This window comes from Acartia tonsa, chromosome 1, assembly GCF_053477335.1.
Source record: "Acartia tonsa isolate MP-2025a chromosome 1, ASM5347733v1, whole genome shotgun sequence".
Lineage (NCBI taxonomy): Eukaryota > Metazoa > Arthropoda > Copepoda > Calanoida > Acartiidae > Acartia > Acartia tonsa.
The window spans coordinates 5,428,573-5,572,751 of record NC_137260.1 but is presented as its reverse complement, the minus strand read 5'-3'; the positions used below and the strand labels follow the sequence as shown (position 1 = coordinate 5,572,751).

At 32.2% G+C, this 144,179-nt stretch overlaps 2 protein-coding genes across 3 annotated transcripts; one reads left to right on the top strand and one right to left on the bottom strand.

Annotated features, from left to right (window-relative positions):
- Nucleotides 1-23,092: 23,092 nt before the first annotated feature.
- On the bottom strand, nucleotides 23,093-48,772 carry LOC145331993 (protein N-terminal asparagine amidohydrolase-like). The gene is made up of 10 exons (XM_080176897.1): nucleotides 48,646-48,772; nucleotides 47,004-47,088; nucleotides 46,692-46,744; nucleotides 40,379-40,478; nucleotides 39,823-39,943; nucleotides 39,143-39,248; nucleotides 33,866-33,907; nucleotides 30,316-30,402; nucleotides 24,224-24,350; nucleotides 23,093-23,895 (listed from the first exon to the last, which is right to left on the bottom strand). Exons 1-10 carry the CDS (start codon nucleotides 48,765-48,767, stop codon nucleotides 23,881-23,883), a joined length of 858 nt encoding a protein of 285 aa, XP_080033023.1. The 5' UTR covers nucleotides 48,768-48,772; the 3' UTR covers nucleotides 23,093-23,880.
- Nucleotides 48,773-61,504: 12,732 nt separating this feature from the next.
- On the top strand, nucleotides 61,505-110,473 carry LOC145304308 (uncharacterized). Of its 2 annotated transcripts, XM_080146207.1 has the most exons (29): nucleotides 61,505-61,605; nucleotides 64,610-64,660; nucleotides 65,410-65,582; nucleotides 67,740-67,823; nucleotides 69,120-69,191; nucleotides 71,136-71,245; nucleotides 73,740-74,571; nucleotides 75,502-75,577; nucleotides 76,243-76,312; nucleotides 76,971-77,050; nucleotides 77,586-77,693; nucleotides 81,849-81,957; nucleotides 88,229-88,375; nucleotides 90,371-90,469; nucleotides 90,875-90,958; nucleotides 92,367-92,474; nucleotides 97,149-97,257; nucleotides 97,748-97,911; nucleotides 98,337-98,400; nucleotides 98,704-99,560; nucleotides 99,885-99,966; nucleotides 100,407-100,491; nucleotides 100,776-100,870; nucleotides 101,443-101,522; nucleotides 101,724-101,778; nucleotides 103,307-103,408; nucleotides 103,803-103,883; nucleotides 104,532-104,687; nucleotides 109,937-110,473. In XM_080146207.1, exons 1-29 carry the CDS (start codon nucleotides 61,580-61,582, stop codon nucleotides 110,047-110,049), a joined length of 4,272 nt encoding a protein of 1,423 aa, XP_080002333.1. In that variant the 5' UTR covers nucleotides 61,505-61,579; the 3' UTR covers nucleotides 110,050-110,473. The 2 variants fall into 2 exon arrangements, with proteins under 2 accessions (XP_080002333.1, XP_080002402.1); XM_080146276.1 differs by lacking the exons at nucleotides 71,136-71,245; nucleotides 73,740-74,571.
- The last annotated feature ends 33,706 nt before the right edge of the window (nucleotides 110,474-144,179 follow it).

The window sequence follows — 144,179 nt, the reverse complement described above, 5'->3', positions numbered from 1 at the left end:
TCTTATGCCGCTTAAAACAGTGTGCGGGCATGATCTGTACGTTCAGCCGTTTGGCAGCTAGCAGCCTTTAAAATTCATAGATTTTTGGAAATATTGCTTACCAGCAATATTTTACCGTGAACTGCAGTAGATCCGAATAATTTTACATAAGATGACACATTAGTGAAAGCTCATTAATATAGAACCTATTTTAGAAGATAATTAAAACCACCCTACTCCTTTTGTTGAATGTTGAAAATATAAACGAAAAAAAGAGTTAATTGGTAAGAAAATCTTCACTAACAAATTCGGCTGTATATCTTTAGAAGAAGACGAGATATTTATAATTCTACGGTAATTTTCATCAAAGCGCCTGTTGAAAATTGAAACCTTCCCGCCTTATATTTGAAAAATTAAAAACAATGTGTAATTATTTTTTTTTCTTCTCAATTGTAGATGTTGGACATACGAAATACGAAAAGCTATTAGGAAGTTTCGCTACTAAAAAATGTCATATCGTTTTAAAAAAAGTTAGCTTTAATTCCAATGCATTTTGAACCATATGAAACTATGAAACATATACAATATACATATATGAAATTGTAAAGTTCAACCAAGCACAAACATATCAAAAGAAAGTACTAAATAGTTTTTATCAATCTCTTACTTCAATAATATCCCCTCATTATTTTTTCAGAAATATTGGTTAGGTTTAACTCTCCCTTAATAGAATGAAGGCATCATGTCTTTTAAATGACCACTTTTAATAAAAGCCGTTAATAGTTAAATAACAGTTAAATACATGTTGGTTATAAAGATGTTACGATTCTTTTAAAGTTTGAGAAAAGTGCAAAAAAGTGGAGTTAGATGTAAAAGTTAAAGGGTATAATCCTATTTATTGCCTATCAACATAACAAATATAACCCTTCCTTAGGAGGAAGGTGGGTTGGAACTGATGAATTTTTAGTGGGTCAAAAGGACAATAATGGAAAGGTGTATATAAATTTATTGCCCATTGTCTTATCCCTTGAGATATCTGAGAAATAAAAAAGTGAAAGTCTTTCTGCAAGGATGTCTTATTTAACGCTAGTAAAAACCGACACCATGGAAACTGTCCCAATTTTGTATAACTTTTGCGGAACATGTTCCAGTTACGTCATATTTTTCTTTCCCGAAAAAGGGAAGGGGGGAAGAAAATCTCTTCAAAAGAGATGGGGAAAACCCCCTTTTCTCCCATTTTTTTTTCTTCTCCCCTTCCCTTTTTTTTCTTTCCCCCTTCCCTTTTTCGGGAAAGAAAAATATGACGTAACTGGAACATGTTCCGCAAAAGTTATACAAAATTGGGACAGTTTCCATGGTGTCGTAAAAACCCTATCCATTTTAAGCTACCCTGTGTACTTAACCTAACCTAAATAATATAAGGTAGGGTATTGATATTAGAGGCCTATCTGATGCTTTCGGGGATATTGCCAGTTAAAGTTTTATTAGTTTTTAAAAGAAATTTAAAGAAACTCTAGTAAAGTCAACTGGACTTGAGAAATTCTTTTATTATTTTTTAAATATTTTCATGCATAATCCGAATGCAAAGCAGTTTTTTCTTATTATGCCACAGCCGTTAAAGCAGCTAAAGATCCAGAAAGCTTACAATAAAAATTAGAAACCTGAACCTGGAAAACGGCCATCGTTGCTGAAAGTCGCATTTTTCTCAAGAATTCTTATACTAAAGTAACAGGATGTTTGTGTGTCTGTGTGTTTGTTTGTTTGTGTGTTTGTTTGTTTGTTTGTTTGTACCGAAGGATCTCGCTAACCGATGAACCGATCGGGTTCTCCTGAACAGGGTAGGTATCGTATAAAGAGACTCTTACGCAAAATATCGTAGAAACTTGAACGCAACAAAAAAAATAAACATTTAAAGTGCTACTAGAGGCTTCTAGGGGCGTAGCCGCTAGTCCTTAATATAGTGACTCTAAAATTGTATTAATTTCAGTGACCACCAAGTTTCGATCAATAGGTTATTATAATGGATATAGATTATACATGGATATTATGACAGGAAAAAATTGTCGTCAATTTAGGTTGCTAACTTGGACATCTTTTATTGGTCAGTTCGTCCATATAATAGGAGGGGAGCATATGGAGTAAAGGTAGTGTATGGGGGGTTGAGCCAATTACGAGATTCACTTTATTTGAGTACATGATAATCTGGTGTAGGATCCAAGTAATAATAAATCTATTGTTATGAGAAATTAATGAATTATTATTCAAGAATACAAACGTAACATCGAAAAAATCTTTCAAAAAATATAATATTAAATTAATATCTAATTATTCACAATAAGAATTCTTCTATTTATAAACAATGCTTCTTAATTAGATAATAAGTATGTATAATGTAATTATTATTTATTCTTTTTCCTCAAACTTTTTTATTGTATTCAGAAATCTAATATATTTGTCTATGTGTGGTAAATATGTGGTAAATGGATTTTAGGTAATAAGACAGTAGTCGGTACATTGATATAAACATTTCATTATATAAAATTGGATTCAATCAATTATAATTCATTATATAAGTAACCCAAGTTTTGCGACAGCAAATGAAAAATGGTTATTAAACTTTGGATACCAGTGTTATCAACTGAGGTTGATTCTTAAAAAAATGCCCCACTATTCGGTTAGTGGGGCAAGATTGTTTTCAGGAAAAATCCTCCAAAATCACATTAAAAATCTACAAAAATTAAATAAAATCTGATGTTAATAACCCTTCTATGATTTAATTTAATTTTTGTAGATTTTTGATGTGATTTTAGAGGATTTTTCTCGAGAACAATTTTGCCCCACTAACCGATTAGTGGGGCAATTTTTTTTAAGAATCCACCTCTGTTCAATATCCTCTCCCTCCCTGTAAAATTAAAATATTTCATATTTTTTTTTCACAATTTCACTCCTTGATTTGTTTGACATCACACATTACAATAAATTAGCTAGACATTTTTAAAAGCGAAGCTTTTCTATAATTAGGGTCGGTCCGTCCGTACGGTCCGTCCGAGATAGGTAGCTTTTATTCGTTAATTTATGCATGTTAGAATTGTCCTATCGATTTCAAACTTTGTATGATGATTCCTGTAGTAGTTAGGTAAGATTTAGAAAGCGTAGCAACTCTATAATCATTACCAGAATGTCCGTAAGTCCATTTTAAACATGTTGATTTTTCTACTTTTTTAACAACAAATTTTTATGTGATCTAATTATCCGTTTGTTATGATTTTTGATATGTTGATTCATGGGACAACAAAGAACAATATTATAAGCGAAGCAACTCTATAGTCAAGTCCTAAAAATGTAAGTATGTCCATAAACATTATCCTGTATCAAGCAGTTTTTAACAAATTTTCTTACTATTTTGCTTCGACTCTTATACTTTTATATTCTGATTATTCAGTTTAGACATTATGCAAGTGTTAATGTCCGTTTGTCCTACCGTTTCAGTGCTTCGCTTTTATGGATGTTGTCATCCTTGTTTGTGTCTAAGAATAGTTAAAATGTTATATAACATTTTAAGAATCTAGAACTGTAGGAATAAGTTATGAATGATTATAGAATAAATGTTTTAAAACCATGTATTCACTATATTTCATAAGAAATATTATTTTTTGAACATAAATGTTAATGTTTCAGATTCCATTTTGTGTATATTGAGCCAGGGATGAAAGGGACATTGGGCTGTTTACCACACTAGTCCCCGAAGTTTTATGATTACAGTCTTATTCGTCTGCTTAACAACTGTGGGGACCTTTATGGAATTTTGATTAGTTGGTTGATTTAGTTGATTATCCATAAGGTGTAATCGACTGATGGGATAATTTGTGTATCATGATTGGGGATGGACATCAATTTATCAGCTATTGTCTTATCCCTTAGGATCCCTTATATTAAACTAAGGGAAATGAATTGACAGAAAAAAACAAGAACATGCATTATTCATAAATTAATTCAGCGCATAGCAAGATTCCCGTTAAATCTATGTAAGGAGAGAATGGAAAATATAATAGCCTAAAACCTTTCTTTAACCTCTTTGGAAAATCTCTTAAATGTGTTCAGCAGTTTATTTGTAAGAGATATTCTACCAGATCATAGAATAAAAAACAAATCTTACTTTCAATAATAGGATTGAATAATTTTCTCTTACGACCATGATAGTTTATAGAGCATCTTCGCAGCTTGAAGTGAGAATAGTTATTTCTCGTATCGTATTATAAACGGCTTTCCGCGGATATAGAATGTACAATTATAAGATTAAAACTAGTTTTTTTAGCCCCGTGGTGCCGAAGGCACCGGCTAAAAAAACTAGTTTTAATCTTATGATTGTACATTTCTATATTCGTAGAAAACTGGATATAATACGATGCTAGACATAGTTTTTTCGTATTCATGAGAACCGGTTCCTATCCACCGGATTCAAATGAATACGAGAAAATAAATTCCAGTCACATTCATATATACAATCATTTCACAATGTATTGTTGAGAACACCCTTTATTTCGCAAGCTGACAAACTGCTAGTACACCCCCAAGAAGGCAGATGCCTATGGGCTGTCCCAAAAGTTTTTGATACCGTTTTCTTATTCGATGGCTGAACAACTTTGAGGAATTTTAAGGTTTCTTGTTTAGTTGAGTGTCAAAACGTTTTAACTAATGATTGTAATATGCAGAAGAAGGAATATTGTATATCATCATTATTGAATGTCCTTCAATTTATCAAACATTGTATTATCTCAAAATTACAACCTATATTTAAATAATTCCTAATTCAAAGGAGTGAGTGAGAGGTTTATTTAATGTTTCATTAGGTTAGGTAAGTTTCAGTTTAAGTTTAAGATGGTTAGAGCCCACATAATTAGGGCATCCCAAAATGTCTAGAAAATGGCAAAGGGGAGAGGTAGGAACAATTGATAAAAAAAGGCATTCTATTCTACATTATGCTTTTCTTTTCTTCAAAAGAACGTTATTTAATTTATATTCCAAAGATACTCTACGAGTAGGTGTATCAGTTTGTCAACAAAGATTTCACTGCCAATTTTTTTCACTTGTAAACCTTTAGCCTTAAGTATTTCTAAAACATACATTTTGTTTAATTTATGACCCTTCTTGTTGAAAACAAGCATGACAAAACATAGTAATAGTGTCTAACTTTTTATCTTTGTGACGTAACAAAAATCCATCTCTTTTTTAAGGGTTTCCTTTCCCACCTCCCCTCTCATCCTTCGATTTTTGTTACGTCACAAAGATAATAAGTTAGACACTATTACCAGGTTCAGCATGACAACATTTATAAAATCGAGTATTGACTATTCAAAATCAATTATCTGGGGTGCGAAAGGACGAACCAACCCTTATTGTAGAAAAGTTTGCTTTTATAAATGTAATTTAGAGTGAACCCAACATAATGATTTACAATATACAACAATGATAATCACTATCAATTTGATCTCACATGAAAAATATTTTAGTATTTAGTATTTTAGTATAATTTAGGAGTGAAAGTGAATCAATGTTTATTTAAGATTATTCTCATTCCAAGACAAAATCTGTTATCCTAGACATTCAAATATACAATACCCAGGGAGGGGGGGGGGGGATTGGGCTGTTTATTACACTAGTCCCCTAAGTTTTATCAAACATTTTCTTATTCGTTGGCTTAAAAACTTTAGTGACTTTTAATTTTTAGTTTTAATTTGCTAGTTCGAAAAGTTGAGTTTCAAAACTTTTCAATCACTAATTGTAATCTACAGAAGGGTTAATTTTTATTATCATAATTGGGGACGCACATCAATCTATTGGCCATTGTGCTATCCCTTTTGATCCATGTACAGTGTATAATACCCAATTCAGATAGTTATAGGGAAAGGAATACATAAATAATACAACCAAAACCCGCGTCATAAGTGTAATGGTAACTTGTCGAGTTCGGGTATGAACCACACTACGTCATACTGAGGACGTAAAAATGGTACCTACCTAATACTATATCATGACATTTATAATAGAAAGAATGCCTTGGCCCTTAAACTGGCACAACATACCACAACATCATACCAAGCGCAGTTGGGACTTCCAGACATAGGTTGCTTTCCTCAGTTATTGGACCTAACATTACACTGTCACGAACAGCAGACTCTCCAATACGAAGAATTGACTAAGTAAAAATACACAACCACTTGTCCAATGTATCAATGACCGTTGATTTTGCAGAGCACTTTTTTTTTCATGCATACCATGCATACACTCAAAATATTGATAAAATGCAATTTTTTTTTTATGTTAACTCAATCACTAAAGGAAATATAATATTTTCAAATGCTTTGTTTAGTCACGCTAATATTTTTCTCTCATTTTATTTACCTGGATAGACCAATGTCATTGCTCGTTTTTCTATAGGTGCCTGTTGAAATGCATAAAAAATGTTTTAATATGCTAAGTAAATGATCCATTATTTTATAATATAAAATTGTTGTGTTAAAAACCTAAATTACTTATCTCTATTTTGCTGATTTAAACAGATATTATCCTGAAGATTGTTGATTTACCCTCAATATATGCTTAATATATGTTTCACAATTCCTCAATCCTTTATTAGAAGTAACAGAATGTCTTACTGTCGGTCTATGTGTCTTTATTTAGCGAAGAATATCGCTTACTGCTAAACCGTTTCCCTGTTTTAATACAGAAAATACGATGAACTTAAAAATCCTTGCGCCTAAAAATAAATATCCTAAAACCATCCATGGACTTTATAAAGTTTCCGTAGAATGGAAAAAAATCATCGGTTCAGTTGTTATAGAAATCTTTAGCTACGAATTAATAAAAATTACTACTTTATATAATAACTAGCGGCTTCGCCCCTCTAGGGGCTTTGCCCCAAGAGGTTTGATCAAACCAATTTTTCGTATTTAGATTTAAAATAAAAAATAAAATAAAAATTGGGGGGGGGGATTTTTTTTTTTTTTTTTTTTGGGGGGGGGGTTAGTCGACCCCACTATTTTAAATATAGTTTTAAAAAAAAATAATTGGGGGGGGTAATTTTCATTTTTGGGGGGGGTTGGGGGTGTCCCACCCCCCGAGAAAATAGTTATAAACCTTCCCGGGACCTATGAGAAGCTACCCTGTAAAGGGGAACCCGATCGGTTCAGCGGTTAGCGAGATCCTTCGCTACAAACAAACAGACAAACACACAAACAGACAGACATCGTTCTACTTTGTATTATAGATATTATGTACCAACGTTCTTCTGCATCTCTGTGAAATGCTGAAAGCTTTCAAAATAAAATTTTAAATATAAATTGACAATAAAACACACATATTGTTTTGTTCAGTCTTTGCCTAAATCTAAGTAAAATGTAAATTGTAAAAACCTAAAGTATGATATCATGGGGCTATATGTATTACTAGTGGCTTCGCCCCTAGCCTCTAGGGGCTTTGCCCCAAAAGGTATAATTACATCTTCTATTACTTACCCAGCAGAACGGATCACAAATTTTCGCACCCACCCAGCAGGAAAACATTTTGCGATGAAATTCGCGAAATTCGTAAAATTCGTAAAGAAGGTGTATCAACTATTTTTTTTATAGCTAGCCGGTTCTTTTAGTAAGTAGTAGATGTAAAATTTTTCATAGAATTCAGATATGCAATCGGTTTTTTTGTAGACCTTTTATTTTTTAAGTAATTTAAGTTTAAAAAAAAAAAATTAAGTCGATTTTAAGGTACTAAAATGCAACAAAAAAAAGAAAGAAAATGGTCATTATGAACAAAAATAGTAAGATCTTTAATTTGACACCTTACTTTTTCAATTCTGTCAGGTAATTATTGAAAAAATCGATTTTTTTAAACCCACGAGAATAAAAACTTTGAACTTAATTTTATTATTTCACAAATAAAAAAATATGGGTTCATATATACCATTAGAATCAGAAAAATATTACGAATCCATTGTAAGCAAAATTGAAAAAAAAAGTTTACAATATAGTATATAAACTACAATAAAAGGAATTATATGAAAATATCATATTATGTTGTACAGGCAACGTCTTAATTCTTCAATTGAGTATAAAAATGGGAAGGGGGTAAAGAGGGGGTAAAGAGGGGGTAAAAAAGGGAAGACAATAGTGTTGTCTGAACAAAAAAAATAATTGGCCATTTCTGTAATTTTTTAATTTTTTAATTTTTTTCAATTTTGCTTACAATGGATTCGTAATATTTTTCTGATTCTAATGGTATATATGAACCCATGTTTTTTATGTCTGTTTGAGAAAATATTTAGGTCTAAAGTTTTTATTATACCGAGGTTAAAAAAATAGATTTTTTCAATAATTACTCAACAGAATTTTAAAAGTAAGGTGTCAAATTAAAGATCTTACTATTTTTGTTCTTACTGACCATTTTCTTCTTTTATTTTGTTGCGTTTTAGTACCTTAAAACCGACTTAATTATTTTTTTTTAAAACTTAAATTACTGAAAAAATAAGAGGTCTACAAAAAAACCGATTGCATATTTGAATTCTATGAAAAATTTTACATCTACTACTCACTAAAAGAACCGGCTAGCTATAAAAAAAAAAGTTGATACAACTTCTTTCGTAAAATTCGTAAAATTCGTAAAATTCGCAAAATTCGTAAAATTCGTTAAATTCATAAAAATTTGTAAAAAAAAAAAAAAAAAATGGGGGGGGATTTTTTTGTTTTTTAAGAAAATAGCTTAAAACCACCGCAGGACCAATAGGTATATACCCTGAAGAGTAGAATCCAATCGGTTCAGTGGTTACCAAGATCTTAAGCTTCAGACGGACAGATGAACAGACAGACGGACAGACAGACATCGTTCTACTTTGTATTATAGATGTAAACATGAAATGTTAAAGTGAATAGGGTTTATGTATGATAATGTCTGCCTTTATTATTTCAATATTCTAAGCTTTGGTTTATGTAATCATTTTCTAGAGATCTAAAGGGATAAGAAAATGGCCGAAAGTTTAATGTACATTTTACATTCCTAAGGATGATACACAAAATTATCCCATCTGTAGATTACAACTAGTAACGCTTAGTCACTCAACTTAATGAACCAACCAATAAAAATCCCTAAAGTTGTTAAACCAACGAATAAAAAAACATCATTATAACACTTTGGGAACTAGTCTAATAAACAGCCCAGTATCTCTTCCCTTCTTGCATTAAACCTTCTCAAATTGTGAATTTATAGAAAACTTTCATCTTTCTTTCTTTCATAAGCAATGCTTATACACATTTCTATAGTGATATTGGTCGTGTTTGAGAATCCACAATAGCTAGCTGGGATAAGGAAAACATCCATCATCAGTACGTCCATTTTACACATTGTATTTAGTTACTAGCGGCTATGCCCCAAGAGGTTTGATCAAACCAATTTTTCGTATTTTAGATTTAAAGGAATTTTTTTTAAATAGTTTTTTTTTGGGGGGGGAAATTTTTTTTTTTTTGCGGGGGGGGGGTAGTCGACACCACTATTTTCATTTTAGTTTTAAAAAGAAATTTTTTTTTGGGGGGGGGTATTTTTCATTTTTTTTTTGGGGGGGGGTGTCCCAACCCCCAAGAAAATAGTTATAAACCTTCCCGGGAACTATGAGAAGCTACCCTGTAAAGGAGAACCCGATCGGTTCAGCGGTTAGCGAGGTTCTTCGCAACAGACAGACAAACAAACAGACATCGTTCTACTTTGTAATATAGATTTGTATATGATTATCCTTATCTAAAGTAATGGGATATCCGTCTAACGCGAACCCATGTAAATATCTTTCCTGGAAAAATACTTCCCATCCCCCCACAAAATCTTTTTCTTTTAACCCTTACAGATCGGGCCCCAATTCTCACCTTAATAGATCGGGCCAGCCGCTGAATATTAAAACAGCTGTAGAGCGGCCAATTTTGCAGCTAGGATGACCAAATTTTAGGACGAACTTTTTTTTTCATAACAAAAAATTACTTTTTCTGATCATCGCCGAAAAACGGTAATTAACGGAAACCGCCATTTTCGGCGGTTACGGCGGTAAAACGGCGGTTGGCGGCGCCAATTAATGTTTTTATCTGTTTATTGTTGCTCAAGGATTTACCAAAAAATTTATAGGTCTCTAGCTGTAATAAAAGCCACGATATTCATGATATATGTCTGTAGTAAAAGCCAAACAAAAATCGGTCATAAAGTCGCTCAGGGAGCGGTCAAACGGTCATAACACCACTTTTCTCAGAAGGTAATTGATATCTAAGTATATAAAATTTTGCAGCAACTGGCTATCAGATAAACCAAATTAAGATTTGAATTTCCTTTTTGCCACGCTGCCTACTGTCCTTGCTTTTTGATGAAAAAAGCCATTGTAATGAAAATAAATTTACCCTAAACCTGTTGTAAGATATGTAAAAAATAGTACAATTTTTTTGTATGATATAGTATGCGGAGCATTGATTATTTCTTTCTTGTAAAAAGCTGCCAAAAAGCACATGTACTGCTTGCACTGTGTTATTTTTAAATATTTATCTATGAGAATCTACACATAAAATGTTAGAGTACTATCCTATAAAGTATATATTAAAATCTGTTTGCTAACATGAATATGATGCCAGACGGACATACTCTATCTATAGAGAAGCTGCTCTACTAAGATAGACATTATAAAATATAAACAGAAACTTGAATGGTTGAATAAATTAGGGCATTGTGTGCTGAGAATTTTCAAACTTGTCGCGGTATAGTCCTGGGAGAGGGAGGGAATATTGGATTGTAAAGTATACTGGTACCCAAAGTCTATAAGCACGTGTTCTCATTCTTTGTATTTAAAACTTTGGGTACTAAATATTGATTAGTTGATTCTATAAAGTGGTGTCCAAACTTTTCAACTAATAATCTACAGAAAGGGTATAAATATTTATAATCATTGGGATGTACATCAATTTATCGTCTATTGTCTTATCCCTTTTCTTTAGATATTAGGTGCTCTCTTACTCAACTTAATTTTTTTTTTCAACAAAGATGAAAAGTTACAACATCCCTTAAAGCGAAGCTTAACAAATCAGTCAGATGAGACAGATTCAATAATGCTTAGAAGTTTGAACATTTAAAGATTAAATTGTAGAGATGCTTCGCTTATAACATTATTCCACATGATCCTAGGAATTAGTATTCCAAATTTCAAGTGAATCATCATATAAAGAAATGAACATACGGTCTTTCTAGTAATAAATATAGAGATGCTACGCCTTCTAATTTGTAACTTTTTGATGCAGGTATTACTATTCCAAGTTTAAAGTCCATAGAAAAAACAGACGGACAGACCCTTCTAACAGAAAAGCATCGCTTTTAGAACTGTGTTCACCTTTTAGTTTGGGTGAAACTGCCAACTTGTGTGTAACAATATTATAAAAAAGGCGAGACGCAAACTTGAAATAGAATATAATTTAATAATTTATCATATACTAGCGGCTGCGCCCCTAGCATCTAGGGGCTCTGTATTTCAAGATCTAGGAAATGGCAAAAATGGTCTAAAACCATCCCAAGACATAAATCCGGAAATAAAATAGCCTAAAACCATCCTGGGACATATTTGAAGATTCCTTGATAAAGAGAACTGAATCGGTTCAGCGGTTTGTGAGAACCTTCGTTTCAGAGAAAAAAAAGCTTATTAATTTATATAATAGGATTAATGGCATAGCTTCTTTATAATTTTGGTTATGGCCGACTGATGTCAATTATCGTTTTGTAAATGACGTTCATTGTTTTAAAATTCCATACATAAAAAATATTAATTGACCCCAAAACAATAGTAAATTTAATAGCATTGTGGTGTGTATCTATAATACAAAGTAGAACGATGTCTGTGTGCCTGTTTGTCTGTTTGTTTGTTTGTAGCGAAGGATCTCGCTAACCGCTGAACCGATCAGGTTCTCCTTTACATGGTAGCTTCTCATATTTCTCTATAAAGTGAAACTTGTAGCGGGTTAAAAAACGCTACCAGGCACTCATCCCCTCGCCTCCTAGCCACGAATAGTCTGAATCTACATCCATTGTTTTTTTTACTGTACGCCAAAATGTTGTCTTAGATGTTTTAGATTTATCCAATTTTTAACCTTTAAAAGTCGGGCCTCTTTCCGAACCTAATTAGTAATGCGTCACACCTATATTTATAAAGTAACTTAGTCATTGCCCGATATCTAATGTACTTTTTTCCATTATTGTATCCTTTTTCGTTCCTAAAACTCTTTGGCCGTATATTATGCCTATTATCTAAAACAACTTTGCTACAATTGGATAAAATCATATTTTTTTCTCATTTAAATGTTATTTTTGCTAATAAAATTTGAATGTTTAAAAATAAGGCAAATTGAAACTTGTTTTCAACAAATTTTCATATTTTGTCAAGAACGCGCAATAGTGTGGATACAAACAATCTAAAAATGTGTTTGTTAGTAGTAGAGCTTCTACTGTCTACATATACATATGTTATTCTTCTCCAACATGGGGAAAATGAGATTTGTAGTGGTCTATAGTATTAAATAGTTTTCTCGTATTCATTCGAATCCGGTGGATAGGAACCGGTTCTCATCCATACGAAAAACCCATGTCTAGCATCGTATTATATACAACTTTCTACGAATATAAAAATGTACAATCAAAAGATTAAAACTAGTTTTTTTAGCCCCGAGGTGCCAGAGGCACAGGCTAAATTGTACATTCTATATCCGCGGAAAGCCGTTTATAATACGATGCGAGAAATAACTATTCTGAAACGCCATTAGGGTATTACCTTGTAATGACATTGTTTATATATACTCTCCAATGGAGGCAATAAGATTTCGTAATGCGCAAATGTTATTTCATAGGTAAACAATATTTTTGTATGTGATCATAACGTGTTTCACTTACTTAAAGAAAAACAAGTTTTCCTTATAGATTATATTAAAATGTAAAACGATGTCTATCTGGATTTAGCTTGAGATCTCACTATCTGTTGGGACGACTCGGCTCTGCTTTTTGGTTTAGGCTTTTTTTCTCGAATTGACAACCCCCTTCCCACATTTTTATATAGAACGGAAGGGACCACCTGTCATCGGGAGAAATTGGGAACAAATTCGACAAATAATAATTTAGCCTATTTACAAAAACATATGTGATGATTTATGCGACATCCAGATAAATTCATTGAAAATCAAATTGTTTTCAGATAAAGGAGAATTTTGTAGCAAAATATAACAGAATATGCTGACACAGATATTTTTATATCAGGGAGGGAGTCCCCAAAGTATAATAAGGTTTTTTTTCCTTGGTTTAACTACTTTGGGGACTTGGTTTTTATATTTGTTAGTTCTTCGAGTTTAGTGTCCAACCACTTATTGTAATCTACAGCAGAGGTATTTTTGTGTATCATTATTGGGTATGTACATCAATTTTTCAGCTTTTGTCTTATCCCTTTAGATCCCTGTATTCATACACATTCAAACAAAGGCAATTTTTCGTTGCTAAGTTTTTGTTTATTCAATGACAAATAGATTTATATAGTATCACATCGTATTATAGACAGGTTTCCGATGATATTTAAATAAAAATCAAATTAATTCTAGGGGCTGAGATTCTGTTCTAACAAAACTGGTGTACATTTTATGATTTTATGTTAATATCCGTAGAAAATTGTCTATAATACGACGCTGTTTATGTATTTTCAGTAAGGCTGAGAACTGGTTCTATTCCAGCAGATATAAATGGGATTTTGAAGCCATACTGGAAAACCTGGCTTACCTACTAAACATATACGGTTCTTCTTTATAGTGAAGATAGTCGGCGACACTATATGACTTTCTGGACTTTCCTTTATGAATGGGTGCAGAAACTTTTTCTTAATTGGGGGGTCGAATTCCCCCTTCCCTTCCCCCAACCTAATGGCCTCTAGAGGCCTTCAGAGGCGTAGCCGCTAGTACTTTATTATTCTGTAAAGAATATTTAATATTTATGATGTTGCCTTGGCCCCTTATTTATGATATTGCAAAATATGTACTTCACACAGGGAGAGAGGGACATTGGATTGTAAAATATACTAAGCTGGATCTTTAAATCATTTTAGTGGTGAGCCGGATCTGGGTGCGCCAGAGGTGGCCCGGAGGTGGGCCGTATGTGAGCCACAGCCACTGCTAAAAAACATTGATCTTGAAAAGATTTTTGGCGCGGTGTTGCTAGATCTCTGGTGACACTCAATAAAATATTGATCCGCTCCGGTACAACGTTTATAACTTTAGCTGTGTCAGTACGGTTTTTTTTATAAAACAATATATAATTTATTTTAAAAATAATTTTAAAAATGTTTTCATGATAGTTTTGTAATAGACTATTAAAACCAATTGAAAAAAATATTAATTTATTAAATACGGTTCACCCAATCCGGCGCAGTGGCTACACCAAACGAGTGTAGCCAGCGCACCAGAGGTGCGCCATTTGGTGAGCCGTGTTGCCAATGCCATTTTGATTTACCAGATTGATATAAGGTGCGCCAATCTGGACCACCTCTGGTGCACCCCGATCCGGCTCACCACTAATTGATTTAGAGGTCCAGCTCTGGTACCATAATATAAAAAAATACTTTATCATTAGATTCCTCTAACTTGTGTGATCTTTTATTGATTTTTTCATTGGTTGGTTCAAACTAAAAATATCAAAAAAAAATGTATCGATAAGTTTATTCTATATACCGTTTAATTTTATTAATTATTATTGAGAAAATACATCTGTTTATAGTCCATTTGCTTATCTCTTTATAACCCTGAATTTATACTAGAGCTTCTTAATTATGTATTTCAGGGATTGGTCAATTTAATACAAATTAATCCTTTGTTTTATGTTGATGAACTTTGACTATTATTCATTATATGTAGTTATTTATCGCATCGTTTAATAGACAGCTTTCAGGAGATAATAAAATGAAATATTATAAGATTAAACCATTTTGCAAGGCCTTGGAATTAATTTCATAATCTTTATTTTAATATATATGGAATATTGTCTGTAATACAATGCTAAACATAATTTTTCTTATATTTTTTAGCGGATATTAATCGGTTTCAAAGCAATGCTGGAAAAATGATTTTTCACTAGATGTGTAAATTATCTTATAAATTTTAAATCCACAGAAAGGATTTAGTGCCAAGCCCATCAATAAACTCATATGAAGCTACATATAATAAAATAAACTAGAAAATTTTTTGCTGAAGACATATATATATATTTAGGATGAATAAAGTGATAAATTATTGGAAAAAGGTTATACTTGGTATTTATTTATGATATTGCAAAAATGTGTACTTTACACTGTAGCTCCAACATTCATTATCTTGTAATTTTAGTGGCTACGTCCTTAGCCTTTTCTTAATGCCATATATCTTATGAAATTTATGCACAACCCGACCAATAGCGATATTGTATCGTCTGCCATTTAAGACAGACAGCTAATTATTTGTAAAGACTTCCTGTATTTATGAGCTTTTAGTATAAAATTTTACTTTGTCAGTCGCTCCGTCGGTCTTGTGATCTATGATCTATCTTTCTATATTCGTTTTTTAGTACTGCTCTATAACTCATCTGTTTTTCCATCAATAATTTTGTTTTATTAAAAGCGAAGCTTTTCTATAATTAGGGTCGGTCCGTCCGTTCGAGATAGATAGCTTTTTGTCGTTAATTTAGGCATGTTAGAATTGTCCTATCGATTTCAAACTTTGCATGGTCATTCCGGTAGTAGTTTGGTACGATTTAGAAAGCGTAGCAACTCTATAATCATTACCAGAATGTCCGTACGTCCATTTTAAACATGTTGATTTTTCTACTTTTTTATCAACAAATTTTTATGTGATCTAATTATCCGTTTGATATGATTTTTGGTATATAGATTCATGGGACAACAAAGTACAATATTTCAAGCGAAGCAACTCTATAATCAAGTCCTACAGCTGTAGGTATGTCCATAAACATTATCCTGTATCAAGCAGATTTTCAACAAATTTACTTAAAATTTTGCTTCGACTCTTATACTTTTATATTCTGATTATTCAGTTCTGACTCTATACAAGTGTTAATGTCCGTTCGTCCTACCGTTTCAGTGCTTTGCTTTTATGAATGTTGTCATCCTTGTTTTACTAAATATACTATTACATGTCTTGTGTTTTAGCTTACAGCTGGGGGGGGGGGGAAGGGTTGTAGACAAACAGGATAAACAATAATAAGGCACTTAAACAATGACGGACACTTAGTACACCGAGAATATACACAAGTTTAAAAAGTATAAGGGAACATAATCACTAAACCACTGCTATACAAGTTTGAAGGACGTCCAACCTTTTTTCGCGGGGGGGGGGGGGGAGGTAAAAATGGTAGATTTCAAAGTTTGAGGGTTTCATGACCATTACACCCCTCCCCTTCCTTTTTTAGAATAAAACTCAAGAAAAAAATATGTACAAAATATGCAATATACAAAATCAGACTCTGAATTAACCCCCATCACTTAAATCTGTCAATTCCACACGTTGGTTTCTTGGCTTGTCCAACTAAATGTCCATTCAATATAGAATAGTGGACTGATAGGATTTCATAGGAGAAGTTTTTCTACTTTTAACTATCAATGATTTTTGTTTTGCTTATAAAACCTTTAGTTCAATCCTGGGATTCCTATACAACCTTCAGTGAAAACTTTTTAAATGCGAAGCTTTTCTATAATTAGGGTCTGTCCGTCTGTACGTCACAGTTAGCTCTTTTCGTTAATTTAAACAGGTTAAAATTGTCCTATCAATTCGAAACTTTGCATGATGATTCCTGTAGTAGTTAGGTACAAATTAGAAAGCGTAGCAACTCTATAATCAATACCAGAATGTCTGTATGTCCATTTAAAACATGTCGATTTTTAACTTTTTTGACTACAAATTTATGTATGTTAAAATTATCCGATTCTTCTGATTTTTTGAAAACTGATTCCTTTTACAACAAGGTAAAATGTTATAAGCGAAGCATCTCTATAAACAAGTCCCAAAAATGTAAGTATGTCCTTAAACAGTATCATCAATTTATGCAGTTTTGCAACAAATTTAGATATTTTTTTTAGATATTTATTAATTCCACTAATTATAACAATTATTATATAAGTTCATTACATTGAATAAACAATATCAATAATAAGATAATTAATATAACTAGGAAGATCATGGCACTACATTTGTATAATAGATACTATTGTAGATTTACCCATGACTTAATTATAATTTTCATGTTACTGATTGTGAGAAGACGGCGGAGGACAAGGCAGGCTGAAGGCTGAGAGTATGTTTATAAGTAATTATTTTATGGACATGTACAAGGGTTATTGTGTAGGTTTTAGTAGCAGATATTGCAATTATGATCGCTACAGTTTATGAATAGTTTGTATTTATCTATAAAGTGTTTTAGTATTGCTTTTTTAAATTTTTTTCTGTTTTTTATTTGTTTTAATTCTATATTTAGTTCATTCCAGTCTTTGGGAATGGTAAATTTTGTTATAGATGATTTGTTTGCTCCGTTTATTTTCAAGTTCCAAATATTCCTGCGTAGTCTCTCATGTGGAACTTCTTTTTTTTATTAAGTTTAGAATTGCAGTTGGTGCGTATTCATAGAAAACGGAGTGTCCTATTAATAGGTTATTGTATGTGATTAGATCTTTGAATTTAAGAATTTTGTATTTCTTAAAGAGTGGTTCAGTGTGGATTCTTCTGGATGAACCATGTATGTTTAAAATGATACGTTTTTGTATAGTAGTGATTGTATTTAAAGCTTTTGTGTTGTTTGGTGCCCAAATGCTAATTCCATATTCTATGAAAGGCTTACCTAGTGCATTGTATTTTTTGCTTTGTTGGAATCTCTTTTTTTATGTTTCTTAAGATATGATTGCATGTATTTAATTTACTTATTGTTTTATTGATGTGGCTATTAAAATTTGCTTTTTCATCTAATAGAAATCCTAGGAATTTGAAAGAGGATTCTTGAGTATTAATGTGATTGCTTTTGACAGTTTGTATGATGGTATCGTTTATTTTAATGTTAATTTCTTGTTTTGTGTTGAAATTTATAATTCTGGTTTTAGTGGGGTTTAGGGTTAGTTTATTGTGGTTGAACCATTCAGTGATTTCTGCCATTATAGTGTTTCCTAGGGTTTCTATTTCTGTTTTGTTTTTGCCACTTACTGCAATCATGGTGTCATCTGCAAATTTACTTACAATATTGTTTGTACTGATGCATTAATATTCTGCTAATTTAGTTCTGACAATCTACAAGTGTTAATGTTCGTTTGTCCTACCGTTTCAGAGCTTCGCTTTTATGGATGGTGCCATCCTTGTTTGTGTACATCCACCCTGTACTTCCATAATACAGATATATTATTATAGGTAACTAAAAACATTAATTATTTTTTATGCTTTTTTTGTTCAAAACAGGATGAAAATTGTTAAATAGCTTATGTAAGCTGAATTGAGAATTATCAGGAGCCGACCCTTATTAGGTTTTATTGGCTTATATAAAACTTAAACATGTATTAAAAATTATGTTATAAAAAATCTATGAATTTTTTACCTAGGCTCTCAAAGAATCTATCTATCAGGAATCAGAGGGGCTATTTCAACCCCCATTTTTCAATGCAATTATTTAAATTATACATATGAACTATTATTCCTGAAGAGTACTACTACTAAATGATTAAAGAAAACTGTTCATCAGATACTTTTCAACCAACTTGTGATTTGTAACGAATTCTTTTTTTCATAAAAAAGGGCTCTGATATTTCCTAGATATCTGGCCATATCCCTTTTTTCATCATTGGAGCACTAACACCCCCCTCTAACCTAACGATTTTGGTGAATTTTGTTTATATTTATTTTTTGAAGCATAGCTATTATTCTGAATGATAATTTTACCGTACACCACTTATTCATAACTATGATAGTTATTTATCGCATCGTATTAAAGAGGGTCCCTCAGGTCTAACAAAACTGGTTTTAACCCTAAAACTTTTTATTTTAATATTCGTGAACAATTGTCTATTATTCGATGCGTATTAAGTATGGCTGAGAACCGGTTCTAAACATGCAGATATTATTCGGTTTCGAAGCCATACTGGAAAAAAAAATACTTTATCTTTGTTGCTTATCTGATTTAAGTTGCTTAACCTATTGTACATAATATTCAATGAAGCTTCCAATAAAGATCAAAATATTTATCTTTTGGAAGGGTGGGTCAATTGGTTGCTAAAATGGCGACCAGGGAGATTCCTCTGATATTTAGACATAATTTATCATTCCCCTACCACTCTCTCTCTCTCTCTCCCTCTCTATCTCTCTCTTTCTCTCTCAATCACTTCTTACCTCCTCTCACCAAATTTTTCTTATCACTCTTTTCTTTCAACGCTTTATCTTTCCAGAGTAAACAGCTCCTCAAAAACTTACTTTCGTGTATATTAACTAAATATTCACTAATATAAAGTAGTAAGGTTTTTTTGTGCATTTTTTGACAACATGCTCTTCTTTTCAAGGTAATCTTTGGATATTATATTTTTACAAAATATCCTTTATTAATTTAATTTTAGAGTGTCAGAACTGAATAATAAGAATATAAATGTATAAAGAAATCGAAACAAGATTTTAAGTGAAAATATGTTGAAAAACTGCTTAAATACAGGATAATGTAAAAATGTAAAACTTTTCCGTTGACTATGTAGGTCCTTGTAACTACTTCCAGAAATCTGTTTTTCTCCCCTAATTTTGTCTTATATCTGCTCGCCATCTAATAAAATATTGATGATAACATTTTGGCAAAACCAGAAGGAAGTTTATTTTATTGTTTTCAGAACGTCCTAATCCGACTGATTCTTTAGATGCGTGGCTACTCTATCATTAATATGTTTTCCGTATCAAAAGAATTGAGTTTTAATATCAAGATTTTACAAGTAAAATAGATATATTATTACTGGATCGTACCCTAGATTAGCATGTACGCTAATATGTGAGACTTGTAGCTGGCTGAAATAACGATCCCACCTCAACCTCCACCCCTTCCCTCCTACTGGATGAACGAACTGACAAATTAATGATGCCCATGTTAGCAACCTAAATTGACGACAATTTCCCCCATGTCGTAATAACCACGTATATTGTATATCCATTTGAAAATCTTACATAAATTAGTATATGTTTGTCTATCTATCTGACCCTCACATACCGAGGCAGGTTTTTATCTATTTTGTGGAAGTATTAGTCAATGATATCATGATAATTATTCCATCGTATTCCCTGATAGGTAGGATGTGTATTTGACAAATATAATATTTCATTTTATAATTTTAAATTTACTTATTCTTGGTTACTTTTTTTATTTTGCTCTAACAATCTTTCTATCCAACTATCATATTTTATTTTTTATTATTTAGTAGATATTTAGGGGAAAGGATAAAATTTGTTTAAGATGTTTTTAAGGAAATATTTACTCTGTAACTCTCTTGTCCGTCAATTATTATAGCTATCTATCGCATCGTATACAGCTTTCCGCGGATATTAAAATAAAAAATGTAAGATTAAAACAATTTTTATAAGTCACGAGCTCCCATAGCACAGGCTAACAAAACTAGTATTGATTTTAACCTTTGTTTTAATATTCGTGGAAAAAATGTCTGCAAATACGTAGTACTTCAGTATGGCTGATAACCGGTTCTAATCCAGCGGATATTAATCTGTTTCGAAGCTATACTGCAAATAATTTATCCTTATTATCAACAGTTTGATTTTAGCAAAATGTTTGATGATAAATTTTCTCCAAAAACCACGCATCTTTTAAGGGATAATACAATGGATGATAAATTCATGTATATCCAAAATAATAATTAACAAAATTACCTCTACTTAAGCCTTGAGACTACATGTTTGGAGACAACCAATCAAAATTCGATATAAGTACCATAGGCGTCCAAGGGGGGGGGTAATGGGGCGATTACCCCCCCCCCCCCAAACGAATTTGGGGGTGCCGTAGGCACCCCAAATTTTTTTTTCATTTTACCCCCCCCATTTAAAATTTACCCCTACCCTGGGGGTACCGTAGGCACCCCCAACCATTTAGGAGGGGGTATTTACCCCCCCCCCCAAAAAAAATAAAAAATCTCTAACAAAAAAAATTTTTGCGCGCATTTTTTATACTAAATTTTTAATAAAATTTAAGTTTTTGGTTATAAAACTTTGGGAACCAAAGCAATTTATGGTTCAATGTCCCCTCCCTCCCTGTCAAAAATTGCAGCATCTTTCAGAAAAAAAGAAGAAAAAATGTAAATTGTTCTTTAATGTGAGAAATTGCACATTTTTGCAATTTTATTTTCAGTTAAATTTGCAACAAAAAAGGATTTGTAATGCAAAATGTATAATATGTATATATAATATGTACATCAAATATACATAATATTTAATCTTAAATGGTAATTGTTATTATATACATATGAACTTAAATCAAAAAAAAGCTGTTTTAAGATACTTTGAATGTAAAACAAGTATGACTCTGGAACAGACGAACAAGAACACTTGTAGAGTGTCAGAACTTAATTATCAAAATATTAATTTGAATTATAAACTTGTTGCAAAATTCAGGATTCTCTTTAAGGACAAACTTACAATTTGGGCATTGAATATAGAGATGCTTCGCCTAAAATATTGTACACTGTTGTCCTAGGAATGATGATCAGATATATAATAATACCATACAAAAAAAATACAAAAGGTAACGTACGGCTAATTATAGAAAAGCTTTGCTTTAACAAAAATAATTTCAATATTACACATTTAAATTAATTTGTTTAATTGCTAGATAACAAATTGTAAATAGCAATTTGGTATATGTTCATTATCTTCTTACTATAACCTAAAAGGTCCTCAAAGTTTTATTAATACATTCTTCTATTGTACAATCTACTTAGGGGTTATTTTTGTTAATCATACTTGGGGGTGTCGTTGTCTTATCCCTTAAGATCCCTGCAATTACCTAAATGTTCAACTGACCAGAAGAAATGTTAATATTAGGTAATGATAACAAATTCGCATCATGTACTGTCTGCAAAATATATTTTTGCAATAATCCAATTCGCAATTTATTTTCCCATGTGTTTCAATATTGCTGTGAAAACATTTATTTACCTGAGATAAAAAAAAACCTTCTATGTAAGTATGGTTTTTTAAAGCATCATTATAATATAAAATCCAAAGTCGTATAATACCTTAGCCTCTAGGGGAGGGCGGGGTAGGTAGAAATAGCTTAAAACCATTCCAGGATTTTTATAACGCTTACATGAAAAGGAGAAAAAAATCGAAACAGTTGTTTCGAGACCTTTAGCTTTTAACAAGAATAGTAATAAACTTGACCTATAAGAAACTTCACTATAAAGGAGAAACATATCTCTTCAGCGGTTAACCATATCTAAAGCCCACACACAGACAAACATCCTGTTACTGATATACAAGGATGATAATGAAAATTAGAAAGACATAAGTAATTCAAATAAGTAAATCCAAAGGAACCTCTCATAGCAACGCAACTTCAAAGTTCCATATACAAGCTTGAGAGTTATTTTCACTTGGAAAATATCCTGCAGCTTTACAGGAACATTTATTTTGTATTTTTGGTAGGTAATACTGATATAATTTTGGCAAAAGACGTTTTATATCAATGATAGAAAAAGAGACCATATTTCAGGATTGATCATATATTTCAATGGATGTAGAATGTACGTGGATTTTGTGTAAAAAATATTGTCAAATTAGCTTGCTAACATGAAACTCGTTTATTGGTCAGTTCGTTCATCCAGTAAGAGGTGAGGGAATGGGGTAAAGGTGGTGTAAGGGGAAAATCGTTATTTCAGCCGGCTGCAAGTTTCACTTCATTCTAGAACATAAAAATCTAATGAAAGATCCATGTTACAATATGTCCATTTTTAATTCAGAAATAAGTATTTTGTCATAAAATCCGAATCCAAAATTCTTTTAGTGTTATAAAAACTAACATTTAGATCTGTTTATATTTATTTCAAATAGTAAACTAGGTACATTATCAGTCATTACAATCATCATGTTTTAATTCATTACAATATTATTTATTTCTGATAGAATTAACAGTTCAATAAATTTAAAGTTTAAATCGATTTTTTTATTTAATAAAATACAATTCATGATTTAATTCACAATACTATAAATGTATAGATAGAAAAAGAATTTAATACTAGAATTTACATTTCATATTAAAGGTTAAGTCATGATGAATTTTCATTTTAAATATTACAATTGCATGATAAATTAAAAAGTTCAAAATCTGATATATAATTAAATTATTAATAATACAATTATATGAGTATTTTTTTCTAATACTATATTACACGAATTAAGATCGAATTTTGATTTATGTTTTAATTTATATTACAATATAATTATTTTTTTTGAATTTACAGATCCTTTAAAACGATAAATCATGATAAGTTTTTGATTTAAATATTGTAATCAATCAACAATTACAACAAAGTTAATATTTTAGACAAAAAATTATTAAGATACTAGTTACTTCACCCCTAGTCTCAAAAGAAGGGTGGGGGAGGCCAGAGTATGGCTTAAAACCACGCTAGAACATATATAAAGTATATCTGAAAAGTATAACATTTCGTTCAGGCAATTTTTAGCTTCAGACAAAAATACCTTACTACTTTATAAATATCAATTGATGAATTTCTATAATATTATATTATACTATTACACTAAGATCGAATTTTCATTTATCCAATACGTTTTGATCATTTTCTTTCTTGACTTAAACACAAATTGCCTAAAAATAGAAGAAAAAAATGAAAAAAAGGTTTCGTGATTTTTATGTACACAGAAACTTTCAGATATACTGTTTATTAGACTTTTAAAATTGTTCTATAATTAATAAAACGTTTAAGGGTATTCCTGTAATAATAGGAAGCTTAAATGATCACAAGTTTATTATCTTTAATGGTAAATTAGACCAGTACCTAAAGTTTTGTAACCACGTCATCTTTTCATAGCCTCAAAAATTCTGGGTACTATTATCAAATTTGGATTGGTTGGTGCAAACAAGAAGTCCAAACTTTTCAACCAATAAATTTAATATATTGAATATATTATTTTACCTGTCCTTTTCCATAACCCCTGTCCTCTTGGGTTGCTATCATCCTTCTCAAACTTGACTTGTTCTTGATCAAGGGAGGGAAACAAATGAGCATGTCTCTGATGTCCTCAGTAAAGTCAGTGAAAGTCCTGAAGAAAATAATTATTGTTATTTTGAATTTAGCATTTTAGAAATTTTAGCACAGTCATTAAAAAAGTTTCTGTAAATTTAAAAATGGTAATAGTAATAAATCTGCTTCAAAATTAAGTGCTATTATTTTTTCAATCTTTAGGCCGTAGTTATTAGAGATATAACTATTGTTAAAAGAAAAAAAAAAGAAAACCATTTTTAAAGCATATGTAAATGTAGCTTTTGTTAATTCTGTCTAACAAAGTTTTATTTGAACGTTTAAAAGTTTGAACTATAATAAAACTGGAATGGTTACACTAAAATTATCTTCTTTTTTCGCTTTCTTTTTTTCCGCTTTTATCTTTGGACATAAACGTCCTGTTTTTTTTGCAAAGGATTCGCAAAATTGATTGTGATGATATGTTGAATCAAATTTTGGGGAATGTAATTTGATCAAAGCGTTTTCGTGCAGACATCTTCTCTCTACCTTGCCACATTTCTTTTTTGTAGCGAAGCAACTCTATTTAATTAAATTTGTCTGTCCGTCCGTCAGTTCGTCTGAAATGCTATTTATAAATGCGAACTGAGTAAAATGCTGAATTTTTGTGAAAATATCCTTTACCTAAAAGCCTTCAGGAAAAAATTTACGTGGTCAGTAAGTCTGACGTTAAATTTCAAAATATTGTCGTTCAAAATTTTGTAAAATAGCTTCCCCAAAATTATTTATAAACAAACTTTTTAAATTAAATATATGTTATTTTTAAATAAAAACAAACAGTTTTTTTCGTAAAATAAAAACTTAATAAGCTAGAAATGTTATTGAACCGAAAACTTTTAAAGAAGTTGTATCAACTTTTTTTTTTTTAGCTAGCCGGTCCTTTTAGTAAGTAGTAGATGTAAAATTTTTCATAGAATTCAGATATGCAATCGGTTTTTTTGTAGACCTCTTATTTTTTAAGTAATTTAAGTTTTAAAAAAAAAAAATTAAGTCGATTTTAAGGTACTAAAATGCAACAAAAAAAAGAAAGAAAATGGCCATTATGAACAAAAATAGTAAGATCTTTAATTTGACACCTTACTTTTTCAATTCTGTCAGGTAATTATTGAAAAAATCGATTTTTTTAAACCCACGAGAATAAAAACTTTGAACTCAATTTTATCATTTCACAAGTAAAAAAATATGGGTTCATATATACCTTTAGAATCAGAAAAATATTACGAATCCATTGTAAGCAAAATTGAAAAAAAAAGTTTACAATATAGTATATAAACTACAATAAAAGGAATTATATGAAAATATCATATTATATTGTACAGGCAACGTCTTAACTTTTGAATTGGGTATAAAAATGGGAAGGGGGTATAGAGGGGGTAAAGAGGGGGTAAAAAAGGGAAGACGATAGTGTTGCCAGAACAAAAAATACAATTGGCCATTTTTATATTTTTATATTTTTTTACTTTTTTTCAATTTTGCTTACAATGGATTTGTAATATTTTTCTGATTCTAAAGGTATATATGAACCCATGTTTTTTATGTCTGTTTGAGAAAATATTTAGGTCTAAAGTTTTTATTAAACCGAGGTTAAAAAAATAGATTTTTTCAATAATTACTCAACAGAATTTTAAAAGTAAGGTGTCAAATTAAAGATCTTACTATTTTTGTTCTTACTGGCCATTTTCTTCTTTTATTTTGTTGCGTTTTAGTACCTTAAAACCGACTTAATTATTTTTTTAAAAAACTTAAATTACTTAGAAAATAAGAGGTCTACAAAAAAACCGATTGCATATCTGAATTCTATGAAAAATTTTACATCTACTACTTACTAAAAGAACCGGCTAGCCATAAAAAAAAAGTTGATACACCTTCTTTTCATTAATTTACATATTTGATATACAAAGTAGCTTGATGTATGTATGTCTGTCCGTTCCTTAAGATCTCGGTAACCACTGAACCGATCGGATTCTACTCTTCAGGGTATATACTTATTGGTCCTGTGGTGGTTTTAGGCTATCTTCTTGGGGGGTAGGACAACCCAAACCCCCCTAAAAATAAAAAAAATTCTCATTTTTTGATAATGCAGATGGTACCTATTTGATAACTATTTGGTGCTGCACCACATGTACTGCATTTTTTAATTACCTCTTGGGGAAAAAAAGCCCCTAGAGGCTAGGGGCGAAGCCGCTAGTTTGATATAACTTAGATGCTTAAAGCTAAGAAACTCAAAATCCTTGTTTTTTTCTTTCATCAAGAATTCTTAAAAGATGCATCTTCCACCTTCTATTTCTGATCCTATTTTTTCTAAGCTTAAACACAATAGTTAAGTTTTGTGTAATAATACAAAGTAGAACGATGTCTGTCTGTCTGTTTGTTTGTCTGTTTGTCTGACACGAAACCTATAGGTTATTTTCAGCTGTCTTTGGGGGTCAACATATAGCAGAATTGATGACCTTTACATCCCCCCCCCCCCCCCACCCACACATATTATTATTTTATATTATTTTCGCTTGTTGGTTATACCTTATTCCTGGCTTCATGTGACCTAAAGTCGAAATACTACATGAAAATATTCAGTCTACATCCCTCACGTCATTGAAAATGGTTATGCCCTGATTTAACTTGGTAGCTTTAAAGGATTTTGGCCCTCCACAGGGATTAACAATAGTAAAAGAAACTACCTTCCATGCACAGTTATCAATTTATTTTAAAAAGTAAGGAAAGTGCTTGTGCGTTTTTTTGTGATAGCGATGGTTTCTTTATTTTAGTAAGAAATCAACCATTGATTTTTTGGTCCAATTTAAGGTATTTGACCTATAGTGAAAAGAAATGGGACAATTTAATTTTGGGTTTCTATCGAAATTGAGCTCTCTTTATATATTTGGAGACTTGATTTGTTTTATATATTATTGCTTTTGATTTAGTGTATAACATTTTTTACCACGATTTATCGACGCTACTCTCAAATTAGGGTATGTAAGTAAATTACACTGTCAGCATAGATGTAGAATATACATAGGGTAAAAATTGTTGTTGATTTTAGTTGTCATTTCCCCTTTCATTTATTAGTCAGTTCGTTCATCAGTAGGAAAGGAAGGAATGGGGCAAAGGGAAGATCGTTATTTTAGCCGGCTACAAGTTTCACTTTATTAGAGTACATGATAATCTGGTGTATGATCTAATAAATAATAAATCTATTACTGTCAGCTTTTTGAATGCGTTTAAAAGGAATTAAATCTGTCATATTTGCATGGAATTGTTTATATATCTCCACCTTCTCTATAATTAGTCCAAAAAGTACTCTTTGCGCGCAAGGTTTGGTGATTTTTTAGTATTTTTTCAACACTTTATTTAAATCTGCACATTTTACCATTTTAAACCAAATTTTAATAACAGTTTTAGTTTATTTTTACATCAAAGTTAGTTTTTCTTCTTCTTTTGCTTTGCTACTAACACATAAGTCCTTGCCAGGGAGAGATTGGGCATGGGGCTGTTTATTACACTAGTCCCCAAAGTTTTATTATAACGTTTTCTTATTTGTTGGCTGAACAACTTTGGAAACTTTTATTGATTTTTGATTGGTTGGTTAATTAAGTTGAGTATTTATATGTTTCAACCACTAATTGTAATCTACAAAAGGGATAATTTTGTTTATTATGATAGAAAGTGTACATCAATTTATCGGCCATTGTCTTATCCCTTTAGAACCCTGGGTCCTTGCAGACTTTCTGGTTCAATTTGAATATCTTAAAAACTCATAATGAATGAAATGTGCATTTAAAGTAAAAGCATTAGACACTATACATTAATATAGATAGTTGAGTAAGGTATGTTATACAAAATACAAATGGATATATTATTACTTGGATGTTACACCAGATTTTTATGTTCTCTAACATAGTGCAACTTGGAGCAAGCCAAATAACGTTATTTCCCATACACAATTTTACCTTACCCCCTCCAATCCTACTAGATGAAAGAACTGACCAATAAATGAGCTACATGACAGCAACCTAAATTGGCAACAATATTTCCCCTGTCTTAATATCCAAGTATTTTCTATATCTATTGTAATACAATGAATAGAATATATTATAGACACAAATTATACTCTAAATTTAGTTTAGAGATACTTTTATATTTTTGGTCAGTCTAGCTGTTTAAACTCTATTGAAAAATCAACAAGAGTGAGAGAAAATAGGTCAGAATTAAATCCAACCAATATTCTTAAGACTGGTTTCTTTAATCCTTTAATTCCCTACAATCACAGTAGCATGATAGCCTAAATTTGAGACATTTTCTACTGTTATATAAGAGTTAAATAATGGATAAGAACCATCTTAGGTTAATGTGGGATTATTTCAAGTAACCTACATAAACCTAATAAAATAAAATGATGTATTCTTCCTTCATATTGTTTAATTTTAACATACATGTCAAAACTTTATCATTTGTGCATTACAAACTATGAATAAAACTCTATTAAAACCCAGGGAAAAGGGAATGATATTCTGACAAACAATTCAAAATTTCCCCACAACCCCACAACCCCCTTCTTCTTTTCCTTCTCTTCTTTCCTATCCCTCTTTAGCTACATACCAAAAATAAAATATACCACCAGATACTCAATTAGGTTTCGTGATTTTTTGTAGAATTGTTGGTTAGAATAGCTACCCCTACCTAAAATTATATACAAGAGGAATATTATTATTCAAATTTTTCTTTTCTATTTTCTTTGTTGATAACATAACATCACAAACAATAAAAAAAAGAGATATAGGTCATGGATCTAAATGATAAGACAATGGAATTAAATTAATATACATCTTCAATGATGATAAACAAAATTAATCCTTGTGTAGATTAAAATTGTTAATTGATCAGTTTGCTAGTTTTAACTAATCAATCAAGCTTTAATAAAAGTACTAAAAAATTTTACCAATCACCATAATTATAAAACTTTGGGTACTATTATGACTCACAGTACATTGTCTCTCCCTACCAAAATAGGCATTATGCACTGAAATTTCTATTTAAATTTTCTTTAAAAACCATATTATTGCAAAATTTATTTTTTGCCATATATTCAACACAAACTAATATTATTTTATAGTATACCAATAAAATGCTTTAACAGGGCAATACCGACAAATAATTTTAAATTGACAAAAATTGTAGATAGGCTTTGCTATTAACGGATTTTTACCTGTTATTAACAGCTGAATATATTTCTCCAGAGCTGATATATAAACATACTTATACCTGTTATAAACAGCTGAATATATTTCTATAGAGCTGATATATAAACATACTTATACCTGTTATAAACAGCTGAATATATTTCTCCAGAGCTGATATATAAACATACTTATACCTGTTATAAACAGCTGAATATATTTCTATAGAGCTGATATATAAACATACTTATACCTGTTATAAACAGCTGTATATATTTCTTCAGAGCTGATGTCCAAACATACTTATACCTGTTATAAACAGCTGAATATATTTCTCCAGAGCTGATATCCAAACATACTTATACCACTTATAAACAGCTGAATATATTTCTCCAGAGCTGATATCCAAACATACTTATACCTGTTATAAACAGCTGAATATATTTCTCCAGAGCTGATATCCAAACATACTTATACCACTTATAAACAGCTGAATATATTTCTCCAGAGCTGATATATAAACATACTTATACCTGTTATAAACAGCTGAATATATTTCTCCAGAGCTGATATCCAAACATACTTATACCTGTTATAAACAGCTGAATATATTTCTCCAGAGCTGATATCCAAACATACTTATACCACTTATAAACAGCTGAATATATTTCTCCAGAGCTGATATCCAAACATAATTATACCTGTTATAAACAGCTGAATATATTTCTCTAGAGCTGATATATAAACATACTTATACCTGTTATAAACAGCTGAATATATTTCTCTAGAGCTGATATATAAACATACTTATACCTGTTATAAACAGCTGAATATATTTCTCCAGAGCTTATGTCCAAACAAACGCCAGAAATCTTTGGTTGTGCCTTTCCAGATATTCTCCTAAAAGCAAGAAATAAGCCATTTTAAATATTTAATTTCATATTCCGATGTGCTAGGTAACCAACCATATTGCTTTTAGTAATCTGTAATCTATAATACAAAGTAGAATGATGTCTGTCCGTCCGTCTGTCTGTCCGTCCCTTAAGATCTCAGTAACCACTAAAACGATTGGATTCTACTCTTCAGGGAATATACCTACTGTTCCTGTGGTGGTTTTAGGCTATTTTCTTGGGAGGTTGGACACCCCCAACCCCCCAAAAACTAAAAATCCCCCCCCATTTTTCTTTCTGATGATTTCCCTGGTCCTTTTTACGAATTTCGCCAAAAAAAATTTTTGATCACCTCTTGGGTCAAAGCCCCTAGAGGCTAGGGGCGAAGCCGCTAGTCTGTAATACAAAGTAAAACAATGTCTGTGTGTCTTTTGTTTGTTTGTACCGAAGGATCTTTCTAATCGCTGAACTGATCGGGTTCTCTTTCAGAATAGCTTCTCATGAGTCCTGGGAAGGTTTATTACTATTTTAGGGGAGAGTATCAAGACCCTCCCAAGAGCAATCGCCCCCCATTTAAAAACACTCGAATTGTAAGTCTTTGCTTATAAACAAACAAACAAAATAGTACAGCTACGTCGAATGTTTTAGGCTATTTTCTACCCACTTCTTACTTATTTGAATGCAGAGCCCCAAGGGTGTAGCTGCTAGTAATATGATTAATTAGTAATGAATTACAAATTAAATTCGAATTTACAATTTGATCCAAAAACAGCCAATTTTTGTGTAAATATGTTGTAAAAATGAAAATGCAAGTATGTTTTCCAGATTAAATTGATTCCTTGACCCCTAGCTACTACAAGCCCCACTTTCTTTGCAGTGCACACTAATGTAATATATTTATGTGGTAGACGGGGGTAATTCTTGGGGTACTGACATTTATATAACTAGTATAATAAATAGTATAGTAACTTTTTGTAGGGTTGCATTTTGTGTGTTAGCCCCAAGAAACAAAATTTCCGGGCTAACAAAACTGGTATATATCTTACATTTGAACACAGTAATAGTGTCTGACTGATTATGACGTAACAAAAAAAAATTAGCCAATGAGAGGCCGTTATTGACCAATGGTAAAATTTATAGTGGCCTCTCATTGGCTAATTTTTTTGTTATGTCATAATCAGTCAGACACTATTACTGTGTTCCTTACATTTTTTTAGTATTCGTTTTTTTTCAGTATGGCTGAGAACCGATTCAAATCCAGCGGATTATAATCGGCTTGGAAGCCATACTGAAAAAATGTCTTCTTCTACCCAAAACCTTTATATTGATATTGACCCACTTATAAATTTCTCCAGCCAATTTGTGTGTATGTATTTGAAAAATGCAAATTTTTGGTTGGAAAAGATATTGGCATCAAAATATTGACTTTTAAAATTATATTTTAAATAATTATCGTTCAGAAAGTTGTCGTAATTATCCCTACTTTAAAAAGTTTAGAATTATAATAGATGTAGATTTAGAACATACTTGAAAATTATGTCAGGGGGAAAATTGTTCAGGTTGCTATTTCCCTTGTCTGTTATTTGTTGGTTAGTTTTTCAAGTAGGAGGGGAGGGGATGGGGTAAAAGAGTGGAAGGGAGGGATTGTTGCTTCACCCCGCTATAAGAGAACATGATAATTTGGTATAAGATCCATGTAGTAGTAAATCCATTCACTGTGGGCTAGAATTGAATCAAGACAAAAGTAAGTGCCGAGCCCTGGGATCTATGTATAGTGAAAATAGACATAAAACCACGATGATTCCAGGTAAAACCAAAATATTTCAGCGGGGGCTTTTTGAGAAAATTAGATTTGAAAATTTCAATTTCAATTTTCACCCCCTAGGAGTTGCCGCATAATCATGACAAGAAAAGCAAATATTATTTATTTTAAATTTTAAACAACTTTGCTTTTATAAAGTTCTTCATACAACCACTCCTGAAGGGAGTTAATAAATGGCCATTTTTATTACTTGCTTTGCAAAGGTCACGAAAATTCAGCCTAAAATAAATCATATATAGAGAGGTTTTAAGAAGGACTTCATAAAAGCAAAGTTGTTCTAAAGAAGTTGTATCAACTTTTTTTTTTATAGCTAGCCGGTTCTTTTAGTAAGTAGTAGATGTAAAATTTTTCATAGAATTCAAATATGCAATCGGTTTTTTTGTAGACCTCTTATTTTTTAAGTAATTTAAGTTTTTTAAAAAAATAATTAAGTCGGTTTTAAGGTACTAAAACGCAACAAAATAAAAGAAGAAAATGGTCAGTAAGAACAAAAATAGTAAGATCTTTAATTTGACACCTTACTTTTAAAATTCTGTTGAGTAATTATTGAAAAAATCTATTTTTTTAACCTCGGTATAATAAAAACTTTAGACCTAAATATTTTCTCAAACAGACATAAAAAACATGGGTTCATATATACCATTAGAATCAGAAAAATATTACGAATCCATTGTAAGCAAAATTGAAAAAAATTAAAAAATTAAAAAATTACAGAAATGGCCAATTATTTTTTTTGTTCAGACAACACTATTGTTTTCCCTTTTTTACCCCCTCTTTACCCCCTCTTTACCCCCTTCCCATTTTTATACTCAATTGAAGAATTAAGACGTTGCCTGTACAACATAATATGATATTTTCATATAATTCCTTTTATTGTAGTTTATATACTATATTGTAAACTTTTTTTTTCAATTTTGCTTACAATGGATTCGTAATATTTTTCTGATTCTAATGGTATATATGAACCCATATTTTTTTATTTGTGAAATAATAAAATTAAGTTCAAAGTTTTTATTCTCGTGGGTTTAAAAAAATCGATTTTTTCAATAATTACCTGACAGAATTGAAAAAGTAAGGTGTCAAATTAAAGATCTTACTATTTTTGTTCATAATGACCATTTTCTTTCTTTTTTTTGTTGCATTTTAGTACCTTAAAATCGACTTAATTTTTTTTTTTTTAAACTTAAATTACTTAAAAAATAAGAGGTCTACAAAAAAACCGATTGCATATCTGAATTCTATGAAAAATTTTACATCTACTACTTACTAAAAGAACCGGCTAGCTATAAAAAAAATAGTTGATACACCTTCTTTAAAATAAATAATATTTGCTTTTCTTGTCATGATTATGCGGCAACTCCTAGGGGGTGAAAATTGAACTTAAAATTTTCAAATCTCATTTTCTCAAAAAGCCCCCGCTGAAATATTTTGGTTTTACCTGGAATCGTCATGGTTTTATGTCTATTTTCACCATATATAGGTCCCAGGGCTCGGTACTTACTTTTGTCTTGATTCAATTCTAGCCCACAGTGCATTAGAATTATGCTGTTTTTTTTTGTATTTGACATTGACACAATTTATTACTCAATAAACGGAAGACATCCAGTAAATAGTAAATTATAGAGTTGCTTAGCTACAAAAAAAGAATTACTTTGTATTGGGCTCTCCAATGCAGCAAATTGCCAGGTTCAACCTAAAACAAGAATAATAATCTTCATAAGTAGCGCAGTATCAACAAGTAGATGATAAATTGAACAAGAATTAAGTAAGTAACACAATGAAAGAGGTTTTATATACATATAAATAGATGAAAAATTATGAATCACTAGATAAGATTTTAATCAATGTTTTTTATATTTCTAAAAGCGAAGCTTTTCTATAATAAGGGTTGGTCCGTCCGTACGTCCGGTTGTCCGTCCGTCCGTACGTACTTACGTCCGTTCGTTACGGATAGCTTTTTTCGGCAATTTAGGCATGTTATAATTGTCCTATCGATTTCAAATTTTGCATGGTGATTTCTTTAGTAGTTAGGTACGATGTAGAAAGCGTAGCAACTCTATATTCATTACCAAAATGCCCGTACGTCCATTTTAAACATGTTGATTTTTTTACTTTTTAACAACAAATTTTTATGTGATCTAATCATCCGATTGATCTGATTTTTGGTATAGTGATTCCTGGGACAACAAAGTATAATAATTAGAGCGAAGCAATTCTATAATCAAGTCCTAAAAATGTAAGTATGTCCATAAACATTATTCTGTATAAAGAAGTTTTTCAACAAATTTACTTACAATTTTGCTTCGACTTTTATACATTTATATTCTGATTATTCAGTTCTGACACTATATAGGTGTTAATGTCCGTTTGTCCTACCGTTTCAGTGCTTCGCTTTTATGGATGTTGTTATCCTTGTTTTAGATTTAGCCCAAGAGTTAAATATGAAAAAAAAAGACTATAGCCATCCCGGGACCTAAGTAAAGCTTTCCAAAAAAGAAAACTTAATAACTTACAAAAATAAAAATAAGATTATACAGACAAACATGTATTATAAAGTAGCTGGGCTACTGAAAAAGAATGAAAACTTTTCATTATTGCCAAGAAAAAAGTAAAAGTTCTTTGAAAATGTTTAACTCTTGTTGTATACTGAGAATATTACACGCAAAGGTAGAAAAAGAAAGTAAAATAAATGTTAGGAAGATGGATGTTTTAAAATGTATGTATTCTGATGATTTTGTACATTCTAAAGCCTGAGTTTTAATTTTTCAACCTCTAAATGCATATCCTGTTATAGAAGGTGGTAAGATTTTTTGGCTTAATACCAGCTGAGTATCCACAAATTACCCAATAATAGCTGAGTATCCACGCATATTTCCCAAGAGTATTTGAATATCCACACTTTTCCCCTATGGTAGTTGAATATCCACAATAGTTTCCTATTGGTGTTTTCATTATATCCTTTCATAATGCTGATTCCCATGACAATAAAGCACATTAATGCAAGCAATTCACACCTATCATTTAACTTTAACCCTTAACGGTCGGGCCCCTTGCCGCACCTTAATCAGTCGGGGGGCGGGGAGGGGGCGTTCAACGCCCCCCCTTATTATCTCAGTTCCTATTAGAGCTAGAGGGCTAAAAATTTTTGTGCAAATCCCCTGTGTTATGATGAATTTCCGACCTTTTATAAGTCTAAGTCAATTTTCGCTTCCTTCACCCTTTTATTTAGCAACCTTTGTTTTTAGGTCCTTTTTTACTTAAAAATTTCAAACGGCTGTAATTTTTTTATTTTTGAAGCTAGAAGAACAATTTTTTTGTAGAAAATGTTTATTTTTATGTAAATTTTATATTTGAAATATCAAAACATAAATTTCAGCGGCCGCAGCTGTACTTGGCAGCTGCCAGCCGCCGCAGTCGGCGGTCGGCGGGAAAACGGCGGCGGATCTTTATGAAATTTTAATACATTATCTAGACATGTAAGAAAAGCTTAAGTTTAAAATTTGAAGTCTCTAAGTCAAAAATTGCGGCCACAGGAGCCTTCTAAAGATTTCTGGAGACCTGGAGGATCAGGACCTGCAGGATCATACCTGGAACCTGAAATTGACTTGAACACCTGTATTTAAGATGAGGATGTACTACTAAAGGATATTTTAGTAATTTGGTAAGATAAAATGCTTTGTTTAAGTCAAAAAATATTTTTGTTCTTTACCTGGATGACCCTGCCAGGTTTGCTGGCATCCTGTGCCCGCCAGGATGGAGATTTTCAAAAAATTCCAACTCTCAGTTATGTGTCATACCCATACTTAAAAAGTCAAGCAGTTTGGGCTCTTTATCTTTCACACACAGAAAATGAGATAGAAAAAACCGGATGGGGGGGCGTTCAACGCCCCCCCATCCGGTTTATAGTAAATTTGTTGCAAATTTTCTTAAGTATATGCTACTGTTTAAGGACATACTGATATTTTTAGGACTTGATTATTGTACCTTATCGTAATAAGAATCAGTATTCCATTAATTAGATATCCTCAAACTTATAAATAATAAATACAATTCAGATATAAATCAATCCACGTATGTTTTTGTCTTGAATTTAAGTTGAATATCCACACATTTTCCCAATGGTAGCACAGAGTATCCAAAAATGACCCAAATAGTAGCTTAATATCCTCGTGAATATTCAGCTGGAATTGAGCCAATTTTATATCTGTAGCGAAGGATCTTGTTAACTGTTAAAACGATATGGTTCTTCTTAAAAGTCTAGGGAAGGTTTATAATAATTTTTTTTGGAGAGTTTACCACCACTCTCCTAGGGGAATCGCTCATAGAATCCCCACCCAAGACAAGTGCCCCTAGAGGCATATCCGATAGTAAATTGATAAAGGGTTAGTTTTAATGAAAACAAAACTTTAAGATAGCTAATGGGTATTGCAACCTCTTGTTTAAGACCTTATAATAAATAACTCATTTGTTTTGAGGCCAAGACATTTCCCTAGATTATACGTTTGTTTATGAGACATCAGTTATAATTTAAGGTCTTTAGTAAGACTGCCACACTAAGTTATATATTAGCAATTTAATATTTTTTATTCTTTAGGTTAAAAATCTCTCAAATAGTGTGACTTGGTTTTTTATTGGAAATATTAACTTATTTCTGGAAATCTAAAATTTATACCCAGAATTTACAGAAAAGGAAGCTTTTAGCGTATTATATTGAAATTTATACATCAATAATACATAATGTAGTTTGTTTTAGGAATGTTTATAATAAAATCTACAGTATGGCTTCGAAACTGATTAATATCCGCTGGATTAGAACCGGTTCTCAACTATACTAAAAATCATGTATAGCATAATATTCGAATATATTTTTTACGAATAATTAAAAAATCATAAAATTCATACCGGTTATGTTAGCAAAAGCTTTTGGCCCCTCAGGGCTAACAAACTGGAATAAATCTTATAATTTTTCAAGCGAAAAGCTTCTATAGTATCATAACAAAATAGCTATAACAAAACCCTTAAATAACCAATTTGCAAATATGAAAAGTTTCTAAAATATCTGAGAAATATATAACTACAAAGTTTTCCTCAAAAAATTATGGAGATTGCTACGCGTACGGAATATTTTTAAAAAATGGAGGGAAATGTATTATAGAATATCTTATAATAGTTATATGGCATCATATTACAGATAGATTTCCGCGGATATTAAAATGAAAAATTATTGAATCCATTTACAAAACTAGTAATTTTTTATGAATTTCATTTTAATATTCGTAGCAAATTGTCGAACCTAGTAATAGTGTCTAACTTTTTATCTTAGTGACGTAACAAAAATCCATCTCTTTTTTAGAGGTTTCCTTTCCCACCTCCCCTCTCATCCTTCGATTTTTGTTACGTCACAAAGATAAAAAGTTAGACACTATTACTAGGTTCCAAATTGTCTGTAATACACGTTGCTATACATGATCTTTAAGTATAGCTGAGAACCTGTTCTGATCTAGCGGATATTATTCGGTTTTGAAGCCAAACTGGAAAAAAATTCGGATCTACTGCAGATATTGCTGGTAACGAATATTGCCAAAAATTTATGAATTTAAAAGGCTGCTAGCTGCCAAACGGCTGAACGTACAGATCATGCCCTCACACTGTTTTAGGCGGCATAAGAAGGCCTTCAAATAATCTGAAATAGCTAAAAATCAATAATGCATAATTATCTCGCAGTGCAGAGAAATGCGCGAAAAAGGCCTATTTTACGCGTTTTTTCTTTAGTGAAGCTTTCCCTGTGAATTATTGGATCTTGGCTATTCTAGATTATTTGTAGGCCTTCTTATACCGGTTAAAATGGTGTGCGGGTATGATCTGTACGTTCAGCCGTTTAGCAGCTAGCAGCCTTTAAAATTCATAAATTTTTGGCAATATTTGTTACCAGCAATATTTACCGTGAACTGCAGTAGATCCAAAAATTCTATTGCTATTTGTGATTTGTGATGTGAATAGTAAGATTTAGGGGAATGGATTGTCTATAGGATGTTAGACCAATGATCATATTCAGGACATGATCTAGGTATAATATCCCGAACCTTTTTGAGTTTCTGTCCTAAAAACCAATCTATGTAAGGTATCTATGAAAATATATTGCCTTTAAGTTTTTCATAATTTAAAGATTTATTTCAAAGACATAGCATGTGAAATAACATGCTATAGTTATTATCAACAAAAAAAATCTATGAAATTGAAGAAGGACAATAAAATAAAACTTTTTGTGAAACAGAATTTTTAACATTCATAAAACTTATTCTTATCCCATATTCTACAGGAATCTTGTTAATATTTTTCTATTTCCTCCCTTTGGGATAGGAAAACATTCAAACATATTTATTATTCTATATTAAACGCAAAATTTGTAATCAAAAAGTACTTTTAAATCTTTTGTGAACCTTAACAAACATTTGAGATCAAGCATAATTTAAAGGAAGTCTACAAGAATTACACCGCTATGACTGCTGACCCAATTCATCTCCAATAGCAAATAAGTTAAAGGCATTCTAAAATGACATTTAATGTAGATGAAAATTTTGAAAGTTTTCTAGCACTCATGATAGAAATTTTACTTTAAAATATATAAAAGGCTTCAAATTTGGGGTAATGGGTCTAATTGTAGCAGTCTTTCAGTAGTTAAAGCGGTATTTTTCTTTCAGACTTCTTTTAAATGTTAAAAATAAACTAAATTGTCAAAAATATATTTTTAGTGTGAAGATATCTTATGATTCCAAAAGTCTGTAGGTATGATCTACTAGAAAAGTTTTGGTGAAAATTATGAACATCGCTGGATGTTGTTATCCTTGTTCCTAACTCTTTGATGACAAAACAAAACTTATATATCAAACAAATATCAAGAATACTAAAATAATAAATGTAAGTATACCTAATTGTAAGATCATGTAAATGCCTAAAAAATCTGTTGGTCAGCTTCTCTGCTTTTGCTGCGTCGTCCTTGTAGCCCCCAACAACGTACAAATCGTACACTGCATCTAAAATTTCCAGAATAATATTAACTATTAGAAAGCGTGCATCATTGTTTTTTCACACATTGTTTTCATACAGACCTTTGACTACAATGATTAGAAATTGTTATCATAAGACTTTGGCGACTAGTGTAATAAATAGCCCAATTAGCCATCCCTCCCAATTTCTAAAATTTACCATTTTAATTGTACACAGCATCTAAATTTTACAAAGATGATTAAAGTCCTTCCACAGATTATGACGTCATATGATAGAATAATAAATGAGAGGCCAGCATAAATTTTACCAATGGTCAATTACAGTGTATACTGGCCTCTTATTGGCTATTCTATCTTATCTTATAAACTGTGGAGAGACTTTAATAATCTTCAAATTTTACACTATATTTTGAACTGTTAGAAGGTGTGCAGTATTGCATTTTCACATGAAAAAACATAAAAAAAAACTAAGCTTTAAACTGACTGGAAAGACAACCAAATATTTACAATTAGCTATATCTATTGAGTGGGTAATTGAAAATAGTTGAGTATAAAAAGCTAATTCTTTTTGGTCAATTCAAAGTTCTATAACAACAATCACCTGGATCCAAGACTGTTGGTTCAGGTTCTAGTCCCTCCTCCTCCTCTGACCAATATTCCCACTCCCCCTCATCCCCATCCCCATCCTCATCCCATTCTTCCCACACCCCATTCTTGACAGCCTAGGATATATAATTTTTGGTTTGCTTTAACTGACTTTCCTATATAGGTTTGAAACAGATTAATGCAGTGTTACAGACATATTGAAAAATCGTGTATAGCATCGTATTACAGACAAATTACCATGAATACTAAAAAAAAATTGTATGCTTTCAAAGCTAACAAAGCTGGTTATCTGTTTGTTGTAGCTTAAGATCTCAGTAATTACTGGACCAATAAGGTTGTGATTCTCATAGATTAAATCTAATCTGGGAAAAACTCTTCTCACCCCCCCCCCCCATTTTTTGGCAGTGATTTTTCCTAATTTTTATTTTAGTAGTGTTTCTTTTCGATCAACTGATTGCCTGCTATAAAACACTATAAGAGCTTTGTCAGGGGATCTTACACACAGATTTCTTAGAACTACATATATTATAAAATAAATATAATTCATTTACCTTGATTTTATCTAAAAAGGCAGCTGCCATCCTTTCAAAATGGACTCGCTTAGTAAACTCGTCAAAATGCGCTATTGCCGCTACACCAGTGGCACGGTCTCTGAAATATAGATAGATAGATAGATAGATAGATAGATAGATAGTTAGATAGATAGATAGATAGATAGATAGATAGATAGATAGATAGATAGATAGATAGATAGATAGATAGATAGATAGATAGATAGATAGATAGATAGATAGATAGATAGATAGATAGAAAGATAGATAGATAGATAGATAGATAGATAGTTAGATAGATAGATAGATAGATGGTAAGGTCAGGCTTAAACATACAAACACTTGTATAAGCATAATGGATTTAATATTACTTGGATCTTACACCAGATTATCATGTACTTTATTAAAGTCAAACTTGCAGCTAGCTAAAATAACGATCTTTCCTTAATTGTTGTGCTACACGCCTTTAAGATATCCAACACTTTGATTGTACGACTTTTGTCTGAAACTCTAAACTGTGCATAGTAAAGAGCTTTGGGCCAAGGTTTTCCCTATACTCTTACTATATATGCTACTAGCGGCTACACCCCCTAGAGGCCTCTAGGGGCACTTAAGGAGGGGGGAGTCGAATTTGATAACCCAATTTCTTATTTTAGATTTTAAAAGAAAAAGTAAAAACCGATAGGTTCAGCGGTTAGCGAGATCCTGCGGTACAGACACACAGACAAACAGACAGACAAACATCCTGTTACTTTAGTATAAGGACAGTCGCGGGTATTTTCTTAGGGTTGGTTTTAGCTGAGGTGTGTTCTTTTGTTTACATGTTGAAATGAAATGGTAAAATTGTGATATTTCAGCTTCACTTATTTTAATCTTTCATGTTAACAACACAGATATGTCTATCTCTCTCTATATATATCTATCTCTCTATATCTCTTGTATCTATGCATCTAATACCAGCTGCATCACTTATATCTTTTAAATTTATATAACTGGAATTACAAAATAATCGTAAGGTTTAGTTTTTTTAATGGTTTAACTGGAATTTCTTTTTTAGTTCCTAATATTTACTTTCCATCTTATAAATGACGTTTTAGATTCTCATAAATCTTTAATTTCTTCTTTTGCAGGTTTTTAAAGAAAGTTTTTAACAATAACAAAAATCTTTTTGACACCTATCCTAATATCTAACTCTTTTCTTTACAAAAAAAATCTTTGTTGTAAAGCTACTCTTCGAAATCCTCTATTTCTTATACATTTTGAATATATTGAAAATAAGGGGGATGTAGTTTTTCATGTTTCTCTGTTACAAGATAGGTTATATTATGTGCAAGGTAGCCCCGCAGATTTAGGTTACGACCGATATAAGCTAAGACGGGTTAGGTTTCCCCGCGTGGTTAGACATTGGATTTTAAAAATCCTCAAATTAATTTCAATCTATGTATGAAATGGGGGGAAAGGGGGTTTACTGACATCTCTCCATCTTCCCTTTTTCGTTATCGCTTATTTTTCCTGAAATCTTTGATCTATCAAAGCATATTTTCTCCCCTATTCTTAGAAAAATATTTTGATGAAAATTTTGGTTTAGATTTGTGCGAGAGAGAAAAGTTTTGTCATGGTAAAAACTGAGATAGGTTTCTAGGTAATAATATCACATCACAATTTTCACTTGGTTTATCTTTATATCCTGTTGTTATTTACCCGTTATATTATTTTAGGAATAGCCATAAGTGTCAAAACTTTAATAATTGAAATCTTTTGTCAACCATTTAGAATTTAGACCACAAAATATTTTACAAACATTTTTGTTTCCCCTCCCTCTCTTGGTTGGGTGTCATAGAATATTTTTCATAGAAAAAACTGCAAAGTAATTTGTAATTAAAGGGTTTTTTGGATAAACTGTACAATTTTCAGGAAAGCTTGTTATAAATCCAAGAAAGTTTTTAAAGAAGTCAACACAGTAACATTTCAGGAAAATTTTCCAATTTTTTTAACACTAAAGGCTAAGGGGAAGCCATTTTTAACGCTAAAACAGATAAAGTATTCAAAAATTACATTAAAAAGGCCTCCACATTATTGAAAAAGAACCATTCACCCATTGGAAATATTTTAGAATAATAAAGCTAAAACTAAAAATCATAAGTATCTTTGGGTCCAAGATTGATTTAATATTTATAAACTAATAATCAGAGCAACAGACAGTTAATACTGCAGCACAGCTTCGCTACAGTGCATATTCTAAATATTGATTCTTTGTTCAGCCCTGTCGAGAAAAATATTAAGGTTTCAAATTATTTAAATTCTTTCTCTTTCTTGCCGCATTTTTCTATAATTAAAATACATTTCAAACATATATAGCGTTTCTAGGTCGTTTATTATATTGGAATAGCTATATAAAATTTTTGGAAAATTGTATGTAATACAGTTTTAGTTTGGCTGAGAACCTGTTTTAATAAATAGGATATTAATCGGTTTCGGAGCCATACTGAAAAAAACGCTTCTATAACATCTTTAAAAAAAAAATTTATACTTTTTACTACTTTTACTACTTTTTACTTGTTATTTTCTTTCATGTCAGTTCTGTGTTTATAGTTTATTGACTTATTACATTATTAGGTAAAAAACTTAAGAATATAAACTTTCAGTGAAAATTTTTGTATAAATCCCCCCCCCCCCCCAAAAAAAAATAATGTTTTTATTCTTTTTTAGAATTAGAATTAAGGTGAATGGTCCCCCCTTTTCCTTCCTAATTTGAGTGCCCAAGTGTAATTTAAAGTGGTATAAAACGGGTTTTTTATTAATGTTAATGTTTAAAAAAAATAATGCTATTAATAAGGCTTTTATTGACAGTATTGAGTACATCTATAATACAAAGTAGAACGATGTCTGTCTGTCCGTCTGAGGCTTAAGATCTCGTTAACCGCTAAACAGAATGGGCTTTACTCTTCAGGATATATACCTACTGGTTCTGTGGTGGTTTTAAGCTATTTTCTTGGGGGGTGGGACACCCCCAACCTCTTTCCCCCCAAAAAAATATGTTCGAAATAAGTGGATGCACCTCCATTTTTTTTATTACCTCTTGGGGCATAGCCCCTTGAGGCTAGGGGCGAAGCCGCTAGTAATAAATAAAGGACTGCGACATCCATTTTTCTTAAATAACAATGGTGAAATTTTCACCCATACAGTCAAGAATGGACAACAGACGGACAAAAAAATTATAAAGAAACTTCGCTACTGCAAAGAGCAAACTAAAAACAATTGTCCTGAGTAGCTTGTGACTTCAGCTTAAACGTAAATTTTCCGCAAAAATATTACGTCAAATATATTGGACAGTGGACAATTTGTGCTTTTTACAAATGGATATATGATATACGTGGATATATTGACAGGGGAAAATTGTCGTAAATTCAGGTTGCTAATATGGATCTCATTTATTGGTCATTTCTTTTTACCAATAGGGGGAAGGGAATAGGGTCTTGATCTTTATTTTAGCGAGTTGCAATTTCACTTTATTATAGTAAATAATAATTTGGTGCAACATCCAAGTAATAATATATCGATATATTTACATTGTTGTCTATGCGACAAAAAATCTTTTTTTTTTAAAGATTTCACTACAACTTTTTGCACATTTTAATTTATGAGCGTTTAAAAATATAACTTACGCAACAAGTACATTAACCTATGTTATAATTTTAGTTTCAACATTTTAGTAAGTATAATTTCCCAAAAAAAAATCAAGTGCTCTTTAGAGATCCTAAGTAACATCAACTCATGGATTGATGAATACACATTTTGACATCAAGAGACTTCAGTAAATCAATAAATTTTATAGGATAAATTTTGTTCTATTTTTTTGCGTGATTAACTTTCTTAATTTTCCCTCACAACTTAGCCTAAAACCTGAAAGTCCTTATAGAGATCCTAATTATCCCACACATTTAAAACACATGCTTCCTATCACACAGACATCTTACTTTAATACAATATTTATAAGTTAATGCTTATAAGTTTAAATAAAAATTGCATTGAGAGTACTGTAATTTATGCTAGTATCTAAGGTCTTATGACCAAGTTGTCTTATACCTTGACTTTATAGTGTTTTTACTTTATATGTAATTGGTTGGTTCCAAACTAGTAGAATTCAAACTTTTCAACCAATAATCATTATCATTAGGGATGTAAATCAAATTATCTTCCATTGTCTTATCCCTTAAGATCCCTGAAACTACCCCACACAATGAACACAAGCAAATTTGTAGAAAAATGTGTATGAATTTAATAAAAACAATTAAATTGAGTTATTAATATGTAAAGCTAAATGTTGCTTGATATCCAGGAGTTTTGGGATAAGTAGAGAGAAGATAATTTTGTTCAAAATATAGTCATGAAATCCCTATATAAAAGTGACAGGATATAAATAGCCGATTTACCGATATGGTTCTCCTTTCCAGTGATGCTGTGCATAATTCAATAAAATGTTTATAACGTATTTGGAAAACAGTATCTCCATCCTCCAAAGAGAAATCGGCCCTGTAACCCCCCCCCTATCCCTAAAAAAATTGTTTTATTATCCTCTTAAAGATTTATTTTTGTTGGTAATCCTATTACAGTATATTATTATATAAAGTAGTAAGCTTTTTTTTGTCTGTAGCGAAGGATCTAACTAACCGCTGAACTAATTTAAGCATCCTTCATATAAAAGCTTCTTATAGATCCCAGGATAGGTTTAGGCTATTACATTTTTATAAAAAGTAAATGGTTTTAGGCTATTTTGTGCCCTTCCTTCGAATATAGAGCGCCTCGATTCTAGGGGCGCAGCCGCTAGTTTATAATACAAAGTAGAATGATGTCTGTCCGTTCGTCCGTCTGAAGCTTAAGACCATTAAGGTAACCACTAAACCGATTGGATTCTACTCTTCAGGGTATATACCTATTGGTCCTGTGGTGTTTTTAATCTATTTACTTGAGGGGGTGAGACACCCCCAACCCCTCCAAAAACAAAAAATCCCCCCAATTTTTTTTTTGTTTATGGGGAAGTTAGTTACCATAAAACTACTGGCAGCACCAGTAGTACTTATTTTTTTCTTTTTATATTTCTTTTTTTTTAATTACCTCTTGGGGAAAAAAGCCCCTAGATGCTAGGGGCGAAGCCGCTAGTTAGTTTATATTGCATTGACATATCACTGAATCCCTGCTTCCCTGTCATAAATATGAGCACACATTTGCATAATGTCTTCCAGTGTTTACTTGAAACTGCTATAAATGTTTAATATTTAGCATAACAAACATAGAGGTCCAACGGTTGGGATAAGGGGAGTTTTACACCTCTAAAACTTTGAGACCCCTCAATTTACCCCTTCGACATCCCTTGAATCAATCATAAGAAATGAAAAGCTTGTTAAAATCATAAACTATGAAAAATATACATATAAAGTGATTTCTACCTTTTAACTAAAAAGTCTTAAGTAACTTATTAGTGTATCTTACATATTCCTACTTTTTTGCAACCAATATGATTTAAACTTCAACTTTGAACTTTAATCCTTGGCTATTTTGTCAGAATTACTTTTTGGTAATACTATTAAAAGACTAATATTTGTAACTATGAGAAAACAACTATAAATTTTACCAAATATTGCTATTACAAAAATGTATTTAGATGATTTTAATTTTAGAATCTAGAAGCATTAAGATTACATACATAAACAGAAATGAAAACTGATATTAATTTTACTTTGATCATTTATATTTCTATAAAATTAAGTCAATGTAATTAACATTCAATTAAGATTAAAATCAATACAAATTTGCCACCGAAAGAATAGGTACAATCCTATTATATAAAGAAGTATTTTTTTGTCTAAATCTCAAGATTTCAATAACTACTGAACCGATTGAATTTCAAGGTAGATTTACATAAGTCTAGGGAAGGTTTTATGCCATTTTTTAAACTCCTTCAAAACCCTTCTAATGCAGAGCTCTAAAATGATAGGGGCTCAGCCACTAGTAGCATTTAACTAACATAGGAAATTTACTAGATATTTTAGAAAAAATTGTCGAATAGTTATTTATCGCATAATATTAAAGACAGTTTTCCGTAGATATTAAAATGCAAAATCATAAGAATTAAACCAGTTTTTATTGGCCACGAAATAACAAAACTGGAAATAATTTTAATGATAATTATTTTAATATTCGTGGAAAATTTTCTGTGATATGCGATGCCATACATGAATTTCAGTATAGCTGAAAACCAGTTCTAATCCAACGGAAATTGATCGGTTTCGAAGCCATACTGGAACAGGTTTACCTGAAAATAATAACATGGCAGGTCAACACGTCTTCAGTTCCACATTTAATTACCTAAAATGTCACGGATCTAAGGGATAAGACAAGAAACGATAAATTGATGTGGCTCCTCAATGGTGATGAACAAAATTACCTAATATGTAATGTAAATCAAAATTACTTTAAAAGTTTAGGCAACAAATAAGATTTATAAAACTTTGGGCACCAGTGTAATTTATTCTCCAATGTCATCTTCCTCCCTGATAAAAGTACAACCATATACAATCATATGTTTTAAATATTTTTTTTTTATAAATAATCATATAAATATTACCTTACTTGTGTTATCAAGGCGATCGCCAGGATATGTTATACCCCACTGTTTCTGTCTGACATACATTACCCCATCTGGTTCTACCCTAAATAAACTATTGTGTAACACCTGTCATAATAAATTATTATTCAGGATATGTTATATCCCACTGTTTTTAAAAGCGAATCTTTTCTATAATTAGGGTCGGTCCGTCCGTACGTCCGTCACAGAGGGTTAGCTCTTTTCGTTAATTTAAACAGGTTAGAATTGTCCTATCGATTCCAAACTTTGCATGATGATTCCTGTAGTAGTTAGGTACAATTTAGAAAGCGAAGCAAATCTATAATCAATACCAGAATGTCCGTACGTCCATTTGAAACATGTCGATTTTTAACTTTTTTGACAACAAATTTTTGTATGTTAAAATTATCCGATTCTTCTGATTTTTTGAAAACTGATTCCTATTACAACAAGGTAAAATGTTATAAGCAAAGCATCTCTATAAACAAGTCCCAAAAATGTAAGTATGTCCTTAAACAGTATCATCTATTTATGCAGTTTTGCAACAAATTTACTAACAATATTGTTTGTACTGATGCATTAATATTCTGCTAATTCAGTTCTGACAATCTACAAGTGTTAATATTCGTTTGTCCTTCCATTTCAGAGCTTCGCTTTTATGGATGTTGTCATCCTTGTTGTTTTACATCTGGTTCCATCCTTAACGAACTATTGTGTATAAAGTGGATTTGATTGGGGAGAATGTTTCTTTATGGTTGGTTCAGGACACTATCCTATTTTATTGCTATCCTTGTTTCCCTAAACATTTTTAGGGCTCCCGTGTCCAATTTTTTAAATTGGTGCTTTAACATATATTTGATGAGTGATAGGACAATAGCAATAACAAAAATCAATTACAATTTCAAATGTACTGCAAATAGCTCGTTCTTGTAATAAAAACAAAAACTGTCCAGCATTCTATTCCTATACTTGTCAAAAGAGCCCTTACTTTTTTGGGTCTCTAATTTCCAATTAGAAAAGTACAAAATTTTACTATTTGTATGAAAAAATCTAAAGCTAATCATTATTACATCCCTTTATCCCTGCATTAAGACACTTTTTACAAGCGAAGCTTTTCTATAATAAGGGTTGGTCCGTCCGTACGTCCATCCGTCCGTAACGTATAGCTTTTTTCGCTAATTTAGGCATGTTAGAATTGTCCTATTGATTTCAAACTTTGCATGGTGATTCCTGTAGTAGTTAGGTACGATTTAGAAAGCGTAGCAACTTTATAATCATTACCAGAATGTCCGTACGTCCATTTTAAACATGTTGATTTTTTTACTTTTTTAACAACACATTTTTATGTGATCTAATAATCCGATTGATCTGATTTTTGGTATACTGATTCCTGGGACAACAAAGTACAATATTATAAGCGAAGCAACTCTATAATCAAGTCCTAAAAATGTAAGTCCATAAACATTATTCTGTATCAAGCAGTTTTTCAACAATTTTATTTACAATTTTGCTTCGACATTTATACATTTATATTCTGATCATTCAGTTATGACACTATACAAGTGTTAGTATCCTTTTGTCCTACCGTTTCAGTGCTTCGCTTTTATAGATGTTGTCATCCTTGTTCTAAAAGAATACTTACATTTTTGGGGCTCTAGTGGCCAATTTTTCAGCATAAGGTTTTAAATGCGGGGCTGTAGAATAAATTTGATCAGGGGACTGTAAGGGTTCACTCAGCTTGAAACCTCCCAATATTACAACCATTTTGGTTTACTGAAAAATAATAGTTATTTCTCGCATCGTATTATAAACAGCTTTCCCGCTATATAAAAAGTACAATTATAAGATTAATACAAGTTTTTTTAGCCCCGAGATGCCGAAGGCACGGGCTATAAAAGCTGGTTTTAATCTTATGATTGTATATTTTTATATTCGTAGAAAACTGGATATGATACGATGCTAGACATAGTTTTTTCATATGATTGAGAACCGGTTCTAATCCACCGGATATTAATCAGTTTCGAATGAATACGAGAAAAGCCCTTCTTTTATATCTTTGACCAATTTTAAGAAGAATGTTAATGCAGAATAATGTTTTAATTTTTTTCAGAATGACTTCGAAATCGATTAATTTCTGGTGGATTAGAACCGGTTCTTAGCCATACTGAAAAATTATGTATAGCACAACTTTCCACGAATATTAAAATGATAAATAGCAAATTAATACCAGACTTGTTAGCCCAGGCTTAATTTTAAATAACTATTAACAGCATCTAAGCTTTATCATTTTATAAACACAAATCTTATTGAATATTGGTTTTGAAATGTATTTGATTTTTTTTATTTAACAACATCTAATAGCAAAAAAAAGTCTTTTATCATTTTTCAATGGTCATGCTATACATTTACACAAAATCATTTTCACTTAGCTATGCATAATTATAATTTTTGCCTTTGACCACAAGCATTGTCAAAACACAAAAATTTTAGTAACACAACTACGTAAATGGATATAGAATAAACGTGGATATTATGAAGGGGGAAAATTATCTTCAATTTAGGTTGCTTACATGAAACTTATTTATTGGTTAGTCCGTTCATCCAGTAGTAGAGGAGGGGATGGGTAAAGGGAATGGATGGAGAATATATTTATTTTAGGCCGCTGCGAGTTTCACTAAAGAGAACATCCAAGTAATAATATATCCATTATTACGTACGAAGATAGTCATCACAAAATGCACAATTGAACGCGCTTTTGGGTGACATGACCTGCGCTTTTTAGCCGCTTATCCTACGGAAATCACAATTATACTGGCAACTTTTACAAAAAAAGATTATTCTTTTTAGAGTTCATATAAAGTTGCATATCAATATAATTTATTTTAGCGAACAAAATATAAAAAGAGATGTTTTATCAAATTAAAATCGGTTTGCCCATAGCTTTACCTCCATAAATTGCCATGATTAAGACAAAATGATAGTTTTACCTAAAAAAGGCAGGGAGTAAAGGACATTGGGCTGTTTATTACACTCTTCCCCAATTTTTTTTAAATAACGTTTTCTTATTCGTTAGCTTATTTGTAGGACTTTTATTGAATTTGAATTAGTCAGTTCATTAAGCTAAGTGTCTAAACGTTTTAACCACTAATTGTAATCTACAGAAAGGATAAATTTGTATATTATTATTGGGGATATACATTAATTTATCGACCATTGTCTTATCCCTTTAGATCTCTTAAACAATGCTTTTTTTCCTTATGAACAAATTAAATCTTTTGGAAATTATGAGGTAATATAACATTCTATTGCAGAAAATTAACTTTTAAAAAGTTACAGTGTTTTACTTGGACACCCATTCTTTAAAGTTTTTGACCACCTAGAAACAAAGTCACACGTAAAACACTAAAAAAACTCACACACATACACACACACAATCGGATAATAATTGTTTTACACACACACACACACACACACAAAATGATAGTTTTACATTATATCATATGAGCTTGTGATAGCACAGATATTCTTATAGTAGAATTACTTACATTTTCCGAATATTTTTGAATCTGATTTAACAAGACATAATTATAAGCTGTAACAAGGGGACAGTCTTAGTAAATGATATAAATCAACCCCCCAAAAAAAACAAAAAAATGCTTGAATTAATTCAGTTGTTGGATATAATTATGAATGTCATCCTTGCATTTAATAGTTATTTCTCGCATCGTATTATAAAAGGCTTTTCGTGGATATAGAATGTACAATTATGATATTAAAACTAGTTTTTTTAGCCCCGAGGTGCCGAAGAAAAAACTAGTTTTAATCTTATGATTGTACATTTTTATATTCGTAGAAAGCTGGATATGATACGATGCTAGACATAGTTTTTTCGTATGGATGAGAACCGGTTCCTATCCACAGGATTCGAATGAATACGAGAATAGTCATTTCTTTCATCGTATTATAAACCGCTTTCTGCGGATATAAAATGAACAATTATAAGAATAAAACCAGTTTTAGCCCTGAGGTGCTGAAGGCACGAGCTAAAAAACTGGTTTTAATCTTATGATTGTATATTTTTATATTCATAGAAAGCTGGATATAATACGATGCTAGACATAGTTTTTTCGTATGGATGAGAACCGTTCCTATCCACCGGATTCGAATGAATACGAGAAATAAAATTATTTTATTTAAAGTTTTACATCTTGACTTTACTCTAGCATTCAATTTAATAAACTATGGAATAGACATTAATTTCTACAGATAGAGAACTATAATAATTAAACATGTAACCAGGAAAATATTTATTCTGTATGGCTTCTAAACCGATAGATATCCTCTGGATTAGAACCGGTGCACAGCAATACTGAAAAATTATCTATAGCATCGTATTACAGATAATTTTCTACGAAAAAAAAAATTTAAATCATATTATGTTTTTTTTTAATATCAGCGGAAAGATAAATAGCTAATTTAGGATTGCAATTAAATTATAATGAAAAGTTAAGTCAACCCTAATTCAAACACAGCAGGAAAAACGGATTAGGCCTATTTTAAGGGGTTAAGCTTATAATCAAGGAATGGGGAATATCGACAGGTGTTTTTAAACAAAAAGGGGAAATTTAACACCTGATATTAGCTGGTTTCTTAGTGTATAAATATCCCTAACGTTACAATAGCTTATGTGGACTTATTAGACTCATAACATATTGTTACATTAGTATTAGAATATTTTTAGAAGTAGCATAGTACGAGGAAAAGGCGTAATCATTGTCTTGTTAACAGAATGCAATAATTAGAATTGTTTTTAATTTAGATCCAAATATTTTTTTATACCAAAGCTACTCTATAATTCAGGTTGTTTAGACTGCTACAGAAGGGGAAATTTTGTGTAACATTATTGGGGATGTTCATATATTTATCGACTAATGTTTTATCCCTTTAGATCACTGTGTTTTCTCGGCTGCTATTTAAGATTCCGGTAACAAAAAGCATCCAGTACATAATTTACGTTTTACTTACCAGTATCAAAATAAAAAGGGAGGGGGGGGGGAAGTTTTTAAAGATACAGAATATAATGATTTAAATTTAAAGTACTTTTTTGCCTAAATAGAAAGTTTTACTACTAAAAATATTTTCACGTCTATTGTTTTAAGCCCAGGTATGAAGCAACTTTTAGTAAACACGCAGTTTTCATGGAAATTGACAAATATTCAGAATGGATATAGAATATTATTGAATATTATGACAGGGTACAAATTGATGTCATTTTTTTTGCTAACATGGACATATCTTATTGGTCAGCGCATGTAGGACGGGAGAGGATGGGGTAAAGGGGGGAACGATAATTATGCCAGATACAAATTTTACTTTATAAGTATACATGATAATCTAGTGTAAGATCCAAGTAATAATAATTCCATTATAATATTTTGGTATAATAAAATTTAAATTAATTACTTTTATTAATGGCCATCCATGTTCCTGCGTTTTCTACTTTTAATTAGACGGTCAAAACGCGCTAGTTGAGACTTTTTGGGTGTATATATAAAACAGAAAAAAATGTCATTATTAATCCATTAATTACAAGATCTAATACTACTTTAGTAGTTGCCTGAAATGCAGTTATTGGTACCAAACTTGTATGACACATAACCCTTTAAACCCTTTAAATATATCAGCGGCTATGCTCCTAGTATCTAGGGGCTCTGTACTTGAAGGGACAGAGAGGGGCCAAAAAATTAGCTTAAAACCATCCCAGGATTTAAATCTGATAACTAAATAGCCTAAAATTATCACAGGAGCTATGTACAGCTTGTCTAAAATAAAAAATAAAAACAATCGGTTCAGTAGTTATTGAGATCTTAAGCTTTAGACAAAATAACCTTACTACTTTTTATAAATTAGGATAACACTATATAAAGCACTTAGAAGTATTAAATAAGGTGCCTGTATCCTAGCCCAGACATTGTAAATTAACACAAAAAAAGATATCTCTACAGATATCAAACCTTTTATATCTAAATATTTTTGCAGTTTTTTACGAGTGTAAATATTTTAAATTCTTTCGCAGATTCCTTTGCTTCCTTTGTTTACATCACGTGATATTACAATGTAAAAGTCAGGGAGAAGGGGGGACATTTGGCTGTTAATTACACTAGTCCCCATAGTTTTATAATATTGATAATGTTTTCTTAACAACATTGGGGACTTTTATTGAATTTTGACCGATTTGTTGATTAATTTGAAAGTCCAATCGTTTCAACCACACATTTTAATCTACAGAAGGGGTAATTTTGTGTATCATCATTGTGGGTGTCATTAATTTATCGGTCATTGTCTTATCCCTTTAGATTCCTGATAAAAGTGCATCTTGGAGTCATTTTTAATTTAAAGCTACACTAGGTTTGTAGACATTCATAGGCATACACTTCATTGTTATGATAAAGTATTTTTTTCTAGGATCGTTTTATAGATTGATAGTCAATGTAAATAAAAAATTTATGTTTTTAATTTATTTGTTGTTTTGTGTTAAATACCAGATAATAATATCTTTTCGAATTTTTTGTTTATGTAATTAATTTGCAATTTAAAATTCAGTTTTTATATAAATTTACACTTTCATATCCTAATACTAATACGTTTCCTAAAGGATTTGATTCTTTTTTTTGCAATAGTCAATAGCCAAAAGTACTTTCAATGAACGTTTCATGCTTCTTTTTTAAAAAAATTTCGCTCAATGTTTTTATAAGTGCACTTTAAACAGTCACATTGAAATGGAAATACAGACCTTTATTTTTTTGGCCCATTTTAACAAAATGTATTTAAATCTTTAAAAAATTATTGAGTTGCTTATGTTTTCTGTTTAAAATATAGATAACTTTGACTGGCAATAATTAAAGAGTCATTAAGCTTTCCTAATTGTACCAAGCTGTTACAGGAATGAACAGGCTGAATTTAAATCAATAGAGCAATACTAATATGTCTAAAAGAACAATAAGAACTAAACGTTACAAGTATACAGACGGACGGACCTATACAAATTGTAAAAAAAAACAGATAGGTTAACCTATCTGTCTCATAATGACAATACGGATACGTAAGCAACGATGATCAATTGTTGTCACTAAAATAATAGTTATTATAAACAGCTTTCCGCGGATATAGAATGTACAATTATAAGATTAAAACCAGTTTTTTTAGCCCCGAGATGCCGAAGGCTATTTTTTTATATTTTAAGCCTAGAATTGGTTTTAGACAACTTAACTGACTCTGACAGAATTCTGTTTAAGGACATATTGATATTTTAGGATTTGATTGTAGATATGCTTCGCTTATAATATAAACAGGTATTAATTTCTTGATTTTCATTTTGATATTCGTAAAATTGGTCTGTAATATACATAATTTTTCAGTATGGCTTAAACCGGTTCTAATCCAGCGGATTTTTATCAGTTTCGAAGCCATACTATAAAAATAGAAATATAATGAATGTTCACATTATTTATATCCAAAGTTGTTCATCATGCAAAGTCGTAGAAAGTTAAATGAGGCAAATACACATATTGTTAGCTATAGAAAGGTGATTTTAACTAATCTATATTGATGGGTTAAAAAGAATCCCAAATAAACTGGGAAATATTCAGGGATCTTAAGGTATAAGACAATGAACGGTAAATTGATAATCATCCACAATGACGACAAACAAAATTACCTCTTTTGTATAAAACTTTGACACTGCAAATTTGAACCAAACAAGCTTAAATAACCTATTTTATATCCTACAAATAGGAGAACACGTTTTTCGATCTTTGGGTACCTTTATAATTTACAGTCTAATACCCCTCACTCACCATTGAAATATCAAAATATGTATGAAATAATTCTTGAAGCGAAATATTTTTATCCAGTAGGAGGGGGGGGCTAAAGGGGTCGGATGGGGGGTATCGTTAAGTGTTAATGTCCGTTTGTCCTACTGTTTCAGAGCTTAGCTTTAATAAATGTTGTCATCCTTGTTTTTATTGTAATTTTTAATTAACATTTAGTCTTCTCTCCTTGCTTACCCTCCCAATTCCAACCCCATTGCAATCCATTTAAATTGTGTGTAAAATTTTGATTTCAACTTTATTTAATTCTTGACTTGACAGTCTCTGCTAAAAAAAATGAAAAATAATATGTAAATATTTAATATATAAGACAGACAGATAATTAGAAGGGAGTGACATTAGTCCCCAAAGTTTTATAATAACGTTTTTTTCTAGTTTCCTAAAAAATCTTTGGGGACTTTAATCAAATTTTGATTGGTTGGTTCATGAAGTTTATCTGCAATTGTCTTATCCCTTATGATCCTAAGATATTTGAACAGATACATAATTATGATAAACTAGTGCTGCGTCCCCGGCCTTTGGGGACCCTGTCTTCAAAAAGAGGTAAGATGAAGGCAGAAAAATAGCCTAAAATCATCCCAAAATAAAAAATAGCAAAAATAAAAAAAAATTAAAAAAAAACCTAAAAACGTCCTCATACGTATGTTAAACTTCTCTAGAAAAAAAGAATTCAATAAGTTCTGTAGGTATCGAAATCTTAAGCTTCAGATATTAAACAATAGACAACTTTACTATCCTAATATATAAAGTAGTAAGCGTTTTTTGTCTTTTCCGAAGGATCTCGCTAAAAGCTGAACCGATATTGTTCTCCTTTACAGTGAAGCTTCATATAGGTCTTAGGAAGGTTTTAAACTATTTTTGAGGAGGGTACCTTCATCCTCCTCCCCCCCCCCACATTTTTTTTTATTCTTTTGAAACTCAAATTTAAAATGGGATGAGGTCAACTTTCCCCCCTCCTATCTTAAGTGCCCCTAGAGGATTCTAGGGGCGTAGCCGCTAGTTTTAGATAATAGGATACGAGCGGATTTTTCTATAGAGGTTTCGCCCCAAGAGCTAATATGAAGTCACTTTCTGAAGAATATAGCTTAAAAGGTTCATCAGTTACTGATGTCTTAGGCTTCAGACGGAGGGACAGGCAGACATTGTTTTACTTTGTATTATAGATAAATAAAACATTTATTTTGTAAAATGTCATGAATCTCCTAAACTTTATTCATTTGTTGACAGTTCGCTTAAAAATATAGAACAAACATATGTGGTAATTCATGTGCATACAATGTTACATAAATAAGATAGATAGCAGTCAAACTTAGAGAGACAGGGGAGAATGGGCTGTTTATTACACTAGTCCCCATAGTTTTACAATTATGTTTTCGTATTCGTTGGCTTAACAACTTTTGGGACTGAAATTTGATTGGTTGATGTATTTATTTGAGTGTTCAAACGTTTCAAGCTCTAATTTTACGCTACAGAATGGGGGTAATTTGTGTATCATCATTGGGGATGTACATCAATTTGTATTATATTCCTTGCAGTCAGAGAGATAAAATTCTTTTGATTATAAAAGCTACTGTATAATTCCTAATGTCCTTCCGTCTTTCAGGCATTTTAGATTTAACGACACAATTCAAAAAATAATCTGATTTATTTTGCAGTTTAAAGAAACGTTCATCACATGCACGCTTACATTTAAATGAACAAGGGATGGATATATTAATTGATAGAAAATTATTATATCTTTAACTTAAACAGATCAAATAATGTTTTATCATAAAAAGATGTTTTTTATTCTAAAAGGTGTATTTTTGTACAATCCCCTTTTTTTAATTTTTGCTAATTTTTCTCCGTTATATGTTGACTCTCGAAGGGCAAATTTAGATGGATCGGTGCTCCGACATAATTACCAAGTAATCAATATGATTTAGCAAAATTTTAAGAAAAAAAATATTTAATTAAAACCTAAGCATGCCTCTGTTTGTCAAAAATAAAACTATATATTCGTTTTATTGCAATTATAGTCTTAATAATCTATTATCCTAATTTGTAACAGACTACTGGTGATGGATGAAAGAGGGGGGTAAATCGATCCTCCAATTTTAAATGTTTAGAAGAAAAAAGTTGTAGGAGGTATTTTACTGATGGCGATTTATCTTGAAAGAGTGTATCCTCCCTCCCATAAAAAAACCTCACCTGGACCAAAACAAGCTTCACTGAGATAATAAATAAGGGTATAATATAAATATAAGGATATATGAAATGATATATCTGAATAGTAGAATCGCTAAAAAAAATAATGAGTTTTGCTAATAAATATATTTGCTTTTTCACAGGCACACCTTGCGCGATTGATTTGTGGGTTCTATTTTGATCTTTATTCCTTGACGGAGAGGGAGCTAAAAATGTATAATAGACATAACATATCTAGATAGTTCATAAGACACTAAAATTCGCAAATAAGATATTATAGCAGACAAATATCTTTGTTTATGTTTTGCATTCAAGTCATACAAGCTACGAAATTTTTCGGGGATATAATTTTACAAAGTTTAATTTATTCAAGAAAAGCTTTATCTTAAGAAATGCAACTATTTATTATGCGAACGAAGTGAAAAAAATATGCCCTTTTCTTCCAAAAATGTACACAATTTCAACCAATGACATGTATAACCATTGTTGTCCTATTGGCTGATTAAAATAGTATGTCTCTCTAGATTATCTCTATTAGATGGATAGATAGATAGATGTTCTTTGAAGGATCCCTCAGCGCAAGCAAGCTACAGTCAGGCTCAATAGTTTGTTTTGATAAGCAACTCAATAGACCCATTATATGCATATTATTATAATGGATATATTATTACATGGATCTTACAAAAGATTTTCATGTTCTCTAATTAAGTGATACATGTAGCAGGCTAAAATAACTATTCCCCCCGGCCAGTCTCTTGCCATACTCCTACTGGATGAACGAAATGGCTGAATTGTCGACAATTTTCCCCCTGACATAATATCCACTTAAATTCTATATCCATTATTATTATTATGCCTATAAATATTATGAATAGTAATTAGAGCATGTTAGTAGAACATATGCTCTTTCTTTATTGGAGTTTAGCAGTTAGCTTTGTGATGTAGAGCATTTTACTTGTTTGTTGTGTTTAGTATAGTTAGTCTTTTTCTCGTGATTTATAGAAATTTTTTGTAATATCTTCTTTAAAACTTAACTAGCGGCTACGCCCCCCTAGATGCCTCTAGGGGCACTTGAGGAGGGGGGAGTTGAATTTGATAACCCATTATTTTAGATTTTAAAAGTAAAAAAAAATAGTTATTGTAGAGGAGGAATTTTTTTTTGGTGGTTGGGTGCCCCCCTCCCCCATGTTTAATTTTAGTTAACATTAGAGACCTATGAGAAGCTACCCTGTTAAGAAGAACCCAATCGGTTCAGCGGTTAGCGAGAGTCTTTTAAAATGGTTTTAAGAATGTCTGTAAGTTCTATTTATCAGACAGACGGCTAATTTAAAAAAAACCTTATTACTGATCGAGTTCGTCGATCTTTCTTATGATATAAGCTTTTTAAATAGTAAATATAAATTTCTTAGCTGCTTAGCTGACTTTGCTATGGAGCATAATTGGATTGGTTGAATTAAAATTCCATTGTAGATTCCCCTGAATAATATGCATTTACTCTATAATTTACTTTGACCATGCATCAATATGATTTCATAAAAAAGACATTTCGAGTATAGATAATAGACAATCTACCTCATTTTTACTTGTTTTGTTTGCATTTTTTCTTGGACCATTATTAAGCTTGTCTTCCATTGGTTTCTATGATAGCTTGAAGCTTGTAGCACAATTTTAGAGAAGTTTTTTGCTATTAGAACTTCTAAGCTAATACACATGTAAAACTAAGAACATTAAAGATGGACTTTGTCACAAGAAAATAATATGCACACATGGCTACTTTTTTGCATTTGAAGGCTGAATAAACAAATAACTCATAAATATGATCATTCTAGTTTAGTCTCTGTGCAAAAGTAGTTTCTGTAAGAACTAAAAAGGTTTAAATATAATTTTGTTGTTGTCGCTTGATTATATTGTTAGAGATCTCTAGGGGGACTTGAGGAAGGGGGATAAGTTGACCCTCCACTTTTAATTTTAGTTTTACAAAGATTTTTTTTTTTTGGAGGGGGGGCTTTTTTATGGGTTATTTCTCTTAAAAGGAGGAAGTTATATACCTTCCCTGGACCTATGAAAAGCTAAATATAGTTAAGGAGAACCATAAAGGTTAAGCGATTAGCGAGATATTCAACTACAGACACCCAGAAAGACAAACGCTCTGTAACTTTTACAAAAACATTAAACCAACTTTTTTACTTTAATAAATTTGTATCTCTGTCTTATTATGATAATTGAGAGGGGAAAATATTCTAAATTGTCCCTGAATATGACGACTTTTATTTTCTCTCTGTTTGTAAAGCGATTAGATATTGAATTGATTTCAAATACTTCTTTAACCTACCCCCCGCCATATTATTTTTTCTTGTAAAATTAAAAAATAAAGGGGGTGGAGGTTGAATTTATATCCTAACCAAACCTGGTCTAAAGTAAAAAAAATAGGGTATAATTCCTTTCGTGGCAACGCCCCTTAAGGGGCGATTCTTCGTATTTTCACAGTAGCTTTTCTCCTATTTCTAACTCCTGTGAAGGCTCTAACCCTGCGGGGCAATATAACCTAACCTAACCTAAACTAACCTAATAAAAGCCATTTTAAAATATGACGAATCGCCCCTTAAAGGGCGTTGCCACGAAAGGGACTATACCCAAAAATTCAATCTATTTCAAAATAGGGAAAGGTTAATGGGTTTAGTACTCAACTAAACACTTTGAGGGAAAAAATAGGATTGATTTAGAATAATCTGTACGACTCCTCGACCACTAATTTGATAATGTATTTCTTGTTATTCAGCAAATTAGAATTAATGTATTATTATTAATGTTATTTTTTTTAATTTTAAATTTATTTTCCTTTTAACATTCTTTACTAATGTTAACTTTAAAGGCCGAGCTACTTATAAACGAAATAATCCTTGTAAATATACAAATGTGTCAGATTTATATATGTTCATATATATAAAACTAGAATTCTAACAAAAACTAAATATTATTAAGGCCACATGTGATTTCATGATTTATTTGTATTTCTTATGTCTTAAATGCAAATTTTATTTTTGATAAAAATATCATTAATTTTATATTTGTTTTACCAAGAACAAATATGTACATTAGAAAACAAGGATGACAACATCCATAAAAGCGAAGCACTGAAACGGTAGGACAAACGGACATTAACACTTGTATAGTGTTAGAACTTAATAATTATCATAATATAAATTTATAAGAGTCAAAGCAAAATTGTAAGTAAATTTGTTGTAAAACTGCTTGATACAGGATAATTTTTATGGACATACTTACATTTTTAGGACTTGATTATAGAGTTGCTTCGCTTATTACATTATACTTTGTTGTCCCAGGAATCAATATACCAAAAATCAGATCAATCCGATGATTTGATCACATAAAATTTGTTGTTAAAAAAGTAAAAAAATCAACATGTTTAAAATGGACGTACGGATATTTTGGTAATGATTATAGAGTTGCTACGCTTACTAAATCGTACCTAACTTCTAAAGGAATCACCATGCAAAATTTGAAATCGATAGGACAATTCTAACATGCCTAAATTAACGGGAAAAGCTATTCGTTACGGACGTACGGACGGACCGACCCTAATTATAGAAAAGCTTCGCTTGTAAAAATATACTACTGTACGTTCATGTTATATTTTTGTGTATTTTTAGTGTTTGAAATTAACTTCACTCATTTTATAATTCATTTTGACTAGTGGCTTCGCCTCTAGCCAGTAAAGGCTTTGTTTCATATTAGGGAGTGACAGAACCTAGCCTAGTACCAGCATAATGTACACGTGTTTCTGAAGTATGATTTTCAAGTCTAAATATCTTACCTATTAAAAACTTGAAATTCTTTCAAATATACGTCCTATATATAGTTGTAGTGTAACAGGGGCGTCCAAGCATTTTTTTGGGGGGGCGGGGTAAAAAATTTTTAAGGGGGGGGGGTAATTCGTTTTTGGGGGGGATAAAATGGCGCGTGAAGCGCGGCAAAAAAATTTTTACCACCCCCAAAATTTTTACCCCGGGGGTAAAATTTGTTTGGGGGGGATAACTACCCCCCTGAAATCTGTTGGCAGGATTAAATTTTGTTTACCCCCCCCCCCTTGGACGTCTATGTAGTGTACACTAATGAACAGAAAAAAACATTCCGTTCACTAAATTCAAGTATAGATGCACTTCGTGCAACTACCCCTTCAATGATATAATTGAATAGCTTAAAACTATCATGGGACTTAATTGAAGCCTCAGTAAATTGGTACATTTAAATGTTTCCAAGGTGAGCAAGTTTGTAATAATCATGAAAATTGACTATATATAAGAGAATAAACTTTCAGCAAATCCATCTTATAGTTAATTTTACACAAACATAATTTTAATTTTAAATGCGTGTTTCTCAACAATTTCTATAACTATTTTTTTTTCAGAGATAGCGCCTAGGGCGGGAATAAAACTAGGGGAGGATAAGCCCAGCCCCCCCCTAGATGATAACAACACAATGGGGGCTATTCTAAAGTATATCAGGTAAGTTTCGTTTTTCAATTCATGACTTATTTAGCTTCACTTGCTTTAAAAGTTATATTGAAGAAAATCCTAAATATTTATATTGATATCCTTTAAAACATTTATCTTTTATATTTTATATTATAACTTTTTTTTTTTTGGGGGGGGGGGGTCTGAAGTCAACCCACCCTCCCCTATTGTTTTATCCAAATACTTCTATATTAGGCAGCTGTCAATAATAATTAGCAAGTTATTATATACATGATTATTTTATTGTGTAATTTAATACCCTAATAAATAAATAATTTACATACCACGTAAAATATAACAAAAAAATTTTAACACTACTTTTCTCGTATTCATTCGAAGCCAGTGGATAGGAACTGGTTCTCATCCATACGAAAAAACTATGTCTAGCATCGTATTATATACAGCTTTCTACGAATATTAAAACGACAATCATAAGATTAAAACCAGTTTTTTTAGTCCGTGCCTTCGGCACCTCGGCGCTAAAAATCTGGTTTTAATCTTATAATTGTACATTCTATATCCGCGCAAAGCTGTCTATGATACAATGCAATAAATAACTTTTATGTTTTACCAAATATGTTTGAAGAATAATGTAGGGCAAATAAGCAAAAAACACCGATATTTATGAAAAACAATAAAATACAGCAAAATTTCAGATTAATTTTAAAAACATAATTGTTTTATTATATTATTTTTTAATTCTTTATTTAGATTATTTGTTTTTTTATTTATGTTTTTTTTTGCTGTTATGTAGGACAACCAAAAAAACACAAAAAAGGATTTGGACACTTGATATGACTTTGATAAAATGTACAGTCTAGACTTTTTAGCTATACCTTTTTCTTCTACTTTAAACAAATAACATTTATTGCAACAAAAAGGTGATGTTAGCAAATAATTTCTTGAATAAAATCATAAAATGTTTTTTCATTTAATTTTCATTTTTTTCACTGTTGTGTTTTTATTTGACATCAAAAATAAAAATCATAAAAAATCTTCCAAATCAAAGAGAAAAAATCTTTGAATTATTGGTCAATTTAAGTTCAAAGATTTTTCTATTGTAAAAAGTTGATTTTTTAAAAATATTTTAGAAAAAAATCTTCTAACAAAAAAAATTATCATAATCCAAGATGGCGTCAATACATGTAAAATAATATTTTCAAAACAAAAAATTAAAACTTGAATATCTTTTTTCACAGATTGAATTTCAAAAATTGGTCTGACAGTTTTTCCAAAGTCAGTATGCTCTATCAAATGAAAAAGGTTTGAAACTGATAGAACATTTCTTTATACTAACACATATTTTTTCTCCGGGTTTTTCCCACACTTCAAAAAAATGAAATTCAATGAAAATTAAATGGTTCTCACGTTAAAAAAATTTTCTCACGGGTCCAAAAAATGAATTTAAATGAAAATCATATGTACCATTTAAATCAAAATAAATGGTTCCCACATTCTAAAAATTTTCCCACGCTTGACATTCTTGAAAAATGCTAAATAAATGGACATTTAAACAAACCAAAGATCGCGTTTTTTGCAATGGAATGTATATTGACAAAAAAATTTATATGTTGAGAAAATCTTCTAAAACATTTTTTTTAAAATCTATCAATTTATTTTGTAATGTGATTTTGACAAACAATTTTAAAAGAAAAATTTCCCCACAACCCCCCTCCCCTTTTCCTCCCCCCTTTTTACCCACCCCTCTTCAGTTACATAAAAACAAGGTATACCCCCACCTTACTTCCAAAGGTTTAAGGATTTTTTTGTAGAATTGATTGTTAGAATAGCTAGGCCTGGTAATTATCATTTGTATCTTTTTGAATATTGAGAAAGCACAAAACTTATTTTAATAATATTTTTTTAGTTTTTGTAAAGTAAAAATGATCTACAATATATAAGACTAGCGGCTTCGCCCCTAGCCTCTAGGGGCTTCGCCCTATATAGTTTTGGGAAGTCAACCCTCCTTAATAGAAATATTCAAAAAATTATTCTTTGTTTAATTATTCTGTGGTAAAATTAAACCCAGGTTGTGCGCTTTATGCATAAAAATTTTAATTTGTACAAATTAAACCCAGGTTGTTTGCTGTATACACAAAAATTTCAATTCGTAAAAATTAGACCTAGGTTGTTCGCATACACAAAAATTAAAATAAAAATATTTTGATTTTTTTTCGGGGGGGGGGGGATTCATGGGGGCTTCGCCCCGCCCCATGTAACAGTGGGGTTCCCCCACCCCAATTACTGGTTTTTGTTTTAAAAAAATTAAAAAAAAAATTTTTTGAAGTGGGGATTTTTTTATTTTTGGGGGGGTTGGGGTGTCCCACCCCCCAAGAAAATAGCTTAAAACCACCAGAGGACCAGTAGGTATATTCCCAGAAGGGTAGAGCCCAATTTGATCAGCAGTTACTGAGATTTTACAAAAAATGTAAAAAAAAAATTTTGGGGGTTGGATTTTTTTTATTTTTTGGGGGGTTGGGGGTGTCCCACCTCCCATGAAAATAGCCTAAAACCACCACAGGACCAGTAGGTATATTCCCTGAAGAGTAGAATCCGATCGGTTCAGTGGTTACCGAGATCTTAAGGGACAGACAGACAGACGGACAGACAGACGGTCAGACGGACAGACATCAAGCTACTTTGTATTATAGATTATAGTTTTCTGTTATAAAATACTAATTATTTCTAAATTGATGTTACAAAAGTCGTCTTACATAGTCAAGTGCTAAAAGAATGTAAGAACTCAAAAAATATAAATAATTATTGATTTATCTATCTATCTATCCATTCAACTAATTATCCATCTGTCTATCAATCTGTCTATCCATCTAACTATTCATCCATCTATATATCTATCTATCTATCCATCTATCTATCCATAATCTTTTGTTTTTTATTCTATTTGGACTATCTATCCATCTAACATCTATTTATCTATCCATCTATCCATCCATCAATATATCTATCTATCTAACTAATTATCTATCTATTTTAGTTGGGCTGTGATAGCATTTGTGATTTTTGAGGGGTGTGCGGGAGACAGAAGGAATGTTTAGCCAATTTTATTTACTCACTAGTTGCTTCACACCTAGAAGCCTCTAGGGGCACGGTAGGAGGGAGAAAAGTCGACCTCATCCCATTTTAAATTTGAAAATCAAGATGAAAATAAATATTTTTTTGAGGGGGGGGGGGGTAAAGACACCCTCCCCAAAAATAGTTTAAAACCTTCCCATGACCTATAAGACTCTGCTTTACTGTACAGGATAACAATATCGGTTCAGCGGTTAGTGAGATCCTTCGGGACAGACAAAAAACGCTTATTACTTTATATAATAGGATAGTTCGATATATAATTTACTTGGATATTGCACCAGATTGTCATGTACTCTAATAAAGTAATACTCGCAGCTGGCTAAAATATCGAAACCTTCCTTTCGCCCCCTTTAACCCGTCCACTCCCCTCCAATTGGATGAACGAACTGGCCAATATATGAGTTCAATAATAGCAACCTAAATTGACGATATTTATCCACATATATGTATTATGTACATTTTGACAATTTCACTGTTTTTTGTCGGCTATATGTCATTAGATAAAGTGACTATTAATGAAATATTATTGACTTACTGTAGTCGTAGTGCTAATATTATTATTTAAATCAACTTTTATACATTTTAATAGGATTTGCCGACGCATTAATTGTAAAAAACTGCCTTCCATTGACCAACCCATTCCATGTTATTAAACAAAATTACTTTACAATTTTGTATAAATTGTATAAACATTGGCAACAGAAATGAGCGGCGAGAACGACAACGCGGACGCCAGCGAGACCGCCAAGACGACCGCCAAGACCGGCAGCGTGACCGTCAGGTTGACCGGCAAGACCGACGGCCGGCCAGACGGCAGCTGAGACGTAGGATGCAGGCGGATCAACCTGACAGAGATAGACGGAATCCTGACCCACGTAAGTTATTTTTTTTGTAGAAAAGCTACGCTATAGTTCGCATTGTTCGTCTTTAAATCTCTCAGTCTGTCTAAAACGTCTAAAACATTTTTGTGGTTAACGTAATTTTCCCAGCATCTATTTAAGATGTTTTCATTCTTTATTCAAACTAAATGGGCAACTTCAACTTTAAAATAATTATTTATTGTACCGTATTATTACAGCTTTTCGCGAATATAAAAACGGCTGAGAACCGCTTCTAATCCAGTAGATAATAACCGGTTTCGAAGCCATGCTGAAATAGATATGTATCGCATCGTATTTATAAAGAGCTTGTAAAAATGTACAATTTTTAGATTGAAACAAGATCTATATTTTTTGAAAAATGGATATAGATTGATGCCATACATGATTTTTCAGTACGGCTGAGAACCGGTTCTAATCGTCTAGATATTAATCAGTTTCGAAGCCATGCTTGAAAGTATTTATATCAGAAATTGAGTTAACCAAAAAGCCACGATTAACTTCCTAATGACAAGAAAGAAAATTTATTTTAATATTTTTATATTTTTCTCGCATTAACATTTTACGTGAAGCAAAAAAATCTGAAAATTTTATATCAACTTTTCAATAAAAGAAAATTTGCTCTTATAAATCTGATGCAGTTTTGGAATTTATGGAAATTCATTATTCTTTCATATTATAAAGATCTCAATTTATTGTTAAAGTTTGAAAAAAACAAGGATGACAACATTCATAAAAGCGAAGCTCTGAAACAGTAGGATAAACGAACATTAAAACTTGTATATTGCCAGAGCAGAATAATCAGAATATAAATGTATAAAAGTTGAACGAAACAAAATTGTAAGTAGATCTGTTGAAAAACTGCTTAAATACAGGATATTGTTTAGGACATACTTACATTTTTAAGACTTGAAAATAAAGATACTTCGCTTATAACAATGCACTTTGTTGTTCTAGAAATCAGTATTCCAAAAATCAGACCCATCGGATAATTTTATCACATAAAAATTGTTGTTAAAAAAAGTTAAAAAGCGACATGTTTTAATTGGACATACGGACTTTCTGGTACCGATTATAGAGTTGCTTCGCTTTCTAACTCGTACCTAACTCTTAAAGATATTATCATGCAAACATTGAATTCGATAGGACAATTCTAACATGCCTAAATTAACAAAAAGAGCTACCCGTTACGGACGGACCGACCCTAATAATAGAAAAGCTTCGCTTTTAAAAATTAAAATAGGATAAGGCACATGTATAAGAGGTTAGCCATATAACAAATAAATAGTCCACATAAAACCTAAATAGAGAGGAGAAAAAAGACAAAATAAGATATTTATTTTAAACGTAGAGGTATTCCTAAAAATATCAATGACTTGATTTTTTTTAATACTAGACCCTAGAACGATAAGATATGATTTTGTAAGTAAAGCATCTCTATAATTAAATTTTAAAATGTAAGTATGTCATAAAACAGTGTACTGTATTTAAGCAGTTTTGCCAAAAATTTACTCACGATTTTGTTTAGACTTATGCATTAATATTGTGTTCTGACACACTACAAGCGTTATTGTTCATGTTTCCTTCCATTTCAGAGCTTCACTCTGATGGATGTAGTACTCATTGTATTTTAAAAGCGAAGCTTTTCTACAATTAGGGTCGGTCCATCCATCCGTAAGGATAGCTTTTTTCGTTATTTTAGACATGTTAAAATTGTACTATCGATTTTCAAACTTTGCATGGTAATTCCTTTAGTAGTTAGCTACGATTAAGAAAGCGTAGCAACCGTACCCGTACGTCCATTTTAAACATGTCGATTTTTTTTACTTTTTAACAACAAATTTTCATGTGATCTAATCATCCCATTGATCTGATTTTGGGACAACAAAGTATAATGTTATAAGCGAAGCAACTCTATAATCAAGATCTAAAAATGTAAGTCTGTCCATAAACATTATCCTGTATTCATCAGTTTTTCAACAAATTTACTTATAATTTTGGTTCGACTCTTATACATTTATATTCTGATTATTCAGTTCTAACAATATACAAATGTTAATGTCCGTTTGTCCTACCGTTTTAGTGCTTCGCTTTTATAGATGTTGTCGTCCTTGTTTTTTTTTTCTAAAACCTAATTGTTTCTTGTCTCTTTAGAAGTGGACGAGTATGCCTATATTGATTATGCCGAGGGAGGAGAATATGGAGACACATATGGAGACTATTATTACTATCAAGAAGGTATATATCCATCTATCTATCTATCTATATAATATGGAGACACATATGGAGACTATTATTAATATCAAGAAGGTATCTATCTATCTATCTATATATAATATGGAGACACATATGGAGACTATTATTACTATTAAGAAGGTATCTATCTATCTATCTATATATAATATGTAGACACATATGGAGACTATTATTACTATCAAGAAGGTATCTATCTATCTATCTATATATATATAATATGGAGACACATATGGAGACTATTATTACTATCAAGAAGGTATCTATCTATCTATATATAATATGGAGACACATATGGAGACTATTATTACTATCAAGAAGGTATCTATCTATCTATATATAATATGGAGACACATATGGAGACTATTATTACTATCAAGAAGGTATATATCCATCTATCTATCTATATAATATGGAGACACATATGGAGACTGTTATTACTATCAAGAAGGTATCTATCTATCTATATAATTTGGAGACACATATGGAGACTATTATTACTATCAAGAAGGTATCTATCTATCTATATATAATATGGAAACACATATGGAGACTGTTATTACTATCAAGAAGGTATCTATCTATTTATATATAATATGGAGACACATATGGAGACTGTTATTACTATCAAGATGGTATCTATCTATCTATATATAATATGGAGACACATATGGAGACTGTTATTACTATCAAGAAGGTATCTATCTATCTATATATAATATGGAGACACATATGGAGACTGTTATTATTATCAAGAAGGTATCTATCTATTTATATATAATATGGAGACACATATGGAGACTGTTATTACTATCAAGAAGGTATCTATCTATCTATATATAATATGGAGACACATTTGGAGACTGTTATTACTATCAAGAAGGTATCTATCTATCTATATATAATATGGAGACACATATGGAGACTGTTATTACTATCAAGAAGGTATTTATCTATCCATCTATATAACATGGATATACTTATGAAGACTATTATTACTATTAAGAAGGTATCTTATCTATCTATATATCTGTCTATCTATATACCTATGTATCTATCTATCTATCTATCTATCTATCTATCTATCTATCTATCTATCTATCTATCTATCTATCTATCTATCTATCTATCTATCTATCTATCTATCTATCTATCTATCTATCTATCTATCTATCTATCTATCTATCTATCTATCTATCTATCTATCTATATATCTATCTATCAATCTATCTATCTACCTATCTATCTATCTATCTATTATCTATCTATTTATCTATCTAGAACTGGAAGGCCAGGGAGGTGGAGTGGAGGATGGACCTAAACGTGGAGATCAGTCAGTGGTCGCGGCACCAGGTAGAAACATTGTTCCCATTTATATTTTCAAATGTATGTGCATGTTTTTGTTGTTGCAAATCTTTGAGTATTTAGTAGTTTCGCTCCTTAAATAAGGTTAAAGGCCAGTGACAAAAGGGACATTGGGCTATAAATTATACTTGTACCCAAAGTTTTATAAACACAGTTTTTCATTATTTGTTTGCTTAAAACATTTAGGAATTTTCAACTATTAATTTTAATCTACAGCTGGGGTAAATTTATCGTTTGAGGGTAACAAATGTTTAGATTTTTTAAACAAAATTAAGATTTTTTTTTGAGATTATCTTATTTTGTATGCATGCCAAATTATGAAAAAATTTAGGTAATAAAAGATTCACTTTCTTAATTGCATGTTTTGTATACGATTAGCTAAACTAATATCGTCGGAAATATAAGCATAATTTGCTAGCAGATAAAAAGGTTCAATGCCATTTGGGCCATTTAGCTGTCTGGATGATACATCTATACTTATACATTTATTGCATGGACTGTTAATTTGATTTTAATTCTATTACTTTGAGTTTTTTTTCAAATCCAAAATTTAATTTGATTAAAACCTTTAGTTAGATGTTTGTGTCTTTAGTAGTTTAGATTGCGCTTTTAATATCAATCTTAGATTAATTTTTTAAATTTTATTATGCAGAACAAAAGCTTAAGTAGAATTGATAATATTGTTTAGTAGAGAATATAATTATTTAAGGATTTATAAGTTAATTATATATTTTTTTATTTCATTCTATTTTCTGTTCTTCTTAAATTTTTTTCTCTTCCACTTAATCTTTCTCTTTTTCTACCTTCTCTCTATTTCATTCTTTCTTTATCTTTTCTTTCTTTTAGTATATTATATATCTCTCTTTCTCACTCAATTTCTATCTTTCTATCTTTTTCTTAACTTTTTTCTATCTTTGATATCAATATCTGTTGATTTTTAATATTTTTGTCTTGAATTAGTACTTATTATAGAACAATTGTATTAGATATATCAAAATATGTATAAATAATTAGATAATAAGACAATATCATCTCTATTTATCTTAATTATCTTCTTTACTGTCTGTCTATTGTTCATACATTCTTATTTTTTATTAAGTAGCAAAGCTGTTCATTCAAGAAATTGGATCATGGAAAGAAAACGAAGTAGCGGGTTTCGTCGTATTTTCACAGTAGCTTTTCACCTATTTCTATCTATTGTGACAATACGACGAAACCCGCTACTTTGTTTTATTTCCATGATCCAATTGATGAAATGTTGATTATTTTCTTTCTCCTTTCGACATTTAATATGTAATTTTGCTGCGCTATGTAAAAAAGTTATCTTTGTAGTTTTAGTATTTTTTTAGTAGTTAATATTATGTTATTAGAGTACCTTTTACTATTTTATAATCCGGATTTGCGGCATAACACACAGAAATTTATCTCAGTGTCAGAAATGTTATAGGTTTGAATCTCGGCCTTACTCCATGTCACAACTATAGACGTTAAGAAGGGTTCCTCATTATATAGGGCGAATGCCTTGGTACAAAACAGATGCAACTCATTCAGGGGGTAGCTATTCTAACAATCAATTCTACAAAAAAATCACGAAACCTTTTAAAGTATGGTTGGGGTATATTTTTTTTGAAGAGTGGTGGGTAAGAAGGGGAGGAAAAGTGGAAGGGAGTTGTGGGGAAATTTTCCTTTAGAATTGTTTGTCAGAATATCATTCCCTTTTCCCTGAACTCACTGCCATACACAGTTATTACTTCTAGACAAGGGTTATACAATCAAAGGGTTGTTGTCTGAAGGGGCGTTTTAATATAAATCACTAATTAGGATTCGAAGATACAATAAAATACGATCTCATATAGCCTAAGGCATCCTCAATATTTGGGTTTCTCCAAATTAGAAAATTCTTATTGCTTCGCCACTAACCTTGCTGTTCAGCGTCTGACGGGCGGGTGGTGCGGATCTCGAGCAAGAATATGCGCGGCTACCACTGGGCTGTGGACGAGGGCATCGAGGGGTATCTGATGACTGAGCCTATGCTCTTCAAGGAAGGGGTCAAAATAGATTATAAACTTTCTCCTCTGACTATTATAAAATAATATGCGCCCCCAGCATAGAGTGGCTTTTTATTCTATGGAGTAGCGAGGCGCACAAGAATAGCCTAAACCTATCCAAAGACTTAATAATAAATAAATAATATACTTTAACCATACACATTAGATCTTTTCATGAAAATACCCTTTCTCGAATTTCATTCTTCTGCTAACCTAAAAAGTTACTTTAGGGGCCTAGAAATACATGTACAAAATTTCAGCTCTTTATCTCTACTGGCGACCTAGCGCCAGGCATGTAAAATATCAACAGATAACGGTAGCACGGCGGTTTTAACAATATCTCAGTAATGTGCAGGTTTTAAGCTCTTCTGCATATTTCAATTTAAACTCATAAGGCCAAAGATATTATATCCAAAAAATCTTTTGTCAAAGTCTACTCTACACCTAGCGCCAGTCAGTTTTCTAAAATCATGCATTTTATACCTGTGAAAAATGAAATCGCCAGCGCTAGGTGTAGAGTAGACTTTGACAAAAGATTTTTGGGATATCATATCTTAGGCCTTATGTGTTTAAGTTGAAATATGCAGAACACCTAAATTCACCTTCCAAGCAATTCTCTATGCATTTTAAATTTTTTAATGAAATAACGGGATTTCAAAACTGCCTTTTGAAAAGGCCTAAAAAGTATCTTTTTTTGTCCCTTTTTTCACTGTTTATAGTTACAACTTATTAAGATATTATTCTCAGTTAAAAAAAAATTGGCGCTTCCAGCACCAAAACCGGCAAAAACAGGCAGTTAAACTTCTGTACCCCTACTTAACCCCCTAACAGACCCCCCCTCTATCTCAGCTCCTGTTACAGATAGAGACATAAAACTTTTTTCTGGTGGTTATGTGTATTTTTAGAGAAAATTACTTTTTCTAGTCATAGCGGTCAGACCGCTCCTTATCCGCTTTTTAGCAGCCAGCCGCTAAATATTAATAATTTTGAAGCTAAGAAAACCAAATTTAACAACGAACTATTATTTTTTATAACAAAAAAATACCTTTTCTGACCATTGCCGAAAAACGACAAATAACGGAAACCGCCAATTTTGGCGGTAAAATGGCGGCGCTAAATGATATTTTTATCTGTTTATAGTTACAATTTATTAAGATATTATTCTCAGTTAAAAAAAAAATTGGCGCTTCCAGCACCAAAACCGGCAAAAACAGGCAGTTAAACTTCTGTACCCCTACTTAACCCCCTAACAGACCCCCCCCCTCTATCTCGGCTCCTGTTACAGATAGAGACATAAAACTTTTTTTCTGGTGGTTCATGTGTATTTTTAAAGAAAATTACTTTTCTAGTCATAGTGGTCAGACCGCTCCTTATCCGCTTTTTATTGACCAGCCGCTAAATATTAAAACTGATGTAGAGCAGCCAATTTTAAATATATATATGACAGGGAAAAAATTAAATTTAGGTTGCTAACATGGAACTTATTACTGGGTCAGTTCATTTATCCTGTAAAAGGGCAGGGGATTGGGTGGGTAAGTTAATGTAAAGGGATATCGTAAATTTAGCCTGCTGCAAGTTTCACTTTATTAGAGAACTTGAAAATCTGGTGTAAGATCCAAGTAATTATATCCTATTATATAAAGTAGTAAGCGTTCTTTGTCTGTCCCAAAGGATCTCGCTAACCGCTGAACCGATATGGTTCTCTCTTACAATGAAGCTTCTTATAGGTCCTGGAAAGGTTTTAAACTATTTTTGGGGAGGGTATCTTCACCCCCCCCCCCCAAAAAAAAACATATTTTTTTACTCTTTTGAAAAATTGAAACTCAAATTTAAAATGGGATGAGGTCGACTTTTCCCACTACTACTTTAAGTGCCACTAGAGGCTTCTAGGGGCGTAGCCGCTAGTATTCACTAAAGTATTATGCTATTCTACTGACAACTGATAAAAAATGAGGATATGAATAGTTTTTTTTAACAATAGGAATACCTTGTTCCTGTAAATTTTGAGTCCATAAGAGAAAGATTGATTACATATTGAAAATATTCAAACTTAAAGGGTGTTTAACAAAATTATTAGCGATTTTTTGCTTAATATTTCTAAAATCGGCCAACTTTTACTAAATCATAGATAGGCCAAAAAAATATCCAAGGCTCTAAGCTGCATGTATAATAATTAAATAGATTAATTTTTACTTAAATCTTTCACCAGATTATCAAGAATTCTAATAAAGTGAAACTTGTAGTTGGCTAAAATAACGACCCTCCCCCTTATTCGCCCCATCCCCTTCCTTCATACCGTATGAACGAACTGATCAATAAGGTAAATCCTTGTTAGCATATTAGATTGACAAAAAAATTCTCCTGTCACAATACCCACGTATATTCTATATCCATTAATACATAACAAATGGGCTTACTTTAAATTACATATTTTCTCTACGATTTTACCGTTAGCACATAAAATTTCAATTTTGACCTACTATGCCAGATCAAGAGCCCAGGCCTGTACGGGGAGGGCACAATATCCCTGGAACTTGTGACGCAGCCTGGCCACTATGTCCGCGTGAGAGACGGCAAAATATTCATCGAGCAAATCGACATCTGGGATCAGGAAATGTTGCGCGACTGTTCCTGGTTTATGCGGGAGAACCACTTTTTCCAAGGTTTTGTCTCATTTGAATCCATTGTTACCGAGGGCATGTTTATCAGACATAACAGTCGTAGGCTGGAGCTTACAGCTATCAACACGCATACAGATCAAAATGATGCCAGCTTTATGATGTCTGATCCTGGGGATGCCTTGTACGAGGCTGAGGCCCGCTGGAAGCAATACCTGGGACGGACAATTCAGGTGGAGAGCAAATCAGTACCCAGCCACTATTGGGCTCTGGCCCGCGGGGCTTCTAGCGGCTCCGCCCTCTTAACCATCGACAGCCATACCTTTAAGCTAATACCTGGCCTAATGGGGGCTGAAGACACAGTCTCTTTTGAATCCACCAATGCTCCCGGCTATTATCTCAGAGTTAAGGACGGCGCACTTTGGATTGAAAGCGGCAACGTGAATGCGTATGAATTCAGCCGGGACTGCACCTTCACCCCATATGATGCCAGATTCTTTGCTGGCTACACATCCTTTGAGTCTGTGAATGCGCCGGACAAATGGATCCGCCAGAAGGACCAGCAGCTGTACCTGGAGTCTGTATCCACCTACCAGGACAACAATGATGCCAGTTTTCTAATGTCAGAAACGGCGCCGAAAAGGATTGAGGCTGCTCCAACAACACGACCACCTCCTCCGCCTCCAACAACTGCTAGGCCAGGTACTATAGAAGCAGCTTATAGTGCCTATTAAAAAATGACGTCATAAAATACAAATGACCAATGATAGGCCAGTAGACATTTTCATTCACAAATAGTATAATGTCTACTAGCACATCATTGGTCATTTGTATTGTTTGGCGTCATTTTTTTATTAGGCAAAGTTGCTTCATTATTAGTACCATAGGGATATAGGGGTAGGTATCATAAACATATAAAAACTGTAACATAATGTTATTCCCTTTTCCTTGGAGGGAGGGAACATTGCATTGTAAATTACATTGGTACTCAAAGTTTTACATCAATAATTCTAATCTAGATAAGGGATAATTATATCTATCATTAGGATGTACATCAATTTATAATCCTATCCTTTAATGTCCTTGTTTATCTGGTTAGCTACCCCTATATTCCTGATTGTACTAATCTATTATTTAATCTATTTGATTTTTTATGAATGTTTTTAATCATCTAAAAATCTAAATCTAAAGACACAAACACAAAAAATGTTTATGGCAACTTTTATTCAAAATTTTCTAGTAAGATTGCACGTTTTTAAAAGCTGCATGTATCATATTATTTTTCATTAAAATTTAATTTTCATTCATTTTCATAAGAGCATGTTGGCAGATAGGTGGAGGGGACATTTGGCTGTTTATTACACTAGTCCCAAAAATTTGAAAATAACCATTTTTTTATTCGTTGGTTTATCAACGTTGGGGACTTTTATGTAATTTTGATTGTTTGGTTCAATAAGTTAAGAGTTCAAACGTTTCAACCACTAATTGTAATAATTATTTGGGAAGTACATCAATTTTAATGACCATTGTCTTATCCCTGTATGTTGTCCTTTTTCACATTTCTTAATAATATAAAAGCATGATTTTTATAATGTTAATTTTTATGATTTATAATAATGTTTAATGTATTAGTGTTACCCCCCGTGTACACGCCCGTGGTTGAGGAGGAAGTTATAACCTACCCATGCTACGACTATAAACCAGGAGAGAATCAGATACACAACTTGTATATAAAAGTAACAGGATGTCTGTCAGTCTGATTATGATTTTCATTTACATTGAGGCTTCTTATATTTCTAGGGAAGGATGATAACTATTTTTTGGGGGAAATCTAAGTATAAAAATTAGCCCCAAAAACATTTAAATTGCTTTTTCTTTTTTACATCTCGTTGTTAAAAAGATGATGGGTTAGAAATTAATATCTTGGTCACTATAAACATGTTTCTCGTATTCATTCGAATCCGGTGGATAGGAACCGGTTCTCATCCATACGAAAAAACTATGTCTAGCATCGTATTATATCAAGCTTTCTACGAATATAAAAATATACAATCATAAGATTATTTATTGCCGTTTTTTTAGCCGGTGCCTCCGGCACCTCGGGGCTAAAAAAAACTAGTTTTAATCTTATAATTGTACATTCTATATCCGCGGAAAGCCGTTTATAATACGATGCGAGAAATAACTATTAAATTCTTAGTCCAAATCATAATTATGTACAGGTCGATTTCTGGACTTATTTTAAAGGATTTGTTGTCCGAATAATTTATTCCCTTTAGCTTGATAATATGGGCAGATTTGAAACGTTCATATAATTTTCAACAATAACTTATATTTAACACAATGTTGAAATATCTGATTGTAAACAGGAGACGACGACCTTCAGTCTTTTGATTTTATCAGGAGATTTGAACTGGATGTTAATTTGGAGGGTTTTCCAGGGATGTTATTTTAATTTAGTCAACTTATTTTTAATGAAAATGGCCTAAATCCATCCCAAATTATATATAAAGCTGTCCTGAAAAATATAACTTGCATAGTTTAGAAATTACTTCTTTATATAACAGGATGTGTTTAAACATTGTCTTTCAAAGTAAAGTCACCATTTTTCAAAAAAAATTCAACAAGCTTGTAATCACTGAACCCTAAAACACTAGTCTAACTAATGTATATTGTATTTAGTTTGATAACATAATCAGCTAATAAGATAACTCTATCAATTAGTATTAATAAAAGTATGATTTATTGGCTTTACATTATTAAAAAAAGGAATAAAATAAACAGATCTTTCGCAATTTAAATAGAAACACATCTTTTAGACAATTTAAGATTTCCCATTAAACTAAAGGCTTTTCTCGTATTCATCTGAATCCGATTAATATCCGGTGGATTGGAACCGGTTCTCATCCATACAAAAAAAACTAGCATCGTATTATATCCAGTTTTCTACGAATATAAAAATTCATAATCATAAGATTAAAAACAGTTTTTTAGTCCGTGGCTTATGATTGTACATGTTATATCCGCGGAAAGCTGTTTATAATACGATGCGAAAAATAACTATTATTGACTTGATTGAATAACACCTGAAACCGCCAGGGGTTTCACGCGTCCGTGGATCCAGCGATATTCAGACTGCTTACAGGATTCAACCATCTGCCAACCTGGTTATGCCTACGATGTGAGTATTTACCAGGGAGAGAGGGGACAATGGGAAGTTTATTACACTAGTCCCCAGAGTTTTATGATAACGTTTTCTTATTCGTCGTCTAAAAACCATGGGGACTTCCGTGAAATTGATTAATTCCTCATTAAGTTGAGTGTTCAAACGTTTTACCAACTATTTGTAATCTACAGAATGGGTATATTTATGTATCATCTTTAGGGATGTACATATTTTTTCGGCCATTGTCTCATCTCATTAGATCACTGGTATTTACTTTCATTTTTACCCCTCCGTTCATTTATTCAGAATTATATATGAATTTTATTGTTCACAAAAAGAACTAAGATAAAATGAAAATAAGGGGTAGGGGTATTTTTTTCCAATGCCTAAAGCTGCAGAAGGCCTTAACCCTGCGGGACCACCAAGTACCCCATATGTCCTAACCTGCCCTAAAGTAGTAATTTATCTTATTCTCAATATATTTTTTTAAAGAGGGGGGGGGGGGGGTAGACAATAAACTTTCGCCATTTTTTTATTTGTTTTATCCTAGACGAATTTTCAACGAAGGATTACCAGAGCAATTCAGCTTTGTTACTACCTACAGAAATACAAACCCCATCAGCAAGAGATGGCAACTTATCAGGATTGCTGATACACGGTATGTTTAAGTATTGGGCTTATAAATTTAATATGATCAACTTTTAAGGTTTAGACATGGATAATTTGCAAAGAAAAGAAAAGAAACACTTTGACGTATAAAATAGCTGAAATTTTCCTGATTATAAGTCAAAAGTGTATATAAATCAATGGTCGTAAGCTAGCTAGAACTTTTTAATTAAACACTTTTTAAGAAGGATTTTATATAAAACAAATATAAAAGTCGAAGCAATCTGCTAATGACATTAGGATTTGAAATATGTCAATTAAAACTTTTGGTTCGCAAAGTAGAAAAAGGATGACAACATTCATATGTAGCGAAATAAGACTAAAAGGTTTTAAAACATTTTTAAAATCCGAACAGACTGGCGTTATAAGCAGTCACAGAATACATTTTTACAATTCATGTCTTCTCTAAAAGTTAGTAGAAGACGGAAGAACACTTTTAGGTATATATAAAGTATATGCTTATTTGTTGTAGGAATCTTCATTCAGTACCAGAATTTGCATCCATAAAGAGGCCATACATATAGACAGACTGTATAATTTATGTAGAATCTATACTACTTAAAAGCTACACCCATTGCCAGTTTTCAATGTTAACTTTTAATTGAAAAAGTTTAAAGTTACAATTTAATATTTTGAATTTCTTTGTTTCTTTGTCTGAAAAGAACTAATATGCTTTGTTATCTTTAAACATTCAAACTTTAGTTTAATTTCAAGAATGTCAAAATGTATCTAAAATCTAAAAAAACAATAGGCCAAATCTTATACAATGTCATAGGCTATCCTAGAAGTCTATGCTTGACAAAATTATGTATTACCATGTAAGACAAAGGCAACCTTAACTCCTAAACTAGCCTAATTTATTAAATTTGGCGCAATAACATAACCAATTATCTATAGAGTGGCTTCACTGAAACATTATGTAAAGCCAGAAAATTTAAAAACAATTCAATAAAGTCCTATTAGAATTTAGGGTACTTATTATTTAAATTGAGTCTTGATTAATGTGATCTTATGCGTAAATTGTGCTTAATCGTACTCAGAATCAGCTTTTGGGTATCATAAAAAATACATAGTTATTTTATATTAAAAGTCGGGATCAAGATAGATAAAACTAAATGTTTTTAAACTTAAGGTGCATTGTTCTTCTGATTATATTTTAAAAATGTTCTGAATTTATCTAAACAATCTACGTACCAAAAAATATTTGAAGCTATACTTTAAATTGCTGTATTGCTGTTTTCGTTCTTGTTTAATTCACAGAAGTGGCTTTATTCATGCATTAAAAAAGTTTACCAACAATGCATTTTCAGAGCGGTTTCAAAAAAGGCACAAACTAAATTTTACATTGTAATTCAACCTTCAAAGTCTGATTTGTATTGTAATTATATTACAAAATATAGACTTTAGAATTTCTTGAGTTTTAATTTTGGAGCATTTTTTGCATGCTGGGATAAAAACTTTTATTTTATAGGAAAATTTCTAAAACTAAAATTTTTAAGGCCCTTTTAAAATAATTCATGATGGCCGTTGACACATTTTAAACGACCAGCACTTTGATACCTGGATTATTAGGGTAAAAATCTTCAAAAAAAAATACCTTTGATTGCATGACTTGTTGCCAATGATTCTCTGTATTCAAAATAGCTAAAAACCATCCCTGTGATGCTTTTCTAGTAGAAAGAATTAAATCGGTTCAGTTATTAAAATAATCGTAATATAAATACCTTACTACTTTGTGTATTACGACTAGTATCTATGTGGTAGTTGATAAAATATCCTAAAGGTTTCAAAAGACTTAAATCTAAAAAATAAATAGCCCAAAAGCATAATTGTGAAGCTTCCAAGTAAGGAAAACTCAATTAGCGTTAGTGAAATCTTTAAATTTAAATAAAATAAAAAGTACGAGAATAGATTTTCTTTCTCTAGGTACTATATATCCCCCTTTTAATAACTATGTATGTGAGAAATATAAAAATTTTAAGAAAAACCTAAAAATGTCAATATTATATTGATGGCTAAAGTTTAAAATATTTTCACAAGAAAAGAGTATAAAGTGTAGCATTATATATAGGAGCTTATTGTCAGCAATTCTTTTGTTTTGTTTGAAGCTAAGATCTCGTTAACCAGTGAACCGACATAGTTCTTCTTTATAGTGAAGCCTTTTTAGGTCTAGGGAAGCAATAGAATTAATTTGAGGTAGGGTTTCATTAAAAATAGCCCTTGGATAAAATACCCCCTTAAAAAATTTAAATGAAAATTGGCGTTTCAACTTCCACCCCCATCCCCTCCCTTAACATATAATAGTGTCTTGTACAGCTTTAGCTTTCTAATTAAACTTTGTAATTTGACCGCTGTTTATATTGCTGTCTTTCTTGTTTGTTTCTTGTTTAATATCCATTTCAACAAAGAAAAGTTATAAGCTTCTTACACCCTTTTATCGATAATCCAATATATTTATGTGTGTGTTCTCTACCTATTTTGTCTAATAATTTTTAAAATATTAATTTTCTTTAAATTTTAAAATAAAAATTTAATTATTAGACACTAAGAACTTAAATTATGATAGATGATGTCCATTTCTGACGTTTTAATAAACTTAAAACTTTATTTTTCAACCATAGAAAATGTTTGTACATTGTGGAGTGATGAAAAGATCAGAAGTGGATTCTTTAAAAAAATTTGCCCAACTAATTGTTTGGTGGGGCAAAATTGTTTTTCGTGAAAAATCCTCCAAAATTACATAAAAAATCTACAAAGATTAAACAAAATCATAGAAGGGTTATTAACATAAGATTTTATTTAATTTTTGTAGATTTTGGTGGATTTTTCACGAAAACAATTTTGCCCCACAAGGCGATTGGTGGGGCAAATTTTTTTAAAGAATCCACCTCTGGTCATAAATAGTTTTTGCGTGTTAGAATTACCCTACAGATTTTTTATGTTTGATATTTTCAATAAATAGTGATTTCTTTAACAATTAGGCCTGGTATTATAATTGTAACATTACTATCTATAATACAAAGTAGAACGATGTCTGTCTGTCTGTTTGTCTGTTTGTCTGTCTGTATGTCTGTTTGTCTGTATGTCTGGCTGTCTGTATGTCTGTCTGTTTGTTTGTAGCGAAGGATCTCACTAACCGCTGAACCGATCGGGTTCTCCTTTACAGGGTAGCTTCTTATAAGCCCCGGGAAGGTTTATAACTACTTTAGAGGCTAGGGGCGAAGCCACTAGTCTATAATACAAAGTAGAACGATGTTTGTTTGTCTGTCTGTCTGTCTGTTTGTTTGTAGCGTATTTTCTTGGGGGGTGGGACAACCCCCAACCCCCCTCCCCCCAAAAATGAAAAATATTCCTCCTCCCAAAAAAAATGTTCTTTTTAAAACTAAAATTAAAATAGTAAGGTCGACTACCCCTCCCTCAAATAAAAAAAATCCCCCCCCAAAGAAATTGTTTTTCTCCATTTAAAAAAAAAATCTAAAATACGAAAAATTGGTTTGATCAACCCTCTTGGGGCAAAGCCCCTAGAGGCTAGGGGCGAAGCCGCTAGTACATGATAAAGTCTTGACTGTTATAGTCGGCCATATAAAGCATCAAGCCTTTTAGAAAATCTTATAACATATTAAAATTTAATTTATTCAGTAATGCGCCAATTTACTAATCTACAAACTTTGAATTTCTTTATAGTGCACTAGCGGCTACGCTCCTAGAAGCCTCTAGGGGCACTTTAGGAAAGTGAAGTTGAATCCAAAAACCTATTTTTATTTAATTTAGATTTCTGTAAAAGTAAAAAAAAACTTTTATAATTTTTTTTGTGGTTGGGGTAATTTTTTTCTAGGGGCGATTTCTCTTGGGAGGGTTGTTTTACACTCTCCCAAAATAGTTATAAACCTTCCCGGAACCTTTGAGAAGCTACCCTGTTAAGGAAAACCCGATCAGTTCAGCAGTTAGCGAGATCCTTAGATACAGACAAACAAACAGACACACAGACAGACAAACATAAAAAATGTCGTCATACCATACAGATGACCAATGATAGGCCATACACAGAATAAATTAAAATAGCAGGCCAGTATACATTTTAACTGGTAGTATGACGTCATTTTTTATGTGCACTATTAAAAGATTCACAAACTTTTTTCTTATTTAGAGGAAACTCCCAGTTTGCTGTTGGTCTAAATCCTGCAATGAATACTGTTGAATTCTCAATCCTGAACTACAACAACCAGCTACAGACTCTGTCTTGGGAAGTTGCACAGGTACAACTTTCAGGGAGGGAGGGGATATTTTGCTGTTTATTACACAAACGTTTTCTTATTCGTTGGCTTAAAACCTTTAGGACATTTATTGAATTTTGGTTGGTTAACTTATTTAGTTGAGTGTCCAAACGATTCAACTACTAATTGTAATTTACAGAAGTCGTAATTTTAATTATCATCATTGGGGATGTACATCAATTTATCGGCTATTGTCTTATCTCTTAGATCCCTGTGTTATTTTACATTTAGAAGCGCAGCTACTTTATACTCACGAGCTGACTGTGTCAGTCACTAAAAAATTGTCCAAGGAGTAACATTGTTATAAATAAGGGAGTAAGAGGCAAAATTACAGTTGTACCCAACCAAAGTATCATGACAACGTTATCTTAATCATTAAAAAATTTTGGGTAATTTCATTGAATTTTGATTGTGTTCTAGTAGTGTTCAAACTTTAAAATCGTCCCTTTTAATTACCTTCTCGTTTCTTGTTTTTCCAAGATTTTTAAAAGCAAAGCTTTTCTATAATTAGGGTCCGTACGTCCGTAACGGATAGCTTTTTTCGTTAATTTAGGCATGTTAGAATTGTCCTATCGATTTTAAATTTTGCATGGTGATTCCTGTAGTAGTTAGGTACGATATAGAAAGCGTAGCAACACTATAATCATTACCAGAATGTCCGTACATCATTTTAAACATGTTGATTTTTAAAACTTTTTTAACAACAAATTTTTATGTGATCTAATTATCCGATTGATCTGTTTTTTGGTATATTGATTTCTGGGACAACAAAGTACAATTTTATAAGCGAAGCAACTTAATCAAGTCCTAAAATGTAAGTATGTCCACAATCATTATCCTGTATCAAGCAATTTTTCAACAAATTTACATACAATTTTGCTTTGACTCTTATACATTTATATTCAGATTATTTAGTACTGACACTATACAAGTGTTAATGTCCGTTTGTCCTATCGTTTCAGTGCTTCGCTTTTATGGATGTTGTCATCTGTTAAAAACAAACACATTGTTTAGTTCTGTTATATATATTATCTAAGTGTTATTTACGCACAATTACAAAAGGGGTTTTTACAATTTCAAAATTAAATACAAAACTTTCAAAACCTGAAAATTTTTATCAATCGCAGAATACGATATTAACAATTCAAATTTGAAATAAAATGGATCAAAGTTAGAACTGAAAATTAGTTCTTAGAAAAAGAATAACCAGAAAATAACAGTAGAATAATATTCTAAATAACACAAGAACTTCAATGTGATAATAATCTAGAAAAACACTTTAAAACTCATCTAAATTTATATTGTATAAATCAAAGTTTGTTTAAATGTTCGACTAAAGTTTTGCCGTTCATTCAAATAAGTTTTCAAGGAATATATATTTGTACACTGATAGGATCAGATAATGAAAAAAATGTTGGGTGTGGTCACTTTCGTGGCAACGCACCTTAATGGGCGTTTCATCGTATTTTCACAGCAGCTTTTCTCCTATTTCTAGCCCCTGCGGGGCCAATTGCCTAACCTTTCGGACCAATCACCTAATCCAATATAACCTAACCTAACCTAAATTAACCTATAAAAAGCCATTTTAAAAATACTTCGAATAACCCGTTAATGGGCGATGCCACGAAAAGGACTATTCCCAAAAAGTTAATATGATATTAACAATCAATATATTTTGTACCAGATTTTCATGTACTCATGTACAAGTGTTACTCGCAGCTGGCTCAAAAAACGTTACCCCCCATCCACCTCCTTTCCCCATTCCCTTCCCTTCTAATGGATATGAACGAACTGACCGATATATGAGGTCCATGTTGCAACCTAAATTGAAGACAATTTTTCCCACATATATTATATATTCATTTAAACAACCACCTTTTGATTGCATGACCTTTGCATTAAAGACATAACTATGTTAGATTACAATTGGCACCTATTACAAAAGTTACATGTTATAACCTCTAGATAGACGGAATTTCAAGCCCACTATACTTTAAAATTAAAAGTAAGAATAACATAAAAAAAAATATTTTCTCCACAAGATCAGTCTCTGCTTGTCTATATATTTGTAGAAAGTTTATAATATTTATTTTTTTTTGCGGGGGGGGAGATCATTTTTATAAGAACAAACATCTATTATAAAGTAGAACGATATCTGTCTGTCTGCAGCTTAAGATCTCAGTAACCACTAAACCGATTGGGCTCTACTCTTCAGGGAATATACCTACTGGTCCTGTGATGGTTTTCAGCTATTTTCTTGAATAAAAAATGATAAATCCCCCCCAAACAAATTTTTTCTAAAATCTTTTTAAAACTAAAATTAATAAAGGAGGGTCAATCAATTGTTGGTTTTTATACCTTTTGGATCAAGGTTAAATAATGATTGGATTGTTCACAGTAACAGTGTTACATTTTACAACCAATAATTGTATTCTACATAATTGATGGTTTTGGGGCACATGAACTTGTCGCACTTTATCATGTCCAGTGGCGTGCACAGGTTTTTGCCATGGGATCAATATCTTCTACACACCTCCGATTTTTAAACATTATATGTAACTTTTTGAAATACCTTTACGATCGTTAAAAGCTATGATTAATTTCATATTATTATTCTTGTTATTTTATAGAAATAGATATATTATTTAAGTGGATATTTAGGGTTGGCCAATTTAGTTTGCTAATGTGGACCTCATTTATTGGTCTGTACGTTCATCCAGTAATGGTAGTTGAAGGGGTAAAGGGGTTGGATGTGGGGTATATTTATTTTAGCCAGCTGCGAGAATCACTTTAAAAAATCTTGTGCAACGTCCAAGTAATAATAAATCCATTTTTGTAGAAAAGGTCAAATAATTGAGTTTCATCCTAAAGGAAAAATATTTTTGTAAGTAATTGAAAGAAAACAGTTTTTATTGAATCCCATTTACAAGAAAATCAAATACAACCAATACACTTCATATTTATTTCATTTCAAAAGATGTTTCGAAGAAAATTTATTTTAAAAAATTTTAATTTTAAGAAGGTAATAAATATATTTTGTAGGTAGTCTCTAACTATGTTTAAACTAATTTTGAAACTTTTTTAGTATTTTCATAGCTAAAACGCCCATAAATCCATAATAAAATCGAAAGTTTTCCGTTTAGAGGTTTTTTATCGGACTGTAATTGATAGCCCCCAAAAACAAAAAATACAACCCCTAAATTTTTTTTTTATAATTTTGCGAATTTGTCATTTATTTGCAAAAATTGGCGACTCATTTGAAATTTTTTCAGCTTGGATTGGCGAATCATTCGCTATTTTTTCATCTGGGTAGATAATAGAACATGAAATGATTCCCATACTCACATAATTTTTTTTAATTTCCCTTGACGCTATGCCCCTTGAGGCTAGGGGCGTAGCAACTAGTAGAATATATGTAGCAGAACAATCGTGCATCCATTTAAATATGCTTATCTTATGGATTTTTTTACTTAACTTTTGTGACTAGCACTAATAATCACATGTTTAAAGAATCTCTATGATAATACGTCTGCATCCTTAATAAAAAATTCTTATTCTTTGTGAAGTGAATCAAGTTGATTTAGATTGGTCAGTTCAGTTATAAAAAGTAATCTTGTATTTTATTTAAATATCTTTTTAAAGCAACTATTTATTAACTATTTTCTAAGTATTCAAAGAACACCTTGAATGTTGACAAGAGATAAATTATTCAATTTACTAACACTTTCACAGATTAAGATAATTTTGCCTCATACAATCACAGCAGATTTTTACCCCAAAAGGTTTGTGGTAATACATTATAATTATTAGAATTAAATGATTTCAGAACCCATTATTAGATTTGCTCACACTCAAATATAAAAAACTGCGAAATCAAGAAACATTTTCATTTTATTTGTCTGTGATAGAAATAAACATTTTATTTACAATTGCTGGTTGATAAAATACTTATTTTATTAGTGACACTCTTAAACATATACAGGGTGCGTCACATAAATCGGGACATTTTTTAAACGGCCATAGCGCGAAAACTACTTGACCAATCAGGACGTTTGACCCCACTATAGAAAGCTTAGGTAATGACCTTTTAGCACAAAAAAATCTTTGGACGAAGATGGACGTGTACACCGAGCTGGACGCGTATATGTTCAACAAGGCAGATTCCAAATGCGCCGGTGGTTAAGTGCGCAAAATCACAAAACGTAGGGTCCGACAGGGAAGGAGTTGGAATCTTGACCCCAAATTTTGTGGGTGTCTTAGGCTCATTGAGACACACATTTTGCCGTGTTTAAATCCATTTTAGCTCAATCCTAGCCGAAATGAGGTCGATTTTTCAAGATTTTGAGCCTTAAGAAATCACAAACAGTAGGGCCCGACAGGGAAGGAGTTGGAAATTTGACCCAAAATTTTTTGTGTGTCTTAAGCTCATCGAGACACGCATTTTGAGTACTTAAAGTCCACTGTAGCTAAATCCTAGCCCAAATGAGAGCAAAAACATGGATTTTGTCAATTTAGCGATTACTCATGATCCTAAGGAAATGTGGCCTCCCAGTAGCCCGATCTTAATTCAATGGACTTTTGGGCCTTGGGCTACTTTGAAGCATGCACCAATAGACGTGCCCATACCACAAAGACCTCCCTCATTGCCACTATCAACGAGAACTACGCCAGCTTGGACAGGTACATTTTAACCTAGACCTGCCGGCGGTTGAGGAGGCGGGTAGAGATGGTGATTGAGGCTGGCGGCGATTTTATTGAATAATCTACTAGTCATATACCTATTTTGCTTCCCAGTTTTTAAAATTCAATAAAATCTTTAAAATTGACGATTTTATGTTCATTTCTTTAAAAATTACAAAATGTCCCGATTTATGTGACGCACCCTGTATCTTCTTTTATTTATTCTTAGGGCCTAATTTTATATTACACATATTTTTTTAATGTTACATCTTACATGAAGATTGTTTTACTATATAACAATTACACTGAATGTTATATTATAGACCTTTTTCTTTTTACTTTAACTTCCTGCTTTCTTGTCCCTTTAGATTAACATTCTAAACATCCCCCCCCCCCAAAAAAAAAATAGTTATTAACCTTGGCGTTGCTACAAAAGACCAACTCTACAAAAGACCAACGCCTACAAAAGACCAACTAGTCGGTTCTACAAAAGACCAACGCCTACAAAAGACCAACCCTACAAAAGACCAACGCCTACAAAAGACCAACGACTACAAAAAATCGTAGAGCTGGAAGGTCTATAGCTGCAACTGGTGTATCATCATATTTGTATTTATCAAATTAATAATATAATGAATATAATGTATGCTTTAAATAGATTTTAAGCGACACAATTACAAGAAAAAAATTATAATTATTTTTTGTATCAATGTAATCAAATAATGGCTTGAAAATCTTCTAAATTTTAAAGAAAAAATCTTCCAATTTTAATGATATCCAATATGGCGATTAAAACACAAGGACAAAATTCAAAACCGAAATTTCTTTCTTGAATTACTTTGTCCACAGGCTGAATTTTAAAATTCCGTCCGACAGTTTGTCCAAAGTCTGTGTTTGCTACGTAACGGAATAGTTTCGAACCCGATACAACCTTGCTTTTAAAAAATTGACCCTTTTGTAGTTGTTGGTCTTATGTAGGTGTTGGTCTTTTGTAGGCGTTGGTCTTTTGTAGGCGTTTGTCTTTTGTAGGCGTTGGTCTTTTGTAGAGTTGGTCTTTTGTAGGCGTTGGTCTTTTGTAGAGTTGGTCTTTTGTAGCAACGCCATTAACCTTAACTGGACCGAAGAGAAGCTACATAGTAAAGAAAATCATAATGGTTTAGACAGACAAATAGACATTATGTTACTTTTAACTGAGGATATGATGAATGAAATTGTAATAACCTTTGTTTTATGTATATAGACAAATGTTATACTTTAGTCAAACTGTTATAAAGTAAATGTTCAATTTATGCAAATGTACATTGATATCAGACAATTGTGTATAGGACTGAAGGTAAATGAACTATAAACTCCTTATACAAATAAATCAGTTTTTGCTTGTCCATTAAGATCTTGCTAACCGCTGGACCAGTATGGTTTGTTATATAAAGAACTTAAAATATTCAAATAATTTTAGGTTATTCTTTCTCCTGGAATACGTATAACTTATATTCTAGGAACGCAGCCGCTAGTGAGTGAAAATGTTTTCATTTAATTATAATCATTTTGTTCAGTCATAGTGCAATTTTTTCAGGTTTTCGACAGCAACTGGCAGAAACTTCACTTTGGAGTGTACCGCGACCGTGTGGTTCTCTATGTGAACTGTCAGCCCATTGGGGAACAGCCCCTGCAACCAGTTCAGTCTAGAATTGATCTCAGTGGTAATATTCTCATCTCAAAGGTATGCTATCTATCTATATGTTTATCTGTCTCTATATCTCTAAAATTGTCAGCCCATTGGGGAACAGCCCCTACAACCTGTTCAGTCTAGAATAGATCTTAGTGGCAATATTCTCAACTCAAAGGTATGCTATCTATATATATTTAATCTATCTATCTATACCTCACTTTCTATCTATCTATCAAATTGTCAGTCCATTTGTGAACAGCCCCTACAACCAGTTTAGTCTAGAATAGATCTTAGTGGCAATATTCTCATCTCAAAGGTATGCTATCTATCTATATTTAATCTATCTATCTATACCTCACTATCTATCTATCTATCAAATTGTCAGTCCATTTGTGAACAGCCCCTGCAACCAGTTCAGTCTAAAATTGATCTCAGTGGTAATATTCCTATCTCAAAGATAAACTGCATAACTTTATGTCCATCTATCTATAAAATTGTCAGCCTATTGGGCAATATTCTTCTCTCAAAGGTATGCTATCTATCTATATTTTCATCTGTATCTCTGTTTCACTATCTATCTATCTATCAATTTGTCAGTCCATATGTGAACAGCCCCTACAACCAGTTCAGTCTAGAATTGATCTCAGTGGTATTATTCTCATCAACCAATCTAAAGTTCTATCTGTATCTCTGTTTATCTATCTAGCTATTAGATTTTAAGTCTAATGGTGAAAAACCTCTACAACTAATACTTTCAAGTTTAGATCTAATTGGAAAGAGTTTGTATTTTTCTTTTATAAATATCCTATCTAAATGGTCTGTATAACCAGCACAATAAAGAATTTATATTATACATTAATTCTAATTTCAAAGGTAGTTATTACATGTATAATTTATACATATTTTCATCTACATATTTACCTGTCTAACAATATATCTTGTATCATATTTTTATTTATTAATTAATCAAACTATATAGGCTTCAACTCAAGAACGTCCAAGGGGGGGGGGGGGGTTAAAGGGGTGATTATTCCTCCCCTTAAAAATTTTTTTCCCTTCCCTCTTCCCAAGTAAAAAAGCTTGGACGCCCCTGCTTCAACCTTTCCATGAATCTTTTCTATCCATTTAATTCTATAAATACAAATATATTTATCATTAATTTTTGTAATTTCTTGTACTATTTTGAGGTTTTTCTGCCGCCCAAGTACTCCCCCACCCATTTTATTCAAATATTTACTTTTCAAATCTGAAATGAAATCTTTAAAGTTCACACAGAAATATTCAATCTATTTGAGAAATTTTCTTTTCTTCATGTCAAATCTTAAATCTGGATATTTTCAAAGGATTTACATGTAATTTGAATTTTTTTCTCAATGTACAACATCTGTATGTAATATTTAAATTTGAGAAGAAAAAAGTATTTTATTTTTGTTATTATAATTATAACTAGTATTTTTACTAGCAAAGCTGCTCATTAATAAATGTCGTAATTAGAAGGGCCCTTTTTCGTCAGCTAGCAAACTGCTTTTTGTTCGTTTTAGTGGCTTGGATGTATTTAAATTTCCGATGCTATTGGCTGATATTCAATGACCCAATTGTAAGTTGGACCGTGTACCCACCCCATAAGTAGCTTGTGCCCCCTCTATTCTTTTACTTTAATCTGTCAATATTTCTGTATCTAAACGGAGGTGAATTCTTAAAAAACTTTTCCCCACTAAAATTTAAGTGAGGCAAAATTATCCCCTCTAAATTTTTAGCGAGCCGCACTAATTTTAGTGAGGCAAACTGATTTAAGTGAGGCAATTTTTTTTTAATAATTCACCTCAGTTTTTTTTTCATTTCCATCAAAATTTCTAGCCATATATTATGTAACCTATAGATGCTAACGGCTTTTAGTAAATCTTCGTTTTATGTACTTATTAAAATTAAAATACAAATTTTACATATTGATTCTAGTTAGCTGACTCACTGCAATCCCATGGTGATGGCTTTTAGTAAATCTACATATTTATTAATAAGATATTAATTTTAATCTATAAATTGTAGGAGGCTGATACACTACAAACCCATGGTATTGACCTCCAGTGGATGGTCATGGCTTGTGACCCTGACAGTGTTACCAGAGAGACTTGTGATGAGCTACCAGTAAGTTTCACTTCTAGCTTTTTTATTTTTAGTCTAATATCTAAAATACCATGATTAATAAATTACTCCTTGCCCTTACGTTTCTTGAACAAAATTGTAATGATTTTATCTAAAATTTAGGGAGTAGAAATTGTTGTAGATTGATTTTTAAAAAAATGCTTAGCTTTTCGTGATATGTATATTTAAGAATACCACTCCCCTTAATATTGAATACTCCTGCCCTACCCTTTCCAACCACTAATGTATATACAGCCCTCTTGTGAATCGCTGTTCACGCAACTGGTCTAAAATGTGCTTTATACAAGTTAAGTTGCTTATAGGTCAATACATTTACCCCTACTTCTACTAGTAATGCCAAGTAGCATCGCTATTTTTTAACGTCTTTAATTTTATAATACATTGTAGTTGAGAGAGGAACCTCAAATTAGACCCCAAGAGAACTGCGACGTAGCTTGCCCAGCGGGACCTCCTGGCAAGAATGGTCCAGAGGTAAGTTTCAAATTTTCATTGTATTAAAATAATCATTTTTAAATGTCTGTAACTTTTTTGTTATTGAAGCTGGAGGCTTCAAATTTTGGGTATTGGGTCTACTCGTGGCAGGCTTTCAGCAATTAAAGCGGGGTATTTGTTGCAGGGTTACTTTAATAATCATCTCGATTTCGAAATATTTTACAAATCTTAAACATTTCAAATTCAAGTTTGTTTTATAGTAAAATCCTTTATTTAACAGTGTAACAATTTATTAAATTATCTCCGTTCTGGTTATAAGGATGCTCCAGGGATGGACAATAAATTACATTTAATGGTACCCAAAGTTTTCTAGTTGGCTCAAAACTTTGGGCAATATTATGAAATCTTGATTGGTATGTTCAAACTAGCAGTGTAGAAACGTTTCCATTAATAGTAAATCCACAGAAGGGCCACTAGCAAAATATGGGATTGGTAGATTTTTTTGTCATGAGCAAAAAAGTTTGTAAGATGAAAGTCGGCCTAAGTATTAATAATTCACACGTTTCAGGGTATTTATACAAAATTACAAAAATATACCCAATTAGATTTTTTCCCGTATGGCTTTGAAACCGATTAATATTCGTTGGATAAGAACTGGTTTTCAGCCATACTGGAAAGCCATGGATAGCATAGTACTACAGACAATTATCCACGAATATTAAAATATATATCCTAAAACTAATACCAGTTTTGCCTTTAGCATTTCTGGGTTAACAAAACTGATTTTAAGTAAAATTTTTCATTTACATATCCGCGGAAAGCTATCTCTAATAAGATGCGTTAAATAATTATTATAATTTTTATTGGATTTTAATATACTACCACCTATCGACAAATAAAATCATATGAAAATAATAATTTTCAATAATTTATTCCTTCTTATTTCATATATAAATAGGCATAAAGTTTGGCTACAATGTAATAATACCATATTTCATATAATATTCCAAATCTTGAACATATAGTTAGACATTCCTATGTTCCAAGATTTCTTTTTCAAAGATTTTAGAAATTTATATTAAAATATGAACAGTAAAATTATTTTGTAGGAATTAATCTTTTATAAAAGTATGACTTTGAAATGCATATATGCCTGTTTTTCTGCATTGAAATATCTAACTGATACACTATCAATTTTTATTTTTTTATTTATGAAATTACTAGTAACTTCACCCCTAGCCTCTAGAAGAGGGTGGGGGAGGTCATGAAAAAAATCTCTAAACTTTATATTACAGGATATATTCTACAACTATTAATATATCTATCTATTTTTAAAACAATCTGTCTAAACATCTATACAAGTATTTATCTATCAATCTATCGTAACAGTTTATTAATCTATTAAACCTTATAGATACATCTGTCTATCTATCTATCTATGCTCTAGGGGCCACAAGGCAGACCTGGAACCCAGGGAGAGAGAGGACCTCCAGGTAGAATTGGTCCTCCAGGAGAACCCGGAAAGCAAGGCTTCCCTGGAGCACCCGGAGAAATGGTAAGTCAATTGTTTGACTTAAACTGCATCTAAATTAATGAGTTGCTCTTGAATTGCATGTCTTGCTTGCAAAAAAATATATTTGATTATGCATGATTTTCTTTATAAGTATTTGTGTAATATAAAATGATAATGGTACAAAAATACCTTGTTTTTTTTTTAAAGAGGGTTAGCAGCCTTTTCTCACATTTTTAAACTTTTTAATTTCATAAAAAGAGAAAGATAATTTAATCATACATTGCTTATGCTATTTTTTTGTAATTTAAATAAAATGAAATACTAAATGCAAATATAACATTATTAAAATTGAAAATATTTTTCTCTTAATAGATTTATATGCATGTGTGTTACTGAGTGTTTAGGTAGATATGGAAACAATATTAAATTCCTCCAGCATACAAATACATCAGCTGACATCCTCTAGAACAGATAGAAAGTTGGGTAAGCTCCTTGGCGGAAAGGTTGTCCTTGTTAAAGGACCAAAGGAAGGTGGCTCATACTAATTTAACATACAATCACTATGATAAATTAAAAAGGATGCCGGTTTGTCTGTCTGTTTGTTTGTTTGTACTGAAGGATCTCGCTAACCGCTAAACCAATATAGTTTTTTCTTTACAGAGTAGCTTTTTAAAGGTCCTGGGGAGTTTTTCTTATATCATTTATTATATATAGATATTAGTTCTAAAGGCCCGGGCTAACAAAACTGTTATTAATATTATGATTTTTTATTTTTTTTTATCGTAGAAAATGTCTATAATATAATATAAAACATGATTTTTCAGTATGGCTGAGAACCGGTACTAATCCAGCGGATATTAATTGGTTCCGATGCCAGAAGGAAAACAAATACACTTTGTATAAATGAAAATTAACAAAATATGGCCACCTGCCCAGGGATCTGAGGGAGAGATTGGTGTACCTGGATGGCCAGGCAGGAAGGGTCAGCCTGGCGAACAAGTAACTTTATATTCTATAGTAGCGCAGCTACTAAATCATAGTATAAATGTCGTCGGTTTCTCCTTCTTTATATTTTTGTACCTAAATGGCCAGGTAGGAAGGGTTAGCCTTGTAAACAAGTGACTTTATATTATATACTAGCGAAGCTACTCTATAAGGTTCCAGGACAAACGCAAAAGTTCCAAACGTAGGAGTGTTGAAATATTAATTTAAATAAGTATTTCTATTCAGATTATGTTAGGTTAAGATATGAATGTGCAAATAAGCCCCCCACAGGGGTAAGGCATTAAAAAACCTAAAGAATGGACCTAAAAAGGTTAGTTTAAGTGTCCACTTCTGTGTTTGTTCACTCCTAAGTTTGTCCTAGGACCCACTATAAGATAATCATTATCATCTGTTTATCATTCTTTTTGAAGAATAGTGTAACTTATTTAACCCTTACAGATCGGGGGGGGGGGGCTCCAAGAGCCCCCCCCTCTAGTTTTTTCAATCTCATTTTTTTTGTAGGAAAGATGGAGTGCTGTGACTTCATGACTTTTTAAGTTTAGTAATTATACGTCGGCAAGAGTTGATTTTATTAGGATATCTGGTCTGTGTCGGTTGTGGTGTCCGGTCAAAGTCGGTTGGGTAGCACCAAAATTAGAAAAAAATTCTAAAAAAATCTTAATTTCTACATTATGACTTTTGTGTAAAAGGAGAAATCTAAATTTTTTTTGATGAATACTTAGATTTCAATGACCTTCTGAGAAAAAATGTGTTATGACCGTTTGACCGCTCCCTGACCGACTTTATGACCGATTTTTGTCCAGCTTTTACTACAGACATATATCATGAATATCGTGGCTTCTATTACAGCTAGAGGCCTATAAATTTTTTTGGTTAATCCTTGAGCAACATCAAACAGAAAAAATATTAATCGGCGCCGCCAACCGCCGTTTTACTGCCGTAACCGCCGAAAATGGCGGTTTCCGTTATTTGCCGTTTTTTGGCGATGATCAGAAAAAGTAATTTTTTTGTTATGAAAAATAAAAGTTCGTCCTAAAATTTGGTCATCCTAGCTGCAAAATTGGCCGCTCTAGAGCTGTTTTAAAATTTAGCGGCTGGCCGCTAAAAAGCGGCTAAGGAGCGGCCTGGCTGCTATGACTAGAAAAAGTAATTTTCTCTAAAAATACACATGAACCACCAGAAAAAAAATTTACGTCTTTATCTGTAACAGGAGCCGAGATAGAGGGGGGGGGGCTCTTGGAGCCCCCCCCCCCCGATCTATTAACCCTTTACAGTCGGGCCCCTTGCCGCACCTTAATCAGTCGGGGGGGGGGCGTTCAACGCCCCCCCCTATTATCTCAGTTCCTATTAGAGCTAGAGGGCTAAAATTTTTTGTGCAAGTCCCCTGTGTTATGATGAATTTTCGACCTTAAGTAAGTCAAGGTCAATTTTTGCTTCCTTCACCCTTTTATTTAACAACCTTTGTTTTTAGGTCCTTTTTTACTTAAAAATTTCAAACGGCTGTAATTTTTTTATTTTTGAAGCTAGAAGAAAATTTTTTTTGCAGAAAATGTTTATTTTTATGTAAATTTTATGTTTGAAATATCAAAACATAAATTTCAGCGGCCGCAGCTGTACTTGGCAGCTGCCAGCCGCCGCAGTCGGCGGTCGGCGGGAAAACGGCGGCGGATCTTTATGAAATTTTAATACATCATGTAGACATGTAAGAAAAGCTTAAGTTTAAAATTAGAAGTCTCTAAGTCAAAAATTGCGGCCACAGGAGCCTTTTAAAGATTTCTGGAGACCTGGAGGATCAGGACCTGCAGGATCATACCTGGAACCTAAAATTGACTTGAACACCTGTATTTAATATGAGGATGTACAGTTAGAGGATATTTTAGTATTTTGGTAAGATAAAATGCTTTGTTTAAGTCAAGTTTAAGTTTTGATCTTTACCTGGATGACCCTGCCAGGTTTGCTGGCATCCTGTGCCCGCCAGGATGGAGATATTCAAAAAATTCCAACTCTCAGTTATGTGTCATACCCAAACTTAAAAAGTCAAGCAGTTTGGGCTCTTTATCTTTCACACACAGAAAATGAGATAGAAAAAACCGGAGGGGGGGGCGTTCAACGCCCCCCCCCCCGACCGTTAAGGGTTAAGGTGGGAATTGGGGCCCGAGCTGTAAGGGTTAAGGGTCAATTCTTCACATTATAATTGCCTATGCCTAATTTTGAATTTATGTGCAGCCATGAAAATTAATCTTAAATTGTAAAAAAGGCCATCATCCATTAATTTTTTTATGTTTAAGATATTTGAAATTTTATAATAGTTGTTTCATATTGCAGGGAGAGAAATTTTGAGGTAAAAATATTTTTGCATGGATTTTGAAAATTTTGCCTGCTTTTTGTGTGGTTTTTCGCTTTCCTTTTTTTATGAAATATTTAGTTTTATTCCGGATAACGCATATTTTTATTAAATATGTACAAAAAAACAAAGAAAAAATATATTTTTTTTACTTAAAAGTAATATGATCAGATGAAAAAATATGTTTTTTTTCCCTACCAAATTGCATGATAGATATATATTCTTACGGTATATTTGCTTTCCTTTAAATGTCTAGCGAGCACAGAAACACCCACATTCCTAGTTTTAATATAGATAAAATTGAAAATATTGGGAGGGGAGTGTTTTTATGCCTTACCCCTACGGGGGGCCCTAAACCATAATGGCTACCTAATATAACCTAACCGAATGTAAAATTATTCTATTTCAAGAACAGTGTGAGGGGGTTACTGTGCTCGACTATGCACTTTGAGGGAAACCACCAATATATGTATTATTAATTGTCATTTTATTGCATAATTATAGAGATTTTTAGAGTTATATTTTTTTAGAAAATGTGGCGAAGACAAACATTTATTATAAAAATAAAATTAGATGCATTCACTTTTTAATTTATCATTGACAAATTTCCAGTATATGGATTCGAAACCTATTAATATCCGTTGAATTAGAATAGGTTCTCAGTCATACAAAAAAAAATCATTAATAGCATCGTATTGCAGATAATTTTCCCGAATATTTAAACAAAAATCATAAAATTGATACCAGTTTTTTAAGCCATCGGCATCGCAGGGCTAACAAAGCTGGTTTTAATCCTAAAATTTTTAAATTTAAAACCTGGAAAAACCGGAAAGCTGTCTATAATACGACGCGATCAATAATTATTCTAACTCTAAATGATATATCATATTGCATGATTATATTAGAGATTCCTGCAAAAAAAATTTGCTTTATCTTAATATTTATGACACATTACTTTCTTTTACAATAGTTTTTATATTTTAATATTAAAGGTTAAATTCATATGGTTAATGATATAATGAACAGAAGCTTTTTATTTTGAGGGGGGTAAAAAAGGTGTTTCAATGTTTGAGGGGGGTAAATACCCCCTTACCCCCAATTAGTAGTATCAAGCCTTTTTACAGGATAATAATAAGATTCACAATAAAAGAAATGCGGTAAATTTTAAATAAAAAAGAACAATAACGAAAGTTAGAGAGGGGGAGAGATGTAGGAAAAAAAGGGAATCGGGTAATCATTAGGACAAACAATAGGACGGATAGATCAGACGGACGATCACTTACATATATGTAAAGTGGTTTCGCTACTGAAAATTAAGAAATTAGAAAATCAACGAATTTTATTTAAATATTGAAAAAACTTTTTAGGGAAGATCCGGACCGCAAGGAGCTCCAGGTCTGCGTGGTCCTGCGGGACCTGAAGGTCTCAAGGGTGAACGAGGACCTCCTGGATCGGAAGGACCTCTGGGAAAACCAGGTATGATAGATAGATAAACAGACCCTTTCAAAAATTGTTGACATTTATTAATATGTAGGTAATTTCATGGGATTTGTCGACTATAGTAAGAAGGTGTTTTAATATCGACATTCAAATTTTGAATAGATTATCTGCCATCTAAAATGAATATAAACAAATAAGAGAAATGAATATGAAGAACCTCATTTTCTTAAATATGAATTAATTAAGTTTTTTTAACAAAATCTTCATACAGAAAATGATTTTAAAATAGGGAGAGAAAACAAATTTTTCAGCATGGTTTTGAAACTGAATAATGTTCGCTGGATTATAAACGGTTCTCAGTCATACTGAAAAACTTACAAATTTCCACGAATATTAAAATTAAAATCATATAAAAATCGGTCCTTTGAGTCTAACAAAACTGGTTTAAATCTTATACTTTTTTATTTTAATATCCGCGGAAAGTTGTTTATAATACAATGCGATAACTATCTAATTTTTATTCCAGGTTTACCTGGCCTGGAGGGCGGCAAGGGCAGCAAGGGTGAGAACGGTGGTCCTGGACTTCCCGGTCCTCCTGGAGCACCTGGAGACCGAGGACCACCTGGAGACGTGTCGCAGGTCATTGGACCTGTAGGACCTAAAGGCCCCCCTGGACCTAGTGGTATTCCGGTAGGAGTTTTTTTTTTAATTCAATTGTAATAAAGATAAAAAATGTCAAGCAATGACTGAATATTCAAATATAATCTGTTTGTATTAGATTTCGCATTGACAAATACAAGGTATGTAATTTAGGTATTATTCTAAAAATGTTTTAAAGACGTTACTACTCTTAAACGTCCGTGAAGTCCAACTGACGGTCTTTCACTAAAAAATCACAATCTTACATAACTGATATTGATTTTAATTTTGGGAATCAGATTATAATGCCTATAAAATTATGACGTCATACAATACAAATAGCCAATGATTAGCCAGTATATGTTTTACCTTTGGTGAATATAAATATTTACATTAATCATTTGTATTGTATGACATCATTGTTTAAAGGCACTAAAAGCTACTTCAATCTTAGTATCAACTTACTTCATATTTAGGGAATGCCAGGACTTGATGGAAAGAAAGGAGAACAGGGAACTTCTGGAGAACAAGGACCTCCAGGTTTCATTTTATTTGAATAAATTTTTATTCCAATTGTTTGTGCTTTTCCTAAAATTTTTAAGAATATTTTTAAATTGTTAAAACTATCAAAAAACTGTTTATAGTGCTGATAAAAAAAGACCTAGCAAATGACTAATGATATGCCAATAAAAAGATTAAATCATCAATAGGAGGCCAATACTCATTTTAATTGACCAATGGTAGGGCATCATGACGTAATTTATTATGGGTACTATAAACGGCTTCAAGGATCAAATTAAACAAAAATTCCTCAATTTTGTTACTGTTGTTTACTATTCTCAGGAATGCCTGGTAAATTTGGTCTGGATGGTGCCAGAGGCCCCAAAGGAGACGCGGGTCAACCAGGTCCCCCCGGTAGAGACGGTATTGCTGGTCGCACAGGTCCCGGTGGACCACCTGGCCCCCCAGGTGCAATGGTTGAGGGTGAGAAGGTGCCGGGTCCAACTGGACCTCCGGGTATGGATGGTGCCCCAGGTATTCCCGGCCTGCCAGGACCCAAGGGAGAACGTGGTGCGACCGGCGAACGTGGACAGCGTGGAGAAAACGGTATGCCCGGTGATCGTGGCTCTCAAGGTCTTCAGGGTAAAGAGGGTCGTCAGGGAGACACTGGTCTGCCCGGAGCCCAGGGAGAAAAGGGAGACCCAGGACCAATTGGTAAGAATGGCGCGCCTGGTATGCAGGGACCTCCTGGACTTGTCGGTCAACCCGGCCAGCAAGGTATACCTGGATTACCTGGAGACCCAGGACCTCCAGGACGACAGGGAGACTCAGGACCGCCTGGACGTGACGGTAAGGACGGTGTGGATGGCAAGCCAGGTCTGCCTGGAGCTACGGGAGACAGAGGCAAGGCTGGAGAAGATGGAACTCCTGGTATCCAAGGTCTACCGGGAACACAAGGGCCTAAGGGCAACCCTGGCCCACCTGGATTGCCCGGACACAAAGGACCTCCCGGCAAACAAGGAGACACTGGACTGCCCGGCCCTGAAGGACCTAGAGGTCATCGGGGACCGTCAGGACCGCTTGGAAAGACTGGATTACCCGGACCTGTTGGCCCGAAGGGACCCCAAGGTTTGCCCGGAGATGCGGGTAAGCCGGGACCTCCTGGAGAATCTGGTGCAAGAGGACCTAGAGGAACAAAGGTAGCATAAAAAATTACAGATTTTAATGATTTTGACAACCTGTATTTTGATTTTACAAAGTGTAAAAATTCAGGAAAATTCAGTGGATATTGGGTTGTTTATAGCACTTGTCCCCAAAGTGTTATGACGTTTTCTTATTCTTTAAATTTTGATTGGTTAGTTCATTAAGTTGGGTTTCAACCAATAATTGTAATCTACAGAAGGGGTAATTTTGTGTATCATATCCCTTTAGATCCCTGGTAAAAATTATAGATGTTTGTTACCTTTCGGAAAGATTATTTACATTGATTGGAGGAAGATTTATTACCTTGTTGTGCTTTTCAGGGCCCTGAAGGCAGACCTGGAGGTATGGGTCCACAGGGTCTGCCTGGTCTCGAGGGTAAACCTGGCAAACCTGGTCCACCAGGTAATCATTTTTTTATTCTTTCAGTGTGTTTTTAAAGGCATATAGTTATTGCCTTTTCCATCAATTTTAGCGATGGTTCTTTGTATTTGTAATGTGGTAACAGAAACTTTTAAAACAATGTCTTCAATATGTTTGTCTGTCCGTTACATATTATGAAATTTTGACTTTCTTACCTAATGTTTTATCAATTAAAACTTTTTAAATTAAAGTATCAGAAATAATTTCCGGTTACTTATAAGTGATGTAAAGGCTGTTTGAGAATTTTGTCTGGGTAAATTTTTCAAGTCTTAGTCTCTTAATTTTTTATTTAAAACCTTAAAAATAAAAAAATAAATTCTTGTCGTGTTCTTGAAGGTCCACCTGGTCCTCCAGGAGAGGCTATCCAGGTCCCATCCATAGGAGGTGGGGGAAGGAATAATCATACACCTATGTTTGTTTAGGTCCACCTGGTCCTCCAGGAGAGGCTATCCAGGTTCCATCTAGAGGAGGTGGCGGAGAAATGCAGATGATGTCAATGCCAGGAATTTTTTATTTGTACATACATTTATTTGTAGCAATTTGACCTTAACAAGGCCTTTGATATGATTTACAACATATTTCCAAATACAAGGACTTGGGAATTAATGGGAGTGATTTGAGAGCTTGGGTTGTAAATAAGGATTTGCAAACATATTTAGATAGCTTAAACTATGTCCCTATTTATTTGCATTGTTGACTTAAAACATTTTTAAGAAAACTTTGAAACATTGTAAAAACCTAATTTTTTTATTTCTTCTGAATGTATGAAAATAAAACATGGGTGCAGGAATGATGGGACCGTCAGGGCCTCCAGGAATGCCAGGAGAACGTGGAGCTGCGGGTCAACGTGGTCCTGCTGGCGGCAATGGAATGCCAGGAGCTCCAGGTATATAGATAGATAGATAGTATGCCGGGAGAGTCTGGAGCTGCGGGTCAACGTGGTACTGCTGGCGGCAATGGAATACCAGGAGCTCCAGGTATATAGATAAGTATATAGTATGCTAGGAGAACGTGGAGCTGCAGGTCAACGTGGTCCTGCTGGCGGCAATGGCATGTCAGGAGCTCTAGGTAATAGGTAGATAGATAAATGTATAAAATCTAAAGACAAATTCAAAGTAGTATAGATGTATTTTTTTTGACAAAAATTCCGTAAATGAACGGGTTGGACCAGCTTTTTGTGGTTGCTCAAATATATTTTGATGTTTTCAGACCATTTTCTTACAAGCTTTCTTAAGGATGCATGTAATGAAGCTAGGTTAAAGCTTTAAAAAAACACATATAATATTAAATTTATTAGGAATTCAAATATTCTTGGAATAAATATATCATTTTGATAGTTTGAGTTTAATAGGGATATGTTTAAATCTAGAACTTTCTTCAATTTTTATCTTAGATACTCGTTTGGTTCTTTTGAGTCATTTAGACAAGATAAGATGATTACCAACAAATGTGTTTCAGGTCAAGCTGGATCGCCAGGACGTATGGGCATGCCTGGAAGACCTGGAAGGCAAGGAGAACCAGGAAAAGCCGGACGCCCGGTAAATTCAATCATAACCTAAATTGATAGGATGTATTTCTTTTTTTTTACATACAATTTTATCTATTTAAAAAAACTTTATAGACTAAACTTTTTCTTATAAGGCCTAATCGGACGGGCGTGCGGACCCTAATTATAGAAAAGCTTCGCTTTTAAAAACGTATATTAAAGGATTTATGTGGTAAAAACAAATTTTATTTAGGGAAAAGAGTTTACTGAAGATGACTTAAGAGAAATCTGTGCTTCTGTTCTAAGAGGTAAATTTATTTACTGTATGGCTTCGAAACCGATTAAAATTCGCTGGATTAAAACAGTTTGTCCGCAATACTAAAAAGTCATGTATAGCATCGTATTACAGACATTTTTCTATGAATATTAAAATAAAAATAAAATATTTTAATCTTATAGTTTTTAATATCCGCGGAAAGCAGTCTATATTACGGTGCGATAAATAACTATTAAATCTTTACTTTAAATGACTTAATTTTCGTATAGTTCAATAAACATATTTATTTCAATATACTTTCTAAAATCTAATAAATGTAAACCAAGAATAAAAAAGGAGACATCAATTATAAAATTTAAATTATATAACGAAATAGAAAACTATTTTTTTTTGTTACACAAAACTTAATTTGTTACTTTAAGGGAACATACTATAATCCATGAATGTCTAATTTGAAAATATTTTCAAAACATTTTTGATACTTTTGACATTGTCGAGCTTTTTTCCTATATTTTGTTCGTATTCCTTCAGTAAATATAAATCTTAACCCCTGGGATATAAACTAGGGATCTACTGCAGTTCACGGTAAAATATTGCTGGTAACGAATATTTCCAAAAATCTATATATTTTAAAGGCTGCTAGCTGCCAAACAGCTGAATGTACAGATCATGCCCGCACACTGTTTTAAGCGGCATTAGAAGGCCTACAAATAATCTGGAAGGCCATAAATCAATAATGCATAATTATCTCGCAGTGCAGAGAAATGCGTGAAAAAGACCTGTTTTACGCGTTTTTTCTTCAGTGAAGCTTTCCTCGTGCATCATTGGAACTTGGCTATTCCAGAATATTTGTAGGCCTTCTTATGCTGCTTAAAATGGTGTGCGGGTATAATCTGTACGTTCAGCCGTTTGGCAGCTAGCAGCCTTTAAAATTCATAGATTTTTGGAAATATTTTTTACCAGCAATATTATACCGTGAACTGCAGTAGATCCTAAACTAGAAATATATTTCAATTCAATTTATTCAATTTACTTTCTAAAGAAAAACATTCTTATTTAAAATTTATTTCAATTTTGTTTACTTTATACAGTTTACTAGTTGCTTCGCCTCTAGTCTCTCGGTAAGAAAATATCCTCTCACTCCAAGACAATTATGAAGCTTCCCTGATAAATACAATTCATTCTGACCAGTAATTTTAGAGATCTTTATCGTTTGTTTAGGATGAAATGGTAAAATTTTTTCTCGTATTCATTCGAATCCAGTGGATAAGAACCGTTTCTCATACATACGAAAAAACTATGTCTAGTATCGTATTATATCCAGCTTTCTACGAATATAAAAAAAAATTATTAAAAATGTACAATCCTAAGATTAAAACCAGTTTTTTAGCTCGTGCCTTCGGCTCCTCGGGGCTAAAAAACTGGTTTTTATTTATAATTGTACATTCTATATCCGAAGAAAGCTGTTTATAATACGATGCGAGAAATAACTATTAAATTTTTTAATGTCGTTTTAGTTTTTTTTAATTACACAACGACTTAAAAGTCAATGTTTCTAGATCGCCTCGCTGAATTGACCGCTGGCCTGCAGGGACCCCCTGGACCACGTGGTATGGGTGTCAGAGGAAAAAAAGGACCGTCAGGACCTAGAGGACCTGTAGGTAGGTTTTTTTGTCAATTGTATCGACTTGCTTGGGTGCGTTCGTTGTCGGCTTTGTATGGGTGTAAAAGACACCATATGACATAAAATGATCATTTACCTTTTAAATTGTCATTTGGTTTGAATTAAAGTTGTCATTACTGACAAATTATTTAGTTCATAAGTTATGGGATAGTCCCATTTATATAAAACTAATATATGACTGTTTTTATTTTAGGAGATCAAGGTGTCCAGGGAGAAACAGGACCTAGAGGATTTCCTGGTCTGCCAGGTCTACCTGGACCTAACTATATATTTATATTATAGGATATCCAGGTGTACAAGGAGAAACTGGACCTTGAGGATTTCTTGGTCTGCTAGGTCTACCTGGACCTAACTATATATTTATATTATAGGAGATCCAGGTGTCCAAGGAGAGACTGGACCTAGAGGATTTCCTGGTCTGCCAGGTCTACCTGGACCTAATGGCCCCTCAGGTAAACAATATAATTATATACAGGGATATAAAGGTATGAGACAATGGCCGATAATTTAATGTACATCCCCATTGATTATGAACAAAATTACCCCTTCTGTAGAATTAAATTATGAATTTAATTAATGAATCGTTTGAACACTCAACCTAATAAACCAACTAATCAAAATTAAGTAAAATTCCCAAAAGTTGTTAACCTCACGAATAATAAAACGTTGTTATAAAACTTTGGGAACTAGCGTAATAAACAGCCCATTGTCCCCCCTCTCTCTGATAATTATATAATAAGTCTATGAGTTATCTCTTATCTATGTGTTTAGCTACTCAGCTTTCTCTTTATCCAGCATTATATATATATCTATTTATCTATCCATATTTACAACTATCTATCCATCGATCTATCTATCCATATATGTATACATATATATATCTCCATCTATCTGTCTTTTAATTTCTATCTATCCAAAAATATGTTTATCTATTTTTTTGTATCTACAAAATCATATATCTATTTATATTTCTCTCAGTTTTTGTATATTTCATTTTATCTTCTATAAATATCTAACTATTCATTCGCCTTAAACCTTTAGAACTATGACATAATTGCCTGTCTGAATAATTATCTGAAAACAATTTATTTGTTGACCAGGTATCAAGGGTGACCGCGGTTATCCAGGTGACCCTGGACCTCCAGGAATGGGCATGGAGGGTCCTGTTGGTCCCACAGGTATGCCAGGACCTCCAGGTCCACCAGGCATTGGAGAACAGGGCATCCAGGGAGGCAGAGGCGCGCCAGGAAAACCAGGTAGGACTTTTGTTTTGTTTTGTTTTTTCTTTATTTATTTTTTTATGCATGCTTTTTTCTTTCTAAATCTATGTAGTTAGATAAATTGCTATTTTTCTAATTGTAAATATCAACATTTTAGTATTCTTATCATGTTTTTAATTAAAAAAAATTTTGGGCTTTGCCTATAGAGCACTGAAACATCTTCCCATCCTTTTTTTAATAGATTAAAATTGAGAGGGAAGTTATTTTTTATCTTCTATGCCTTATCTCTGTTAAGAGTTTTAACTGCTTGGGGCCTATATCTGCGGCTTTGCAGTACCCAATATTAACTAACCTGACCTACAGTAATAAACAAACAAACACAAAATAAAAGCTACTACTCCCCCCCCCCCCCCTCTCTATTAGGCACTTAATTAAGCCTTATCTCAGATTTTACATTGAGTATTCTTCCTCTAAAGTCTAATCTATACAAATTAGAAAGTTTAAAACATTAAACATAAAATGTGCAAGTTTTACAGAATATTAGTGTAAAAGTATTGGTATGTAATTTCCACGGGGCTATATGCTAACAGAATACGAATAGTAGTCTGAAGAGTAGACGAAACTTTTTTTACAATTTCAATACAGGATTTATATTAGAGAAAAAGACAAAGTATATGCTTACATTGTATAAAAAAATATTTATACAAATTTGTCCTTTTTCATGTATATTATCTAAATTATAATGAAATCGATTTTTAAAAAATTTATTTTTTATCTTAAAAGAATATTATCAAAAAAAAATTTTGCGGCAAAAAATTTTAGCAAAGACTAAAAAGTATTTCCACAAAAAAAATTGCTAATGTTTTTCATAAATACCTTAAGATCCTAATTTATCAACTGCGACTTATTTTCACTGCTTCTCATAGAGCAGCTGAAAGTAATAACACATCTGTTGTAATAAATTTTTAGTGTAAGAAAATTATTTTAGCAGCAATGAATAAACGTATAGGATATATTCTGAATAAAAATAAGGAATATGTAACATTAGTAGGCTTGTCAACATTAAAGCAATCTAAAAAAAACAAGGACAAAAATACTACATAACTAAAATATACCATCTTTAATTCTTTGCCCTTTATTTTATATTAAATCTATTCTATTTTCTTATAAATTACTTTTTTTGTAAATGTTAAGTTGATTTTTTTGTTTTTAATTGAAATTGACAATTCAAAAGTATTTCTACATCTTTAGAAATGCCGAATCATGGAAAGAAAACAAAGTAGGGGGGTTTTGTCGTATTTTCACAGTAGCTTTTGATCGGTTAGGTTAGGTTAGGTTAAGTAAATTTTAATGATTGACATGCAGAATTAGGAAATAGGTCTTTACTTTCTTCTTAACCCTATTTTTCCAGAAGCCATTTTCCCATCCATCATACATATAATATTCAGTCTTGATAGTAATCTTCACATAGATAGATAGATAGATAGATAGATAGATAGATAGATAGATAGATAGATAGATAGATAGATAGATAGATAGATAGATAGATAGATAGATAGATAGATAGATAGATAGATAGATAGATAGATAGATAGATAGATAGATAGATAGATAGATAGATAGATAGATAGATAGATAGAAAGATAGATAGATAGATAGATAGATAGATAGATAGATAGATAGATAGATAGATAGATAGATAGATAGATAGATAGATAGATAGATAGATAAATAGATAGATAGATAGATAGATAGATAGATAGATAGATAGATAGATAGATAGATAGATAGATAGATAGATAGATAGATAGATAGATAGATAGATAGATAGATAGATAGATAGATAGATAGATAGTTAGATAAATAGATAGATAGATAGATAGATAGATAGATAGATAGATAGATAGATAGATAGATAGATAGATAGATAGATAGATAGATAGATAGATAGATAGATAGATAGATAGATAGATAGATAGATAGATAGATAGATAGATAGATAGATAGATAGATAGATAGATAGATAGATAGATAGATAGATAGATAGATAGATAGATAGATAGATAGATAGATAGATAGATAGATAGATAGATAGATAGATAGATAGATAGATAGATAGATACATATAAAGACAGACACAGACGGACAGACAGACAAACAGACAGACTTGCAAACAGACAGACAGACATACGGATAGACAGACAGACATACACACATACATTCAGACATACAGAGAGACAAACAGACAGATAGACAGACAGATAGATAGATAGATGGATAAGAAAAGCCTTAAACAAATGCATTGTTTTTGCTAGAGAGATAAAAGGTTTTAATTTTCTTAATGTGTATATTGGAAACTTTATATAAGAAAAACAATTTCGAATAGATAACCTAAATATATTTTGGTGATTTCTTTTTTTTAAGGATGAATTAAACGTAGATTAAGATTAACCCCAGTTTTTGTCTTAATGGTTTATTCTTTTTTGCATGGTGTGTTTGACTAGATTAGATTATTTTTAGGACACCAAGGACATTCAGATGCAACGTTGGACAGAATAATTTCACAAAGAAGGCTGCAACAAAATCAGGGAAATCAATAATAAAATATCTATCAAATTAATTTGTAGACAAGAATAATTTGTTAGAGCTAAATATATGTAACTCTGCTTACAGGCCGGGGACCCTGTCGCGATTTTATATTAGGTCTTTAAAATAAGCTATTCACTACAGAAATATAAACACAGCAGAGTCCCTACAAAATTATTTGTTAGCAGACGAAAAAGATCGCCAACAAATGTAGCAGGCAATTGTCTGGTTATTACATATATATACTTCATTACCTTTTTAACTTCTAATTCATCTGTAGTACAAAGAAGAACGATGTCTGTCCGTTCGTCTGTCTAAAAGTTAGACTTTGATACCACTGAACTGAAAATGATTATAAATTAAAAAATTATTGGTTGATACGTTTGATGCTACTATCTCGGTACTAACGAATCAAAATAAAATTAAAGTACCCCAAGTTTTAAGCTAATTAATAAAATAACGTTGTCACATAACTTTAGATAAATTCCTAATTTTTTTGTACCCTAAAAAATCTTTTAGTTTGCCTAAATCTGGAATAAGGAATATATATGTTAGCAATTGGAGGCTGGCCATAAGACTGTTCTTAGGTTAATTATATAAAAGATTAACAAAACAAAATATAGCGGTAAAGTTTCTTTAGCTTCTGTGATTTCGAGGATTTTGTTGGCTATGGAAATGATATAAATAGACAGAGCCAAATAGATGGGCCGGATAATCATTGCCTCTAATAGACATTCTACCAATATTGCAAAGAAAATATTAACAAAAAAAGTAATTTTAGTAGGGAAGGTACAATTTTAATAGAAGATAGAGTAACTGTTTTTAACTGTTTATTCAAAGGGGTGAGAAATGTGTTTAAAGATATCCTAAAACCATCACAAGGCTTTAATTATATAAATCTTAAGCTTTAGAAAAGAAAACCTTACTTCTTTATTTAGAAGGAATTTTAAGCTTTTTTTTGCTTCAAATTAAGAACACCAACGGTATTGTAATGTATTCATCAAGAATTGCATTCTGCATTTCACAGTGGTCTTTAAAAATAATCTGCCCACCAATATTTCTATCAGTGCGAAATGATCATAATTGAAAGAAAAAACATTGTTTTTTTTTATATTTTACTTATTTACTTATGTTATTTACTTTTAAATTGGAGACTAAAGTAGATTAACCCTTAATGGAAAATACTGAAATTACAGATTATAAGATTAAAACAGTTCTTTTAGGTTCAGACTTCGATTTTTCATTTCAATATTCATAGAAAATTGTCTGTAACACCTAATTTTTCATGAAAGCTAAGAACGTGTTCTAATCTACTGGAAAAAAAGATTCTTGCACATATTAAATTTCATCGATTCATTGTGCAACACATTAGACAAAGGAGGGCCACAATAATAAGTGGTACCCTAGAACTGTATCTGATGTATAGTTACAATACAATTATAATGATTAGATTGACTGTGAGTTTAATGTAATTATGTAAAGAAAGTATGGTTGAAGAAACCACCTAATGAATCTGATTGCAAGTGCAATGCACACATATTTATATATTTTACATTCTGATTATCAAGAAAGTTATTTTTATTATGGCTTCGAAACCGATTGATATCCACTGGATTAGAACCAGTTCTGATCCATGCTGAAAAATCATAGATAGCTTCGTATTACAAAAATTTTACACTACAACTCTAACCACATTTTTAATGCATAGCTTTTTTAATTATTAAAATAAAAAGTAAAAATGTAGTAAATTCTTTTTTAATTATAAAAATAAAAATATTGTGAAAATAACATTTTAAGTAAATATTATAAGATTTCTATGTAGAGGAGAGCAGAACGACAAAGGAGAATTCAACAACTTCTGAACTCTGCATGATTTCTACATGACATACAAACCTTTCTTCTGAACTCTGCATGATTTCTGCATGACATACAGGCCTTTCTTCTGAACTCTGCATGATTTATGCATGACATTCAGATCTTTCTTCTGAACTCTGCATGATTTCTGCATGATAGCATAAAGACCTTACTTCTGAACTCTGCATGATATAAAGACCTTTCTTCTGAACTCTGCATGATTGATAATATTCTAAACTCTGCATGACATAAGGACATTTTTTCTGAACTCTGCATGATTATTCTAAATTCTGTATGACAAATATTATTATTTGGACTCTGCCTAATCTTTATCAGCATGTTTTTGCATGGTTTGTTTTTTTCTTAGTTATCATTCTAAATAAAAATAAATAATTTCTCAGCTACTAAACAAGTAACGTATGTTCGTATGTCCATTAGAGTCAAAGCCAACCTTTAAATATGACCAAATATATATTATTCCTTACTAATTTAAAATTTACTGTAACATAACATTAGACTCCTTCACTGATCACCTCTGTATTGAATGGTATTTTAAGAATTTAAATACTATTTTTAAGACCTGTTTTCTTATTTTAATATTCATCAGGGAAAAGAGAATGATATTCTGACAAACAATTCTAAAGAAAAATTTCCCTACAACCCTGATTCCCCTTTTCCTCCTTTTCTTAACCTCCCATCTTCAGTTATATGCAAAAACAAGATATACACCCAGCTAACTTCCAAAGGTTTTGTGATTTTTTGATAGCTATGCCTGAATATCCATAACCCATAATCCAAAAATAATTGTCAATGTTAACAATCTCTGAACCTCCCAATTATTTCAGGAAAGCGCGGAATGCCTGGCGGTCCCGGTCCTGTTGGTCCTCCAGGTTACTGCCAGTTCTGTGATGCTCTGGCTGCACAGGCAAACAGCCAAGGAACCAAGAAGGGGCCATAAACAGTCTGCTGCCCTACAAAATGTCTGCATTAATTCCAGTTTTATACGGGAATCAAACCCGATACCCTATACTAAAAAGTTCTTTAAACTTTTGAAATACTACTACTGGAATTTTTGCAGTCTAACAATACAAGCATTTCGAAAATTTATAAACTACTATCTTGCGGTAGAAATTTGTACTATAATTCTCAGCAGTTTCGCTGCCATACTATCAAATGCTGCCCTAAAGTCAAATACTGCCTTTTTACTCATTCACTCATCATCCCAATTTCATTTTTATTTCTCCATTGCTCATAAAGAATTGTGATCATAGTTTTGATTTGCAACCCTTATTGTATTCTTGTATCTTATTATTATATCAAATATTGTATGCTATTCTAATATTATTGAAAAAAAGAATAAAAATTTAAAAATTTTGAATAAATATTTTGTTAATTTTATAAGCTATATTAAGCCACACTGTGCTTACGATATTACTTCATAACAATTTACTGTTCCATATAAAGCAAAATGAAGTTATTTTTTATTGCTGTGCTTTTTATCAGTAATCTTAAGGGATAAGACAATGCATGGTAAATTCATTTACATCTCCAATGATGATACCTCTTCTGTAGATTACAATTAATGGTTGAAACGTTTGGACACTTAACTAAATGAACCAACCAATAAAAACTCTATATAAATACTTTTTACACATGCTTTTTCTGTCTTAAATTTTATAGATACAAAAAGATGAAATTATAAAATTATGTTTTTGATGTCCAATATAAGATAAGAATTTCTTAAATAAAATTCTTAAAATATTTACTGGATGGGAACGTGGGAGAAATTCGATTTTAAGACTAGAAAATATTCTAAAAATCCCTTTTAAAATATATTATTTCTTTACACAGGAAAAAGGAAGATACTAGAAAAGGGAGTTAAAATCATCCGAGATCTAAAGGGATAAGAAAATGGCCGATAAATTGATGTACAATTACGAAGCACAAACTTACCTCTTCTGTAGATTACAATTAGTGGTGGAAATTTTTAAACACTAAAATTAATGGACCCAAAATTGCCAAGCTACGAATATGAAAACGTTTTTGCAAAACTTTGGGGACTAGTGTAACAAAAGCCCAATGTCCCATCCCTCCCTAGAAAATCTTATAATCCAGGGAAAAAACATATTTGTTATGAATATTTTAGGTTAGGTAAAGTAAAGTAAGGTTAGAAGGTTAGGTCCCAAGGTTAGAGCCACATATTGGGGTCTAGTAGAATTGTTTCTTCAAAAATCTAAACTAAAGGAACACTGGGGGGGTCTAGTTGATGGTCCAAAAATATAATTGTGTAAAAGCCAAGGAATTGAGAAAGACAAAGTGAGGTTTTAAGGTTTTATGCAAAAACCTTAAGCGCAATATTGGATAATACTTTAGACAAACAATAAAAAAATGTTTTATCAAGGAATACAAAATTAGATGAACAGGAGATAATTTTCACTTGTTTAAATTGTAAATTCAAGACACAAGCTTAGCAAAATTATGATTTTTAATTTGAAATTTTGGAATGATGAATCTTCAATCTTCAACCTCTGCAACTTTCAAGCAAAGATTTAGTAGGCACAAATCCTTTTTTTCAACAGACACAGCTTGCACAAAGCTATCTGATTTCATCAAAACACCAACTATAAAATTGAATGGTAAATTGAGAAACTAGCAAACCCATAAAATCAAAATTCCAAAAAAAAGAAACCTTTGCGTGACAGAAAGCTTCGAAATTATAAAAGCTTTCAAATCTAAAATGCAAACTTTAAATACCAGAAATGAAATCTTCAGCAAGTGCCCACATAGAGACAAATTCCTTTTTTCAAAGTGCATGACATGAACCATATCAAAAGCAGTATTTTTTTAAAAGATATGTATTAAAATTGTAACTGCATATGATAAAAGTTGACTTATTTTTCTCTTTAAAAATTTTACACAACCCCCCTATTCATATCAAGATATTGCTAATCCCCTCCAAGCCCATGTAGGATATGAGTTGTAAAACCCCTGCAGGGGGTACAATTTTTAACACATACTTCTTTCTTATTTTTTAGTCTATTAAAAGGATTTAAAATGCAAAGACATATATTTTATTTTATACACCTTAATTGGAACTGATGATCTATTTAATAGTCTTCCATCAAACAAGGATGACAACATCCATAAAAGCGAAGCTCTGAAACGGTAGGACAAACGGACATTAACACTTGCATAATGTCAGAACTGAATAATCAGAATGCGAATGTATAAGAGTCAAAGCAAAATTGTGAGTAAATTTGTTTAAAAACTGCATGATACAGGATAATGTTTATGGACATACTTACATTTTTAGGACTTGATTATAAAGTTGCTTCGCTTATGAAATTGTACTTTGTTGTCCCAGGAATCAGTATACCAAAAATCAGACCAATCGGATAATTAGGTCACATACAAATTTTTTTGTTAAAAATGTAAAAAAATCAACATGTTTAAAATGGACGTACGGACATTCTGGTAATGATTATAGAGTTGCTACGCTTTCTAACTCGTACCTAACTATTATTGGAATCACCATGCAAAATTTGAAATCGATAGGACAATTCTAACATGCCTTAATTAACGAAAAAAGCTATTTAAAAAAGTAAAAAAATCAATATGTTAAAAATGGACGTACGGACATTTTGGTTATGATTATAGAGTTGCTACGCTTTCTAAATCGTACCTAATTACTAAAGGAATCACCATGCAAAATTTGAAATCGATAGGACAATTCTAACATGTCTAAATTAACGAAAAAAGCTATCCGTTACGGACGTACGGACGGACGGACGGACGGGCGGACGGACGGACCGACCCTAATTATAGAAAAGCTTCGCTTTTAAAAATGTATTAGTTGTGTTTATATATATGGTGCATTATTTGCCAAATGTACCACTTTTCTGCACTACCTCTCCGATTTTGTTAATACTCTATATTTTGGTCCGTTGGGTCATTCAAGGATGCTGGATGGCCAAAAAAAAGTTTCAGAGTCCCTGGATGTCTAGATATCTAGCTATCTATGAAGGTAGGTAACAAAAATGTAAAAAACACCCATTTTTTCACAATTTTAAAAAATAATTTTTTCATCAATCTTACATCCAATCTATACATTTTATACACCAAAATGATCATTTATTCATGTAAAAAGCGCACATAATGCTATTTTGGCCAAAACTCTAATTTTACAGGGTGTCCAACAAAAAGTGTATTTTGGATATCTAGCGTAATACCCAAAATACCTGTCCGAAAAAAATCTTTTTTTTTGGCTTAAATCTTGTGTTTTATCTGTGTGCATATGTGGCATATAACGGTTCGGACCACCAGGGACTATAAGGTTGTCAAATTTCACTTTGGGACACCCTGTAAATGTGATTTTTGCGTCTGTAGAGCTAAAACTTGGTCCAAATTTGCTATTTTTTTTCAATCATTTGTTATTTATGCAAAAACCGCAAAAACCGAATTGTTTTGCGGTTATTCACCGCCAAAGGCGGAATTTTTTTACGTTTTTGCCGTTCCGGAGGTTGTAATGGGCATTTGTGGTAAGAAAACGTTGATTTATCAAGATCCCTTTGAAATACTTTTATTTAGGTAATTTAATTTACTAAATTTCATATTAAGTAAAATTTTTTGTGCAGCTAACCGTTTTTCGTCGAGATGGATTTCAATTGTTTCAACAAGAAAATGAAGTAAATATAACATAAATAATTGCTATAACATAAGTGATAAAAGAAACTTAAAAGGACTCTCCACAGAAAAAACAACTTTGGATTTTTGAAAATCTAACCTGAAACTATTATTCTCTGTTCAATTTTAGGCATTTTTTGTTTTTGTGGCATCGCGATCGAAGCCCTTTGAAAATTTTGTCCGCCGCCTATTTGTACTACCGCTATAACAATATATTCTACACTTTACCTCCACTCAATATATGTTCGCCGCTAAAGAACATTTTCTCCATTCCAGAGATTTAACTCGCCAACCCCTATTCATTCTCATACGCAATATTCTCTCCCCTCATTACAATTCATGCTACAAATGAAAAAATAAGACAACGTAGCTTGGAGAAGCAGAGAAAAGGCCTAGAACCTGTAAGAAGCTTCACTGCAAAGGGTAACCATATTGGTTCAGTTATTAGTAAGATACTTTATTACACATTGCACAGACAAACAACCTGCTACTTTTATATAAGGATAGAAGTTTACAATGCTATTAAATCTACTCATCGAGTCTTCATATCAAGGATGACAACATCCATAAAAGTGAAGATCTAAAAGCAAAAGAATGGAAGGACAAAAGAGCAGTAACTCAAGTAGAGTGTTAGAACTTGAACAGCAGGACATTGATTTCTAAGTCTAAACACAATTGTACATAAATTTGATGCAAAACTGCGTAAATTTAGGAAACAGTAGGGACATTCTTTCATTTATAGGATTTGATTATAGAGACACCTCGCTTATAATACTGTGCCTTGTTGTCATTATTCCAAAAACCAGATAAATAGGATAATCATACTATATAAAAAAATGTCAAAATGTTAAAAATCAGCAGATTTTAAATGGACGTACATACTTTCTGATTATCGAGTTTCTATGCTTTCTAAATGATACCCGACTGTTAGAGGAATCACCAGGCAAAATCGATAGGACTATTCTAACATGTCTTTTTTAATAATTAAATAATATCCAACAATGACTAAACAATACTAATATTTTTGTAGAAATAAATTGAAGAGTTTGGACAGGGATCTAATGTGATAAGATAATGGACGATAAATGTATTACATCCCTAATGAAAATAAATAAGATTACTCCTTCCAAAGATTAAAATTATTGGTTGAAAAATTTCTCAGTCCCCTTTCCAATGACAATAAAACAACAAGGATGACAACATCCAAAAAAGCGAAGCTCTGAAACGGTAGGACAAACGAACATTAACACTTGTAGAGTGCCATAACTGAATAATCAGAATATAAATGTATAAAATTATAAACAAAATTTAAGCAAATTTGTTGAAAAACTACGCTAATACATGATAATATTTAAGGACATACTTACATTTTTAGGAATTGAGTATAGAGATGCTTTGCTTATAACAATGTACTTTGTTGTCCTAGGAATCACTATTCCAAAAATTAGATCAATCGAATGATTCTATCATATAAAAACTTGTTGTTAAAAAAAAGTTAAAATTTAACTTGTTTAAAATTGACGTACGGACAATCTAACGATTATAGAGTTGCTACGTAACTATATACTACAGGATTCACCATGCAAATCGATAGGGCAATTCTAACATGCCAGAAGGACGGACGGACCGACCCTAATTATAGAAAAGCTTCGCTTAAAAAAACATAGTAGGCTAATAGTCATAAAATAAACAGTTTATCGCTACTGTTAGACGCAACCATCTTTATTAAACAAAAATAGTTATTCATCGCGTCGTATTATAGACAGCTTTCTGTGGATATTAAAAGGTCCGGCCTAACAATACGGGTATTATTTTTATGATATCTTAATTTGATATTCGTGGAAAATTGTCTGTAATACTTACATTTTTAGGACTTAAGTATAGAGATGCTTTGTTGTCCTAGAAATCAGTATTCGAAAAATCAGATCAATCGAATATAAAACTTGTTGTTAAAAAAGTTAAATTAACATGTTTAAAATGGACGTACGGACTTTCTGGTAACGATTATAGAGTTGTTACGCTTTATAAATTGTACCTAACTACTACAGGAATCACCATGCAGAGTTTGAAATTCATAGGACTAACATGCCTAAGTTAACGAAAAGAGCTAACCGTTATGGACTGACGGAAGGACTTACTGACGGACTGACCGACCCTAATTATAGAATGGCTTCGCTTTAAAAAAAAATATATTATTAGATTATTTCCAGACTTGTTGGCTAATACAAAATTTGTAAAAAAGGGGGGGGGGGATTAATGCAACCATCTCGTAATCAATGTGTAAATGGCACTTAGAATTGAAATTTTGATCTGAAAATTTGCATGAGTAATCCTTGGTAGGTCTATTTTCCCTAAATTGAACAAAAAGTTGAAAAAGTAATGGCTAATGGCTGGCAGCTCAGCCTTTTAGCTGTTTTTTTCTTATTTTCAGGATAAATTTATCATTAATTATGTAGGAATCAAATAGGGTGGCGTGGGGTTATTCTGGTCAATTTTTTATTTCTACCCAAAAAAAACATACTTCCAAAAAACTTTTTATTTTGATCGCTAATGAATGATATGGCAATGATGATGATGCCTGTCTTGGTTCCATTAAGATCTCGCAACTAGAATTTGGTTAAAAATAAGTCTAAAGAACATCCTTTTTTTCATCCAAACTTTTTTTTAAATCATACTTTTTATCATGTCATTATGTTTTTTTAAGCTTTATTCATAAATTAGAGGTAATTTCTGATTCACAGGTATTGGAATTTTTTGACAAAAGTGATTTTTTTCCCTAAAATCTTTTATTTTAAAAATCCTGCCAGTTTTTGTAGCAGTTCTCAATACATTTTTTCTTGTCTCAAATTGGCTAGGATTGACCTACAAGGGTGGTTAAGGTGTCTGAAGATGCAGAATTATTGCCTGACAATAAACTTGAAATGATATGGGGTCTCTAATATTACAACACATTTTATGCAACAGGAATTTTAAAAAATACAAAATCTTGAAGATTTATTTTAAATATTGGAGATAGAACCCATATCCTGTAGAGTTTTTGTTAGGGCATGCAAAGAGCTTTCTATAGACACCTTAAACACCTTTCTAGCTTAATCCTAGATGATTTGACATAAAAAGGAAATGATCTGTGTGTTTGTGGCTCAGGCACATGTATTACCACTTTTTAGTAGCTCATCCTCAGGCGGTTCAGCAGATGTGCGGCTGGCGGCAATCTTACCGGCCGTTTGACTGAATGTATAAGATCTTAAGTCATATCGCAGCGATACACTATTATTTTGGTAGTGTGAATAGGGCGCTTGCCCATGGGTTTGAATGTGGGGAATGCTCTCTCATGAGTACTGCTTAAAAATAGAATTTAAATAAAATACCCATAAGTATTCTCAACATCAGTGTCAGTATAGAATGCTTTGTCCTTTTACTCCCACAATTATAATACAAATTTATTGAATCCGTGGCGATTCATAAATACCCATGCATGGTTTTACAGTGCTTTAACCTAAGAGTAAAGGTTGGTTTTTGATGTTAGATCAATATAAGATAAGTATAGTAAAGTATTAAAAGGAAAGAAAACAGTTTAATAAAGTTAATTGTATTTACATATAGATCAGTCAGATATTAATGTTACATAATACTTATAGTAAGTGTGAGTAGTGTAGGATGAGATGTGCCTAAGTCCAAGTCATGATTGTGCATATAGTTAGGCCTCTAACATAAGTCATATGCACAATATATGCCAAGTACAAAGGAACCTAAATTTAAACTAAACAATGCATGCTAAATAAACTACGTCATTTACCTTCTTAAGCCAGGAGAGAAGAGGGAGAATCAGTTGGTTTGCAAGTTAAATGATAACTGAGTTTAAAGTGCTTGCAAGCTATAAAGAAAACTAAATATTTGGATTTAGAGTGTTGTCTGTCTGTAGACTGTGTTTGTAAGTTAGCGTGAGCGTAAAATTGTTCATGGTACTTTGGATAAGAAAGTTATCTGAGAAAAAGGCTTAGGTATGGCTCATATACAGAAATAGTTAAATAGATAATTAACAATAGGTATATGGTTGGATATAAACATATAACATTTATAAATTACAATAGGTATATGGTTGGATATAAAATTATAACATTGATAAATTACAATAGGTTTGCCTACATGGTCCATATATATGTGTATATTAATAAGAAACAGGCCAAATAGTGCATAAAGGTTGCCTAATTCTGAGCTGTGATAACTATGACTTTCGCCTTAAAAGTCAGAGGGCAAGCTCTGCTCCAATTAAAGGAAGTGTGTTTGTCAAGGTCAGCGTGTGTATCAAATTATTCATACACATAATTATGACTTACTTAATTTAATTGGGAGGGAAGCTTTTCTTTAAAAATAGCGTTCACATGTTCAATTTATTTGAAACTTAGATGCAGCATCTACAATTTACCATGAATTAAACCAAGTTGTTACTTTTCCAAATTTTTGTTCAATTTAGGGAAAATAGACCTACCAAGGATTACTCATGCAAAATTTCAGATCAAAATTCGAATTCTAAGTGCAATTTACTCATTGATTACGAAGTTGTTGCATTAACCCCCTCCCCTTTATGCTTCGTTTTGTTATTTGTGAAACCGCAGAAATTACTTTAATACTGGAATAGCTATTCATTGACAGCTTTCCGTGGATTTAAATGAAAAATTATAAGATAAATACTAGATTTTCTAGCCCCGTGGAAAATTATCTGGAATATGATGCTATACATGATTGGATGAGAACCTGATCTTATCCTTATGAATCATTATGTGTCTGTTTCTCTGTACTGCCTTGCTAACCGCTGAACTTATATGGTTCTCCTTTACAGTGTAGCTTCTCATAAGTCCTAGAACAGTTTATAGCTATTTCGGGCAAGGGTATCTTCACCCTCCCTATATTTGGGGAGGATATTTCAGTTCTCAGCAAGGTAATCTGAGTGAAAGTGCAAATATTTTTTCTCAGCATTGCTAAAAGAAATAAATCAAAATTATTGTTAAAAAAAGTTTGGACTTTGATAACTTGGAACAATAAATTTAGAGTATAGATGTATAAACAGATAGCTACAAACAATCTTTATTCAAAGACCTAACCCATTGCAGAAGGTTGCTTATCGATATAAATTTTGCTTTCTCACTTAGCTGCTAGAAAGCTCATATGCTGTCATTGGAATAAGGTTTGAAGAAATAATCAAAATCACCAACTTGTTGGTATAAGGATTTGGGGGACCTTTATTATTAATTAAAGTCATCTGACCAATTGTACAAGAGTTGTAACAATTAAATCAAAAGATTTTAGTGTAAAGCTATTTATAAATAGGACTATAAGAATAAGATATTGCTATCAACGACAAAAAATAAATGTTTTGCCTAGTTTTTGTAAAAATTTAGAGCATATTTATCATTTAATTTCAATGCTATCTTTTCAAAAGTGTTTCCATTAATTTGTTTGTGTTTTGTATTCAAAACCAGTTTGTTCTGTGTTATTTTATTTGAATATTTAATTCAAAGACAGCTATTTTTTTAAAATAATAAACTGGAACGAATGTCGGAATTTTCTTATTAAACATAATAATGTATATATAATTAGAATAGTAAGGCCTTGAAAATAACAATAAGCGATGAGTTATTAGATGATAATTATCAGTAAATTTAACAGAATTTAAACGTCATTATTACAAAGCTAGCTTAAAAAGTTTTGACAAAAAATAATAATCCTTTTATTCAAATACTATAATACATTATAACAAGGATGATAATATCAAGTGTAGCAGCATTTTAAAAAAATTGTCTTTCTAAAATCAGTTGATTTAATGAATAAAATATTGAAAACATAGCAATGTACAGATTTTTATGATTTTCAGGAATTGAAAATAATTACATACATTTGGTTGCTGATGTAAAAAGCAGAGAAAGGCATGTATAGAGTCATAAAAGAGCTAAAATATAAAATAATTTACATATTACATATTGTTAGGATGTAAAATCCTTATATAAAAGGCAAATACAGAATATTTTTTATTTACAAATTCATTGAAAAAATAATCTGGACTTACTGATAAAGTGAATTATAGAGTAGCTTCACTACTAAATATAACATATAAACAGACAAGCGCAGCAGATTTACGTAGGAGCTACGGACAGTTCTAATATTTCGGAAAGGGGAAAGGAAGAAAGTTATCTTTCTAGTACTGGGATAGAAATTTTAAAGCCCCCTCATAAGGAAATTATTTTAAAAACAATTTAAACCTATATTGCTTTTAATTTGAAACTTAATATTGCTATTTTTAAAAATTGGTAATGAAATCTACTTTCCGAAATGATTGTATTTGTAAGAAGCATGCAGTGAAAATATCTTACAGAAAGTCCAGATTTTTACGGTTTTTATTATTTTTTGACAACACTTAAATTGTTTTGTTTACTTTATTAATTTTAAGATATATCCATTATTTATTTAGTACAAACACAAATACATGTTTAATTTTATTGTTAGGGCATTATTTCTAAAAATGAAAAATACTGTATTAAACTCGGCCATTCTTGGGTCCAAGCTGTCAAATTTCTCGAGCTATATGAATGTGTTTGTAGGTCTTTGCCATAGTTCTATATACTCATATACCATCGACCCCTCTATACTCTAACTTTATTCTTGGAACCAACCATAAAAAATTCAATATATAAATATCCAAAGATTTAATGCTGACCAATGAGCGAGCGTAGTTATCAACGAGGGAGGGGACATTGGGTTGTTTATTACACTAATACCCAAAGGTTGATACCGTTTTCTTATTCGTTAGCTGAACAACTTTGGACTCTGGGAAATTTAATTTTTTGATAGGATAGTTCAATTACTATAGTGTCCAAGCATTTCAACCACTAACTGTAATCTACAAAATGGTAATTTTGTGTAAAATCATTTGGATGGACATAAATTTATCGGCTATTGTCTTACCTATCCCTTTAGATCCCTGGTGGTTATAAACTTCAATAAAAAAATGAAAGTTTTGGGCAACAAATAAGAATGTAACTTTTTATATAATTCAGGGATAAGACAACGAACGTTTACATCCACAATGATGATAATTAAAATTACCCCTAATGTGGATCAATATTATTGGTTGAATTTGAACTAATCAAAATTCAATAATACAAAGTTTTTAAGATGGCAGATTGTCGATATACATTATACAACTATAAAGACTAATGTCTCCTCACTCCCTGGGTATAATTGTAATTTACAGTTTAATGTTATCTCCTCCCTGGGTATAGAAGAGTTGTCTACAGGGATAGCACAATTGACGAAAAATGTTAACATGGGATAGATAAGAAATGCAGAGAGAGATGGGACAATGGGCTGTTTATTACACTATTCCCAGCAATGTTTTCTTATTCGTTGGATTAATTACTTTTGGGACTTCAATGAATTTTGATTTGTTGATTCCTTAAGTTGAGTGTTTGATTATTTCAACCACTATTTTTGATCTACAGAAACGGTAATTTTGATCTTCCACTTTTTTACAACAATTTTTATGTTATATAATCATCCTATTTATCTGTTTTTTTAACATCATCTAAAATTTCTATAATATTTTCAGGGAGGGAGGAGACATTGGACTGTAAATTATACTGGTAACCAAAGTTGTATTGCCACATTATCTTATTAATTGGCCCAAAACTTTACCTAAAATTTGATTAGGTGCCCCCCTCCCCTTCCCTCCCACCTATCACATTCCTGCCTTCCCTTTCCTATGTCAACCTGTATCTTTACTCCAAAAAAACTACACACACACAACGAGAATTTGTTGGTGTGCGCCATGGACCGCTAAAAAACAAAACCGCGTTTCCGCGGACACCGCGGATTTATTAACCACGTCATTTACAGACCATACACAATCTAAGGTTTATAAATTTTGCCTCCACTCTACTCATGCTTCCTAACTGCTGGACAATATTGCCGCCACTTTTTTGTGTTCGCCTCCGCCCAATAAAATCGCAGTTGCCGCATTCATCGCCCTTCTCCGCCACTACTCCGCTATACAATGCTATATACCGCTTACATCGCTATACACAAAATCCCCCAGCCTCCACTCAATTTCTGAATAAGGGAGAGGGGAGCATGTATTGAACCGCGACATACAGCAATGAATAGCGGAGTAGCGGCGGAGAAGGGCGATGAATGCGGCAACATAGAAGCTAAAAATCACTAAAGCAGCACAAATTGAATGGCGGGAGGATTCACTTAAGGGCGGTCAAAATTTTCAAAGGGCTTCGATCGCGATGCCACAAAAAATGTCTAAAATTGAACAGAGAATAATAATTTCAGGTTAGATTTTCAAAAATCTAAAGTTTATTTTTCTGTGGAGAGTCCTTTTAAATCATGTGCATTTGAAATTCCTTTTGACAAAAATCGGTTGGATATACAAACAAATTTACTTCACATGAAATTTAGTAAATTAAAATGCCTAAATAAAAGTATTTGACAGTTATCTTGATAAATCAACGTCTTCTTACCACAAATGCCCATTAGAACCTCCGAAACGGCAAAAACGTAAAAAAATTCCTCCTTTTATCTGTGTGCATATGTGGCATATAACGGTTCGGACCACCCGGGACTATAAGGTTGTCAAATTTCACTTTGGGACACCCTGTAAATGTGATTTTTGCGTCTGTAGAGCTAAAACTTGGTCCAAATTTGCTATTTTTTTCAAATTACTCTAATATGTGTCTTAGTATGTTTGGCCATAGTGTTTTCTGACCAGATCAATATTTTCATATTTTTTGGACACCCTGTATTTTCAAAAAAAGAGAAAAAATTTTTTGTTTTTTTTTAAATTTTTTTTCTATTTTTAAGTTACTTAAAACTGTCATATAGATACAGATTTTGACTAATAACAATAATATTTGCCTATTTTACAATTTTTTACACTTTTGGGACACCCTGTGCATGTTTTTGAAAAATGATGGTTTTTGCCCATTTTTTGGGGGAAGGAGTCGTTTTAGGGCAATAGACTATTTCTTCATTTTTGTAGAACTTTTCAAGACACATCATTTGTGGTAAGAAAACGTTGATTTATCAAGATCCCTCTCAAATACTTTTATTTAGGTAATTTAATTTACTAAATTTCATATTAAGTAAAATTTTTTGTGCAGCTAACCGTTTTTCGTTGAGATGGGTTTCAATTGTTTCAACAAGAAAATGAAGTAAATATAACATAAACAATTGCTATAACATAAGTGATAAAAGAAACTTAAATCATGTGCATTTGAAATTCCTTTTGACAAAAATCGGTTGGATATACAAACAAATTTACTTCACATGAAATTTAGTAAATTAAAATGCCTATATAAAAGTATTTGACAGTTATCTTGATAAATCAACGTCTTCTTACCATCTTACCATTAGAACCTGGAACGGCAAAAACGTAAAAATATTCTGCCTTTGGCGGTGAATAACCGCAAAACAGTTCGGTTTTTGCGGTTTTTGCATAAATAACAAATGATGTGTCTTGAAAAGTTCTACAAAAATGAAGAAATAGTCTATGGCCATAAAACGACTCCTTCCCCCCAAAAATGGGCAAAAACCATCATTTTTCAAAAACATGCACAGGGTGTCCCAAAAGTGTAAAAAATTGTAAAATAGGCAAATATTATTGTTATTAGTCAAAATCTGTATCTATATGACAGTTTTAAGTAACTTAAAAATAGAAAAAAAATTTTAAAAAAAACAAAAAAAAATTTTCTCTTTTTTTGAAAATACGGGGTGTTCAAAAAATATGAAAATATTGATCTGGTCAGAAAACACTATGGCCAAACATACCAAGACACATATTAGAGTAATTTGAAAAAAATAGCCAATTTGGACCAAGTTTTAGCTCTACAGACGCAAAAATAACATTTACAGGGTGTCCCAAAGTGAAATTTGACAACCTTATAGTCCCGGGTGGTCCGAACCGTTATATACCACGTATGCACACAGATAAAACACAGGATTTAAGCCAAAAAAATGAATTTTTTTGGACAGGTATTTTGGGTATTACGCTAGATATCCAAAATACACTTTTTGTTGGACACCCTGTAAAATTAGAGTTTTGGCCAAAATAGCATTATGTGCGCTTTTTACATGAATAAACGATCATTTTGGTATATAAAATGTATAGATTGGATGTAAGATTGATGAAAAAATTTTTTTTTAAAATTGTGAAAAAATGGGTGTTTTTTACATTTTTGTTACCTACCTTCATAGATAGCTAGATATCTAGACATCAAGGGACTCTGAAACTTTTTTTTGGCCATCCAGCATCCTTGAATGACCCAACGGACCAAAATATAGAGTATTAACAAAATCGGAGAGGTAGTGCAGAAAAGTGGTACATTTGGCAAATAATGCACCATATAATACTTTATATGATATGATTATTTTCTTTGAACTTGAGAAATGAAATATATATTTATTTATATATCGCAAATCTAAATGTCATCTCGAATTATTTCAATATTGACACAGAGATATCAAATTAATCTCAACTTTATGGTGCAACATATTAACTTTCATGTCAATCTAATAATTCCCACAGACAGATTTAACAATGGATGTGTTATTACTTGGATGTTACACCAGTTATTCATGTTCCCTAATAACGTGAAACATGTAGCGGGCTAAATTAACAATACCCCCTATCACCCCCTTTCTCTTCCTTCTACTAGATGAATGAACTGACAAATAAACGAGTTCCATGTTAGCAACGTAAATTAACGTCAATTTCCCCCAGTTTTAATATCCACGTATATTCTATATTGACACAGAGATATCAAATTAATTTTAACTTTATGGTACAACAAATTAACTTTAAATTCAATAATTCAAATAATTCCCACTGACAGATTTGACAATGGATATGTTATTACTTGGATGTTACACCAGTTATTCATGTAACGTGAAACAAGTAGCGGGCTAAATTAACATTACCCCACTATCTCCCCCTTTACCACAATTCCCTTCCTCCTACTTGATGAACGAAATGACCAATAAATGAGTTCATTTCAAGCGTAAATTGATATCAAATAAATCTTAACTTGATGGTACAACAAATTAACTTTAAATTCAATCTAATAATTCTCATAGACAGTTTTATTCTAACGTTTTCTTATTCGTTGGCTCACCAACCTTTGGGACTTTTATTGAATTTTGATTGGTTGGTTCATTATGTTTAGTGTTCAAATTGAAATCTACAAAAGAGGAAATTTAGTGTAACATCATTGGGGTTGTATGTACATCAATTTATCGGCAATTGTCTCATCCCTTTAGATCCCTGCAGATTTGACAGATTACCTAAAACAAGGATGACAGGTAGCGAAGCACCAAATATATTTTGGATGTACAAACAGACAAATTGAGTCATAAGAAATTCAAATAATGATAAATAAAAGATAATTACGAAAGATATATGTATATATATATTTTTGTCTAACCGACAGGCCGACTACTGATCAAATCATTGACATCTTATAAAACATATCTGACTATATTAAATATCATCTGAGAAAATCACATCTATACCATAGCGTTACCGACTTACAGACTTATTTGATGTACTGACAAAGTACATTTTTTAGTTATTTCAATACTAATAAAAATTTTACTTAATTTAGATTGAAAGATTAATTTTCATCAAAACCTAAAAAGGTCGAGATTTTAGTCTGAACTATTTTAATAATTAATTTGCTCTTCAAATATATTAAACCAGAGAAATTGATGGTTTTGAAAAACATTATGTTTTAACTTGGATAAAATATTTTTAAAACAGAAAAGGTATAAAAACCTTCCCAAGGAAATAAAGCATTCCTGAAATATTTTATACATTCGAATTAAAAAAGATTTTTAAAAATTGGAAACATGGTTGACAACATCCATAAAAGCGAAGCTATGAAATTAGACAATAGGACAAACTAAGATTACCTTCGAATATTCTAAATCGTTCGTATATCCTATTATATAAAGTAGTAAGGTTTGTTTTCTGAAGCTTAAGATTTCAATAACTACTGATCCAATTGAGTTCCTCATTCTAGGAAACCTTCACATAGGTTTCCGTATGGTTTTGTGCTTTTTCATATTAAGATTTTAGGTTATATGTTTAATCTTTGATTACAGAACCTCTACATGGTAGGGGCGCTGCACTAGTGTTACAAAAAGCATCAAACAAATTTTAAAAGCATATATTCCACATCACTTTCAGGTCATGTTCTAGGTAGCATTGATAACTTTTGACTCAATAAAAATATCCCACCAAAAAATATAGAAATATATCATAATAATATATTAAAGGATATTAACATATTGGTAAGAACTAATGCATAAATGTAAATCTGATATTTATTAAAGATTATCTGAATGCTGCATGACATGAATATTAAGCAAAAGTCCAGAATTTGTTTGTGAACCACTGAAAAGGCCCAGAGAGAGAGGGGACAATGTGTTGTTAATTTCACTAGTCCCAAAAGTTTTATAATAACAACTTTGGGGACTTTCACTGAATTTTGATTGGTTGGTTTATTAGATTGAGTCCCCTGACGTTTCAACAACTAATTATAATCTACAGAAGGGTTTATTTAGTGTGGCATCATTTGGGACGTACAACAATTTATCGGCCATTGTCTTATCCCTGGAAATGCCCAATCTCCCAAATTCTTGGTCTTTTTTTATCAATTTCATTAATATTTTCCATGTGTCTATCGCTGTTATGCATATCTAAATAAGCAATAGGATATATGTCCGGTGTTTGTCTGGTACTTGATAAAATAAAAACCTATATGATTTTCAAATTTCATTTAAAGTTGATGAATTAAAAAAAAGGTACGAATTGGAATTCTTAAAAGTAAAATGTGAAAGTTAAAGTGTTGAGTAAAAAAGAATAAACTAAATCTGACACAGAAAACTTAATAAAAAAGAATAAAAAGTAAATAAAATGTTATTATGCATTTTATAATTGTAACAGAAAAAAAGAAATAGTTTCAAAATTAGGATACCACAAAAAATAATAAGTATTTCAATTGAATTTATGAAAGATATATTAACATAAAGCGTTGGTTTGTTTATTAATGCTAAATATCCTATACTAATGTAAAAATTCTTGCTTTGATAAGATGACCAATTGTAAATCCACAACTTTTGTACAATTTATTACGTTATTACTACGTTATATTCAATCAAAATATGTAAAGGTTGTCAAATTTTTAGGTGTAATTTCTCTTCTTTTAACCCATTAGTGCCGAGCGCCACTTTTATGGGCCGATCGAGCTGAAAGTTTCAGGGAAGCTTTATAATGGTCAAAACGGAATTCGTATTTTTTTGTTTTGCTCTAGTGGCGTGCACAGGAAAGTTGCAAAAAAACCCGGTTCGGCTCGGCCATAAATACCAACCAGGCATTATTACCCGTTTTGGGCGGTTTCCGCCGGCGTTAAAACCCGGTTTTGCTGTAAAAACCCGGTTATTTCGACCAAAAATCGAAAAATGTAATTTTTGAACGCCAAAAGTGAGATGAACACTTTTTAGAACTTTGATATGATCCGAAATTGAAAACTACACAACCTCATGTAATCTATAGAGCTACAAGTATAATACGAAGCGATTTATTTCAAATTTAGTGTTTCGGCTATAGGTGCCGCCGTTTTCGGGTAAAAAAAACCGTTGCTCGAAGTTTTAAAAGACACACACTACAAAAAAAGAACATATAAAATTTGGGTGTTACATATCAGAAAACGAGAATAAAACTATTGGGTGACACCTATAGAGATTACTAGGGTTATTAGGGTGGCTCAAACCCTTACTAATGACGTAAAGTGTTATTTTTATTGGTTGAAAAGTTAAAACCGGGTAATAAAAACCGAAACCGAGCCGGGTTTTAAAACTGTCGGGTATTTATGGCCAAGCCGAACCGGGCAGGGATAAGGGATGGGAAACGTAGGAAAATATTATTTCAGGCCTATTTCAAGCCTAGGCCTATTTCTAGCCTAATAAACCAGTTTTGGGATAGCGCAGTGGTTCGTATAAAATGCTAATGAAAAAGCTGTGTGTGTAGATAAAGTATAGAATCAAATTCAGGTAGCTAGTTTAAAGTAAAAAACATAACTTTTTATAAACCTATATATTAATGGCTTTTGTTAAAATGAAGTTTTTTCTCTCCCAAAATTTTTTCTCTTTTACTTTGGTAATTTGAACTGTCAGAAAGCTATCGTTGGGTTTCCCTCAGACAGATTTTAGTTTGTATTATTTGCATTTTTATTAATGAGTAAAAATTTTATTTGAAAATTTCATTGCTAATTAAAATTCAAAATAAATAAATAAATATGCACTTGGGTAACATTCTATCAAGTTCTTTGGATACTATACTGGATATAAGATGAACTGAAATTAGTTTCCGAATGTGAACACATTTTCCTAGGTGTTTCCCAATCCTATCTCAATATTTGCAACTAGCTAAAAAACCTTCAAACTTCAAAAAAAAAATCAAAATTTGAATGTATTAACGATTTATACATTATACATTCAAAGTTTTAATTTTTCAAATTTTGATTTTTTTTTATGTTGGAAGTTTGAAGGTTTTTTAGCTAGTAGCAAATATTGAGATAGGATTGGGAAACACCTAGGAAAATGTGTTCACATTCGGAAACTAATTTCAGTTCACCGGATATAATGTAATGATATATCTGTACTGTGTTGTATTGTACAAAAATTAGGGTGAAGGTGTTGTATCAATACCGTACTAAATTTTAAAAATTCAAAATAAAACATCTAATTTATAAACTACCAAATGAAAATTCGTAGCTACCTTCTTTCCAAAAAAAATAATCCCGTTATTTTTGTTTTTTCTATGTGGCCCTTTTTTAATGTTTAACTCTAAGCAGATTTAATAATTAAACTAATGTGATTTAACACCATTTATATTTATTTTTTCGTAGCAGACGAAATCATTATTTTTTTCTAGAATTGTCTGCTTTTAAAATTTCCGCCATCTGTGATTTAGGCTTGTTTTGTATCAACAAAACAAGCCCAAATCACAGAACACTATTGGTTTAGAGCGGTAGCCAATATGAGCCGTCCGCCAGTAAGGTCATTAAATTAGGCAAATGGTAAAAGTTGCATGATCCCTTTCAAAACCAGGCCGAGACCTAATTTATGGCCAGGTTTCCTATCCCTTATCCCTGGAACCGGGTCATAATAGGGCGTAAAAAAACGATAAAAAAAATCATATAAAAAATAATAATTTGAATAAATCGAATTCACAAATAGATGTACTTGTCAATAAACATTAGATTTCACGAAAAAAATCAGCGACTTTACTATAAAAACAAAAAAGTTAGAAGAGGTATTTTGAACTTTCATGATTTTCAAATTTTGTTGAGCTATACCGGAAAACGGAAGTAAGCTAAACTGCCTGCTCCAGGGGGAAATGAAAGCCAGGGTAGTAGAGGGGGGATTCCTACTGAGAATGATGCAATTATGAAGCCGGAAACCGGTTTTTTTTTCCATTTTTCGGAACCGGGTTTTAATGCCCGGTACGGCACTAATGGGTTAATTACTTGTTTAAATTTTCTATGAAATATACTGGTTGACCTCTAACTTTGCCTTGGTTTGATAATTATGTATTCTTTGTAGTATTCTATAGTTATGGAAAAATGTTTTAGGTTAACTTTGGTGATCATTGTTAGATACTAACATTTTGTTAAATTTTTTCTAAGCATCTTGTTATACTCCAAAAGTTCGAGCAATTTTAAATATGATAACAGTAGAAACGTCTTGTTTTTAAGCTATTGCTATTATGTTAAAATTGCTAGTTTTAGTTTTAAAATGATAACTCATTTTTAGTCATAACTTTAATGCATTGTGAAATATATCCAAAATATTATTATTTATAATGTTTTTATTCAATTCATTTTATTTACAGTTTGTCTGCCTGTTGTCAATACTATTTTTACAATTGCAAATGCAAATATGTATGTTTATAATAAATGTAAATCATAGGAATTGGTTGCATAATGTTTACATAATGTACAAATAAGAAAATCTTACTTTTTTTTAAGTAGAAGCTCTCTATAGTAACATTAAAAAAAATGACTTCGCACAATGCAAATCCAATGACCAAATATAGGGCTACTTTCATACATACATACCAAAGATAGGCCAAAACACAGACTAAATACCAGTGGTAGGCCAGTATGACGTGTTATATTATAGGCACTGTAAAAAGCTTCTTTCATGTTAACAAAACATGGTATTACTTGGTTAATAGACAGAAAAAAAGACACATTTAGAAAATGTACACAGGTATAATTCTAAAAGTTAGTCATGTTCAATGATTGTTTGCATGGGTATACTACTATACATAGTATTGATTAATATATAATAATGTACACATAACTAAATCTAAATATTGTTCATATTCAATAATTGTTATGCATGGGTATACTACTATACATAGTATTGGTTTATACACAGAATGTACACATAACTAAGTCTAAATATTGCTCATGTTCAATAATTGTTATGCATGGGTATACTACTATACATAGTATTGGTTAATATGTGGTAGCGGCCTCGGTTTATCAGCCGCTTCCCAAGTTCAGGATTACGGCAGTGCGAACAGACGTGGACAAGTATAATTATGGAGAAGCTGGGCTTCTCTATGTATCACCAAATAACAAACAGAATTTAATTAGGTGTTACTTTATTCAGAGTCTAAAGGTTACTGATTTATAATACAACAAATAATCAATACACAGATTGGAATAATTAATACTAAATCAAAGGTTAAATATAGATATACATACAATAAACAGAATGGACAACATTTATCCCCCATCCCTGGAAAGGGGTGGGGAACCAAGCAAATCAGATTAACCATAATGGGGTTGTCAAAACTATAATTACTTTTAAAGCATGGGGGAGGGGTCAGGTGTACCCATCCCCCCCTTACTCAGGGGAGGTCTAAATATTGTCTAAATATTGTTCATGTTCAATAATTGTTATGCATGGGTATACTACTATACATAGTATTGGTTAATACACAGAATGTACACATAACTAAGTCTAAATATTGTTCATATTCAATAATTGTTATGCATGGGTATACTACTATACATAGTATTGGTTAATACACAGAATGTACACATAACTAAGTCTAAATATTGGTCATGTTCAATAATTGTTATGCATGGGTATACTACTATACATAGTATTGGTTAATATACAGAATGTACACATAACTAAGCCTAAATATTGTTCATATTCAATAATTGTTATGCATGGGTATACTACTATACATAGTATTGGTTAATACACAGAATGTACACATAACTAAGTCTAAATATTGGTCATGTTCAATAATTGTTATGCATGGGTATACTACTATACATAGTATTGGTTAATACACAGAATGTACACATAACTAAGCCTAAATATTGTTCATATTCAATAATTGTTATGCCTGGGTATACTACTATACATAGTATTGGTTAATATACAGAATGTACACATAACTAAGCCTAAATATTGTTCATATTCAATAATTGTTATGCATGGGTATACTACTATACATAGTATTGGTTAATACACAGAATGTACACATAACTAAGTTAAAATATTGTTCATGTTCAATAATTGTTATGCATGGGTATACTACTATACATAGTATTGGTTAATATACAGAATGTACACATAACTAAGCCTAAATATTGTTCATATTCAATAATTGTTATGCATGGGTATACTACTATACATAGTATTGGTTAATACACAGAATGTACACATAACTAAGTTAAAATATTGTTCATGTTCAATAATTGTTATGCATGGGTATACTACTCTATACATAGTATTGGTTAATACACAGAATGTACAAATAACTAAGTCTAAATATTGTTCATATTCAATAATTGTTATGCATGGGTATACTACACTATACATAGTATTAGTTAATAGACAGAATGTACACATAACTAAGTCTAAATATTGGTAATGTTCAATAATTGTTATACATGGGTATACTACTATACATAGTATTGGTTAATATACAGAATGTACACATAACTAAGCCTAAATATTGTTCATATTCAATAATTGTTATGCATGGGTATACTACTATACATAGTATTGGTTAATGGACTGGAAAAAAAGAATGGTATAAACAAACAGATACATGTGTACATATACACTTTTCTTTAGCTTAATGCAAAAATGGATATACGTGGATATATTGACAATAAGGGAAAATTTGTCATCAATTTAGCTTTCTAAAAGAACCTCATTTATTGGTCAGTTCGTTTATTCATTAAGAGGAGAGGGGATGGGGTAAAGGGAGTGGATGGGAAAATCGTTATTTTAGCCATCTGTGAGTATCACTTTATCAGAGTACATGAAAATCTGGTGCAACATCCAAGTAAAAATATATTATTAATGTAAAAAATACACTAGAAAGGGGATAATTGTATAAATAGGTAGTGCAACACACACCTTTAAGTAGCGAAGCTACTCTATAAATTACATTGTCCATCCGTAGTCCTATAGGGAAATGTGATTTACTTAGCGCTGTTAAAGCTAGACCTCTTTCGCATTCTTTTTAACATCCATGGCAGTCTGACTGCTTTATTTTTCTCATTACAATAAACATATCATAACAAGGACTACTGAATGCATAAAAAGAAAAGTAATAACACGTTGTAAAACATATCTAGTCAACTTATTTAGATATTTTTCTCCTCCTTGGGATTTTTGAAGAGGTGATGACCCAGCCTCTCTCCCCACCCCCCGCCCCCCACACCCATCATAAAAACACTTTATTTCTTATCCATATGTTATCATCTGATAAATAATAAGAAAAAAATAAGAAAACACACTGTATAAATATCTGTTTTATCATTTATTTTTATGTGATTAATTACAAACCTTGAAATGGGAGCTGTACAATCAAAGAGCCTAGGACAACAGGGGTAAATTGACAGGCGAAAAATGTATCATTGTATTAATTACTAAAATGACTTGAGGGGGAGAGTCATTTTAATTTCAGCTTTAAAAAGAAAAAAATTATAAATTAAACCTATGACCAGGTCCTATGAGAAGCTACATTGTTAAGAAGTTCAGTGGTTAGCGAGATGCTTTGGTACACATATACATACAGACAATCAGATATAAATCATAGTACTTTTATAAAAGGATAGAAGTGCAATGTTGCCTTATGAGGTAGCTTATATTTTATAAATATGTTGAAAATTGGGACGAAGATAATATAAGCACCAGTGACACCTCCCTTCCTGAGAGAAAGCAGACGGAAGACTAAACAATTGAAATAAAAATAAATTATAGCATCATTTCTTCTTTTATCTTTTTAGATTTTGTCGCATAGCATATGTAACATTATAAAAAGAGATAGAAAGATATATATTATATATATATTTGGTTGATAAGTAGATAGATAGTTTTATAGATTAATAGATAGATGAATTGTTATATTACTAGAGCTGGATCTTTAAATCATTTTAATGGTTCGCCAAATCAGGGTGAGCCAACTTTCCACCAAAATGAGAGCACAGCATTTTACGAAATGCCGCGCTGTGATTGGCTGAAATTCGGCGCACCCCAAGTTGGCGAACCATTAAAATGATTTAAAGATCCAGAGAGTTATAAGAAGCCTTATGATTAGATTTATATTTGTATTATATTTGTCGCATTCCTTATGGTCGCATTGCTCTTAGATTAATATAATTGTCCCATCTAAATTAAATTACCAAAAGTGTATCATTGTTCATTTTATATCCTGTTATATATACATATCAGTAATGTTATTTGGGTTGTCCGTTAAGATCCAGCTAACCAATTAGCCAAAAGCGATTTTATATGTTTTTTTTTCCGTAACCTTCTACCAATGCCAAAAGTGGCAAGGGTTCTATGTCAAACGACTTTGTTATTATTTAATTTGTATTTATCCCTTTGATCGAACGACCTTTGACAACAACCCTACTCATTAATATGGTAAAGTGTCACGTGCGACGTCGTAAAATTACGTCTAAATCCATCTCTTGTATAGAAGTTTCCATTACCACTTTTCCTCTCACCCCTCCTTTTTAGACGTATTTTTATGACGTCACATATGCCAATTCTAAGGCTTTCTATTGTCTACACACGTACATTGAATATGGAAGTGTTTTGCTTTCAAAGAGATTACAAACTTCTTATCTAAAACATCCATTGTAATAGCTATAAGAATATAATCTACTTTACCAGAACTAAACTTTTCTTTTGCCAGGATGGAGGGGATATTGAAATGTATATTACACTGGTAACCAAAGTTTTATAATCTTATTCGTTGGCTCAAAAACTTTGAGTACTTTTATTAAATATTGATTTGGTTGATTCTCAACTAGTAGTGTCCAAACTTTTCAACCAATAACTTTAATTAACACATGGGGTAACTTAATTTATTTTCATCGGTCATGTACATAAATTCATCTCCATTGTCTTATCCCTTAAGATCACAGTGTTTTACATATAATGTTGGCAGGGATTTAAAGGGATAAGACAAAGGCCTATAAATTGATGTACATCTCCATTGATGATGCACAAAATTACCCCTTTCTTAGGTTACAATTATTGGTTGAAACGTTTTGACAATTAAATTAATGGATCACCAAAAAAAAATTAAAAGTCATCATGGATGTTGAGCTAACGAATAAGAAAACGTTATTATAAAACTTTAGGGACTAGTGTAATAAACAGCCCAATGTCCCCACCTTCCTGGATTGTTGGTCCGACCACATAAGCGTTCTTCTTACAACAAGTTTTGCTGGACAATTATAGATAACGGTTTCTAGATTAGTTCAGTTATACAATATCACATTAAGAATAGTTATTTATCGGTTTGTATTATAGACAGCTTTCCGCGGATATTAAAATATTATAAGATTAAACTACTTGTGTTGGTCCCCAGGATTCTAAGGCCCGGATTAAAATAGCTAGTATTAATATCATTATTTTAATTTTATCATTTGTGAATAATTGTCTGTGAATGACGAATTGTCAATGTTCGTTTGTTTATCTGAGGTGGATTCTTAAAAAAATTTGCCCCACTAATCGCTTTGTGAGGCAAAATTGTTGTCGTAAAAAATCCACCAAAATCACATTAAATCTCTACAAAAATTAAACAAAATCATAGAAGGGTTATTGAGATAAGATTTTACTTAAATTTTTAAGTTTTTTTATGTGATTTTGGAGGATATTTCACGAAAACAATTTTGCCCCACTAAGTGATTAGTGAGGCATGTTTTTTTTTAAGAATCCACCTCTGATCTATTAAACTTTGTTTTTATCAGGGTTCGGAAGCCGCGCTATCAGCCGCGCGGCTGCGGCTGCGGCTGAATCCTAATTTGCGGCTGCGGCTGCGGCTGATGTGGCTGAGGCTTATAGTTATGGAAGTGGCTGAGAGTGGCTGAGGCTTAGTGCGGCTGAGAGTGGCTGCGGCTGAATGCGGCTGAGGCTTAATAAGAATTGGGGTGGCTGAGGCTTACAGTGGCTGAATTGGAATTTTGTGGCTGAGGCTTCGAGCGGCTGAGGCTTACAGTGGCTGAGGGTGGCTGAGGCTTACAGTGGCTGAAGGATTTGTGGCTGAGGCTGCGGCTTACTGAAAGCCGCGCGGCTCATAGCGGCTGCGGCTTACAGTGGCTGATTGGAAAATTAAGCCGCGCGGCTGAGTGAAGCTGAGGCTGAGAGTGGCTGATAACATAATTAAGCCTCGCGGCTGATTCTGAGGCTGCGGCTTACTGAAAGCCGTGCGGCTGAGGCTGTGGCTGAATTAAATTCAGCCGCGCAGCTGAATGCGGCTGCGGCTGAATACAATATTAAGCCTTGCGGCTGATCTTATGGCTGATTACAAAATAAGCTTTGCAGCTGAGGCTTCAGCTAAATTGGATTTTTTAAATGCATTCTAGGACATTTTTTGAAGAGTTGAGGGTGGTTAGGGGTTGTGAGAATAGGAGTGGAGGGAAGAGGGGGGAGGACAGCAGGATTTTTTCAAATGTTTGATTCAGAATTAGTACCCAAAGTTTTATACTGGTACACAAAGTTTATTCTGGTACCCAAAGTTTTATTCTAGTACCCAAAGTTTTATACTGGTACCCAAAATTATATACTAGTACTCAAATTTTATTCTGGTACCCAAAGTTTTATTCTAGTACCCAAAGTTTTATACTGGTACTCAAAGTTTTATACTGGTACCCAAAGTTTTAGTCTGGTACCCAAAGTTTTATAATGGTACCCAAAGTTTTAGACTAGTACTAAAATTTTATTCTGGTACCCAAAGTTTTATCCTGGTACCAAAAGTTTTATACTAGAACCCAAAGTTTTATACTGGTACCCAAAGTTTTATACTGGTACTCAAATTTTTAAACTGGTACCCAAAGTTTTATATTGGTACTAAAAATTATACTGGTACCCAAAGTTTTTTACTGGTACCCAAAGTTTTATACTAGAACCCAAAGTTTTATACTGGTACCCAAAGTTTTATACTGGTACCCAAAGTTTTAAACTGGTTACCAAAGTTTTATACTGGTACTAAAAATTTATACTGGTACCCAAAGTTTTATACAGTTACCCAAAATTTATACTGGTACCCCAAGTTTTATACTGGTACCCAAAGTTTTATACAGTTACCCAAATTTTATACTGGTACCCAAATTTTATACTGGTACCCAAAGTTTTATACTGGTACCCAAAGTTTTATACTGGTACCCAAAATTTTATACTAATACCTAAAATTTTGTTTTAATATTGGTACCCAAAGTTTTATACTGGTACCCAAATTTTATATTGGTACCCAAAGTTTTATACTGGTACCCAAAGTTTTATACTGGTACCCAAAATTTTATACTAATAGCCAAAAATTTATTCTGGTACCCAAAGTTTTATAATGGTACCCAAAGTTTCATACTGGTACCCAAAGTTTTATACTAATAGACAAAAATTTATTCTGATACCCAAAGTTTTATACTGGTACCCAAAGTTTTATACAAGATTTTTAGCAGTAGGAATTTATTTCAACATCTTTAGTTATGATGCAGTACAAAGCCTATCAACTCCCAGACGACGAGCCAATGCGCTACATGTTGAGCCACGGTCGAGGGTTTCTATGACATTAACTCAAGGTCCAATAACCCTGGATAACTAAGGGGAATTATATCTTTCCTTTGCGCCTGTTTATGAGCCAAGGAACTTTTCATGTTGCACACCTAGCACCTAGGAACCATTTAATGTCTTCAGTTATAACGCAGTGTCTGGGCGAGATTCGAACCTATTACATGATGCGCTACTTGTTGAACCTTGGGGAACTAATTCTTTCCTTTTCTGTATTAGTTTAAGTAGCATCTATCCAGCAACCAACTTCTTTTTATTGAACTACCTGCCTGAAAGTTTTATGGTAATGAGTTACGCCTGTTTATGAGCCAAGGAAATCCTCCTACTCCAACTTTACATGTTGCACACCTGCCATAGCAGCAGTAGGAACCATTTAACGTCTTCAGTTTTCACGCAGTGTCTGGCCAAGATTCGAACCTATTACCTCCATGATGACAAGCAGATGCGCTGATTCTTTCCAATTTAAGTGACATCTATCCAGCAACCAACTACCTGCCAGAAAGTCCTATGGTAATGAGTTACGTCTGTTTACGAGCCAAGGAAATCCTCATACTCTAACTTTACATGTTGCATACCTGGCATAGCTGCAGTAGGAACCATTTAACGTCTTCAGTTTTCACGCAGTGTCTGGCCAAGATTCGAACCTATTACCTCCATGATGACAAGCAGATGCGCTACATGTTGAGCCATGGTACGCAGGTTACGTTTGTCTTAAAAATAATCGTCTTTAAAATGCCTATCATATGTACACTTGCAATAAATGTATTACTAACTTACCTCTTATGAAAAATGTTTTTTTTTACAAAAGTGCTTTTTATTACAATTATTCATGGGTATAATTTTTATGACAAACTTTTTATGTCACATAATCTTAATGACAAATGTAATTATGAAGTTATTACAAAAAATACTAAACAATAGGTACTGGAAAAAGAAGAACTGAATTAAAATAATATTTGGGGGGGTAGGGTGATTTTTATTGGGTGGGGAGGGCCGGGGCGAGTAAATCCCATTTTTAATTTTGGGGCGATGTTTAATTTTTTTTCTAAGGCAATTTTTTTCTGGTAGTGTGATGGTACCCTCCCCCACAATAGTTGTAAACCTTCCCAGTACCTATAAGAAACTACCCTGAATAGGAGCACCATTTAGGTTTAGTAGTTAGCGAGATCCTGTAGTACAAACAGATAGACAGACAAACAAACAGACATCATAATACTTAATGATCTAAAAATAAGACAAATTTTCATTTTGAAATATTGGAGCTCTGATAGCTTTTTGGTACGGTAACAGCTTTGAACCATCTATCATCCAGGTTCGAATCCCAGAAGAAAAAAAAATTGGGGGGGATGAAGGGTGACTTTTATTAATTTTTTATGGGAAAATAGGGGGGAGTTTGGTTGATTTTTTTTTTTAAAATTCAAAAACTTGGAAAAGGCAATTTAAAAAGTTTTCATTAGTTCAGTAGTTATCGAATTCTTAATCTACAGACAAAATAACTTAAAAGATTATTGGACCTGGCCAGCTGCTAGCAAGAATATGACTGCCCCTTTTTATTCTGTTTTTTTCCCTTGCCCCCACCTCCCTTCTCCCTTCTCCCCGTCTGCTACATTCCAAACTAACACAACGAGTGTTTATTTCCCTTGCCCCCACTTCCCTTATCCCTTCTCCCCGTCTGCAATATTCAAAACATACATAACGAGTAGCGGCATTTCATGCGCAAGTCCCCAAACTCAGTCAGAAACTGCTAAATTCTTGCACATTCCCTTTAAGCCAGTCCCCAAAGTCTGAGACTCCTAAAAATTGAATATTTGATCCATTGTCCCCTCCCTTACTCCCTGTGCACTAACCCTTAGAACATAGGTGTAAAGCAATTTTATATTAAAATTTAGTTAATGATATTACAAATAAAGTAAGTTTACCTAGAACAAATCTCCTCTAATCTTTTTTTACACATTATATCCACCCTCCTTTTATAATTTTTTTTCAACTTGAGAGGAAAATAACTAAATATAAATGAGAGGAAACAAAAATTATTGTCCATTGTCCATAGCTGAATAAAAACTTTAATCACATTCAATTCTTGGTGGAATTGAACCAAGAACCTTTCCAACACACGACTGCCACACTAACCCCTAGACCAAAGGTGACAGAAATTTTGAAGAAAAATTTAGGTCTAAATATCACAATTATAATAAATTATTGGGTGCTAAATTTCATAGGTATAACTCTTATGTACATACTTTTAAAACCTGTTTTAATATGTAATGAGTTAATGGTTAAAGGATACTAGTGGCTGCGCCCCTAAAACCTCTAGGAATACTTAAGGGAAGCAAAAATAATTTATTTTGAGGGTCATCTTTTTTTGGGAGAGAAAAGATACATTTCCCCAAAAAAATTATAAACCTTCCCTGGATCAATAAGAAGCTTCACATTACCACTTTATATAATAGAATATGTGGATATATTAAAAAAAAAGAAAATTTTTTAATAAAATTATGGACCTCATTTATTGGCCAGTTCATTTATATATCCCATAAGAGGGGAGAGATGGATTAAAGGGGGTGTATGGGGGTTATTGTTATTTTAGCCAGCTGAGATTATTTCTTTATCAGAGTACATGAAAATATGGACAACATCAAAGTAATAATATATCGATTCATGTATTGCTTATAAATTCAGAAATTGTATAACATAATGATAAAGATATTTTTTTTATAATAATTGCAGTTTCGAAAATAAAATCAATTTTAGTAAGCATCTTTGTAAAATAAACAAAATCGGATGATATATGATAATCATTTAACTATTTCAATCTATCGAGTACATAAAGATTATGTAGATTTTTTTGCATATTATACAGGACAATTTATTGCATTTTACAGACCTTTTTTTAACCAACTTTAAAAAGTAAAATACATCGCTGTTTAAAATTTTTTTGTTAGAAAACATATTAGGATAATTTGTGTTCAAAATAAACACACACACACCCTCCCCCCTCCCCAAATCTTAATTTAATTATTTTCATTAATTTAAAAATACTATGAAAAATGAAATATGTATAAATCTTTTTTTTGCATAACTTTTTCAGTGTCTCTCATCAACCACAAAGTATTAAATACATTTAAAATTGAAGAAATATCTAAGTAGGAGAAGCTTAATTATATAGAACAAGTATTGCGTACCTAAACGGAAAAATATTGGGAGAAGCTACTATATAACTTGAGTATCACAAAAATTGATTGCCCCCTGTGCGGTTTGTACTCTTGGTCCCTAGTTTACAAGACGAGTGCTCTACCATTGAGCTAAATAGGCCACTTGTGCAAGAAAAAAAATTTAAGATAATACAAATTCATACTGAATATTAAGTAAATTCTGAAAAATTTGTATCTTTTAAAAACAATAAAATTAGGCAAACGTCAGTAGGGCAGTTACCCTATAAATAGTATTCAAAAATATTCATAAGTATCAACGTTCAAAAACGTATTGCTCCTGGTGAAATTCGAACTTATAAAATTATTTTTGGGCGATGGAAATGTCTGACCCCCACCCCAAAATTAGCTCAAAACCATCCAATGTCAATATATATATAACTAGCGGCTACGCCCCTAGAGGCCTCTAGGGGGCACTTGAGGAAGAGAGAGAGTCAAATTTAATAACCCAATTTCTTATTTTAAATTTTTAAAGAAAAGTAAAAAAAAAATTTTTTTTGGGGGGGGGAATTTTTTTTTTAGGGGGGGGGGCCCGGGGGGGTGCCTCCCCCCTCATTTTTAATTTTAGTTTAAAAAATTTAAAAAAATTTTTTCTTTTTGGGGGGGGGGGGATTTTTAATTTTTTGGGGGGGTTGGGGGTGTCCCACCCCCAAAAAATAGTTTTAAACCTTCCCAGGACCTATGAGAAGCTACCCTGTTAAGGAGAACCCGATCGGTTCAGCGGTTAGCGAGATCCTTCGGTACAGACACACAGATACACAGACACATAGACATCCTGTTACTTTAGTAAAAGGATTCCTGAGAAGGACAACATTGTCAGTTCAGTGGTTGCTGAGATCTTAAGCTTCAGACAGACAAAATTAAATGAAAATTAAGCCCCGCGGCTGAATTGACGGCTGAGGCTTGTACTAATTTAGCACCTGCGGCTGCGGCTGGGGCTTACAATATCTCAGCCGCGCGGCTGTGTCAAAGCTGCGGCTGAATTTAAAAAATTAAGCTGCGGCTGAGGCTGCGGCTTACAAATATCAAGCCGCGCGGCTGCGGCTGCGGCATAATCATAACTTTGCAGCTGCGGCTGAGGCTTTCTTGAAGCCGCGCGGCTGAGTGCGGCTGCGGCTTCAAATTATTAACAGCCGCGCGGCTGAGTGTGGCTGAGGCTTCCCCAACTATAAGCCGCGCGGCTGATTGCGGCTGAGGCTTAGAGGGGCGTTGGCTGAATGAGGCTTAGTGCGGCTGAGGCTCAATGTGGCTGAATTGGAGTTTTGTGGCTGAGGCTTACAGTGGCTGAGGCTTACAGTGGCTGAATGCGGCTGAGGCTTACAGTGGCTTATGTTTTCTTTAAGCCGCGCGGCTGTGACTAAGGCTGAGGCTTATTGGTTGGCTGAGGAAGCCGCGCGGCTGATTTTGAGGCTTCTCGTAAGCCGCGCGGCTGATGGTGGCTGAGGCTGAGGCTGCGGCTGCGGCTTCCGAACCCTGGTTTTTATTGATGTTGTCATCCTTGTTTATTATTCTTGAAGGTAAAGGTTAAAACAATCTTAGAAGCACTTTTGCTGCCCAGTTGCAGCTGCTAAGAATCAAAATATTATTACTTGGATGTTGCACCAGATTTTCATCATTGTTTTCTAAAACGTAATACTCGTTGGTGAGCTGCATCTTTAAATCATTTTAGTTGTGAGCCAGATCGGGGTGAGCCGAATTTCAGCTAATCACAGCGCGGCATTTCATAAAACGTTGTGCTCTCATTGGTGGAAAGTTTGCTTACCCCTATCTGGCTCACCACTAAATTGATTTAAAGATCCAGCTCTGGCTAAAATAACGAAACTACCATCCCCTCTTTAACCCTTCCCTTCTACTGAATGAACGAACTGACCAATAGATGAGGTTCATTTTTGCAAGCATAATTGACGACAGATTAATTCTTGCTTTAAAAATACTTAATTTCTTGAATATATCAAAAGCTTTCTTTACACCGACATCTTTGTTATGTATCTATAAATAGTTATATAGTTTAAAATACATACTAATTTAAATATGTTTGATTATTATATTTTTATGGATATTATCATCCTTGTTAGTTATAAGAAACAAATGTATTATTATAATTATATAACATTAATATGAATATAACTTCATTACCATAACTATATAAATATAATTATTACACAGGGTTCTAACGGGATAAGACAATGGCCGACAAATTGATGTACATCCCCAGTGATGACAACAAATTACCCCTTCTTAATATTAATATTCTTAACTTAATAAACCGACCAATCAAAATTCGGTAGAAGTCCCCAAAGTTGTTAAACCAATGAATAAGAAAACGTTATTGTAAAACTTTGGGGACTATTGTAATAAACAACCCATTGTCTCCGCTTTCTCTCTGATTATTACATAAATATAACAACTGAGCTGGATCTTTAAATCATTTCAATGGTGCGCCGTTTTTCAGCCAATCACAGCGTGGCATTTCGTAAAATGCTGTGCTCTCATTGGTGGAAAGTTGGCTCACTCCGATTTGGCGCACCATTGAAATGATTTAAAGATCTAGCTCTGGAATTTCATAAACATGAGTATGTAATCTGATGAGAAACTATTAACCTTCATTTTTTAGCCAGTCTAAAATAGCCTTAGTATAAACACAAAAATTTTGTGAAAAAATTTAGGCGAATTGATTTTTTTCTTCATGTGTAATATCCCTGTTTGAAACTATTTATACATTATGTAACACTAGCGGATTCGGCCCTAGCCTAGCTTTTTTATAATTACGGTTGGTCCGTCCGTAAATAACGGATAGCTCTTTTTGTTAATTTAGGCATGTTAGAATTGTTCTATCGATTTAAAACTTTGCATGATGGTTCCTATAGGAGTTAGGTACGAGTTAGAAAGCAAGGCCACTCTATAATCGTTACCAGAACGTTAAGATAAGTTTCTCGACTCTCAGAGATATTTTTGCAAGATCTTATCTCTGCAGGCTTCTCGTAACCATAAAACCAAACCTATAATAAAATATAAAAATTGCTTTTTCCAAAATGTTATTTGTGGTCCGTATGAAGTTTAAGAGGAATTTCTAAGATACCTATATCATCCAGATTTAATAATTACTATTTTTTTTTAATTTTCTGATATTTTCAAATTATTGTCTTTTTATTTGTTTCCCTCAATTTTGATTTTTTTCTATCTATAATACAAAGTAGCTTGATGTCTGTCCGTCCGAAGCTTAAGATCTCAGTAACCACTGAACCGATCGGATTCTACTCTTTAGGGTTATACCTATTGGTCCTGTAGTGGTTTTAAGCTATTTTCTTGGGGGATCAGACACCCCACCCCCCCCCCCTAGATATACCACACTTTTCTGGGATCTTGCTGAGTCAAGTATCAACTGTTGGGAATATCAAAGGATGACTCCATGCAAAATTTGAGCCGGATCCGGCCAAAACCGGCCGTGAATTTTATGAAAAACCGTTTTTTTCCGGTTTTTAGGGGGTATCTGTAAATCGATTCAGCTGGAGCAAAACCGGTTAGAGGTACAAAAAATTTTACTTCACATGAAATTTAGCCATTGCAATTGCCTACAAAATTGTACTTCATCAACTTGATTGGACAACTCTTTCCCCTCCTAAATGTCCATTAAAACCTCGGAAACGGCAAAAATCGCCAAAAATCACGCCTTCGGCGGCAAATAACGGCTAAACGGTCAGCCGGAGGCGAATGAAACATAAATAAAGAAATGTCTGCCTCAAAAAGTTGTTCAACATCAAAGAGATGCTTGAAGTCTCTAAAACGACTCCTTCCCCTCCTTTAAGGGGAAAAACTGAAAAAACGTGATTTTCATAAGTATGCCCACTTCGTGGGTGTGGGGGGCACTGAACCCGTCACCCCAGGGTCACCAAATATAAAGTCTAGGCGGCCCACAATGGTCCCGTGAGATTATCTCAAACCGTTTGGGCGTGACGGCCCAAAAACCGCAAAAAATGGCCTAAAAATTTACCGGCCTGTCATTTCATCAAAGAAA

What these genes read in the sequence shown, in the direction of transcription:
- LOC145331993 (XM_080176897.1), bottom strand. Translation starts at nt 48,767, where the DNA reads ATGGTTGTAATATTGGGAGGTTTCAAGCTGAGTGAACCCTTACAGTCC. An exon ending in GCCACTAGAGCCCCAAAAAT is followed by an intron (nt 47,089 to 48,645) that starts GTAAGTATTCTT and finishes TAGTTTATTTAG; the next exon opens with GGTAGAACCAGATGGGGTAA. An exon ending in TATTCAGCTGTTTATAACAG is followed by an intron (nt 24,351 to 30,315) that starts GTATAAGTATGT and finishes TATTTTCTTCAG; the next exon opens with GACTTTCACTGACTTTACTG.
- LOC145304308 (XM_080146207.1), top strand. Translation starts at nt 61,580, where the DNA reads ATGGGGGCTATTCTAAAGTATATCAG. An exon ending in TGTCTTGGGAAGTTGCACAG is followed by an intron (nt 81,958 to 88,228) that starts GTACAACTTTCA and finishes CAATTTTTTCAG; the next exon opens with GTTTTCGACAGCAACTGGCA. An exon ending in AGACTTGTGATGAGCTACCA is followed by an intron (nt 90,470 to 90,874) that starts GTAAGTTTCACT and finishes AATACATTGTAG; the next exon opens with TTGAGAGAGGAACCTCAAAT.